Source organism: Lygodium microphyllum, chromosome 4, assembly GCF_053477565.2.
Source record: "Lygodium microphyllum isolate KBCC chromosome 4, Lygodium_microphyllum_v1.1.10, whole genome shotgun sequence".
Lineage (NCBI taxonomy): Eukaryota > Viridiplantae > Streptophyta > Polypodiopsida > Schizaeales > Lygodiaceae > Lygodium > Lygodium microphyllum.
Genome location: NC_141138.1, coordinates 130,596,426 through 130,740,604, shown reverse-complemented (window position 1 = coordinate 130,740,604; position 144,179 = coordinate 130,596,426).

Here is a 144,179-nt window from a genome sequence, read left to right as displayed (position 1 = left end):
TAGGGATTCGTATAGGAATAATTAGTCGATATGAAAAACACCTAAAGTACTAGCCAGAGCTTGGCACGTTAGAAATGCAGCCTAGTATCGTTCTTGGACACCTAGTTGAAACGCTCAAACCCAAAGGTCCTACCCACATTCACAGAATGTTTGGGTCAATTGGATGCCCATGCAAACAACGATCTAGGGTTTCTACCCTAAGGATCGACCGACCTAATGTTAAAACTTGGGTTGAGTTTGGAAGCCCTAGGACCGAATGTTGTTGGCCTAGTACAATTAGGGTTGGGTTGGGTAAGAAGACACCCTAAACCCTACATCTTGTCTAAACGAAATTCCTTGACCAGGAAACGCCATTCTATGGGTGAAATGATCCCATGAGTTAGGTGCGACACTTGTGCAACAAGTTGCAACGTCGCATGGCCTCGTGGTTTAATCACAAGATAGATTTTCCATTCCTTGGAATGAGGTTGGCAGGTTCCTAGCGCAAGTCTAACTTGCAAGAGGATGAGTATAAATCCTGTTGCATCACCTTTCTTGGGCTAATTTGCCAAGTTAATGAAAGTTATGTTTTGCTTAGTAAGCAAAGGATCAATCAAGTTAGAGCGACATGGTTGCCAGGATTCACTGACTTAACTTAAGAAACCTAAGGTAATGGTTAATTTGGGTTGACAGGGTATGACCCTAACCCAAGGACAAAAGGGGTAAACAAACAACCCTTGGGGATATTGCCAAGTTGCAATTGATCCCGGATCGAATGTTGGATGCATTCAGAGAGGAGGATTCACTCCCTAGCAATTGGCCAATTAAACGACCACTGGATTGATTGTGTTTGTAACAGTTTAGGAGCACTGTTTGCATTGTCTGCTCAAGGAACTAAAGATGGAAAGATAACTAATGCTTTAGGTTAAAGGCCTGAAGGGAGAGGTAGTATAAGTTACCCCAGACTGTTTGCCTAACCCTAACCAAGAGGGTTGTTAGCCGCACCGGGAACTTGGGCCGAACCCGCCACAAGAGGTCTCTTCGTTGGGTGCTTCTTGGAGCAGGAGAATGCTTGGGTGCCGGGGGGGCTCTGGCCATAAATCCCTTGCCTTCCAGGCCCTGCACAAGAGGCCGACGTGACTTGGGATTGGATCTTGAGGTCCGCATACTAGTCTACGGGCAGAATCTTGGATTAGTAATCCCTGTGGATTGCTGGATTGCCTTCGGGAAGATTATGGATTGCCTTCGGGCGGATTATGGATTAGCCTACGGGCTTGATTATATGATGTTTTCCAAAGATAAATAGGATCAACTGTTGAAAAGGAACTTGGTTGATACTGTTTTTCTATGTCAGTGCTAAGATTACGTGAAGGAGCCGGTGTCTAATTGGCTAATTAAGGAAGCTGTTTTATGCGTGTCCAAATAAATGTGGTAGGTAATTAGACAACTAAAGCAACCCTGAGGAAAGTGCGGTGGATGTGGCCATGGGTCCGTCCTACGGATGGGTGGTCCCGGTTGGCTGGGAACTTTTCTCAAATGAAATCAACAGCATGGAATTTTTAATGAAGGAAATAAACAATAAGGAAGTTGACCTAGAGTCTAGGATACTAGAACCCCGATTTATGCTGTTTTAGGGGAATGGAATGAGACTATGCCTTATGGGCAGAGAGGTCGAGCTTTGCATTCCCTCTCATTTCCCATTCTCCTTGAACCAAGTGCAGCATGAATCCACTTCGACCTTGACGTTTCTGCGTAAAGTAGTTCGCCTGGGGTTCAACTCTAGCCACTCTCTAGGAATTTGACCACTAGAGGAATCCCTGATTCAGGTCGGTCCTAAGTGGGAACGGCCGGAATACTTCCACTACGTGGTAGACTCGGAGAGACCTAGATCGCAAACCCCGTAACATTCCATGGGAGTGCCAGGCGGATCTTTCTAGACCCTCTTCCCGATGGGCTACTAAGAGGTGTCCTGCAAGCGAACAAGTGGACACATTACATGTACAAGAGATTTGTCTTCTCATAATGGAGAAATAAACCGATAGGCTTCAATTCTGTGAGTATTATTCTATGTCTTCTATTTCTTTCTGTGAGTATTCTTTCACATCTTCTCTTTCTTTCAACCCCTTCTCTTCTGTCTACTCCACTCCTTGAATCTCCCTTTACCCTGCTGTCTCTTATCCCCGTGGTAGACTTTCAACCACAAATGCTCTGACAGTGGTGAACCCGACGTGAAAGTTGACAGTAGAGGTGTGTAAAGATGGGAGATTCTACAACTTCAAGTGGTGGTGATGTTTTACAACAAATGATTGCTTTGTTGCAACAACAATAACATCAGTAGTTGTTGTTACAACAACAGATGCAAACTCAACAGGAAGTAGAAAGAATTGATTCCTTAGCCGTGAATGTATGCAGGCAGTGGGACAAGAATTGAAGTAGTTTAAAGGTCAAAATGTTTCGACCTTCATCCGGCTGTATGAAGAAAAGATGTTGTTTCATGGGGTACTGCAGTATGCATGGATTCGGTATTTCTCCCATTTGGCATGATTTGCATGATCGAATTGATGAGTTACATAGAAGAGATGCTGATTGGGCAGCTTTTAAGAAAGCTTTGAGAGAAGAGTTTTTCTTAGAAGATGTAGGATTGGTAACTAAAAAGACATTTATAGATTGGATTGAAAAGCCCAATAAAGGGTTGGCTTCTATAGCTTTGCTCTGTGAATTTGAAAGTCGGTATGCACAATTGGATGTCGATGAGCAGCAATCATTAGAGAGTCAAAAAATTGATTTGTTTTTGAAGGCTGTAGATCCTATCTTGCAGGAGAAGCTGACTGATTGTTTAGAAGATGCCTCTTCTGAAACAGGGCTAAAATTAGATTGGGCTAATGTAACTGAAGTAGTGCATATGTTGGTAAAGAGAGAGTGGATGAAATTAAGATGGGGTATAGGCACCACAACTGCCAATGCTCAAAAGGGGGCTGAAATTGCAGCCAAGGCGCCTATAGCTATGGTGGAACAACCGGCTATACCTATTGGTCTAGCTCTTAAAGGTGATGCTGTGGATGAATTAATCAAAGGCATGCATGATCCAAGGCTGAATTTGACAAAGATCTATGCAAAGGTTGAAAAGTTGGATGTTAAGGTAGAAGAGAAGGCTCGGACAATAGCCCAAAGACTGTACAAAGAAGGATACAAGAGAAGATGCATTTAGTGTGACAGTTTACAACATGAAAAGTGAGATTGTACAACTTATCGTGAAGCGGAAGCAAAAAGGTTAATCTTTTGGAAAGATGGAAAAATACATGCAACAGAAACTGGTCTTCCAATAGAGCCAAATTTTGAAAATGGTGGCATAAAGAAGAAGTTGGAAGATATGGCTGCAAGGACATCATTTGCTGCCATAGAAGCAGACACATATGGGTTGAGAATTGAAAGGACTGATGAAGCTCATAAAGGAAGCATGGCTGAAGCAAAATCTCGTGTTTGGATGCAAGCATTAGATTGCATGGAAAAGGGCAAAACAACAAAGTTTGAATTGACTGATGCAAGTCAGAGTATACGAGGGAGAACAGGATGGAGTGCACCAGTGGACTCATTTTCAGCCTATGCTTATTTGGTTGAGGCTCATAATCAAGAAGCTCTTGTGGAAGAAAAGAGAAGAAGAGATGAGGACACTGCTGGTCCTTCCTCTCTAGGCCCATCTAAATGCATAACATGAAGTAAAATGGAGCAACAAAAAGAGACAGAGAAAGCCATACCTGAGCATGTTATGGATGATGCATCTCAAGAGCAAAAACAAGAAGGGAAGAAAAAGGGCAAGCAACCCGGCTACAGGTTACAATCAGATCTTGAGACCGCCAAAAATCTTAAAAAAAGTCTTGGAAGATCGCATACTTGGCAATAGAGTGGAACTCACACTTGGCAAAGTTCTTGGAATCGCAAAGCGTGAATTTCATGATGCAATCATTGATATGCTAAAACGAAAAAGACAGTTTGATGGTAAAGTTTTGCAAGCATTGATGCAGGTTGACAAAGACATAGAGAAACATCTTCAGAGGGAATATGATGATGTATGTAATGCTGTTTTGGAACAGGCTGATACTGAAAATGGGTTAGATGGAAGTATAGACAGCAAGCTTGTGGCCAAAACTGGTATTATGGGCAGCACTAAGCATAGAGAAAAGGCTATGTATAATAGGGATGTCCATCAACAAGCAAATGAAAAAGAAGGTGCTCATTTTATTCCAAGCAGTCACTATTCACGAATGCATTAGGCTCGTGCTATAACATCGACAATTGTTAAAGTGGGGAAAAGAGAGACACCTTGCATAGCTCTCTTGGATCATGGTTCTGAAATCAATGTTATGGCACACAGCTTGTATGAGAATGGAGGTTGGTCAATTGATGTAGATCCAGGATGGCGCATGCGGGCGGAAAACAATTCATCAGGGGATCTTTATGCTGCTTGTTTGAATGTACCCATGACTATTGGAGATGTTAGGGATGAATATCATTTTTTAATGCAAAATTCATGTAGTTATCTAGTGATTTTGGGGCAGCTCTATATTTCAGAATCAAGGCTAGAAATAAAAGCCTTGGATGATGGTTCTTCATATGCTCGGGTTCGGAGTAAAGATAATACAAAGGCAGTATAGTTTCTCAATGTTTGAGTGAATCATCCCCGCAATCGGGATAAGCTGTGGGATTATCCCATGCCACCTAATGCAGGAGAGTTTAAGGGTTTTTAGATAGCACTGCTGTAAGGGGAGGCTATGGCAGTGCCTCTAGGAAGATAAGTATGCCTCCAAGAAACAGGGAAAATGTGTCTATGTTTGGATTGCAGGAATGGACAACATGTAGTCTTGGCAGTTTTAAGAATGCTTTAGCCATATGCAGGGCTGAAAAGAAATATGTAGAATGGGCTGAAAAAGAGATGAAGACATAATATGGTTTGATGGCTGCAAATGAAGGCATTTTAGGGCTATTTTCAGGGCTAATTGATGTTGATACAGTGGCTGAAATTTGTGCAGCAATTAATGTTGAAAGCATGGCAAAAAAGAGGTTATTTATGTTGACACTTTAGAAATGTATGAAGTCATTCAAGAGTTTTCTAAGCATGAATGTTATGGGTTGCAAAACAGAGCTGAAGCAAGGGTGGATACAAAGTACAAAACAATTACAAAGAAGATTAAGCCTGTGGCTTTGCCTTTACCACCTGAAAGTGATGGGTTGATTGAAAAAGTGACTCAACAGCCTAGTTTATGGGATCCACATGGAGTGGGACATAAATTTACAACTAAAACTTTGCAAAAGCTGAAAATTGGTGATACAAGCTTTCTTTTATCTGCAGAAAGAGCTTGTTTCTTGCAGATGTTGGCAAGGCATGGGAAAGCCTTTGCATTTCAGCCAAATGAAATTGGATGTGTTGATCCGACCATAGTTGCACCAATAGTGATCTTTATAGTACCTCATGTGCCATGGAATTTAAAGCCTATTCCAGTACCTCGGGCATATTTGCCTAAGTTGTTGAAGCTTTTGAATGAGAATTAGGATGCAGATTTTGGAACCCTCTTTAGCTACATATTCGAATCAGTGGTTTACTGTTCCAAAGAAGAATGGTTCTTTGAGGTTTATACAAGATTTGCAACCAGTTAATAAAGTCACCATAAGAAATGTTGGATCAGACCCGATAGTGGATGAATTTGTAGAAGTATTTGTAGGCAAGGCAATTTACTCTTTGGGAGATTTATATTCAGGATATGATCAGTTCCAGCTTGCATTAGAAAGCCGGGATATCACTACCATGAAGACACCACTTGGATTGGTTAGGATGTGTATGCTTCCACAGGGGGCAACCAATTCAGTGGCACATATGATGAATGCTATGCATAAAGTTTTAAGGGAGTATATTCCTTAGTTGACCTTACCCTTTCTTGATGATGTGCCGATAAAATGGTGCGATATCCATGAGAATAATGAAGAGGTGAATGATCAGGGAGTAGAGGATTTGTGGCAGGATTTTGAGCCGTCTTGAAGAAGTGCATTTGACTCTGTCAGGAGAAAAATCAATTTTTGAAGTAGAGGAAGTATTGGTTGTTGGGCACATGTGTGGACCATATGGAAGAAAGGCCTCACCAGTAAAGATTCATGCCATAAGCAAGATGCGGGAGACATGTTTGAATGTATCCAAGGTAAGAAGATTTTTGGATGCATGTGTCTTTTACTTTATATGGATTCTGCATTTTCTCATGTGGCTGAAAGTCTATATCAGCTCTTGAGAAAATGGCAAAAGTTTTGGTGGGGAAAACATCATACGAAGGCAGTTTAGAAGTTAAAGAGCTTATTGATTTCAGCCCCAACACTAAAGAGAGCAAATGATGAGAATGGGTGGCCTATTATTCTCACTGTGGATACAAGCCCAATTGGCATTGGTTGGACAATGGGTCACGATGATGCTGATGGGAATAGATATTCCATTTGGTTTGTAGCAAAGGTCCTCAATGAATGCCAATGACAGTATTCTCAAGTCAAAAGAGAGATTTGGGGTGTAATGATAGCCCTTAAGTGTGATAGGAAGTATTTTATGGGAGCTCATGTAGTGGTAGAGACTGATTGTCTACCTCTATTGGGCATGATAGCAAATTGCTCAACTCTTGATATTGCCATGTTACGATGGATTGCATATATAAAGTCACTTAACCCTGATTTTTAGCATATTGCAGGTAGAGAAAACCCCATGGCTGACATGCTTTCATGAGCGAGGTTTGAAGATAAAGAGGAGTTGATGGTAGATGAAGAGGATGATGTGATAGGTGCTGAAAATGACTTTATGATAATAGGGAATGAGTATGCAGCTGCTATTACTACAGGTACAACTGTTATAATAAGGATTTTAGCAATAAGAAAAGAGCTTATAGCCATGGAGAAGAAATGGGAAGTAGAGAGAAAGCATCATCAGTGTTATGCTTCAATGAGAACACAATTTTTGGAAGAGTTGTATGAGGATGATTGGCTGAAAATAGGTCAATATCTTAGCCTCATGACAAAGAAGGCTGAATGGTCTGAAGCTGAATTCAAAAGGATTAAAAGAAAAGCTTATGGGTTTTTCTTAAAAGATGGATGTTTATGGAAGCATGCACAGAAAAAGAGAGAAGCTCCAGTACGTGTTTTGGGAGATAGGGCTTCTCAACAGGTGATGTAGGAGTTTCATGAAAGCTTATGGGCTGGACATAGAGGAGTACAGGGTATATTCCTATTGAATTAATGTACGGACAATAGCCAATCATGCCTATTGCAGAGACTATTGCTACTTGGAGTGTTCTACCATGGGAAGAGGGTTTGAATAGAGAAGAGTTGATGGTCCTATGCATTAGACAATTAGAAAGAAGGCCTGAAGACATTGAGACAGCCATGAAAAAGCTGAAGACTGCAAGGATCAAGAACAAGAAGAGGTTTGACAAGCGACATAGACTTCGACCACGAGCTATATAAGAAGGAGACTAGGTGCTAGTTTATGACAGTAGCTTAGAAAATCAGCATAGTGCCAGTCGGAAGATGACAAAGTGGTGGTTTGGTCCATATGTGGTAAGGTTTGTTTTTGACAATGCTACATATGCATTAAATGAGATGGATGGGACAAATCTAAGGATTCCAGTGGCTGGAAAATGTATCAAACTCTTTAAACATAGGGAGTCTTCAGCATATGAGTTGAAGGATCTCGATACTTAGCATGAATATGAGAATATGGAAGAAGAAGAGGTAGAAGATGAAGACATGGCAGAGGATACTTCTTTTGACACTGCGGATCCATAAGACTTTGGCACATGACAGAGGATGTGTAGGTTAGGAGGGGGTGGATGTCGTGCCGCTATGCGCACACCATGTGAAAAACTCTAAAGCGCGGCTTTCTTATTGATCTAGAGAGCCAATGCCATTTTAGACATTAGTGTGTGTCCATGGTTCAAACATATTAGTTTTTTGGACAAGTGTAGCTAATTTATGATATTTTAGATATTATCACTTGTAAAAATACAAAAAAATGTAGAAAACTTCTTAGATTAGGATGACATGCAAAAGAAAGCATGTAGTTTTCAGCCATATGTGAGGATTTTATGTAAAAAGAGAGATGGACGAAATCGCGTGTATCGTGATCACTGTTTTCAGGTAGTGAACAACACTCCGAAGTGGGAGATGAAGGAGTGATTTGGCAGAATTCTGGGTAGGTATGTTGGTATTTTACTCCCCATTCGGAGCCAATGGAAGATTCAGATTGGCAGTCTGAGCATCATAGATGAAGGTATTATTTTGTGTACATTTTTGTGTACAAGAGATTTGTCTTCTCATAATGGAGACATAAACTGACATGCTTCAATTCTATGAGTATTATTCTATGTCATCTATTTCTTTCTGTGAGTATTCTTTCATCTCTTCTCTTTATTTCAACCCCTTCTCTTATGTCTACTCCACTCCTTGAATCTCCCTTTAGCCTGCTGTCTCTTACTCCCCGGTAGACTTTTTACTGCAAACGCTCCGACAACGTAAGTGAAGAAGACAACGATAGAGGAGGAGATCATGACGGCAGAAAGGAGTCAACGTGGCAGGTAGATGAACTACCAAAGATCATGAGGCCGACAAAGATTTTGATGGGGGAGGGGTACACATTTGCCACGTCCAACCCCCACTATCCCTCCAGGAGTCATAGTTTGCATGGTAGGAGGACCAATCTAGCCGCCGAGGTGAAGGCAGAGGGGGGGCCCGTGTCAATACCCCCATAATACCCTCCTTTCCTTCCCTTATAAAATCCCCCCTCCTTAAGAGGGATGATAATTCTTCCCTTCCTTTTCTCCTTAACTATTATCCTTCTTCCTTTGTAAATCTCCCCCTTCCTTACCACCGACATGTTATTCTTCTCCCCCCACCCCTTGTTGCCATCTTGAGAAGAAGAGAAGGAGAGGGAGAGGTAGTAAAGGAGAGTAAGAGAGGGAGAAGAGGTTCAAGAACAAATCCTTTCTTGGGCAAAGGCTCGAGTACCGTCTCTCCCCATCGTGAGTCCTATAACCTCTCCATCGATTGCCTCCAGTTGTTGATAAGGAGATCGCAAAAGACAAGTCAGGGCATAGGGAACCTAGGCACCAAGGAGTCCTCCAAGACGAGGGAAGAACGCATCCCAAGATCCGAAATGGATCCAAAGCATAAACTCTCTCAAGTAGCTGGGAAAGTCGCGACTACAGAAGGTGGATTAGGAAAAGATGCCACCATCAACATGAACGGGTTATCGGGCGTAAACACTAATTCAACACTTCAAAACCAGGTACCGCTATCGTGTCTAGTATGTTGAATTGAACATTTAAGCATGGACGTCATTAGGAGGAAGTCATGCTTCACATCACACATAACTTTAAAGGTAGTTGAAAAGGTTTAAAAACAAGGAATTTCGGTGAACAGATTGATTAGCTATGGGTTGTTGGAGTAATTAAGCCAAGTATTAGGTTCAAACTTTCACAAATGCATCATAGTTTTCTGGTATACATAAATATTCCGTATAGGCCAAGTGCATCTTGTAGATCATTGGAGCAAATTAACTTGCATTTACAATGAACTCATGCACACTCGCACTTAAATACTTAGGTCATACCTTATGAATTGCATAAGTGCACTAGAAGGAATTTTTATGAATAGGGATCCGAATCGTATCATCAACTTAGGAACGACTTGCATGGGATCATGGATAGCCTCAGTTGCACCATATAATGAGAATGCATCTAAAAAGGTAGATTTTAGATGCGCATGTGAAATGTTAGGGTTAATTGCAAGGGCCAAATCGGTAAATGAAATCTTGCATGATAAGTGAAGCCAAGATTTAGTTCGACCCAACTAGGACTTTAGTCACAAATAGGTAGAGTTGTCCGTACGACCATATTTTGACTTAGAGACAATGTGCTCTTTGGTCTCTACCCCAATAGCCAACCATCATGGATCCAAAACACTCTTGGGTATATCATTTTAAAAATATGATGCATTTCAAAACTAACACAAGAAAGCTCAAATGTTGTACCCACAAGAAGAATAACTATTCACCAAGTTACATTCAATGCTCGCAACTATTTCAGAATGATAAATAGGCTTAGTTTACGCTTGACTTGCAAGAGGAGTGAACACAAGTTCCTGCTATCTTGAGGGAAGGAAACTCAAGGGTAAACTTAGAATCTCGATAGATATGGACCTTAAGATAGGAACCAAAGGTTAGCATCTTAGGGAAGCCACCATCCAAAAACTATAAGATAAAAATCCAATAGCAAAATTTCTCGCTCCTACTACATAAGAGTGAGATCAGGAAGAGGGTATTCTCTATCTCTCAAAAGGTAATGGAAAATGACGCAAAGGCAAGAGAGACCCAAGAAGGGCAATGCCAAGCGTTCAAAGACGAGGACTCCACCCAAGAAGGGCAATGCCAAGCGTTCAAAGACAAGGACTCCACCCAAGAAGGGCAACGCCAAGTGTTCAAAGATGAGGACTCCACCTTAGCAAATGTCATGAGTACTCATTTTCATTGTTGTTATGCTTGTAAATCTAGATTGAATGTCTGTGAAAGGAATGCATGACCCAAGCTCACAAAATAAATTTGAATAATGAATCAGTTTGAATTCATGGAGGGTGTGCCAAGCTAACCCTAGCTGGTCGCCAACCCTAGCCAAGTGGGTTCCAAATAACCATGATGGGAACGTGGACCGAACCTGTTGCAAGAGGTCTCTCTGTGGGTTAGTTTGAATGTAGGTGGATGCTTGGATCCCATGGGGGGCTTTGGCAGTAAATTCCCTACCTCTGAGTCCTACTCAAACCATCTATATGACTCGAGATAGAATCTCGAGGCCCTATTAGTAGTACAAGGGCAAAAACTTCGAGGAAATAAGATGCATCCTTGCGGATTGTAGAATTTGTCCTTTTTGGACAAGATTTGTATTTCAGTTAAGATGCTAATATAAAGTTTACTTCCAAGAACTTGTCTGAATTGTTTTTGTGTCAGTGCCATAAGTCACGCGAATGATGTTTTGTAAAAGGATTAATTAAGGAAGCTAATTTTAAATGTCACACATAAATGTGATAGGACCTAATTAGATAACTAAAGAATGCCCATTGAGGGAAGTGGGTGGGCGAAACCCCTGACGGGTCTGTCCTACGGAAGGGTGGTGCTAGAGAGCTGGGAGGCTTCTCACAAGGTTCTATAGTCATACAACCTTTAGGCAATATTAGGCTAGAACCTAATTCATGCCATTTTAGTGGACCGGAATGGGACTATGCCCTATGGGCAGAGATGTTGGGCGGTGCATCCCTCTCATTTCCCATTCTCTTTGAACCAAGTGTAGCATGGGTCTGCCTGAGCTTGGGTATCTCTAAGAAAAGTAGGATATCTAAGATCCGATGCTAGAATATTGCTTGGAGACCTTGGCCACTAGGAACCCTAATTTCATGTTGATCCTAGTGGGTTTGGCCACGAATGTTTTGTTGCGAGACGGAATCGGGAAACCCTAGGCGAGAAACCCCAGAACGTTCCATGGGAGTGCTGGGCAGCGACGCTTAGATTCGTTTCTCAATGGACTGCTAAAAACGTGCCTAAATAGCCGTTAGGGCAGCACGTTACAACACTGGCAAGACTTGACACAAAGAGGCGTATGCTCAGGGAGTGCAAAGCCCAAATCAGCCCAAGTACATCTGTGAGGACCACGGCATATCAACCATGCAACATCCAAGTGACAATCATAGTCTCAAGTATCCGAATGCTCAAGTAGCACAAACTGCCTTTGTCAAGTGTATCAAGATTCTCCCATTGGCACAAAAGCTGTAAATATCCGAATGCTCAAGTAGCTTAAACCACCTTTGTCAAGTGTATCAAGATGCTCCCATTGGCACAAAAGCCATAAATATCAAGCAATGAAGCTCAACAAGGGCATATGATAGCACCAGTGCCCAGAAGATCCAAGATCAAGCATCAATAAGACCTCATAAGCATATAGGCCGTGTAGCATCCGTAGATAGCATCCATAGACATCAAGTACATCCAAACTATAACTCTGGCAAGCCAAAAAATAGCCAAAGTAAGCCTCGAAAAATCAAATGTCAAGCAAAAGAAAGGCTCAATAGCATCCAACTCCAAATAATGTAACGGGCATGTAGTAGTGGCATAGGCTAAGCATGTCAATATTGGTTAGACATAAGAAATTACATGCCATAAGTACATCATAGATGAAGATCCAAATGCTATGCAAAGTGAGCTCAAGCTCAAAGAGAAAATCCAAGCTCTATGTCGATCCCCGAGAGTCACTACATCAATGTATACATCCAAGACATAGCCCAAATCCAATAGGCATATCCAAACATAAGCAAAAGAGCTTCAACCTTGAATATTCCAGCAGCAAATAAATGTCTAAAACTGAGCAAATAGTGGCTCAATCCAAGCTCAAAACCATAGAAAAACCATAGGCATACGTTCCCATATGTATAGGTGCCAACCGGGCATAATCGGTCATCAAATGACTATGTAGCATGAGCATAAAGTGTAATGATAGGGGGTTGCCCTAATTTGGGCTGCCTGTGGACTATGTAACATAGTATGATTGAGCAATCAGCCCCAAAAGCATCTCATCTCATAGGCATACATTCCCCTAGCATTCGGGAGGACCAATCGAGCAACTGATGTCAATGCCGAAGTGGTCCAAACATAAAATGCTAATGTAGCACTACTATGGACTGCTTGTAAACTTTGTATAATAGTCCCAAACCTAAAGTAAATCACATCAATGCTCAATGCCAAGGCTTGGGATCAAATGCCAAGCATAAACCAAATGTATAGTTCCCAAATGAGACTGCCAATGACTGGAATGAGATGGAGGAGATCAAACAACTGATCACGTGCTATAAATGCACCTGGAAAAATGAAAAAAATCTGCCTAGGGTTGCTGCTCACATTTTTGTGTTGGGCAGAGTGGTAGGAAGCTCAAGTGGGTGCCAAAGAAGGCAACAACAAGCCTAAGGTGCCCCAGTAAAGCCTATGTCAAGATATGGAGCACCAGAGCTTCAATGGTGCTGCCCCCTTTCTCTTCTCAGACTTTTAGACCTATAATTAGCATGAAACCCTAAAGAAAATGAATGAATACCTTTGTTGGAATGCTTTGAGAGTGCCCAAAGGGACCGAGAAGGTACTTGGGAAGCTGGGGAGTGACAAGAACTCAAGAGAGTTGGCTATGGCTGCTAGGAAGGAGATCTAATGAGTGAAGGAATTCAATAGGAAGCTAAAGATGCCACGAACCAAGATTGAGTAATCATGAATCCTTGTTCTAATACTAGTTGAAAGGTGAGAAGGATCAAAGCTTGCTTGAAAGAGCTATGGCGAGAGAGCAAGAGCAAGAAAGAGAGAGAGAGAATATGGGAACTCCAACAGTCACAATGTGTGAGAGGGCCTTCCTTTATTCAAACTGTCACTAAAAGAATAATGAATAAAGTGACAGTCATGGGTGCCCACCACTTGTAGTGTGTAGTGGTAGGTACTGTTAGTGTAGTATTACACGGGCAGCTAGGCAGAGGCACCTTTACCCCCAACATTATCCACCTTCTTAATAATCCACAAAAAGTCCTAGACATACTATCCTCAAGCCAATGGTCAAGCTGAGTCCACGAATAAGATCTTGGTGAGTGCTCTAACAAAAGTAGTCTTTGCCTCATGCAGCAATTGGGACAACAAGCTCAGGGTAACTTTATGGGCATATAAAATGACTTACAAAATAGCCATAATACAGAGTCCATTCAGATTGACCTATGGAATTGAAACCATTTTACTAGTGAAATTCTGTGTTCCAAGCTTGAGAATAACAGGCTGAAGAGAGATGGGAGGTTAAGAAGCACGGAAAAATTGGTTAGTAGAGGTGGAACATCTACCTAAGTCTCTCTCATCGCAACTCATGCTCTAATATGCGAAAAAGCACAATGTAAGAATTGGTTTGTCAAACACATCAAACAACTAATCTCAGCTGGCTTAGCTTCATAGGAACTCGCCTTGCTAGGGCTTGGGGAGCCAGAGCAACTTGTGGACGCCTCAACAAGAGCCAATGCAACCGATTCAAGAAGAAGGGCCTGATTTTGAATAAAACCAACAAGAGGAGAGAACAGGTGCTTGAACCAAGCTCCCCTTGATAGCCACAAGTATAGCTAGAAGAGCAAGGGCAGAAATTTGTGCCACCTGAATGGATGGTGGAAATGAGGCACAAATGCAGAGAACAAGTGGAACTTGCCCACAAGAAGCTCCAAGCTAAGACACTGTAAGTTCCATAAGTGGCCATCCCACAAAGCGAGGAGTGTGACCCTACCACCAACTGGGGCCAAGAATTTTAGTGTGGGAGTAATGGGAAAATCATGGCTGCTCCTTCGAATTCTCCTTCACCTTCCCTCGTGCATTGGATAGAGTGATATCTCCTAGGGTGGTGGAGGATGTCATTAAGCTTTCAACAAGGCTAGGAAGGAGATGGCTAGAGGAATGGATGAGACACCCCATGAGGTGGTAGTAGCATAAACCTATAGATTACTAGGAATATAAGGTGGTGGAGGTACCCTAGTAGAGGGTGGACGGATATGAGGCTCAACCTAGGTGGCACAGAAACATCTAAGACTCTAATTTAGAGGCCTGGATGGCTGTCTATAGCACCCTACTATATGAACGGGATGATCCTACCTACATGCTGTACCCAAAAAGGATTGGAGTTGACTTCAATCGGGAGATGCAGGATGATAGATATGACTTCCCTCTAGTCTACAGCGTAAATGCCCTAATCCTTGAAGAAAGTTTGATCTTCACCAAAAGGGACCTTCGTCCATCCATAGCAGGTTTTCTCCAAAGACTTCTCCTCATGGTTTGATCCCGCCTTCATCACCACATGTAACTATCTTTGTCTATTGTGCATATTATTAAAGAAAAAACCTATTGCAGAGAAAGAGTAGTTGTTTCCTCTATTTTTTGTTATCAATGCTAGGAGAAACATATGCAATGGTGCACCTCATGATGAGAGCCATCTCTTACCAGCATTTTTTATGAACCATTTAGAAGACATGAGTGATAGTAGATTCATTGGATGTAATCATTGTTAGAAGGCAGGCATAGGAACCCACTATAAGCAAGGGAGTATGAGGGTAGATGAGTGTGAATAGCCCTAGGGGCAGGGGAAACCCTAACCCTAGCTTGGCAAAGGCTATATAAACAGCCTATGGGTCACTATCATGAGTGGGAGAGTGTACCCAAGTTGTACTCTAAGAAACTTAGTAAGCAAGATTTGTTCTTGTACTTTGAGCTCTCTTTTCCCTCTTGTGCACACATTCCAATGCTGCAACTCTGGTCTTCAACATGGTATCAGAGCCATCTCTGATCTCCTTAGCTTCCCTCAGCCTTAGCTATCACTAAGTGCACATGAGCCTCTACCTCCTACATCTTATCCTTCTTTCCTCCATAGTTGCCTGCAACCTACCTCCATTGGAGGACAAAGGAGGCCATATCAGCCTGTGCTTTCTTCTGAAGATCTCTTTCCCACATCAGGGCGCAGCTCCTCGTCAGGTCTACCCTTGACATTGTCCACGTCAGAGCCCGGCATTGAGTGATTCCCAGAAACAGGCGCAGTTTCTGACAGTGCGAAATTCGTGCTGCTGTACAAGCAGCAGGCGATGCGATCCTAGCAGCTATCTCGGGGCTTTGATAGCCCCCCTAGTGGGCTATCCTGATCTACAAGGGTTCTTGGAAATTCCTCCCACAGAGAGAGATCTCTGCCAAACCCTAACTGTGTATTTTGAGGCAGCCATAGCCAACAAGCTCCAAGCTTGACATTTTGTCATTTTTTCACTCTGAGCTTCATTAATAGTGATTCTAATCACTGAATCAGAGTCTCTGAAGCCTATTCCAGATTCTAAAGCTCTTGGGCATGCTCAATGGGTATCATTAAGCATTGGGAAGCCGACTTCCAACCGGGTTCCATTCAAGCACTTCACTAAGCTTGACAATAGTGTTTCTAAACACTAATCATGGATTATCTAATCATTTGCTTTGCTGGGCATTCACTAAAATCTAGTGAGTTTTTTATTCCTCTTCGTATATTGTTGTAAGGTTATGTGTACAATTAACACATAGACCATCATACACTAGAAGTGTATTGTATACCGTGAGTGACTTTGTTTCAAGTACACTGGTCAATGAAATCAAAAGCATGAGTGTCATTGTACTTTCCTCAGAATCATCAGCAACAAGCATTGAGATCATAGACCAACCTTGTCCAACACAAGCTTCATCCACTAAGCCATACCACAAGGAGGAGCCTGAAGTCCAGTCTAGGTTTACTTCATTAAAACCTAAAAAGACTATTAAACCTCGGAAGAAGTTTGCACATAAGAAAGGATCACCACAGCCATACTTTGAATTATTACATTTATATGATTTTTAGCCTTTCTCTTCATTGCAACTTTGATTTCAAATTATCTGATTTGCTTCCGCATTCAGTGGAAAGTTTGTAAGGGACTAGACACTGCCCTTATCCTAACAAGTGGTAAGTTCTTCCCAATGACCACAACATATGCTGATGTCCGTCCTCAAATTCGAAAGTTTGAAGGCAAAGATTTCCACCCATGGCAGGTACTTATAAAATACAAAATGATGGAGAGAGGGTATTGGCCTCTCATTCAAGGCAGTAGAGCTGTAAACTCTGCAAATCTGGTTGATATAGAGGATGACCATTGTGCTCAAGCAATCATAATGTTACACTTAGATGAATCCCTGATTCATCATGTTGATCAACTAAACACTGCTAAAGAAAAATGGGATGAGCTTGAAAAGCTCTATGGAGCCACTGGCAAAAATACTAAAATCTTCCTTAAAATTGAATTCTTTAGCTTGGAATATCGTTTGAGAGAAGATTTGGGAAAATTCATCTCTCATATGAAGGGACTTATGGCACAGCTTGCCTCTGTACAAGCTCCAATACATGAAGAAGATGCTATTGCTATTCTCCTAAAAGCTCTAAAACAGGTGTTTCCTACTCTTGTAACCACTCTTACCAACATTCTAGATCCTACATTGGCAAGTACCATTCAATCCTATTTGGATGAAGAAAAGAGGAACCACAAAGAAAGCAACAAAAGTCAGGCAACTTCAAATTCCCGTGATCAAGTATTGGTTCATACAGCTCTCACTAGATGTTCTTTCTGTAAGAAAAAAAGGACATCTTGTAAACAACTGCTGGAAGAAGTATCTCGAGAAGATAAAATGTAACAAGTGCAAGAAGACAGGGCATATCACTAGTAAATGCCCCAACACTCCTGATATACCCAAAGAATTGGTGGCCAACTATGCCTCCAATCCATCTGAAGTTCGACTTTTTTGACTTCTTAAATCATCTACCTAAAAAACCTTGTAAGCCTGATTTATAAAGGCATCCCAAGAAGGGGGGGAACCTCTTACATGCTTTGTAATCCAATGCCACCCTGGCATTGAGGGGGGTGTTAGAAGGCCGGCATAGGAACCCACTATAAGCAAGGGAGTATAAGGGCAGATGAGTGTGAATAGCCCTAGGGGCAAGGGAAACCCTAACCCTAGCTTGGCAAAGGCTATATAAACAGCCTATGGGTCACTATCATGAGTGGGAGAGTGTACCCAACTTGTACTTTAAGCAACTTAGTAAGCAAGATTTGTTCTTGTACTTTGAGCTCTCTTCTCCCTCTTGTGCACACATTCCAATGCTGCAACTTTGGTTTTCAACAATCACCCGTTTTTGTCATCTACTCCACTCAATGTAAGAGCTAACTTGAAGGGGTATCTGTAGAGGAGGGCCTTCCTAAGCAAAGCTCTCAAGCTGCCATGTAGCGCCTAGCTCATGAATGGGATACTTCTTAGTGTGCTCCCTTTATAAAATTTCAAAGAAAAAAAATAAAAAAAGGAAAATAACAAGAAGGCAAGAAGTGGAAAGAAAAGAGACACAACAAAGAAATCAGTCCATCTGTACTCTACGAGAGTCACAACAAGCACTACACCTAGGGACCACCCTAGCCCCTTCCTAAGTCATGCATAACATCTCTATTTATATGAATTGAGTCCTCAAGTGTGGGAAAACACCTTAGGTAGTGCACTCTTTTTCTTTTTAGGAACATTGTATGAAGATGCTACAAACCAACACTTAAGGAGACCTATATTGACTAATCATCTATCTTTGCCATTGAAAACCTCCCAAACTCACTTCACAAAGCATGCCCAATTGTGGCCCACCTCCTCAACAACCCATGCACCATTCCTCATCAACCCTCTATAACTTAGCTCGTACCATCAGGTGCCAATATGGGACTAGTATGTAGCTAGGAGGGGGTAATGTTACACCCTCAGAAGTCCAAGATGGAAAAGCTAAAAAATTGAAAATGGAAGACAGTCCCAAGGTGAGAAAAATGAAAGAGAAAGGCACACTCAAAAAAAAATCTGAAGACATGAAGTGAAAATGAAGCACACAATAATAAGTGCGCTATAATATGCTAGTAAGAAAAGCACATGGCACATTGTAATTCATTTTGTAAAAGAGTGCCAGGTTCTCTCTCGTGCAAATTGTAAAGAATGAGAGGTGTAGGTTGAGGTCTGTGCTAATAGAAAAGAGAAGAAAAGAGAGTAGAGGAAGGGACAAAGACTGGCGGACCAAAAAGGGAAAAGACTGTCCAAGGAAGGGATAAGGGCATGTATTCAAGTCAAGAAATGAAGAAAGAAGCTCATTCTTGCGTGTGACCAAACTTGCTCTCTTCTTGCTCCTTGCTCTTACTTCCTTCATGTGCATGGAGAGGGAGAGAGGGACCATGGAGAAGCTCTTCTCCTATTTTCATCATCATCTTCTTCTCTTTTCCCCTTCTTGCGCACATGATGGACCTAAAAACGGGCTGCATGCACTAGCCGGGCCTCGTCACTACGCACAAGACAACCCCTCGGCCTCGCGGCCAGGAGCGTCTATCAAAATCTCTGCCTTCCTAAACATTGCATTTGTAATACGTCGTTTGTAGTCCACTCTTCTCTCACCCACTACTCCTCAGAGGGAGTCCCTTTCACATAGCCAAAAAGGCTCGAATCACATACACATGGGGTTCCTCCTACGGCTGAATGCCGTCAACCCTCTGCGACTCTCCTACACCTTGGGGATTGGCCCCTCGATGCGTCGCTCAACATCTAAACATTTCGCACAAACGTCGCTCAAGGTACCAAATAAGCGTGTCCAGGAATGTACCATTGTCCTTACTTGACCTCCCCTTTAGGACCCGCGTCTACCTACAGCATGGGTACCTCACTGCCTCTCAACGTAGGTCATGTTCTAATAAACCAATTGCAATGCATGTCCAGGAGCTGGTCACTGATACTTTTAAATTCTTTTTCATGCTCCATGCATTTGGTGGGTGCCTAGTGCTCAAGTATTTAGCAAAACAGTATCATGCACAAGTGCGAAAACATTATTTTAATGGTTTCCAACTACCATTCGTGCTTCGTTGCATGGGCTTAGCACCGAGGTAATCCTCGTGCTACTAAGCTCTTAATTTTAATTATCATCCGTCCTAAATGCTATGCATAGAAATCAGCAACTTTTCCATCATTTCACACGGCATTTAGACATATTTCAACTTCTCTACCCTTCCCCGTTTAAGTATTGCATCGTTGTATAGATTTATGGGCATTTTACCATCATTTTATGTGAAAAAAATAGAAAAAGACACACTAGAACAAAAAGGTGGGGTTGAACTGAGGCAAATCCTTATGCTTCAGTCCCCACAAACATTCACAAACATTGTTCTTATTTATCCTTATTTTTCGAAGCCCAAAATGTATTTTTTCCCTATTTTTTTAGGGTTTTTCCACCCTTTTCTTGCCATTTTTCCCATTTTCTCCCATTTTTTAATTACTGAAAATTAAGAACAGATTAGGGGCTGTGGCCCTTAGTTCATTTCAGCAAGAATAGAATTTCAGTAGATGTGGATTAATTTATTTCATCATTTTTAGCCCTAAAAAACCCATTTTTTCTTCATTTTTATGCTTTTTCGTGTTTCGGTTTATTGTTTTCTGCCTTCCGACACATGTTTTTTCTGATTTTCAATGATGAAGGGACAGAAAACAACTCAAACTAGGACGTACTCAAAACTCAATCCATATGAACACATTTTTGTCAACCAAATTTGCATAAAGAGACCATTTCCTTTGAAAAAACGATTATTACCGTGACTTGTGGGTTTTTCCATTTAATTTGGCGCGTCCCACGACTGATTTCCAGCCATGAATTCTGCTTGGAATCAGCAATCTACAATGATTTGGCATTGCCCTTCAATCTCGTCAAGAATCGGCATCCATCTGACCGTCCATTTCCATTCTATCCTTCTACGCACGAACGGGGTTTAAGAGGAGAGAGGAGGAGGAGAGAGAAAGACTGAAAATGGGGCTTCTTGCACAGTCCACCATATCTCGCGCAAAGGGCGGCGATGGAGAGCGAAAACATGCTGTAGATCGGCTGTGCCTTCATCTCCCCTGCTTGTGTGTAGCCACCATCTCTCATTTGGGGGGGGGGCGCGTTTTTTCGGCGGCTGAAAATAGCCGCCGCCCCCCTCCATGACGTTTTTTTTTGAGAGGGGGGGGGGTGCCAAAGGTCACCCCCCTCTCTTCACACCCTTTGAAATTTCCAATTTGGCCCCCTTTTTGGGCACCCCGGCCGGTCTCGGGCCAACTTCCGCATACGAGCTCCGATTGACGTGCTGTAAATTTTTGGGCATCCGCCTCGGCATCCCGGACATGCCTGCAGCTCCCACATCCTGTCCTGACTGACAGAAAAATTACTAAAAATCCGGAGGTGTCACTTGGGCGCCCGTCGACTGCTTATGCTTAAAATCGTCCTAGATCGAGCCGCCGCCTTTGACGGTGAATATTTTTCCCTTGATATTCATAATTTTTAGCTATTTTTAAGCACTTCCCGTCACCTAAATTCCGCTCTCAGCACATAGCTATGGAGGTCGAAGCTCGAAGCTTAGAGATGGATTTTGCTTAAGGTCGCATCTTGAATTGTGGAGCCATCGATGGATTTGTGGGAGAAGGTATTCGATTGGATTCGAAGGTAAGCTCACTACATTGGTTTGTGGAAGAGTGCGCATGGCTATGTGAGAGGTAGCTATAGCTCTTGGCTTGAAACACTTGAAGGAATAAGCAGACTGCGAGTCTTAGCAGTTTATCCGCTAGGGCTCCCTAGCCTCTACCATCTTGTTTTCTTGATAGTCGAGCATACTTGTGAAGCTCAGTTTAAACATGCCGAACCCCCTAGCATTTCTTTTTATCTCCTCGGAGGACTAATTTGTTTCTTTGATGCTGCATCTTCCTCTGTAGATTACTTGAATCCAAGAATCTTTGCTTTCATTCTGATTCGGGAATCTTCTTCATCTTTTTCCTTTTGATCTTTTTTTTTTGGTTATAATCTTTCCATGCAATTAATTGCATGTAGAATGAAGCCTTTCTTGGTTGTTAAACATGATTCTCTACTCCTAACCACCTTTATAAAAAAACGAAAATGTAGTTTCCTCATCTTTGCACAATCATAGCAATCGACTATAGCCATATCTCTTTGTTGGAATTTCCACCTCCTCTAAAATGGCATTTGTGAAGTGACAAACAAACATCTGTCAGGTTTCTCAATGGTAAAAGATGACAAAACCGGTAGCACACATTCTTTCATGGCATCAAAATCTAGGTAAAATTGTAGTAGATCACTATTTCCAAGTGTACTGCATCTTGACCATGTAGTCTTCTCATACACATCACCAAATGAAAAACACTCCTAGACATTGTCTTGCAAAGATGAAGCTTTAACCTCCTTTGTGGAATACCTTGATAGGTTCTTTTTGCACCACATGTAAGTTGCCATGATGGGAAGAGTAGAGGAACCTTTGCCCACTTTAGTGTCAACATGTTCTCTTTTACTATAGTTATGATTTTGGTCAAAGTTGGTCATAGCTTGGGAATCCTTAACCTTCCTAATAGCTTGGGAATCCTTAACCTTCCTTATAGCATTATCATAGGCTATGGCAGTCTCCTCCATCTCATCCAAGAAGCATGCCTAGGATATGTAACCATGAACTCTCTAATCCCCCACAACAGTCACTAGTATAAACCTCTATCCATGTATTGTATGTTTGATCTAGAAATACAACATTCTCAATAAGACCATCCTGATTGGAAAAGAATTGACCGCAAACGAGACCTCAAGTAATAATAAGCTCTTTGATGCTTCTTAAGACGTTCTTATACTTCCAACATTTTCATTGATCTATCCTCTAATTATTGCTCCCTCCATAGCACTTGAAATCACTCTTTTGAGATGATGATCTCCTTTTGTTTTTTGACTTTTAGTTCCATGAAATGTGTCCTATCCAAAATTATGATTGAGAATGTATGTAATTCTCAATCTCTCATGGTTTGAAAAGAAAATGCAAAATTCGGAACCCATGCCATGCAATCCCACAATCAATGCAACATAGATAAAATGAATGCACTAAAAAATAGTGCCTAGTCTAACTGCAAGTGTTCATGCATTATGCAAGATGAAAATACAATTCCTTGATTACTTTAGATCCTTAACTGCAGCTCTCATCTTTTAGTGAAAATAATAATTGTTGCACTCCGCTCTGCCCACCCAAAATATCATAAGTACTTAACAAAAATATGGTCCTCATGATTTTTGACCAAGTGAAACAACCCATCTCACAACTATAGGTGTCCTTCATGACCCTCAAACTCACCCATCCACCTTCCCACTCATCCAACCATTCCTATTTTGGTGATAAATATCCCAATTCTTGTGTGTGCAAAGAAATTTGCATGCTCAATAAAATGTACTCTCTCCACTGCGCATACATCTAGGGTTTACTGCATATAGCTATAGCAAGTATCATGCCATGCTAGTGCTCAATGGTGATGCAATAAGTGCATTAACCCAACCCATGGCATGGAAGCAATTGAAAAAATTAGGAGATCACCCTTGAGTGCAATGTGTCTGACAAGTGCAACATGAAGTACTCGTGAATCCATAATCTCTGTGATGTTCAAAGATATTGGTAAGAAAATATACCTCTTTCAAGATATTCGGTAGCTAGCATCAAAGTCCTGCTCCAATCTATCCAGAAAACACCAATCTTGACCAAGGCTATCAAGTTTTCAAGCTTAAAAACTAAAATGATAAAAATAAATCTTGATCTAGACAAACACAAAAATTCTAGCTACAAAATAACAAAACAAATAGTTACACATACAACTAAACTAAAAAAATCCTACCTATCTAATGTTTCTCTAGGGGTTTTTAGTTTACACAAAAGCACCTGACAATGTTTGGCTTCAAAGAAGATAATGACCTATGTTTCATTGAAGAGGATAGGTACGATAGGTAATCATGCAACACCACATGCACTAGAGCTTTAAAGGATTGCTCCCCAAATTTTCAGACCACGTTTCTCAATCTATGCACCTAGATATAATGGAGTGGAGTAGAGGGTGGAGCAACTTTTTACAACCTTAATCAGTTAACCATTGTCTTCTAGGAGTCTACCTACAAAATCATGCAATAAAAATGTACCTTGGCCTACACCCTTAGCAATGATACAAGGACTAAGTAATGCAATTTAAGCTTACCAAGGTGCTTGCCAAGCTTGGAATCATACATCACCACACAATCACCCTTCTCAAAGATCTTCTTAATACGACAATTCATCTGTTTGGTGCTACAACACTTCAAACATGTAACTAGAAATAATCTAATCTTCATTGAGTTGTAGTAATTGCTCCAATCTTGGTTGAATATATTTATCTAGAGATAATTTAAACTCTATTAAAACACATAGAGATGGCACCACATATTCCAGGGGCACTATAGCTTAAAACTTGTAAACCAATCAAAATGAAGTCATGCCTATAGTGACCTTATATGTTGTGTGAAAAGCCCATAAAGAAGAATCTGGTTATCAGCCTTATTATCTACTACCACCTCTTCCGAATCCACACTGAAGTCTCATTTGAAAATTTTTCTTACTTTTTCGCTTGTGGATGATATGGGGTAGATTTCTTATGTAAAATCATATGCTTACGGGTCAACTCTACAATCACTTTGTTCAAAAAATGTCTACCCTAATCTCCTTACTTTCTAGTTTTTTGGTTCTTCTTTTGTTTGGTCAACCCTGTCTAGCTCATGAGGACAACAATATTCTCTCACAAGACAATGGTTGCAATTGTTGGGGATAAAGGTGCCTATGCCTAGTCACCCATGTATTAGTTACACTGATAGTACCCACATTGTGTAGTAGTTACCCCCATACTTGTATACTATAGGTGGTAGGTGCCTATCTCTCTTACTTTATTATTTATACTTTCAATGATATTTGAATAAAGGGAATACTTATAGGAGACCTTCCGGGGGATACTTTAAGAACTGTCAACAACCTTTCAATCTGAATAGCACCAACATTGTGCTCAACAAAGGTATCAAAAAAAGCATGCAAAAAATTCAACGTGAATTTCTTTGGTCTACTCTTCTCAACTCAGCCCGCATCTCTTGTAGCCTTGAATACTCTTGAGCAATTGGCAAAGGCCTAACATAAGCTCACAACATTTATATTGAGAATATGGCATTGGATTTGAGCTTTCATACTTCAATTCTTGACTATCATACATGACAATTTGGTGCAATAACATCTAGGACAACATACTGTTAGAGTTTGGAGCTCTTGTTTATGTTTATTGATGCTCATATGGTACCTCGATGCTTGAGGGATGTCATGTTGATGTATTGGAATTTCATGGGTATATCTTTATGATAAAATCCTCATCATGACACAATGCCTTTGGCTATTGAAACTAATTCGAACAAAAGAAGGTTTTCTTTCTCCAACATGTACAAAAAATATAGTCCTTAAATGAAATCTTAAGTTTAAATGTGGGTAAGATTTATGATACATATTAAACTATATCCTTATATAATGGAAAATTAGGATATTCTAGCCATAACTAATCCTATCAAACTATAAGAGAAGAAATCTCTTCTCAAGCAAATCAAATCTTCAAAATGTGATGGAAAAGGAAAGGACATGGAAATAGAGGCAAAAGTTTAGACCGAGTCTATGGAATACTATTTTTGATCTATAGGGGCAAGTACTCCTAAGAAAGCCATGTTGGCCAAGCTAAAACTAATAAGGAAAACACATCTTTGGTGGAAACAATGTCTCAAAGACACTAGAGTCTTGGAAGCTATGGCCACATGGGAATTTATAAAAGAACCTATGCATGGGAGGTGTGTTTTGCCTTCCTATCACACCTTCAACATGAATAAATTCTTTGAGCTTTGTCAACTTGGATTGAGCCTAGAAGTATATTACTCTCAATTTCTAACTCTTCAAAAGTGTGCTCCAGCTATGGATATCATTCAACATGTGGCTATGTTTTGGTGAGGGTTAAATCCTCCCTTGGACACTCAATTTGAATCTATGTGACCCAAGAACCTTGAAGATGATCTCCTCAAAGATAAAGCTTTGGCTGGTTCAAATAAAAGCCAACACCTATATGTCAATGTACTCTAAGAAATACTTTGATAAACCAAAGAACCATGGGATGAGTGCCACAAGTGTAGATAGTTAGGACACATCCTAAGAAGATGCCTTACTTATCTATGTTTCCATTGCAATGAGCTAGGGAATATCCAAGCCAATTGTCTTGAACTAGATCAAGAAGATGAGGAACCAATAAAGAGGCGAAGCCATGCAATTTCAACATTTTGTACACTATAAAAATCTAATAATGATGAAGACCTAGAGCCCACTATACCCTTCAAAGGAGAGAAGTGTAGAAATATGCAATAAGCCATATACTTGTAACCTGTGGGTCTTTCTATTTCTAGATTCAACCATCATACATTGCAATAAATCTATCTTTGAATTCATAATATCCCTTTGAAGTTAAGTGCTTGTGTGTTATCAGAGTAAAATAGTGTAGTGAAAGAATGGTAGATCCTAACCCACAAAATGTGTTTTTCTTAACATTAAAACAGTTGCCACATGCAAAAGAAAAAAAATACATGTTGTCTTTATCATCATCACTCATTGATGATGGTGTTTTGCCATTGCCATCTCATGCTCGCCACAGGACCCCCAAAGGAACCAAAAAGCCAACACACTTGATGAGTTTGAGCTACATGTGAGGACAAGCCAAAAAGCCATGATAGAACTCCAAAAATCACAATCTTGCAAAGGAAACAAATCTATGGATGAAGAGCTAGGACAAAAGTGTGAATGCAATCTATAAAGGGTACTGAGTAATTGAGGAGTGAGAGGGGGACTCAAGGCTATAAAAGCCTCAAGCCCTTACACCTTAGGGAGGACTCCTTACTCATAATTCTACTATGCAATTATGTTGTCACAAAGAGAGAGAGAGAGAGAGAGAGAGAGAGAGAGAGAGAGAGAGAGAGAGAGAGAGAGAGAGAGAGAGAGAGAGAGAGAGAGAGAGAGAGAGAGAGAGAGAGAGAGAGAGAGGAGTGCAATCTAGCAGGATAGGAAGGAGAGAGAGAAAGGACATGTAAGCTAGTGAGAGATAACCAAAGAAGGAGATAAAAGAGAGGGAGTTAGAGAGGGATACTATCATATATATATATATATATATATATATATATATATATATATATATATATATAGAGAGAGAGAGAGAGAGAGAGAGAGAGAGAGGAGTGTAATCTAGTGAGATAGGGATAGAGAGATCTCAGAGCCATGAACCCCCATGACTTCATGAAGCCTAAGAAGCCTGGGAGCTCAACATTGGCATTGTGGGAGCTAGAATCTAAAGTTAGGATATGGAATGAAGAGATCTGAATTGGTCTACAGGAGAAAAGAGAGCCGTCTTGAAATGTCCTGCAGCAATGGCAGCCATAACTTTGTTCGTTGGCATGTATCTTGTGCCTAAGGTGCCTACAACTTGTTGAGGCTTTTCAAGAGGACCCTTTACCACTTGAATGAGCTCTATTGCATGAGCATTTAGTTGAAGAACAACAACAAACCCAAAAACCTAGGTAGATCTATGTCTCCTCTAGAATGGGTAAATGGACAACTTGAAGGGTTGATATGACGAAGGTTATGTAGCTCAGTAAATAAGGAGCTAATCAAAGCAAGCATTATTGGGAGAACTAATCATAGTAGACGTAGCCCCCATTTGAATCTGGACACTACTGCAAACATGTTGAAACTATCCTTGTACCTATGTGGAATTGTGGGAAGTATTTAACCATGAAATGCTTGTGTTGGGCACAAACACGTACATTATATGTTTGGCAATGTATATGCCTTGGACTTTGTGCATTTGGCATGATTAAAAGAGGCCAATAATTTAGTTTTGGAATGATTTATTGATCTAAAATTGTAGGTTGAAATCTATCATTGAATGTATGACAGATCATGCTTGACAATTGAAGAGCTATGATGGTTGTTTGGTACCTGCAAAAGCTTGGAACTTTTCCACATGTATTGGGGATGTGATGCAGATATTGTTTGGATGTGGTGGGCTAGAAATAATTTAAATATGGATTGAATTTACTACTAGTTATATAGTGGGTTGACTATTTATAGCTTATAAGAAGCTTGTTTGGCATTGCTATTGGTCATATACACCACTGTTGATGCTTGTATGTACCTCCATTGAACACCCATGGTTATGGTACATGTTATAGATGTTTTGAGGCTGTTTTGAGCTGGAAATACTCGGATTACATAGAGAATTTACTATTGGTTACAACATCAAACTGGCTTAAAAACTATCTATTACAATTATGGAAAACTGAGCAATCATTTATGCCTATGTGATCATGTATTATTCCCTACGAGTGATGACACATGTCTAATGTGATTTGACGATGTTTGTGGCCTGAAATTGCTTTAGTTTTGCATAGAGAATTATTGCTAGAAATTGTAGACTATGATCTATAAATGGTTTTGGGAACATAGTATATGTCCTATATACAATGAATGGTTTTGTTACTAATATTAATGCGGTGAGGATGAGGCATAACCAAGGAGGTAGCCAACAAGTCTGATACTTGGATTGCATATTGAAAATGTCATCTAATGTAGCAGTCAGAAGCATTGATGAGGTTGCATGATACAATGCACCAAGGGAGGTAGCTTTGGAACTGCATCCTGGAAGATCGACTAATGATTTAGCTATCCTGGACTGTGGGGTGTTGCCACCTTTTCTACAGCTAGCTTCCTGTTCAAGGGTAGGTGTGTGCCACCTTTTCTTGGAACGAGGCCTGTTATGATAGGGAATTTTTTCTCCCATAACAATTTTGCTTTTTATTTTTTACTCTTTTTTTTCTTTTTCCCTACTCCCGAGGATATTTCTACCTTTTCTCGAATAATAGGTCCGCATGATAGGGACCAAAGTAAATTTCTTTTATGATCGATATATATTTATGCTTTTGTTCTTTTCAAATAGGAAAATGGCAAGAATACTATGTATCAGAACCATCCTCGCCACCTCTACTAGATCAGGTGGAAAGGGAGTAAAGAAGGGGTGGGAGCTGGCTGCGAGAGGGGATAGAAGAACAAGGCCACCTCCTTAGGATAATCATGAGGGCAATCGAGAGCAATAGACAAAGCCTTACCAATCGATAGCAAGGGATGAAGGGGCTATCGGCGATGATTGTCAAGATCCCTAGGGAGGATAATTCTTCTTTAGGAAATAGCCATTAATCAAAAAGGGATCATTAGAGGCATCAACTGTCTGCACTTGGACAGAGCCATTAGGGTTGATAGAAAGTACCCTATAGGGGCTCATCCAACATTGTTGAAGCTTGCCTGGAAACTCAGAAAAACATTAATTATAAGCTAGGACTAAGTCACCTTTCTTAAACTCCTTCTACTTGAGGAAGCTATCATGATAGGTCTTTTTTCTAGCTTGTGTGGCTTCCATACAATGTAGGGCTATCCTACGATTCTCATTCAGAAATTCCAAGTGTAGGAGATGGTGTTGTAGAGACTCGTCCTCTCCCAAGTGCTATTTGATAGCCACGCACAAAGAGAGCAACTCTAAATCAATGAGGAAAATGAATTACCATACATCAACTAGAAAGGGATCTATCCTGTAGTAGCCTTATAGGAGGTTTTGTATTCCTAGAAGGCCTCTGTAAGTTGATCATCCCAATCATGTAATGTGCAATAATCGTCCTTGTCAGGATTGAGTAGAGGATATGATTGGTAACTTCAACTTGGCCATTGGCTTTGGGGTAGTAGGGGGTGGACTTGCGATGGTGGATCTTGTACAGGTTTGTTAATTCTTCCATAATCTTGTTGAGGAAGTGGGTACCTCTATCACTTACTAGCTCTAGGGGATTGCCAAAGTGGGTGATAATGTTCTCATATAGGAATAGACCCACGCTATTGCCATCATCCCAGTTGAGAGATTTGGTTATATACCACTATGTAACATAGTTCATACAGATCAAAATTTATCTGTTCTATTTTTTTCAGGTTGGCAAATCAATGGGACCCATGAAGTCAATTCCCCACTTCTCAAATGGCTTTAGGGAAAGGATGAGTTGTAGTGGCATAGCACTAGATTTGGTAGGATTTTCCATCAGTTGACAAGCATCACAATGTTTGTAGTAATCATAAGCATCCTTGTGGAGGGTCGGCCCACCAATATCCTGCAAAAAGCAAGGCCTTCCTGGTTGCCGCTTCTCTTGCAAAGTGTCCTCCATAGGGCTTGTTGTGGCATGCTTTTAGAACTATCCCAATCTCATCTCTTGCAATACACATTCTTAGTACTTCATCTTTGCCTCTCTTGTACTACTACATAGAAGGTTACTTAGTAAGGTGTAAGGGGCTGATTCCAATAGAAGCTTCTTCTTCTCATGGCTAGAGATACTAGAAGAGTACTGTTGAGTTGCCAAGAGGTTGGCTATGTCTGCATACCATGGGGTTACAATTTTGACTAGAAAAAGGGAATCATAAGAGAGGTTAGGGTCATCCTTCTCCTCTTTGGCTCTGAGGAATCTGCAATAAATGATCAGCCAAGCCATGAGAGCGACTAGGCTTGGTAACCACTTCAAAGTTAAACTCCTAGAATAGAAGGAAGCATCTCATCATTCTTCCCTTCATCAAGAAGGACACAACCTTATGGCCCACATAGAATTTTAAGTGCGTCGAAAACAGGTAGAGTTGGAACTTCTCCAAAGCGAAAACCATTGCCAAGCACTCAAGCTTTGTCACTATTTCTTTCTCAATTAATTACTTTTTGGCTTGCATAATAGCTAGATTGATCTAACTTCAAGGAGTTTTTTTAGCACAAGACTGCTCCTAGGTCTTTGACTGACGCATCAATGTGCACATGGAATTCCTTCGTCCAATCAGGCTGCATGATGGGTGCTTTAATCAAACACTACTTCAGGTGTTGAATGCTTCATCACAATCAATGGTCTATGTAAAATCTGCATCTTTCCTCAAAAGCTTATGCAGGGGGCTTTCTTTGTTGCAAAGCGTGCTATGAACCTTTTGTAATAGCCCACATGGCCAAGGAATCCCCTTAATTGTTTAAAGTTGGTTGGTGCTGTTAAAGCTACAATCTTCTCGATCTTGGTGAGGTTTGTTGCTATCTCTTGTGTGGAGACAATGTGGCCCAGAAGAACTCCTGAAAGACTCCGAAGACGTATTTGTTGGGGTTGAGAGAGATCTCATACTCTCAACATTTGTCAAAACACTACTCCAGGTGTCCCCAATGCTCACAGGTTAGGCTATAAACATAGAAATCATTTAAGTACACTTCAATGAAATGATGCAGATGGTTTTGGAATGCGGCCATCATCACTTGTTGGAAGGTAGCAAGAGTTAGGTTTGATTTTTGTTAGCTTAGTTGTTTGCGTGATTTTTTGTTTTGCTGTTTCCCTATTGGATTTCTTGTGTTTGTTTAGTTTAGGATTTGTTTCTATCATTTTGTTTGATTTGTTGAGTGTGAAACTTGATAGCCTTGGTTGAGCTTGGTATTTTTTTGGATAGGATGAAGCTTGTGTTTGTCAATAGCTATCGAATATTGAGGAGCTAGGTATGTTTTCTTGTCGAGACTTTTGCACATCACGGGGATAATGGGTTCACGAGCACTTCACGTTGCACTTGTTGATGTAAAAGAGCTCCTAACAAGCATCATAATACAACACAACTGACCTTTTGCAAATTTGTACTTCTTAGCCCGAAGATCATGAAGGGCTTTCATTCTCCTCTTTCCTATTGTTTGATGTAATAAAGCCTGCAAACTGAATCTCATCAAGATGTGCCAGAGAAGTATACCATTCCTGTAACGCTTCTTCCTCTCCCAACGAATGATTAAGGACAAAACGCACAATGGGGAGCTCTATTTCTAATGGCAAAACACACTCCTCCCCATACACTAACTTGAATGGGGTGTGACCATGGCTCTCTTGAATCTCGTGTTGTAAGCCCACACTGCCACATATAATTTCTTATCCCAGTTGCGCTTGCTTTCTGATACTATCTTGGATAAGACTTCCACTAGTTGTTTATTTGTACTCTTGACCTGACCGTTTGCTTGAGGATTATACGGGGTAGTCTTGTTGTGCTTAATCATCAAATCTTCAATCAGGGCCACTATAACCTTGTTCAAGAAGTGTGTCCCTCGATCAGACACAATCTCCTTTGGTGGACCGAAACGGCAAACAATTTACTCCATAATGAAACTGCCCGTCTCCTTAGCATTGTCCTTCACTGTTGCTTGAGCTTTAGACCACTTTGTAAAGTAGTCCGTTGCTACTAGAATATACTGCTTTTGCGTAGTTGATGAAGGGTATATTGGTCCCACAAAATCAATACCCCATTTCTCAAAGGGTAACGTAACCAAAATGGGATTTAGAGGTCGCCTATGATTTTCCCTCACATTGTATCTTTGACACATATCACAGCACTTAACATAAATGAAAGCATCTTGGAAAATCGATGGCCACAAATATCTAGCAAGGAGAGCTTTTTGGGCGGTAAGCCAGCCAGAAAAATGTCCCCCACATATGTTGAATCATGGAACTCCTCAAGAATAAATGGTACCTCATCGGGTACTACACTATGACAATAGATATCATCCACTCCTCTCCGATACAAGACACCCACTATAATTGAAAAGCATAATGCTTGTTACTTAATATTTCTCTTTTCAGACTTCGATAAAGCAACCCCAAATCCTCTTGTAGATAAATAATGCATTATAGCCGCATACTAGGAAAAGGGATGGAAGTTGTATCAATTTTAAATAGACCTTCAATATCACTTCCCTCAACCAGAATTTCCTTTGACTCTCCAAAATCCACAAGACATTCCACGATACCCTGCAGCTTCGGTGGCTTGCTCCTAATCTCATAATCAAACTCCTGCAAAGTGATTAACCACTTTTCTAAATGGTCAGCCGATTGCAACTTGTTCAACAACAATCTGAGTCCTTTCACCTCTTTGTAAAGAATACTACCTTCTCATAGAGAATATAATGCCTAAATTTCAACAACAATCTGAGTCCTTTCACCTCTTCGTAAAGAATACTACCTTCTCATAGAGAATATCATGCCTAAATTTCTTCGTTGCAAAGACCATTCCAAGGCAATTTCTCCATGTATGTATAGTTAACCTCAAATATCCCCAATTTCCTACTAGCAAAGGCAATTGGATGATACCATTTCTCCTCCCAAATTTGAGCTAAACAGCGTATCTTGTATCAAGGTCTGACCCTTGGAGTGCAACGTGCAGGTTTCCTTTTGCGGTGGAACGCATGGAGAATCATGGAGATCTAGCATGCAAAGACGCTCTTCGCAGAAGGCGGGAGCATGTGGCATGCGCCCCTCCACCGGAGCGCTATGTGCCCACCATCAAGAGGTATGCCAAGAAGCGAGGCCCTAAGCAACACTGCCCAGGGCGAAGGCCGAAGAATCCTCGAGTCAGGAAAGTCGAGACTCGAAACGCGCAACATGTGGCAGCACTAGTGGCATGAGCTCCTAGCTCCCACTCAGGCCCTAGATGCTCAAAGGCAGAAAGGGCAGCTCGGGAAAGATAAGAATTTAATGAATTATTTAAAGACATTCTGGAGACGGTATAGCAGGCCGGGATTACACCATTCATGTCCCGGCCGACATGTTCCCTGCTCACCCCCACAGGAGCCCCACACCAGCAGAGCCCCATTCGCCCGGCCACCCAGACTCACCCCGCCTCGCACAAATAGAGTAGCCCCATGTTGTATAAAGAGCTTATCAAATGCTACCGGGCCATGACTTTTTGTCTTTAAATGGTTAAGTGTTGACATGATCCCGAAGTGTATGAACTTTTCATATCTGCGTTTAATATATTTCACGTCTTTAGCAAAAGAAAAAGCTAATCAAGCGCAGGTGATAAATATCTAAGTCAACACCATAAAATTCAGATAAGTGATATCTCCTTGCATTGCACTGGTTTATTATAGTTGCGGCCTATACCATGCATGTACTCTCATGAAGCGGCAAGTTGATGCAGAATGACACAGGTCAATGTCTAAAAGCGTTTCACATCCAAGTCACCACAAGACCACCAACCCTACAAACAACCATTATGGAGGAGGTGACAGGAATACCAAGAAACAAAAGCCATGACGGAAACGCCACTAGAAGAGAACCCAAAGACACCTCTGCAGAAAAGCACATATTGCAACTGAACATGGCCAAGCATAATCATCGATTACCTCCTCCTTCTTGGCCAAACTCTATGTTCGAGCAGGAGCCACGCTCTCAACAAGGGTGAACGTCTCTTCATCATCTAAGATTCAATTTGCAAGATGCTCTGCCCGTGTCCATGCACAGCTCACTCTAAGTGCTACCTCAATTGTTCAATGTCTCACATGTTACAAAGAGGTTTGCAAAATCTCAAGTGTATCTCTTCATCTCAACAACAGTTTCTCTAGCATCAAGGCTGGTGACACAATCATCTTTGTAATATCCATCCTTCATAGCCTTTGGATCCCAACATTTCTCAATCCAAATGAAAGGCTAACAGCCTCAATGTATGGCGTTGATTGTATTCATTTTTCCCACCAAAAAAAAAAGGGAAAAAAAAGAGAGAGAAAAAGAAAGAAAGAAAGAAAGAAAGAAAAAGAAAAAAGAAAAAGAAAAAGAAAAAAAGCACACACAATCACAGCACCGCACCTAGGGGTCCTCAAATTAGATACGTCCAGTGACCTTGGTCGGCTGGCTCCGTCCCTAATCCCCTAGCCCTTTGTACATCCCCCACAATTGTTCAGGGCACATCAAGGGCAGGACATACCTCAGGAGCTCGCCTTGCCTATGGTTAGACTTGTCACCCTGAACCACTTACACAATTCTCTCGCACTCATCTCAATGCCATTACAATCAATAGTGGTAAGCAAGGTATGAAAGACACTGGACAAGTACAACATACTTTTCTACGAGTAGCCACTAGCTACCAAAAGCTAAGACATCAAGGACCTCAATTATGCTACATGGCCTTGACAAGACCATAATGATGTCTCAAGCAATATTCAAGTGTACTTTTCCCATCTTCATCGACAAATTTTTCCATCAACTTAGCCCTTTGCTACACTAACCCATTGCTATACAAGGAACCAGGTCGACAGTCTTCTAACTAAGTATAACCTAAATACTCAGGAGCACTCACATACTAATTGCACCAAGGCATATACACGGTTTGGGTCCTCAAGTGCAAGACAATACTCCAAGATTACTTAGAGTTTGACCTGTCTCCCAAACTAATCAAAATATGTCTTGTACACAATAAGAAGACTAGCACTACCCCTTAGGAAGAGACCAGAGGAGAGGTTTTCAATTGCAGGTGTTGAAGACTCCAACGCAAGTGTCGTTTGCTCTTCATCAACACCCAACTCTGAATGCTTATCCCTTACCATCCGACAAGCCCGCAAAGAATCGTCATGTGCAGAATCCCCAACAAACCAACACTTGTGCTGGCCATCAATGCAATCCCCAACACAGCATAGCCCTACCACCAACTCCAACAACCTTCCACCAGCCACCTTGGCCACCAACAGGCCCCCAGGACCTTCTCCCACACCACCACCAACACTCCTCCACGGACACCACAGGCGTCCTTGTCACCCACGTCTTCGGTGCATGCTACAGCCTGCTACCTACGGCGGTGAGTGCCATGGGACTGGCACTCGTCTAGGAGGGGGGTAATGTTAACCCCAACACGAAGAAAGCAAAAAGAAGTGGAAAAGACGCAGGGCAAAGGCAGAAAAAAGGTAGCCCAACTGAAGAAAGAAAAGGAGAAAAGGCCAAAAGCGCAAGGGCAACCTTAAAAGTCCAAGGCAAAGGCAAAAGGGGAAAGGCGCATTTTAAAATAAAAAGGCGCACCCTAAAATCTTGTAAAAGAGCGCCGGGCTCTCACCCGTGCAGTTTGTAAATGTAGACGGGCGGTGGAAAGGAAGCTAGGAAGATAGAAGGACAATGGGAAAAAGGGCCGAGGCTATGGCCGGCCATGTAGAAAAGGGAAAAGGGGATGACCGCCCAAAAGGGATTTAGGGTTTTGTATATAAAGTTGAAAAGTGAATGAGAAGCTCATTCTTGTGTGTGGCCAAAAGTAGCTCTCCTCTTCTTCTTCTTCTTCTTGTTCTTGCTTGCTTGAGCTTGTGCTTGAGAGAGGGAGTGTGAGAGTGTGAGGGAGTGAGTGTGTGAGGGTGAGGGACCGAGGAGGAGAAGCTCTCCATCGTCTCCTCTCTTCTTCTCTTCTCTTCTCTTCTCTTGTCTTGCTCGTGACAATGGAGCTTGGAGCGTGGAGCTTGAGGATGGAGCTTGCTTGAAGCTTGCACTTGGATCGTGGAGCTACCGGAGTGTGCGGGAGAGGAGGTAACTCGAACGGCATCAAGGTAAGCTCACTACACCCGTAGATATGGATGGCGCATCGGCTATGTGAGAGGTAGCCATTAGTGCTCGGCTTGGAACGCTTGAAACAATAAGCGGTCTGTGGGTCTTGCCGGTTGAGTGAAAGCTCCCACACTAGAGGCTATGCTCTCTCTGAGCTTCGCGAGTTGGTCTCTTCTAGGTTCGCGCTCCTGGAGCTCCGCTCCTTCAGCTGATCATCGACTCTGATGGCTTCCTCAAACACTCTAGCTAGCACGTCCCACTCCAAGCTCCGAATTGCATGCCAAAGCCTTATACAACTCCTCATCTCAAATTCTGCTGATGAATATAGTCGAAACTGCTCTTTCAGTCGATCGCTCGCCCATAAGGATTCTCTTGAAGAGACTCCTCACGTTGGTTACGTAGTCGCAAATGTCCTCTTTCTGCTTGACGTTCATCAAGCGTACTAGCAGATTGTTGGAGTATCCAGGCTCGGCAAATCTCTTAATGAAGAGATCCTTGAGGCCACTGAAGTTGGCTCGTTCTATGGCATCTAGGCTTGTATACCAAGTCCTTCCCTTGTCACCTAAGCAGAGCCCAAATGCTTGAGAGCATTGAGTCAGGTCATTGAGGCCGTTGGCTTCGCAGACTTGTTCAAACTGCTCTACAAAGCTATATGGATAATTGTGGGGTTGCTATTTGTCAAGTTGCTTGGCAACGATAGGGATTTTAGACTAGCTCTTTGAGCCTTGATTCGCTCCTAATCCTGCGAGCAGAGATGTCACTAGTGCCGTAGCACTTTGCTCTGCTGCCGTGTTATCTAACAGCCGCTTCATGAGAAGCTCGCTCAACGTCAAGGCTCCTTCTAGGGCTCTCTCGTGATCTGTTCGATTTCTTCCTGCTAAGTTCAGCATTCGTTGTACCTCATGCAACTTCGTGCTTTGCCTTTGGCTCCTATCCTGCTGGTCCCTATTCTATTCGACTATGCTTCGCAAAGCCTTGCGGGCTAGTTTCCTATCTTCTTCTAGGTCTGCGATGATAGCGTCTGCCATCCTGCCGCGGTGCTTGTACCGGGCGACTGCATCGTAGCCGCTAACCAGCTCTACTGAATAGCCTCCGGGAAGACGTTTAAGTCGAGTTCCTCATTGGACCTATGGTTTGAGCCTTCTTCTGCCATAGTCATGTTGTTGTGCTCCGCCAAGCTGTGTGATCAGGTTGAGTGGATTTGTCAGATCCACGTCGTTGACGCCACCTGCTTGGTCCTACTTCTCGCGTTGATGGTTTGTCTACGTCTTGGGTCCTGTCCTACTGGTGGGTTCCTTGAGTGATTTATCTGAGTGAGTTCCTTTAGTTATTGAATACAATGCTCAATTTATGGTCACTCGGCGTCCGTGTCACTCCTAATACACTTGTGCTTAACTAGGCTTTCAATTTCTTTAAGTGCATTCAAGTGCGAGTGCAGCAAACAACCTCGAAGCGTCTTATGCACTCTCGCTTTGTTTTGGGCCTAATAGGCTTGTTGGTCAATTTTCTAGCCGCCTTCACAGGGTTCATGGTCTTTCTAGTATATTGCCTCATTTGTTCTTGGCCAATCAGGTTTTAACTACTCAGTGCTTTGCGTCTAGGTCTCTGGGTCTCGCTGTTGCCTACTTTCAGCTGCCAAGTGGCTGCTCCCTACGATTCCATCCATTCCAAGTGCCAGAATTGACTTTTGAGCGTCAGGACTTTAGACAGTTTGCGCTACTGAGCTCCAGCCGGGTCAGGTTAAATTTCTAAGAATTGATAAAAATTTCCACTCAGCCCAGCTGGTCCGAATTGTAGGGTCCGAGTGGGTCACTCGGATGGGCTGAGGCGCATGGGCTGAGGGCCGAATTCGGGACTCGGATAGGGTAGACTCGAACAAGCCGAGGCACGGACGAAGTCGCTCGGACAGGTTGGCTCGGAAGGGTTGAGTGGTCAATTCGGACGAGGCCACTCGGATGGGCCGATGCACTTGGGCCGAGGGCCAAGAATGACACGTGGCCGAGGGCCGAATTGGTCGATGGTTTGAATGGTCGACTCAGACGGGCCGAGTAGGTATGGGCTGAGGGCCGATTAGGGTTTTGGGCCAAGTGGACTGAGCGAAAGAGGGCCGAGGGTCAATTCTAGGACTCAGCCAGAAGTGACCATTCGGACGGGCCAAGAACGCGGCGCAATGTCGACAGCGAGAGTTTGATTTCGATCATTTCTTGCGATTTACTCAATCGTATTAAGCACAAACCTCCAGATCCTATCTAGGGGGTAGGGGAAGGGATTCATATACCTGAATAGAGCGGTAGGCTTGCCGATGGTGCGATCGGATTGAATCGGGTGATAGCTCTCTCTCTCACTCACTCACTCTCTCTCTCTCTCTCTCTCATTGAAATGGTCACAAATGAGCTCTACCTTGGCCTCTTGGCTCTTATGCCCCTTCTCAGGTATGGTGTTGATGTTCCCAATCACTCACTTGCCGATCTTAGGCATCAGAAGCGAGCTTTTTGCCAAGTTTTGCACAATTTTTGCCCTGTTTTGCCCTGCTTTGCAACAGTAAACCCTACCCTTCTCCAGTGCGATTTCCTAATCCTAACCTACTCTAAATGCGACAAGAATCGAAAACAAAAAGCTGAAATAATTTCTCCATGTTTCCCAATCATCAAACAAACAAAATGTACCAAAATACTTACTTGTTTTGAAGATCAAAAACACCCAAACTTCCTACCTATCTCAAGCTCCATTTCGGGGATGAATCCCTTACTTCGATGCTCGATATGATGGCATGTATGTTACCTATGTTTGACCAGTCTTGACATGCTTGGCCTATGCCACTACTACATGCTAGTTACATTGTTTGGAGCCAATTGCTACTAGTGCCTTGTCTTGGCTTGCATGTGGCTTCCCGAAACTTATTTGGGATATTTCTTGGCTTGCGAGAGTTGTATTTGGGATACAATTGATGTCTATGGATGCTCTACTTGAAGGCTACATAGCCTATATTCTCATGATGTCTTATTGATGTCTTGTCTTGGATCTTTCATCACTGGTGCTCTCATATGCCTTTCTTGAGCTTCTTGGCTTGATCCATATGGCTTTTGTGCCAATGGGAGCATCGTTGGATATTTGACAGACATTGAGCATGTAGTTTATGCTATTGAGATTTGAGTCTTTTGAGACTGGGATCTTCTTCACTTAGATGTTGCATGGTTGATATGCCGTGGTCCGCATACATGTACTTGGGATGATTTGGGCTTCGCACTCCCTAAGCATACACCTCTTTGTGTCAAGTCTTGCCACCAGTCTTGTGTACACTTTGCCCTATTACATAGCGGGTGTGCCATCTTACTGAGGATTTGTTTGACACGCTTGGGTGTTTGCTCGATGTCTGTATGATTGTCATATGCTGATTTATACTCACTTGATGTTGGTTACGCTTTGACAGTCAATGGTTTACTTGGTGCATTGATTTTTCCTACAGTTTGCTCTCATTGTACCTGGCTGTAATTTATTACAACAAGCAGTTATGTATGGAATGATGTGGAATTTTCATGCTGAATCATCTTGATTTTATGTACTTTTGATAGTACTTGGTGGGCAACATCACTAGCTATCAGTTTGTGGTCATTTTGCCTTGGTTTTGGTGGTATTTTTGGTTGCTTACAGTAGAAAATAGCAAGCAGTTTTGAACTTTCTACACTATGTTGGATTGCATTGTGGGTTCTTCTTCCACTGACAATGCTCTCTTCAACATCAGTAAGTTTGACGGTATGAATTCTTCCTATTGGAAGAGCCAAGTTTAATAGGTATTAGTGCAGAAATCGTAGATAAAGTCACTAAGGATGCATGGCGAGCAGTCTGAAACTATGACTGATGACGAATGGGATGAGCTTGATGAGTTATGCAAGTCCACCCTCATCTTGTCTCTCACTGAACAAGTGCATTAAAATGTGGTTGAGGAAGCACAGAACTCTTGGCAGATTTGGGATAAAATTAAGAACCTCTATGACAAGAAAAGTCCAGCAAGTCAGATGTATTGGCTAAAGCAGCTTATGGACCTGCACATGAAGGAGAACATGACAATGTTTGCTCATTTGAGCTAGTTTCATGATATTCTCAAGAACTTGACTTTGCAGGGTATTACCTTTAATGATGAGGTTACTCCATTGTTTTTTCTTAGGACTCTGAGTGAGTCATGGGATGTATTCCACATTGCCTTATGTGCTCCTGCTACTATTTTGAACTTGCCTGATGTAGAGAGTGCTCTTCTACAGGAAGAGATCAACCGTAAGAACTTGGATGCCTCTCATGTGTCGCATGCTTTGATTGTTAGAGGAAAAGATGGTAATGGCAATAATGACCATGGGAATGGCCGTGGCAAAGACTCGTAGAAGTCTAGGTCTAAGTTGCATGGTAAGTCACACAGCAAGTCTTGTGGGAGAAATGCTAATGTGGCATGTCATCATTGCGGCAAAAAGGGTCATGAGTTGTGCAATGAGAAGCGCAATGAGAAGAGGAAAGACAAAGTATAGGAAAAGTCCTCTAATCGCAACATTATGCCTACGAAATTCAGTGTGAAAATCAAGGAGATAAATGTCATGCAGACTGATGACTCCGATGAGGAGTACATACTTGCAACTAGTTCTTGTGATGCTACGTCATTGATCAATGTTCACTCTATATATGCGCAGTGCTGGATTTTGGATTTTGGTGCTTCATTTCATGTTATACCATGCCGTGAGTGGTTCCACTCCTACCGCACTGTCTTTGGTTCAGTTTGCTTGGGTGATGAGATAGGTCACTTGCTATTGTTGGCATTGGGGATGTACGACTGCAATTCTCTACTATGGCAGTACTTTTCTATTACATGATGTACGTCATGTACCTGCACTTATAAGCAATCTTATGTCTGCAGGGTAGCTTGATGATGTTGGGTTTCATGTTTCATTTGGGGATTCTACCTGGAAGATCACCCGTGGCAGACTTGTGCTTGTTAGAGGTGCCAAAGTTGGAAGCCTCTATCCTCTTGTAGTTGATGGGTCCTCTATTGACCATGTTTTTTCAGTGGGTTCCATCCCACATGTATCTCTTTGGCATGCCCATTTGGGCCATATGTCCTTAAAGGGAATCAAAATGCTTTCTAGTTTGCAGTACTTACTGCCCCTTGACTCGCATGTTTTGATTCGTGTGAGCATTGTCTTTATGGCAGACATACTAGGAATACACATAAGAAGTCTGGTAGGACATGCATGAGTGAGCCCCTAGCATTGGTACATTCGGATATCTGTGGGCCCATGCCCTATCAGTCTAGGGTGGTGCAAAGTATTTTGTGACGTTCATTGACGATTTTTCACTTAAAGTCTAGACTTACCCCATTATGCTTAAGTCTGATGTCTTGGTTATATTTTAGAGATGTCTTGAATTTGTTGAAAACCAAACTGGGCATAGGCTGAAATGCCTTAGGACTGACAATGGGGGAGAATATGTATCACGTGCTTTTGAGCAACTATGTGACAAGAGGGGTATTAAACGTCAATTGACCGCCCCCTATACCCCACCCTAGAATGGTTTGGCTAAGCGAATGAATAGAACCATCTAGGAGCATGTACGCAGTATGCTTAGCCATGCAGGCTTACCACAGAGCTTTTGGGCTGAGGCAGTTAGTACAGCTATGCATGTCATAAATAGATCACATTCTAGTGGTTTGGATTTCCAGGTTGTAGAGGAGGTATGGACTGGGAAAACTCCATCTTATGCTCATCTGCGTGTCTTTGGATGTGATGCATTCTGCCATGTGCCCAAAGACAAGCATACTAAGTTGGATCCTAAGAGTGTCAAATGCATTTTCCTTAGCTATGGGTATGTAGGCAAGATGGATTACCGCCTCTGGGATCCGTAAGCGCGGAAAGTCATCTGCAACCATAATGTAGTCTTCCATGAAGACAAGATGCATAGGCAGCCTGAGAAGATCGTAGAGATACGCAGGGTTATATTCCAGGAGGAGCCACGTGCTCCTACACAGCCAGTTGGACAGCCTGCAATAGCAGTTGGTACACATGGCTAGGGTGTTAGATCGATCACAAAGCCTATCGTGAGACGGTCGACTAGAGATAGACGCCCACCTGATAGATTTGAGCCCTCGATGCATTATGTCTTGGTTGCATATGCAAGAGAGCCTCTCACCTACTATGATGAGGCTATGCGTAGGGGTGACAGTCACTCTTGGGAGAGGACTATGCAGTCTGAGAGATAGTTTCCCTACACAAGAATATGACTTGGGATTTGGTTGCGTTGCCTCAAGACAAGAAGACTTTGCCATACAAATGGGTGTACAAGCTGAAAAGTACCTCTGGAAACCCCAAGCCAGCTTATAAGGCAAGACTTGTCACTAAGGGTTTTAAATAGGAGCATGGAGTTGAATTTGATGAAGTCTTTTCTCCTGTGGTCAAGATGACCACCCTACGCTTGGTTTTGGCCTTAGTCACACAGCTTGACTTGGACTTGTACCATATGGATGTCTTGACTGCATTCTGCATTCTTGCATGGGGATTTGCATGATGAGATACACATGGAGCAACCTAAGGGTTTTGTAGAACCTGGTAGGGAGCTCCTAGTGTGCAAGTTGAAGAAAAGTCTTTATGGCTTGAAGCAGGCGCCTAGAGAGTGGTATCATAAGTTTAATGCCTTTATGTAGTCACAGGGTTACAACAGAAGTGCTATGGATCCGTGTCTTTACAGGAAGAAAACCCGTGATGGCTCATTGCTTATTTTGGTACTTTATGTGGATGATATACTGATAACAGGGAAAGCTCATGATAAGCTAGATGCTCTTAAATCTTAGTTGAAGAAGAGCTTCGAGATGAAGGATTTGGGACAGGCCTCTCACATTCTTGGTATGCGCATTAAGCACGACAGGCATCAAGGACTACTCTACCTCTCACAAAGGGAGTACATTCATAAAGTCCTTGAGTGTTTTTGCATGCAAGACGTAAAGCCTATTGGCTGTCCATTACCTTCTTATGTGAATGTTTCATAGGTTGATTGTCTACAAACGGATGAATAGAGAGTCGAGATGGTCAAGATCCCTTATGCATCAACCATGGGCAGTTTGATGTATACCATGATAGCCACTCGTCCAAATATTGCCTTTGCAGTTGGTGTTGTGGCACGCTATATGGCTACACCTAGCAAAAAGCATTGGGATGCCATAAAGGATACCATCAGATACTTGAAGGGCACAGCAAATATGTGTATTTGCTATGGCAGCCAGGATACAGGAGTTTTCGGCTAAAAAGACTCTGATTATTCAAGACATACAGATAGTAGGAAGTCCACTTCTAGCTATGTCTTTACCTATGCTAGAGGTGTTGTTTCTTGGATGTCCAGGGTTCAAAAATGTACGGCTCTCTCTACCACTGAGGCCGAGTATGTTGCGGCCATTGAGTCTTGCAAGGAGGCCATATGGTTGGGTCATTTGGTTCATGACCTTGGGATTGATACTATACCTACGCTGCATTCGGATTCTATGAGTATTATTCAGCTAACCAAGAATGTAGTCTTCCATGTGAAGATGAAACACATTGAGGTGAGGTATCACTTCATACGTGGGGTCGTGGAGGACAAGTCTATTGACCTTGTCAAGATCTCCATTGACAAAAATCCTGCAGATGTGCTCACAGAAAGCCTCACTACTGAGCGCTTTGCCTTCCTCAAAGGACGTTGGATGAGATGACGTTTTTCATCATCCTGTTATATATGTGTATATTGTATTGTCTTTTCTTTTTCTTTTCACTCCTCACTAGGGTAGATTCACCTTTAAGTGGGAGGTTGTTGGGGGTAAAGGCGCCTCTGGCTAGCTGCCCGTGTATTACTACACTGACAATACCCGCCACTACACACTGCAAGTGGCGGACGCCCATCACCGTAACCTTATTCTTTATTCTTTTAGTGACAATTTGAATAAAGGAAGGCCTGTCACACATTGTGACTGTTGGAGTTCCCATTTGTGTGTCTCTCTCTTCTTGCTCTTGCTCTCTGCCATAGCTCACTTCCAAGCAAGCTTCGATCCTTCTCACCTTTCAATTATGCCTATGAGCAAAGGAATTGATCTCAAATACCCCTCATCTCTCACTTGTTTTGAACAAAGTGTGATGACTAGTCTACTCTTAGTTATGATAGATTACAATGTGATCTTCATGGGTAGGTACTAGAAAGCTAATAGTGACTCTTAGGTCATAAGTCCCTCAGGTTGAACCTAGTGGATCATGGCTCGATGCTTTGCTATACTATAGACTCAAACGCTACATGACCAATAAAGTCTATCAATCCTAAGCTAGCCAACAAAATTTGTCAATCCTAAGGGGTTTGGACAACACTTCGGAGGACAAATGTTTGTGCAGCCACCAAACATTCTCTCCCCTAGATCAACTACATCACATATGGTATTAGAGAAAAAATAAACCATGGATTGTAACTGAACTTGAAAATTTTGTGTTTCAAGATTGGAAATCCTAGTTCACTTGAGATGAGGACATCTCAATTTCTTTAAGGGGAAGAAAATGTAATATATTTGACTCATGTTTTTCTTACCTACTTAGCAAATTGATATACTTTACACACTTTATGAAATTTTGCAACTTTGAAAGTAGATAACCCTATAACTAATCCTTTGGACTCCATTAATTTCAGCCTTTGTACATTTGCATGTCCAATATGTTTTGTGTAGGCCCCCAAACATCTGCATGCACAACATCAAGTATGTTTCTGGTCACATCTCTATCATGTGGAAAAGGTTTTCTTACCTACTTAGCAAATTGATATACCTCACACACTTTATGAAATTTTGCAACTTTGAAAGTAGATAAGCCTATAACTAATCCTTTGGACTCCATTAATTTCAGCCTTTGTACATTTGCATGTCCAATATGTTTATACCATATTTTCCTTTAGCATTCATAGCAACATTCATAGTAGGAATTTGAGCATCTAAAGTGAACATGTGGCCAACTCTACTTTCTTTTTCGACGAACATGCAACCCTTGCTTACCATTTGGCCAATTGACACTTAATACTTTGTGATTGATTGCACATGTAATACTTCTAATAGACTCTTTTTTTAGCTATCATGCAAGGACAAGGGAACCTTTCAATGAATGAAATTAGGTGGCATGAATCATCACACCTTTGCACATAACCTGGATTTTGTAAGTCCTACATCTCTTCAAACCATTTAACATGACTAGTCATATGATTAGATGCACCTGAATCAATATACCATACATCATCATGTATTCTCTTCAAACCATTTAACATGACTAGTCATATGATTAGATGCACCTGAATCAACATACCATACATCATCATGTGTTCTCTTTCTAGTAACATCATTCATTATATGCTATAGAATAAATAGATGCTCATTTTTGTCTTCATTATGTCGTGAAGACGATGCATAGTTTCCTTACTACAATTTACCAATGTATATATCATTCTTCTTAGCATAACAAATGATTGCAATATAACTTGTTTCACCACAATAATGGCAAATAATACTAGAATTATCAGAACCTCTATTCTACCATCCACCTCTTCTTCTAGAGCTCCCTCTCCCTCTAAACATAAAATCTACATTTCACCAAATTACCGATTTAACATGTGCTGGTTATCACTAGCGCATCCCCATCATAACCTCTTGAAGAGGATCTACCGCACACCCTTCTTGAACTTGAGTAAAAACCTTGAACATGTTCACTACTTCTTTTAGATGATTCACCCTACATGCTGATCTCTTTAGTGATCATGAGAGAGAGCCACTCATCAAAATCTAGAAATAGCTTTCGTACAAATACAAAAGTGACAAATGATTTCCAAGCCTTCTCATTATTAAGGCCACCCAAGGTAGATGAAACTAAATCATCATCATCAAGCATTGTGTCAATTGCTTCCAAAGCATTTACAATGCTTCTCACCTTCAAAACATACTCATTGACAATTATTTTTCATTTTTTCAAAGTATTCAACTCTTGATTGAATTGAATCTTGCATGGCTTTATATTTACTAGAAATAAGTTCTCAAAAATTATCCAAGTTTCATGTGAAGTTTTTTCATTTCTAATATGCCCCAACATAGTATTATTAATGACTGTAAATAGCCAATACAGCCTTTAATTCATTTGCAGTCGTAGGATTACTAAGCTCTGGCTCCTTTTCTTCACCTGAAACAAACTCATAAAGGTCTTTTCCAATAAGAAAGTTCATCATACAAAACTTCCATGACCTGTAGTTGTTCTTTCCCAACTTCTCAATGATGGAGTTTCCACTATTTTCTATCATTATCCCAAGGATGATACAAAATAGCAAGCAATTCTTTTACAACCTTTCACAACAAGTACACAATAATACACCAAGTAGCCTTTCTCATCGACTACTCAATAATGCATATAATCTGCAACCTGTTTGCATATAAAACTTGTATTTTCTTCTTGGCAAACACCTCAAAACTTATAGATTTGAGATATGTAACCTATGCATCCACTTTTGATTGATATAGTTGAAATCATAGTATACCTTGAAACTATTATTCGCAACCTTATGGCTCTAAAATGGGGCCTAAAACAGGCTTAGATGGCAAAAAAACAGTAGGAAAACCTCAAAGGGCTAAATTTGCAAAATATACGGTGCTCTACTCACACATCAAATCTCACAGCAATCTGAGATTTTTGCTATGTCATGCTTCTGATACCTCCATAAGCACTATCCAAGAGAAAGAGTGGAAGAATGGGAGAGATTCTTACCTGTTGCTTGCTTATTGTTGATCCTGCTTCTTCTCCTTCACTTTGGTCTTCAAAACTAGCCTCTCTCAGTGGGCACCACTCTAATACTATGTCAAGAATCACATGGTGGGGGGACTTGCTTGAGTTGTTGCACTAATAAACACATACCATACACACAAGAGGAAGCTCAATCAAGAATACAAGAAGAGAGATAAAGGCCAAAAATGTTTTTTTGTTAGTTTTTTCTTCTTCCTCCTCTCACAATACAATGTACACAAAGTATAGATAAGATACAACATAAAGAAAAGTGGCTTACAACTCAAGCAGTGCACAATTGACTATACTAATTTATTGATGCTATAACTATGCTAGCTATATGTAGGTGCAACAAACTAAATATAATAAGTGATAAGTCAATGGCCATGTGAGGATCATAATAACCACCAATGTGCTAAGCGAAGATGTGTAAATCCATCTAACTAAATAGTTCATCATCAATGTCTGCATGTGTTGAGCTTGGCATCTCAACATAACTTTGGTATTTCTCTCATTTAGTTCTTTTTCCTTTATCCCTTTAATGAATAGAGTGGAGACTGCCTTTTGAGTGGTTCATTCTACTATTGGATTTCTTTTGTAGAGATTTTGAATGTGAGTGATGTAATCATTGATTTCCTCTTTGTTCTTTTGACTAACATTCATCTTTTTGACAACTCGATTATCTGCATATCCTAGTTTAGAGAATCTCTCAACAAACAAAGAGGACCTTAAGGGCACCAAAACCATTATGTTTGATGTTATCAAGATTGGTGAAATAGGTACATCCTTTTTCTCCCAGGCATAGCCCAAAGGCTTGTGCACATTGGATAATATCCTATTGGAAGTTTTTGGCCTCATAGACCTACTAGGATTGTTCCATGACATTGTATGGGTCATCCCGTGCCTCATATTTCTCAATTTATTTAGTGACTATTAGGATTTTAGTTTGATTTTTTGTGTTAGGTGCAATTCCTAATCCAGTTAGCAGCTAGTGTGATGCTATTTTGCTTGTTGGTTGAATTGTCAGCTTGGTTAGGAGTTTGTATGGTTAGCTTCAAGTGCTCTTTCTATATTTGTATTAGCTCTAGTCATATGCACTCTATCAAGATGCATTACATTTGATTAAGCTCGGTCTCTTTTCTTTACTTATTGACCCTTTGTACTTGTGTAAATTTGGAAACCTACTATAACAACTCCTTCCCCAATCTTCTTACTCCTCTATTTTGGTTATGATTTCATGTACTGGTCTACATGCATGCGCTATTTGTGTCATATTGCACCAGGTTATTACATTATGGCTAGAAACTCTTAAGGGTCAATCTCTAGGTCATTGGCATTTGATCTTGATACTAACATGGTCACCTTTTGTTCTTGTGCGACTAATGTTTTGATGATGCTAATGAGGTCTGATAGAGTAGCGGATTCCCCTATGAAAGATTCTTAACTTGTGTAATCCACGAGTTTTTTCTGTCACCTCTTCCTGCTTATCTCAATATTGTTGTGGTACAATTTTATGTGGTCTTTTCATTTCATTTTCTTGTTTGGTTTCTTATGATTGTTCGATTTTCTTTAGAATAAGAAGAGCTTCTTCCCATAATCCCTCACACTCTCACTCCCTCCCTTGATCCATCTCCCACTCCCTTCACATAAGATAGTAAGAAGCAAGAAGTTCGCAAAGTTTGCACACACAAGAATGATCTCCTCTATTTAATTTTTAATTATTATACATAGGGTTTTAAATTTTAGGGATCCCTCCAAAATTCGGGCATCATATCACTCTTTTCACCCTTTGATCAATTCTTTTCATTATTTGCATGTTGCTATGATTAACTATGTTGGAGGTCAATGCTCCAGCCCCCCTCACGTAACTACATAAGTAATTGTTGACTCTATCTTTGTGAGCCCCATATATGAGGAGAAGGAATTTATGAGAAGTGTATTTACATGCTAGGTCCTAGTGTCAATATTGATGGTGGTTGAGTGTGAAAAAATATCTAAAAAGAAACAATTGTGAAGGCCTAGCTATATATGTGTGTAGAGTCATTATTATACAAGGTCCTTATTTGGAGGCCTCTAGTGTGGCTTTTCCCCCACTAAGCTTCATAAGAGGAGGTGCAAAGGAGGGTGAAGCCCCTCTGCCAAGATCTAAGGGGTCTCATCCTCCCAATGTGAAGGACAGTTATGCTAAATACCATGTATACTTTATGGACCTACTAAATATACATTCAGCGATCGATTTCAGACACATGCCTTAGTGTGATGCATACCTACCTTCTCCTATTCAAATATACACTTAAAGTCATAAACCATATACTATGGAAATTTAAGATGAATTCCACCTTAACTGCTTAGCTATGAGATATGGTAGAAGGCTAGGATGTGAAGCTCATTCCATATCCAGATCCCAATGATCCATATGTGACAATTTAGCTAAACATGGATGATGTGAGGGCATGGAGTAGAAGGGATGCAGACATCTTGTGCCAAATTATGATCAACATTAAAAAAAATCTTGATGCTATTATAATATCTTGATATTCTAGCAAAAATATAGACAATTCTCAAAACCCAGTATGAAAGAAGAAATGAGACAAGAAAGTAAAACCTTGAAAATCAACTAGCTCTTGAGAAGATGTTTAAGATTGTATCTATTGAAAAGTTAATCATTCAATTCCAATTAAAGAACTTCATGAATAAGTCTTCATATTACCTCCAAAATTTGATAGTTTGGTTACTTCTCTCAATACACATATTAGAGTTCCTCCACTCAACTTTGAGAAATTTTGTTCAATCCTTCAAGAGGAAGCAATACAATAAAAGATGGGATAGCAATTACAGGGAGATGATGTAGTTTTCTATATAAATACAAAGAGAAAGGCAACAGAAAGGACTCTAGTAATCCCTATTCATCTCCTTTAAAATATAAGAAGAAGAAAAAAAAGAAGTGCTTCTATTATAAGAAGATTGTACATATTTAAAGTGAATGTAGAAAGAAAGTTGTAAATGAAAAGAATAGTATAGTCAAATCCATCAAAACCAATTCACTCTTCAAAATATGATGATCAATGGATCATTGATAGTGGTGTAACTTGGCATATGACTAGTCGTATGCTAAGTTATTCCTCACTATGACCAGTGTAGGAGATGGCATCGTGGTTATTGTGGCTAACAATGAAAAATATCTAGCAAAAGGCTCATGTACTATTTTCTCTCTATGAAGTGATGGAATTACTAAAAGTTTTCTACTTTACTATATCAGCCATATATAAAGAAGAGCTTACTTTTTCTTACAGTAATCACTAGTCATGACATGAAGATCCACTTGAATGGTGCAAAGATAACAAACATTGATGGCGTAGTTGTTAGAAGGGTAAATAGAAGTGTAGCAACTTGTCTTAGCTCATAGCTTACATTGCAAAATTTGGGATTAACACAAGAAAGCTTTGGCATGGGAGGTTTGCTTATCTAAGTATTCGTGTTCTAAAAGAAATGTTTGGTATGAGAGGTTTAGTCATCTAAGTCTTCTTGGGATTAACACAAGCAAGATTTGGCACAAGAACTTTGCATATCTAAGTACTTGTCTTCAAAAAAATAATCTACATGTTTGCAAATTTACGCCCAATAATAGATTTTCCTAATGCATGTGATGCTTATGTGATGGGCAAGTGGTACCAACACAACCCTTTCCACAAGAACTAAGCAAAATGCAAGCTCCTTTAGAGCTTATATACATAGGTCTTTGTGAAAAGATGATAACAACTTTGGGTGGTTCCTCTTACTAATCATGTTGATTGATGACTATAGTAGGAGGACATGGATATATTTCTTGAAGACTAAAGATCAAGTCGTTGCAAAATTCAAACAATGGCATGCTTTGGTAGAAAAAGAATCTAACAACAAGCTAAGGAAACCCAAATCAAAATACATGGGTGAGTTCACTTCACTTCAAATGTTAGACATCCAAAAAATACTTATTCGTCAATCACAACTACCAGATGCAAGTCAACTAGCCCCTATGGTGCTTAGGAGGCATGAAGAACTTCAACATGATAAGAAGAATAAGCCTAAGAAGCCCAACACAAGGAAGCCATTGCATAAGTGAGAAGCAAAGAAGGGCTCATGCACATTTGGCCAACTATGCATTGATGGTAGAGTTGGAGAAGGTACAAGAGCTTGGTAGCATGCTATCCAAAGTGGATAAAAACTATGTAGGTGGAATATGATTCCATCATGCATAATCACACTTAGGACCTTGTAGATTGTCCAAATAATCCAAATGTAATTGGCACCAAGTGGGTCTATAAAGCTAAGTCCAAGGTTGATGGATCATTGGGCAAGTATAAGCTATGACTTGTAGTAAAGGGATTTGCACCAATAGAAAGTTTTGACTACAAAGACACTTTTGCTCCTATATCCCAATCGACTACTCCTGGCGAGTCCACCTTATAGAACATGTAAGATACCACGTGAGTTCCAAAGAAAGGATATTATATTTAGTAAACTGTATAGGATTATATTTATAAAAGGGTTTTTTTAATTATAATTTGAAAAAAATCTATAATTTTAGTAAAGTAAAGGGGGTCAATTTAGGGCCTTATAGTATGCAAAGAAAGGGTATTTCTTAATATCCTTTGAATGCTGTCAAAGAGTTTATTGTTCATAATGTAAATCATGGGATTCTTATGAACACAGAAGAACTTCACTAGGATCTATATGAGGAATTTGCATACATAATCCAATCATTGTTATCCAATAACCAATTTAGTTACATAAGTTCTTTTGTATTTAGCATACAATTTTTAGTTGTACCATGTATATTGATTTTTTAAAAAAATAAGTCTATGGAAACCTATAACTTGGTCAGCTCTGGAAGTAATTGACAGTCTGCAAGATAAATCACAATGATTCAAGTGGAAAATATGGTTAGAAATCATGAAAAATGCCAAAAGTCCACTAGGTTCATGGGGGACCTGAAGTAATAAACCAAAGTGACCTGTAAGTGACCTAAGTAGGTCAAAAAGTAGTGTGGTGCTAAGCAGGATGCAGCCCGCATTTTTCGGTGCAAAATGCGGGCCTGCACAACCTGCAGCATCTGGAGAAAACATGGAGCTATGGTGTATGCTTTGGAGCATGCAAACTTAAGATTAACAAGAGCTGAAGATGAAGATACAAACCAGGTGAGAGCTCCACCTACCCGTCCATTTGATCTGACGAAAATGCATGGTATGATAGTCTATAAAAGGGGGAAATCTGAGAGAAAAGTATTTAGCCTGCTCTTATGTACGTCTTCTCTCATTTTATTTACCTTATTCATGGTCCAATGAGACTTGTACCCAAGTACTTGAGTGACTTTGGGGCAAGCAAAGGGGGAGGATTTTGAAGGTGTACGGGCTGTTATGGGTTGAAAAAACCAGTCATAAATAGTGCAGCCCACTGTTCTTGTCCATTTTGATGAGCAAACAAGTGATTCATATGGTTGTAATAGAAGAAAATGACCTCTTAACATCAGGGCTTTACCCATTAATGATTAGAGGAGCTTATTCTTGAGTTTATGTACACTTTTTGAGCTTGATTATGGGTTGGAAATTTTTGTTTTAAAACAGGGCTAAAGTTAAATTTATGCTCCATTAATGTATTTCATGTACTATTGTTCCATGACTTGAATGTACTTGAGTCTGCCATCAAAATACTTGTTTCTTGGAGTTGTAATCCGTCTATATACGTGAGATAAAAGCCATTTGAGCTTGCATTTGGTATATGCGTTTGGATTAAAAATCTGAGAATATCCTTTATGTAATGGCTTATTTTTTCAAATGCATTTGATGTTATCAAGATAGAGACATTCATTCCATTCATGTATGCTAAATACACAGAAAAAGCTTGAAATCTTCTTTCTCATCTAAGTCATTTTTTTAAAACCCGAATCTTGTCAAACTCCATTCTTTTTCCCTTCTCCAAACCTTGAATCCCATACTCTTCTTCTGCTCTAAGCCCCAGTGGTAGACCTTCAACCCTTAACACGATGACAGTGGTGAACCCGACGTGAAGGTCCGCTGCAGAAGAGGAAGTACAATGGGAGAATCATCAAGTTCGGGAGGAGATACCTTGCAACAGTTGGTTCATCTAATGCAAGAAATGCAACAACAACAATTTCAATTTCAGCAGCAGTTGCAATTGCAACAACAACGGAGACAAGAACAAGAGCGAAATGATGCCGCCACCATTAAAGCTTTGGAAGCTGTTGGGCAAGAGCTCAAGCAATTCAATGGGCAAAATGTGTTCTCTTTTATCCGCCTCTATACTCACAAGATGGTCTTCTTCGGAGTTCCTCATCATGCCTGGAGCCGATATTTTTCCCGTTTGGCTGTGCATGGTCTCTAGGACCGAATTCATGGTCTTTTCCAAAAAGACGCGAGATGGTCTGCGTTCAAGAAGGCTCTTTGAGAAGAATTTTTTCTTGAAGATTCTGGCCTTATGACAAAGAAAGTTTTCACTGAATGGGTCGAAAGACCCAATAAGGGTCTAACTGCCACTACTCTTCATCGCGAATTTGAAAGCAAATTTGCTCAACTAGATCCTGATGATCAACAAGGTATGGAAAGCCAGAAGATTGAATTATTTCTAAAGGCTGCAAATCCTTTCCTTCAAGAAAAGCTAACTGATCGACTTGAAGATCCTGACTCTGAGACGGGATTGAAGACTGCTTGGAGTGATGTCACTAAAGCAGTTATTATGATTGCTCGAAGAGAGCGGTTGCACCTAAGATGGGGATCAACCCCTGCACCAACTGAATCCATGAAGGAGCCTATTCATGTTTCTCGACCTCCTGTCTCTATGGCCGAGCAACCAAGAAATTCTGTTGTTCCATCTCCAAAGAAGGATGTCATGGACGAGCCAATTAAAAGCATGTGGGATCTCCATCTTAATCTAATGGAGATTAATTCCAAAGTGGAAAGGATTGACGTAAAAGTGGAAGAAAGGGGACGGTCAACTACCCAAAGACATGTACGAGAAGGCTTCAAAAGACGCTGTATCTAGTGTGATAGCCTACAGCATGATAAGAGGGAGTGCGGTGCATTCTGTGAAGCTGAAGCACAAAAATTAGTCTTTTGGAAGGATGGTAAAATTCATGCACTTGAAACTGGGCTTCCTCTTGAGCCAAATTTTGGCAATGGTGGCATGAAGAAAAGATTGGAGGATTTGGCAACAAGAACAGCCTATGCAGCTGTTGATGCAGCAACCTATGGGCTGCAAATTGAGCCAACTAATGAAATTGTAAAAACATGTAAAACTAATGCAAAATCTAAAGTGTGGATGCAGGCCTTAGATCGCATGGAGCAAGGCAAGGCAACCAAATATGATTTAACTATACTGCCAGTCAATGCATCGGAGGAAGAACCGGATGGTCCGAGCCAGTTGATTCATTTTCAGCTTTTGCTCGGTTAGCTGAAATTAATAATCATGAAGCCATGATAGAAAAAAAGAGAAGAAGAGATGAAGATGTTGCTGGTCCTTCTTCTTCAGGACCAACTAAACGCGTGGCAAGAAGTAGACCAGACCAGCAGAAGACTGCTGAAAATCCACCACTACCAGAGCTTGATATGGGAGATGCCCCTCAAGCAAAGAAGACAGAAGGAAAAAGAAAAAGCAAACCTCCCAGTTATAAGTTGCAGTCTGACATAGAGACCACAACGAATCTTAAGCGGATCCTAGAAGAAAGGATTCTTGGAAGTAGAATTGAATTTACATTAGGTGAAATACTCGAAATTGCAAAACGAGGATTTCATGATGTAATTAAACGAAAAAGACAATATGTTGGTGAAGAAACTGAAGAATCTGTGCATGCTTTTTTGCAAACACTTCATGTGTATTTGAAGGATGAAGAGAAGCTGAAAACTCAAGGGATTCGATTGGAGGCAATCAAAGAATTGATTGCAGCCATAGAAGCCAAAGATGAAGACATCTATGAAGCAGATACTGAAGAAGCTATTATGGTGGGGACTTCTCAATCTAAAGTGCTGCACATGCTTAAGAAAGAAGCTCATCTTCACAACATGCAAGAAGAAAGTGATGCTCACTTTATTCCTAGTAGTCATTACTCCCGTACCCATTGTGGGCAAGGTCGACCATAGAAACCATTGTTAAGATTGGAGAAAAAGAGACTCCATGCATTGCCCTTATAGACCATGGCTCGGAGATTAATGTCATGTCAAGAAGTCTCTATGAGAATGGCGGATGGCCCATTGATGTGGACCCAAGATGGTGCATGAAAGCAACCAATAACTCCTCTGGTGATCTTTATGCAGCATGCCCTTATGTACAAGTTACTATTGGTAATGTAAAAGATGAATTTCATTTCTTTGTTCAAGATTCCTGCAGCTATCCTATCATTCTTGGACAACCTTTTATTTCTGAGTCTCGTTTAGAGACAAAGGCCCTTGATGATGATTCATCATATGCTCGGATAAGAAGTAAGGATAATGACAAAGCTGTCCAATTCTTGACGGTATGTGTAAATCATCACCGAAATAGAGATCGATTGAGAGATCATCATGTTCCTCCTAATGCCTGAGAATTTAAGGGTTTTCAGGTAGCACTGCCATAAGTGGAGGCTATGGCAGTGCATCATGTCATAAAAAATTACCCCCATATATAATGGAGGCAAGGCCAAAAGCTGACTTGCAGGTTTTTACAGCCAATAGTGTGGGCTGTTATAAACAGTTTTCAGCCATGAATAGGGCTGAAAGAAAGCATCTATGTCATGTGGAACAAAAACTAAAGCAAATTGATGTTTTGCCTAAAGATGAAGAAATCTCAGGGCTATTTTATGGGCTGATTTATAATGATACAATGGCTGAAATATATGCAGCCGTTCATGCAGAAAATCAAGCTGAAAATCTGTTCATACAGGTATGCACATTGGATATGTATGACATAATTCAAGAATTTGTAGATCATGAAGCTTTTGGATAGCCAAACAAGGATGAGGTAAGAGTAGAAACAAAGTATAAAAAAGTTGATAAAAAGGTCAAGCCGGTGGCTACTCCTCTACCACCCGAAAGCGAAGGACTGGCAGAAAGGGTATCCAAACAGCCAAGCCTTCGTGATCCCAAAGATATTGGTCACCAATTTAAAGTAGAAAGTTTACAAGAGCTGAAAATTGGTGAAGACTCTTTTCTCTTGCCAGCTGAAAAGCAAATCTTCATGCAGATGTTAAAGAATCATGGCAAAGCTTTTTCATTTCAGCCACATGAAATTGGCTGCGTGGATCCTAGCATTGTGGCACCAATGGTGATTTTTACGGTCCCACACGTTCCTTGGAATCTTAAACCAATTCCGGTACCAAGGGCTCATTTGTCTAAGTTATTGGAGCTTCTAAATGAAAAGATAAAAATGCGAATATTGGAGCCATCTTCAGCTCCATATTCCAACCAATGGTTTACCGTGCCTAAGAAGAATAGATCTTTGCGATTCATTCAAGATTTACAGCCTGTCAATAAAGTCACTATTAGAAATGTTGGTTTGGGGCCAATTGTCGATGAATTTGCTGAAGCTTTTGCAGGTAGAGAAATTTATTCCATGGGAGACTTATATTCAGGCTATGACCAATTTCAGCTTGCTTTGGAAAGCCGAGAAATTACCACAATGAAGACGCCTCTTGGCTTTAGTCCGCATGTGTACTCTACCTCAAGAGGCTAGCATTCAGTAGCTCACATGATGAATGCCATGCATAAAGTGTTGAGAGATTATATTCCTCAATTAACTCTTCCTTTCCTTGATGATGTACCAATCAAAGGATGTGAAGTTCATGAGAAGAATGAAGAACTCAATGAACTTGGATGTCGCAAGCTTGTTTCCGATCATATTAATAATTGTGCTCAAATCTTGTCTAAATTAGAAGAAGTCCATCTTACTACTTCAGGTGCTAAATCTGTTTTTGGAGTCGAAGAAGTTCTTGTAGTAGGGCATATGTGTGGTCCATATGGCCGAAAGCCTTCTCCATCCAAGATTAATGCTATCAGCAAAATGTAGGAAATATACACAAATGTTTCGGAGGTGAGAAGATTTCTTGGTGCATGTGTCTTCTACCTTATTTGGATCCCACATTTTTCTCATGTTGCTGAAAATCTTTATCAACTGCTAAGAAAAGGCCAAAGGTTTATATGGGAAAAAGAACATACTCATGCTATTCAAAAATTGAAGAAGTTGTTGATTTCAGCCCCCACCTTAAAGAGGGCTAATTATTCTAATGGACAGCCTATTATACTCACAGTAGACACAAGTCCTATTGGAATAGGATGGGTAGTCGGTCAAGACGACCTTAAAGGCAACAGATATACAATTCGCTTTGGAGCGAAGGTTCTTAATGAACGACAAAGAAGGTACAACATTAATTATAGCAAATACAACAGGTTCAGCTGCTAAAACAAATTTTACATCAGCAAGGAAGGAAAAAACAGCCAAAGAAGGATAGTGGGCAGCTGATAAACAGCATGCTCAATGTTTTGTTATGGTTTGTTCACACTTTAAAGAAGAATATTATGCAGATGATTGGCTAAAAATTGGCCAATTTTTTAGCACTATGACAAAGAAGGAAGATTGGACTAATGAAGAGTTCAAGAGAATCAAGAGAAAAGCTTATGGCTTTTTTCTTAAAGATGGGTACCTTTGGAGGCATGCGAAAAAGAAAGGAAGGGTGCATGTTCGTGTCTTAGGAGACAAAAAGACTCAAAGACAGGTCATGCAAGAATTTCATGAAAGCCTATTGGCTGGTCATAGAGGCATATGGGACACTTTTGCCAAAATAAAAGAGAAATTTTGGTGGCAAAACATGTATAAAGACATTGAGCATTTTGTTGAATCTTATCATGTTTGTCAAATGTACTCTATGGTTAAGCATAGAGATGGGCTTTAGCCTACCTTTCCTTTATCCATTCACTATAGATGGGTTATTGATTTAGTAACATGCCTACAGGAATTTGGAACATGAGATATCTAGTACTTGCTAGAGAAGATCTCACAAATCATGTGGAAGGAAAAGCCTTGACAATAAAGTCTACTCAAGTTGTTTGTAGATTTTTACTTGAAGAAGTATTTTGCAGGTATGGCTGTGTTGCCAAAGTAACTGCTGATAGAGGAGAATTGGATGTTGATGAGGCTCGCCATTTCTTTGCTCAATTGGGAATCAAGCTATCTCTTACATCAGCCTACAACCTTGAAGGCAATGGTAAGAGTGAAAGAGATCATCAACCAATTCTTAAAGCTTTAGCAAAATCTTGCAAAGGAAAGATGAGGGAATGGCCTAGAATGCTACCATTCGCATTATGGGCTGATAGAACCACCCATAGTGCAGTAACAAGTTATATGCCGGCTGAACTAATATATGGACAGCCACCTATTATGCCTATTGAGGAGTCCATTGTCACATGGAGTATCTTGCCTTGGGATGAAGGCATGAATAGAGAAGAGTTGCTGACTTTGCATATAAGGGAACTTGAAAAAAGGCCAGAAGCATTGAAAGGCTGAAAACAGCAAGATTAAAGGATAAGAAGAGGTTTGACAAGCATCATCGACTCCGTCCAAGAGCTATTCAAGAGAATGATTGGGTACTTGTCTATGATAGTAGCTTGGACAATCAATATAGTGCCCATAGAAAGTTAGCCAAGCGATGGTTTGGACCATATGTAGTAAAAGTAGTACATGATAATGCTACTTACTCTTTGGCTAAAATGGATGGAACTATGGTAAAAGTACCAATAGCCGAGAAACGTATCAAGCTCTTCAAACGAAGAGAATCTTTAACTTATGAACTTGATGACTTGGATATGAGCCATCTACTTGAAGACAAGCAGGAAGAAAAAGACTTAGAGGATGAAGATGAAGATATATCAGAAGAAGACCCTCCTTAAACCTGTAATCTTGTGGAATGGCACATATCGGAGGATGTGCAGGTTAGGAGGGGGTGAATGTCAAAGAGTTTATTGTTCATAATATAAATCATGGGATTCTTATGAACACAGAAGAACTTCACTAGGATCTATATGAGGAATTTGCATACATAATCCAGTCATTGTTATCCAATAACCAACTTAGTTACATAAGTTCTTTTGTATTTAGCATACAATTTTCAGTTGTACCATGTATATTGATTTTTTTTAAAAATAAGTCTATGGGAACCTATAACTTGGTTAGCTCTAGAAGTAATTGACAGTCTGCAAGATAAATCACAGTGATTCAAGTGGAAAATATGGTTAGAAATCATGAAAAATGCCAAAAGTCCACTAGGTTCATGGGGGACCTGAAATAGTTAACCAAAGTGACCTGTAAGTGACCTATGTAGGTCAAAAAGTAGTGTGGAGCTGAGTAGGATGCAGTCCGCATTTTTCGGTGCAAAATGCAGGCTTGCACAACCTGCAGCATCTGGAGAAAAGAGGGAGCTATAGTGCATGCTTTGGAGCATGCAAACTGAAGATTAACAAGAGCTGAAGATGAAGATACAAACAAGGTAAGAGCTCCACCTACCCGTCCATTTGGTATGATGAAAATGCATGGTATGACAGTCTATAAAAGGGGGAAATATCAGAGAAAATTATTTAGCCTGCTCTTATTGTTACCGTGTTTTCGACCGTGTTTCCGCAGCACAAAGGAGCGGAAAATGGAAAAATTCAAATGTTCGGACACGACCCGCAAGAAGTTTTGGTGCCGGGCCAAGGCAACGAAAGAGGAAAAAGACGCACCATTAAAATGCGGAAGCGCCCCCGAATCTGTGTAAAAGAGTGCTAGGCTCGCTCCTATGCAAAGTGTAGGCATTAGTTGGGAATAGGATAAATTAGAATGGTGGGAAATGAGAAAAAGGGCCTAGGCTACGGCTGGCCATGTAAAAGAGGAATGACCGCCCAAAAAGGACTTAGGCCTTTGTATATAAAGTTGAAAAGAGAATGAGAATCTCATTCTTTGGTGTGTGGCAAAAAGAGTCTTCTTCTTCCTCTCTTCTTCCCTCCTTCTTGCTTGTGTGTGCTCTTGAGAGAGGGAGTGTGAGAGTGTGAGGGAGTGAGTGTGTGTGAGAGTGAGGGATCAAGAGGGTGAAGCTCTTCACCATCTCCTCTCCTCTTCTTCTCTTCTCTTCTCTTTTCTTCTCTTGCGCGTGCGGCTATGGAGGATGGAGCTTGGAGATGGAGGAGGCTTGAGGATGCTTGAGCTAGCATCAAGAATCGTGGAGCTACTGGAGTGCAAGAGAGAGGAGGGTACTCGATCGAGCATCAAGGTAAGCTCACTACACTCGTAGGATCGACGGCGCGTCGGCTAGGTGAGAGATAGCCATTAGAGCTCGCTTGGAATGCTTGAACAATAAGCGGTCCGTGGGTCTTGGCGGTTGAGTGAAAGCTCCCGCATTTTGGTTCCATTGCCAGGACCAACGGCTTCCAGCTTGAGCACTTGCGCGCCTCATATCGAGCATCGAAGTAGGGTGTTCATCCCCAAAACGGACTTGAGATAGGTAAGAAGTTGGGTGTTTTCGATCTTCAAAAAGGTAAGTATTTTGGGATATTCTGGTTGTTTGATGATTGGAAAACATGGAGAAATTAGTTCAGTGTTTTGCTTTCGATTTATGTTGTGTTTAGAGTAGGTTAATAGTAGGAAATCACACCCCAGAGGCAGAGGGTTGTTGCTGTAAAACAGGGAGAAAATCGGGGAAAATAGGGGGAAAATGGAGGAGATGCGCATTTCAATGTGTAGGAATCACTAGGAGAGTGATCTGTAGTGTCCAGGGAATGACGAGCAGGGTATAAGTTCTGGAAGGGCAAGGGAATCCTCATTTGCAACCAGCTGAGAGTGAGAGAGAGAGAGAGAGAGAGAGAGAGAGAGAGAGAGAGCTTGGGCGACCGTTCGATCGATCAGGGCACGAAATGACATTGCATTCAGTGATCCCCAGGTACATAGATCTCTCCCTCACCACTCCAACCTCATTACTGGTGAATTTTGTGGTCTATAGTAATAGATATCTGGAGATTTTGGACGAATCCGTGCTCGAAAGTTCGTCGGGCCAGTGGAATCGGACACCCGACTCAGTGTCCGATTCCCTTAATCGTGTTAGAAATGCGGGATCTAGAGCATGACATAACCGGAAGCTATGGAGGATGGAAGGAGAAGTGTAGACTCATGATGGAATGGACACTGTTTGTTACACAAGTGAATTAGGTTCCAAGATTGAGACTTGGACTCATAAACACAATCTTGTGTATGTGGACAATGACATTGACACTTTACTGAAATGAAAAGAGTACTATCATTGCATTAAGAAAGGAAGCAAGTACAATGCTTTATAGGAAAGTAGGAAACTGCAGTAGGCACCATTGTGCATATGGGATAAGTTAGCCTGCATGTCCTTGACCCTGAGACTCCATACAAAGAGGCTGTTTGAGTGTGATTGCTGATTCTCAACACCCCTCCTCAATCACAACTAGGAAAGGCACAAAGTGTGTAGAGGCTGTAATGAGAACCACCTGCAAAGTGTGGACATACCACAGACATGGCAAAACACCAGAGGCTGTCGCAGAAAAAGCTAAGTGTGGGTACCATAAACATGGTGGACATCCAGAGGTTGTAACAGGGGCCTCACAAAGTGTACAGGGACTGTAATGCCAAGTTACATAAGGAGTTTACAAAGCTTATGGCAGGAAGCATTAGGGCAAGGAAAATACAAGGCTATTAAAACAGTCTATCAGAATTATGAGAGTACAAGGACTGATGAGTCTTGTCCTTCCGATCCTGGTGGTCTTCATCTTCTTCTTCCTTTGCTTCATTTTCTTCTTCTTCTTTGACTGCGACTAGATAGGCCTTTTGGGATCTCTTTCTTGCGTGGCAGAACTTCTCGGTGTGTCCGGTCCTTTTGCAGAAGTCACAAAAGAGCTGATCTTTCTTGCCTTTGTACCTGTTGCCAACATATAATGCATGCTCATCTCTAGAGGTAGTTGGTTCTTCTTTAGTTTTTAGCTTCTTTTCTTCTTCTAACAGTGATGCCTGGATATCAACAAGTTCAGGATTTGGCATGTTGATTAAAGTTGTTGATACGTTATTATATTCAGGAGGCAAGCTCTTAAGTAGAACACCGATGCAAACATCTTCATCCATTTTAATGTTTATTCCTGCAAGTTGGGTTAGGAGTCCTTCCATGTAATTAAGATGTGTGGCAAGTGATGTGCTGGACTTCATTTCAAGCCTGAAGAATTCAATTAGGAGACCATACTTTGATGATTTAGATTGTGCACCGAACAGGGTGTCAAGTCTTTTCCATGTATCCTGTGAGGTCTCACAGTTATCCACGTGATGGATATAACTGTCATCTAGCTCCAATTTGATAATGGCCTGGGCTCTGTCATCATTCTTTTGCCAAGTAGTTGCAAGGTCCGCGTCCCGAGGTTTCTTCTCTTTGCCATTTGTGATGGCCCAGAGACCCTTCTTCATCAGGATGAGCTTGATGCGGGTTTGCCAAGTGTGGAATCCGACTCCTTTGAATCGAGCATTTGGAGAGTCTTTGCCCATGTTAGATTTACGGGAACAGTAGCAAATCAACTTCAGACTTTATTAGATTTGAGCAACAGAAGAATTAATTGAGAGACACAAGTGCTAAAAAGCACTAACTGAGTGTCAATGAATACCAAATCTGCAAAAGTCTTTTACTCCAAGTGATCTTCTCCTTCTTGATTTGATGCTGATGCCTTCAGATCTGAGTGACAGTACTTTAACGAACTTCAGAGAGTATTGCTCAGTGATTAAAATCACTGTTGATAACTTCAGTGAGAGAAACAGTGAAAAATGTCAAGATTTTGAAGCTTTTGGCTATGGTGGAATTAGGGTTTCTGAGACAGGGGCCTGGTTTTTTGCTGATTGCAGGAGCTACAGTGCATCATTTTCAAAACTTTTTACATATCTAGGAAGCTTATGTCATGGGCTACCAAAGCCCCATCATGATCATCAACATCGTGGTCAGTATGCAGCGCGCAGGTGCCGCGAACAGAATCGGCACAGATCTGGACAGCGAGGTCGAATTTGAGCAATGCTGGAGCTGTAGATCATCAATGTTGGTGTTTAAAGTGACAGGAAGCTGCGCCCTGAGCCAAGGAACATTTCTCCAGAAGAAATCGTGTTGAAATTCTGCCTGGTTGAAGAGTTATGGAAGCTCCAAGCAAGGTAGGTCCTGTCTGGCTATGGCAGACACAGAACAGAGATTGGAGATTTTCACAATGCTGAGCTCCAGATGGTCCAATGTCCTGGATTGATGTGATACAGGGAAGCTTTATGAGTTGGGGAATACTTTTCCAGAAGGAAGCTCCAAGAGATTTGACCTGTGGAGTGAGATATAAGCAGTTCAATCTGACAGGGTGCTGCTGGCTATGGCTGCCATGGAAGCTTCAGTGAGAGTAGAGTTGAGAAAAGAAGTCATACACTGACACTGAGCTGGATGGAGGTTCAGAAGAGTCAAGAGAGGCTGGAGAAGCAATGCCATGCCCAACTGGGCTCTGATACCATGTTAGAAATGCGGGATCTAGAGCATGACATAACCGGAAGCTATGGAGGATGGAAGGAGAAGTGTAGACTCATGATGGAATGGACACTGTTTGTTACACAAGTGAATTAGGTTCCAAGATTGAGACTTGGACTCATAAACACAATCTTGTGTATGTGGACAATGACATTGACACTTTACTGAAATGAAAAGAGTACTATCATTGCATTAAGAAAGGAAGCAAGTACAATGCTTTATAGGAAAGTAGGAAACTGCAGTAGGCACCATTGTGCATATGGGATAAGTTAGCCTGCATGTCCTTGACCCTGAGACTCCATACAAAGAGGCTGTTTGAGTGTGATTGCTGATTCTCAACAAATCGGATACTTGGACAACCGTCCGATCGGACCACCCCGTCCGATTCGGATGCTCGGATACTCGGACACTCGAAGGCCCCGACTCGGACGCTCCAACCCTGTCCGATCTGACGAATTAGGACACGTTAGCAATCGGACCACCGGTCCGGTCCGAGTCCCAGAATCGGACCCGCCCATAATCAAACCACCAGAATCGGACACTCGGACCAACCCGTCCGATTTTAGAAATCGGACCATCCTGTCTGATCGGACCACTCGGACGAATCAGACCAATCCAGAATCGGACCACCCTTGTCCGATTCATTGGACACTCGCCCGTCCGATTTTGAAAATCGGACTAGTCAACTCTTACCCACCTAGTCTAATTCTTAGAATCGGACCACTGGTAAATCAGATCATTGGTAAATCGAACCACTGATAAATCGGACGTTCGATTCCCAGAGTTGGACAAAAAAAAAGAAGGGGAAAAATATCAAAACTTGACCCCCACGAGCGACTAGAAGCGCAACCCGCTCCAGGACGACATGGCGAACGCCTTGTAGGCAGTTCCCGACATAGGAGTCAAGACCAAGGGACAATATTGGAGCACTCCCCAGCGACTTACCCCCTAGTGAATGGTGAGAAGCAGCGGAGACCCTAGAACCCACTAGAACGGCCAGGACTTGAGTAACAAAGCTGATCAGGCCCGAAACGAGCGAGCATGAGTAAGACGCCAGGAAATTGTTTGCAGCACTCACGTTGAATTTCCGCACTTGAAGTACACTTAGGAAAGCTGAAAGCCTGATTGGGCACAAGTGCACGAGGAACAACACATTCAGCGAGAGTGACCATAAATTAAGAATTGTATTCAATAATCAAAGGAACTCACTCAGATAAATCGCTCAAGGAACCCACTAATAGGAGAGGACCCAAGACATAGACAAACATGCGAAGCGCAGGGTAGAACCAAGCAAGCAGCACCAACGATAAGGATCTGTCACGACTAGTCAACCTGATCGATAGCGCAGCGATGCGCAAGAATTCGACCATGAAGGAAGAAAGCTCAGACCATCAGTCTACCGAGGAGCTCGATGTGAGTGTATTCCCAGACGCTATACAGCAGATGGTGAGCAGTTACGATGCGCAGGCCCGGTACGAGCACCGTGGCAGGACGATAGATGCAATCATTGCAGACCTAGAGGAGGAGAGAAGGCTAGCCCACAAGGCATTGCAAGGCATAGCTGATTATAATAGGGATCAACAGGCTAGGAGCCAAAGGCAAAGCATGGAGCTGCATGAGGTGCAGCGAGTGCTGAACTTGACTGGCCGGAACCGAACAGACCATGAGAGAGCACTAGAGGGAGACCTGACGCTGAGCGAGCTCCTCATGAAACGGCTGCTCGATAACACCGCAGTAGAGCAGAGTGCCACTGCACTAGCGACGTCTCTGCTTGCAGGATTAGGGGCAAGCCAGAGCTCAAAGAGCCAGGCCAAAATACTGATTGTTGCCAAGCAATTCGACAAGTACCAACCGCATGACGATCCGTACAGCTTTGTTGAGCAGGTTGAGCAAGTCTGTGAAGCCAACGGCCTCAATGACCAGACTCAACGTTCGCAAGCATTCGGGCTTTGCTTAGGCGATAAGGGTAGGACGTGGTATACAAGCCTGGATGCCGTGGAATGAGCCAACTTCAATAATCTCAAGGATCTCTTCGTCAAGAGGTTCGTCGAGCCCGGATACTCCGATAACCTGCTAGTACGCTTGATGAATGTCAAGCAGAAAGAGAAGGAGGACATCCGCGACTATGTGACCCATGTGAGAAGCCTCTTTAAGAGAATCCCTCTAGGCAAGCGACCGACTGACAGAGCAGTTTCAACTGTATTCATCAGCGGAATTAGAGATGAAGAATTATATAAGGCATTGGCAGGCAATTCAAGCTTGCAGCGGGACGTGGTGGCTAGAGTTTTTGAGGAAGCCATCAGAGTCGATGACCAGCTGAAAGAGCGAAGCTCTAGGAGCTCGACTCTCGATGAGACTAACCCGCCAAGCTTAGAGAGAACGTCAGCCTCTAGTGAGCGGTCAAACCCATCATCCCAAGATAAGGGGAAGGCCACCGAGACAGACCAAGGCTTGGCTGAGGTCAGGATGGAACTAGCCAAGATACAAGACATGTTGAGATGACCAACGCGCCCGCACATCCAGTGCGTGCACTGTGGCGGAAACCACTTGCCGGCCGAGTGTCAAGACCCTAGGTCAAGACCTTGTGCTAACTGCGGTAGGTTCGGCCACGATGTCGCACATTGCAGACTGCCACGAAGACTTCCATACTCGCAACCCTACGGTCACCCTTATCTAGCTAACAGGCCGCAGCCATTCTTTGGGAGGGGAGCCCCATTGGCTCTACCCGCACCTAACGATATGAAACCAGCTGTCCCTAGAATGGACATAAATCCTACCGGCATTCCTAGACCGCCTGGTCCTTATGTGACCCACCCACCGAGCGACGCTCCAATACACTACGTGGAGGAGCCTAGTGACGAAGAGACCTACATATACCCTTACGTCTCGCATGACGACGAGGGCAACGTAGTCCTCATGGATTATCGACCCGTGCCGGTGATGGCGTTAGGACGAGGACGGGGTAGAGGCCTAGGAGGGCAGCCACAGGATCCGGTCACTTGTTGGACTTGCGGACACCTCGGTCATGTCTTATCACATTGCCCTGAAAGAGAGCAGCAAAACAAGGACAAAGCTGACCAAAGGTGCGCAGAGTGCGGAATCACCCATCTTTTTGTAGACTGCCCAAAGTGGAAGTCGTCCTCTGGCTCAGCTAATTTGTCATCCGTCCCATTGGGGCTGTTTGGTGTTGAAAACCCCGATGGGGAGGCCACACCTATTCCCTTGCGAGTTATGACCCCAGCCCAAACGAAGCACGCCGGCATCTCTCTGCCAGGATCTAGCAATCTTGACGCAACCTCAGTAGGAAAGAAAAGCCATAGGCAGAAAAAGAAGAGATCGGAAGCTAAGGTCACATTAAAGACCGACAGTGTTACGACCTTACCTAATGGGAAGAAAGTCTCAAACGCAGAGGCAGAGACTTCAGCCCCTAAGATAGCCGAAAAGGGAAGCGCTAAGATAGGGGAATACCCGCATCCAAAGCGACAATTAGAGGCCATAGAAAAGGTAAAGAAATGGGTGAGGGAGGCTCAACAGCATCTCAAAGATGTTGAACCCATCATAGAGGACAAGATCAATGATCTCTCCAGCATGAGCACGCCAATGTCACCACCCCAACCTAAGTGGGCCGAAGCCACTACGCCACAAGCAGTGCCGCTGAGACCAAGCCTAGATGCAACAGAGCCGCAGATCAGCCGTGGCCATTAGCCTAGACAGTCTAGGCTAAGAGAAGGACGAGTATCTGATGACCTCTTGACTACGCTAGTGACCACGCTTGTGACACTTAGCCTGGGGGATCTGCTTAAGCAGCACCCTGCCCTATGGCAAGACCTTAAGCAATGGGTCGAGGGATTACAAGAGCAGGCCACGACAGACCCTCAGGACCAGGATGCAGAAACACAATTGCCAAGTCTGACATTGCACTCCATGCCTAAATCCTTGCATGTCAACGCCTTTTGGGAGGGCTCTGAGATGCACGCAGTCCTGCCGGTGACACAACAAGGAAGGGAATTGTGGACACGGGAGCCAGGGTTAGTGTGCTTAGCCAAGCAGTGCTATAGACTTGGGGAAACCCGCCCGTCGAAGCTGTTCGGTTTAATGTCACGCTAGCAAACGGTATGAGAGTGAAGCCATTCGGGGTCTTGAAGAATTGGCCAGTGAAGATCGCAGGTGTCCAGTTCTCTGTCGACTTTATAGTCATGAAGGGAGTGGACTATGATATCCTATTAGGCCGACCCTGGATACGCAACGCTACAGTCATCAAAGATTGGGGTAAGAGCTTGATCTTCCTTGGCAATAGAACTGACGTCGTAAGAATAGAGATGGACACTTGGAAAACCTCACCAGTTGACCTAGACGCCATCTTTGCTATGCTCAAAGGGAACACTCAGGTCAGGGAACCCTATGGGCCCTTGACTAAGTATATCCCATGCCTAGAGGATGAGTGGGATTGGATGCACGTTCTCGCTACAATCGACCTGCCATTCTCAGACCATGAGGCATATGAGCAAGCCATCAAAACAATTGGCAAGACAAACGAAGCACTCTCTACACCAGTCTACATGATGGCAGCAAGCCTCCATGGAAGGCCTAAGCCTGTTACCTTCCAGGTTTCATCCAAAAAAAGGGAACTCCAGGGGGTACTGGAATACCTAGCGAACCAGCTAGCGGGCAACCCGGCTGCCAACTTCAAACCGCTCCAGGATCTCTTAGAGGAACCTAAGTGGCAATGGACCAGGGTGCACGAGCTGAACCTCATGTATAACTTGGCCCTGATTCCAGACCAACGACACGAGGCATACCAAGCTCTAGGAGACGATGGGCAATTGAATGACAAGGATTCCTGTGATGAATACGAAGACTGTCAATCCTTTAGTGATGAGAGCGAGGGTGAAGTGGATACCATAGAGTACGACACTGATGGACGAGAAATTGAGTAGATACGAGCAGACGCCAAGCCACAGAAAAGGCAGGCCCTTAGACTGGAGCAAGGAGTCATGCGCATGAAATGTGATCGTGCGTGGTTGGAATGTATGGGGGCCATAGACCTCGAGCAAGCAGGCGTAGCCCAATTAGGAACGACATCAATACTTAGAACCGAATCGCCATCCGAATTGCGACCACCAGGGGAGACCACCTCTTCTAGCGAAGATGGAGGGTTTGACTCTGAATTGGAAGTTACTTCGGATAGCGACCGAGAGATCCCTAGGCCGCCCATGACTAGATGCACCAAGGGGGACTTACCCGTCCACCTGAGACGCAGACGGTCAAAGCAGGATAGGGCAAAGCACCCCAAAGATACACGATCAGAAGAGCAACGAAAGCCGCAGGACCTCCCTAAACGCTTCACTAAATTCAAAAAAGGGGATAGGGTAGTGGTTCTGCTAGGTGCCAAGCGTCAAGGGTAGACAAGCAAACCAATCGAAGGACCGGCCAAGGTCAAGGAGGTAAACCTAGCCCTGGAAGGGGAGATACCCCGACCAGCATTCATTGCCGATGACTTGACTGGTAAAGAAGAGTTGAGTCTTGTCGCTCTCTTGCGGGAGTACATAGACGTATTTGCCTGGTCCTTAGAAGAGCTACGGGGGGTAGATCCGAGTGTTGTGACTCACAATATACCCATGATGTCAGATGCAACGCCGGTCAAGCAGCGACCGTACCCCATTAATCCAAAACACACTCATGCTGTCAAAGAGGAAATTGACAAGCTAATGAGAGCTGGATTCATTTACGAAATTGAGCACACATACTGGGTATCACCCATAGTCATTGTGATGAAGAAGAACGGAAACATTCGAGTGTGCGTCAATTACAAAAAGGTGAACGCTGCTACAAAGAGAGACAACTATCCCTTGCCGTACACCGAGCACATGCTTGAGAGGGTGGCAGGCAAGGAAGCCTACAGTTTTCTGGATGGCTTCTCTGGGTACAACCAGGTGCAAATGCATCCTGCAGACAGGCACAAGACCGCCTTTGCCACTGAGTGGGGCGTCTTTGCATACAGAGTCATGCCCTTCGGGTTGACCAATGCCCCCGCCACCTTCCAATGCCTCATGTGCACAATCTTCAAAGACATGCTTCACAGGGAGTTAGAGGTCTTTGTCGACGATCTGTGTGTCCATTCGAACACCTAGACAAACTCCGCGCAGTCTTTGAACGGTGCCGCTTATATCGTCTCTCCCTAAACCCCTTGAAATGTCAGTTTTGGGTGAAGCACGGATGCATCATAGGACACATGGTGTCGAAGAACGGCATTGTCACTGACTTCTCGAAGGTCAAGGTTATCGTTGACCTTCCACCCCCAATTAATTACAAGGGAGTTCAATGCTTCTTAGGTCACATAGGATACTATCGGCGGTTTGTACTAAACTATGCACTAATCGCCAGGCCATTGTACAAGCTGCTAATTGTCTTCGAGTGGACCGAGGCATGACAGCGAGCATACGAAGAATTGAAAAAGGCTCTAACAATGGCACAGATTCTACGAGCCCCAGACTAGACCATTACCTTCCACGTACACATCGATACTTCTAAGTTTGCCATGGGGGCAGTGTTGTGCCAACCTGGTGAGCATAACCTAGATTATCCAGTGAGTTTTGCTAGCAGGCAACTCACTGAGACAGAGATGAATTATTCGACAACGGAAAGGGAGGGATTAGCCATGGTGTTCGCCGTGAAGAAGTTCTGGCATTACCTGTTAGCAACCCCTTTCACCTTCTTCGTGGACCATCGAGCCCTGCTCTATTTAGTGAACAAACCTTGTGCTACAGGACGTATAGCTCGATGGCTCCTCCTACTCCTAGAGTTTGATTTCTCTGTGGTGGTACGAAAGGGAAAACAGCATTACATGGCTGATCATATGTCCCGTATATCCATAAGAGAAGCCGCTGGATAGGGCATCATTGACGAGTTACCTGACGCCCACTTATTCCACCTGTCTAGCGAAAGGGACTTATTTAGGGCTGATCTAACACCATACTGGGCAGACGACATAGTCCAAGTGCTCGAGCATGGACTACCGGAGCGACCAATAGAAAAGGCACGGCTTAGGCACTTAATCCTGAAGATCCAGCCCTACCAGCTGATTGCAGGCCAACTCTATAGGCTGGGGCAAGACGGATTGCTGCGTAGGTGCATATGTGAGCATGAGATGCATGATGTGCTCTCAGAGGCGCACAACGGCATTGCAGGAGGACACTTTAGCGGAGACACGACAGCACGGAAGGTGCTGCAGTCCCAGCTATGGTGGCCCACACTTTTCCACGACGCTAAGCAATTCGTCAAGCATTGTGACGAGTGCCAACAGACAAAAATCCCGATTCGTAAGGATCAAATGGAGTTAACCCCTGTTATTGCTCGCCAACCCTTCGAAAAATGGGGAATTGACTTCATAGGACCCATCAGCCCCGCGGCGCAATACTCACAAGCCAAGTACATCGTGGTGGCCACGGATTACCTCGCGAAATGGGCAGAGGCGAGAGCCACACGAAAAAATGATGCTAGGACGACTGCCAAGTTCTTATGGGTGCAAGTGAGCTCGCGGTTCGGTTGCCCCATCGAACTGGTGAGCAACCAAGGCACACACTTCATCAACGAAGTGATAGCACATCTCCTATCCACCTTTCTTATCATCCATCGCAAATCCTCACCATACTACCCTCAGGCTAATGGCCAGGTGGAATCAACTAACAAAATTCTCATCAACGTCCTGACTAAAGTAGTCTCAGCCTCACGAAGCGACTGGGACAACAAGTTGATGGCAGCCTTGTGGGCCTACTGCACAGCTTATAAAATGGCCATCGGTCAAACCCCCTTTAGGCTGACCTATGGGACTGAAGCAATTCTCCCAATAGAATTCTTCGTCCCTAGCCTGAGAATAGCTCTCCAAGAACGATGGGAAGGGAAGGAAGCATGGACGCAACGCTTGGTCGAGCTGGAACGCGTATCAAAAACCCGTCTTCTAGCCACCCACGCACTTATTTGCGAGAAAGCCCGACGCAAGAGCTGGTTTAACAAACATGTCAAGCAACGCGAGTTTGAGCAGGGTGACATAAGCAAAAGATGAAATTCAGAGGTCTTGGACCCTTCAAGGTTCGGGCAATCAGCATAACTGGTAATGTCGAGCTTGAGACACTGGACGGTGAAGGAATAGGCTTCTTCAATGGCAGCCGTGTCAAGAAGTAATACCCTCCCACTCATCCTTTGCACGAGCCACCAATGTTAGAACCGCCTGTCAAAATCCGAGCAGCCACAATTACTGAAGTCTACGAGAATGAGGAGGAAGCTGTACAACCCGCCTACCTCCGTGTCACGGTCACTGCCAAGCAAACGTGCTCCTTCAATGCCTTGATTGATGAGGGAGTAGATTTCAATGTCTTAATGCACAAGCATTGGATCCAACTTGGCAAACCACTACTTCAACCCACAACTGCCAAATTGAGCCCATACGGGGCTCAATCTTATGCACTTCTCGGCAAGTGCAGAGTCGCCATTTCTATCGAGTCTGAAACTGTCCCAATGCTGTTTTACGTATTACCGAGTACCACGGACACAGACATGGAGTCACTGCTTGGGAAAACCTTCAAAAACCAGACTCACTGCAATGTTGATTATGAGTCACAGTGCATCCACCTAGCAATCGGCAATGTGCGCATTGTCACATCTTTCAGCAAGGGCCGCGTAACACCATCACCATCCGCAGGGCCACCGATAGAAACATCCGTAGGCAAGACTAAGGAGGGGGTAATGCGCGTCTGCCGCTCCCAGATTCCCATAAATCGTAGACCGCAGCAACCAAAACAAGGTCCCAATAGCCCCACTTCCAATGGGTGCCTAAACAGCCTCCAGAACCGCCTAGGACTAGACGCGCTTATCTACATAAAACCTACAACTCTAAATCTAGGAAACCAAGACGCAATCACTGGAAGCGCCGCGTGATTAAGCAAATATGGATCCCTAAAACCCTCCTTCATGCGCAAGGCTACTATGAGGGGAATGCCTCGTTGTGGATCCCTAAGGCCCCTACGGCCAAAGGCACTAGTCCTATGCCGACCTCAAGTCTGATCTGCCCATGTCCCTCGACACCTCGAGACCATAGACCGCAGTGCTCTCCAGAGCCCCAGCCATCCGACTCCTCTATGCGTCGGCCCAAGAGAGTCGCACAAACATATCGGCCCAAACAACGGCCACCACCACAGGTGGCATCATCCGACCAAGTCAACCCGACTCTCCGTAGCCTAGCTGACTACAGCAGCCCAGCTGCTGTGACCGAACCTAACCCACCCCTCTTGCCACCAGCTAGGTTGCCGACTCAAAGGGACATCCAGCCGCCGCAAATCTGTACAGTCGGAACCTCTAGTTCTAGCAAACCTCAACCACCCGTCGGCCTTATGCCCTCCTATGAACGGAAGTCATTTCTAACGCTGGGTGGCTGCTGACCTTGCAGAGGACACCGAAGATGATGTGGTGGACTGCATCAAACAGCTCAATGCCACCTTTGTATCGCTGGCCCTCAGCTCTATGACCGCTTGGACTTGGGTCTATTAGCAGAACCCTTTGCAACAGAAGTGCGCAATATGCCTTACTCTTGGGAGACTTTTGAATTCGCCTTTGCGCAGGCTTCTCGCTCTGCCGCGCTGAGTTGCTCGCTATAGCGAGGTCTCCAAAGAGCAAGCCATTAAGCAATGCCTCATCACATCATATGACCCACAGACAACCTCTGCTATCACCGACCAAGAGATCGCAAGGTTATCCCACCTTGCTGATACTGGATCACCCTTCTTACGGCAGTGGTATGCTCTTAGGTTGCAATGGGAGGTTGACGGATGTCGCATAATGACCAACGCCGAACAACGCCGAGCCATCAAAATGGCAGAGTATGATCCCACCTACGTCGCGCCTACCTCGTATAGAGTTTTAACCACTCTTCGGGGTCGAGCACATCACAGGGCATCCCTATCTTGACCGCCTCTTAACAGAGGAAGAGCTCCACATCGCAAGTTGGGTCGACTCCGGTGACTTCCTCATAGATGTCCTCACGTACATCACACATGTAGGGATTCGACCCTTTGATCTGGACCGCGCTGCCCAACTGAAATATAACCCCAACTTCTACGCTTGGCTCCTACATAAATAGAGATGAAAGCCTTGGCCTCGCAACCAATCCAGGGACGGATTCTTCTTTTCCGAAGGGGGAAGGGGTAGTAAGGTGGAATGTAGTGTAAGGTGGAATGTAGTGGAAGGTGGAATGTGGAGGAATGTAAAAAATAAACGAAATAGAATCTAAAAAGTAAACCAAGTGTGAAACGCTTAAATTTGAAATGCAAAGGTAAAAGGTGGTGGTAAAAGTCTGAAAGGCAAAGTTAAGGCTATGTTCAATAAAATCTGCTATGCTTTTATTCTTCCAGCAAATTAGTTGCCAAAAGTACTAAAAATGGAAATGGCTAAACGTGCAGGTAGCGACCATGGCAAGCCAGGACAAAGTGGGCAAGCTTCCCTTCTCGGAGGAGGAACACGGCCTCACGGTGGAAACAAGAGCTTTCAACCAGTTAAAGTTCTGCCACATCTTCAACCTTGAAGACGTAGCCATCGAAGAGCCGGCGGTACGCCAAATCATAGAGCAGTGCCGCCTGCAGAAGTACTTGGATGCAGTGGGCCGGAGGGTAGATTACACCTAGTGTGCTGATTTCTTGCGCACCTTCAATAGGAACAGGGGCACCATCACGGTGCGTGACAATGAAGCTACTAGACAGGTGCAGATCGAGCTGACCCCCGAGTTGGTGGAAAGGGCACTAGGGCTGCCGAATAAGGTGGAAAGGAAGCCGAAAAGAGACATCTACACCATGTTGGGGATGGATAAAGTGAAGGTTCACACCAATGACGGAATTAGCCTGGCGGACATCCCCAACCAAGAAATTCAGCTGCAGGCAAAGATGGTGTATGCCTTGTTCTCAAGCCAGAGGTACAATAGCATAATGACCCGAATCAATGTACCTCTGCTCGATAGCATTGCGGCGCAATTGCTGGATGAGGTGAACCTTAATGGGTTCATGAGAAAGATAATTGAGGCCTCGGCGAAGACCCTGGCAACAGGAGGAAGAGCCGTGGGAGGGGAATCCCCGCCGTCGTCCCGATCGACCCGCAAGGCATCATCCTCCAAGGCCTCCACCATAGGGTTTGGAGATGTCCTTACGGCAATCATCTAAGAAGCGCTAGGGCAGGGACAAACAGGAGAAGACAAAGAGGGAGGCGACGAAGAAAGTGGCGAGTCACCGTCACAGTCCCCGCCTCACATAGAAGAGCAGCAGAAGTCGTTTGATGAAACGGAGACGGACACAGACGAAGCCTTGCCAGGTTGAGTGGTTCGATGCGTGACCTCCCTGACCACAGCTTTGAGAGGTTTCTCCTCAAGCCTAGGTTTTAGGTACTTTGAAAGTGCTGGAGTTGTCGAGGGATTTGGTTGCGACACCTCCTCCACAGGTAAAATACTAAGGACACGTTCCACAAGGGGCATTGTCACAGCCAAGGGCTGTGACTGCTGTGATCCCTGGTTAGAAGTAGTGGCAGCTAGTTTAGTGGGCTGGCCACCCTTGGTGGATTGCGGTGTCAGGTCCTTAGGACGATCGAAAGTGGTCGCATCCTCTGTTGCCCTTTGAGCGTTTGTCAGTGTAGATCGGGCATGAGTTGATCTGGTCACATTGGGTTGCACAGGCATATCCTTGGGCCGAGAGCTACAGATGGTGTTATGTCCCACCTCTTGGACATTTGGAAGCTTAGATGGAGATGGAGATTGGGATTGAGCAGCCACCCTTGACGACTGTTGTTGTGCTTCCTGTGTCCGTTTGGCAGAAGAGGATGTAGGAGATCTAGGACTCTTAGGTGGGCTTGGCACTGGCTGAATGATTTGCTCGAGGCTATTAGACGATTGTGCCATTTGCTTTGTTGAGAGATCAGCCTTGCCTTGAGCAATGTTGTGCCTATGATGCTTGTTCTCCCCTTGGGAAATCAAAGGCTCCTTGGGCACTAACAATTTTTGTGCCTACTCAATGGCTACATCTGATGTCCGCTTGTCAAGCACACTAGGCTGAGGATCTACTTTTTGATAGGCCATGTTTGGTTTCTTGATTTCAGTAGTGAGGCGCTCGATCACTCCAATATTTTTGGTTCGAAACTTGGCCTTTCGTTTAGTTTTCCTCCTACGCCTCTTTGCTTTGGACATAATTTGGGCTTCTGATAGAGGTGGCTTAGCAGGGAGTTTGGGTACCCAAATCCAATGATTGCCTGCATAATACCCTTGAGCACGAAGCAACGCCTTGGATATCCATCGCGGCGTTGTGCTGACCCTCCATCGATGCCTGCGTCTATAAGGCTTGGACTTCTTTCGTGGTCTTCTACAATATCTGTAAGTCCAAAGCCCATCCTTGGCATTGTCTCTTGACCTTTTTGTTTCAAGCATGGCCTCACTCACTGGTTCTGGCTATTCGACCTGTGCTTGTATCAACTCTTTCAACAAGTCCTTGCCCTCGTTTGTAGGCTTGACTGTTATGTCATCACCTTCCTTGCCTTTCCCTTGAGGTTCGATGAGGTCACCCTTGCTAAAGGTGGTGACTATCCTCACACCCGGTAGTGTCAGGTGTATCCTTTGTGCTACATAGTCAGCCTCACATTTGGTCGCCCTTTTGAAGGGTCTTCCTAGGAGGGTTTCTTTCCTGCAGCAGCTAGCACTTTTTGGAGGAACATGAAATAGGATAGGCAAGCTTTCCGTTTCAATTGTCGCAAGGATTTTGCACTTCCCTATGAGTGCTTGTGGGTGTCCCCCATAAGGGCTAAGAGTTGCACTAGTCAGTGTGAGCTCTGGTTGGCCTAGTATGGTCCACGATTCATAGGTCAAAATGTTAAAATCTGCTCCTTCATCAATCAGAGCAATGATAGTATGCTCTCTTTTCGCGGTGAGTTTGACCCTAAGATAAGCAGGTGGTACTATGTCTTCATCTTCCGGGTCTTGGCTTGTAAATTTAAGCCTTCTGATAGATGCCCTTGAGTTTTCGACTGCACGATCAGATGTGGATTCTCCACTGCTGTCTTGGATCGTCAGTGCAGTGCTATTCAAGGTACATCTCTCGTCAAGAGTGTCATGTCTAGTCATCTTGGCATTTATAGCTTGCTGATGTTGCATTTCGCTCTGACTAGACATGGTATGAACACAATGTCTTTGTGTTCTAGTGATGTGGCCTTTTTGCCCTTGATGGCTAGATTGGCCCGTTGAGGTTCTAGGGTCTCTGTTTGTCTCTGTTCGGGTATGGGCTTTTGGCTGCTCTTTTGCACGTGAGAATCCATGCTCGTGTAGAGCCATTACTTCACTAGGGTCCAATTTGGGAGGCCTATCACGGCGCGCGTTTTCTCTCCAACCTACTTGGGGGAGGTTACGGTAGACGCCATATGCAATTAGGAGGACCGTTTATAGCCAAATTTTGAACTACGTGCTCTAAATTCTAGCCTGGTGAGGATCTGTGATGTGCCTTTAGCTCTACTAGCCTTTGGGGTCAATCTCGGGGTTTAGATGTATCAGAATTTATGTTCTAGATACCTGTCCGATTTTGACAGTTGTCTGTCCGATTCTCAGATGTCTGATTTTCAGGAGTCCGATTATCAGAATCAGACGTCCGATCTTGGGTGGGTCCGATCGGACCAGTGGTCCGATTTTTGGTCGTGTCTGATTCTAGGAGTTGGATCAAAAGGTCGTCCGATTTTCAAGTGGTCCAATTCTGGGAATCGGATCGGACAGGGTGGTCGGTCCGATTCTGGCTGTGGGACTCGGACGGCTTGGTCCGATTGTGAGTGGTCCGATTATGGACCCGTCCAAGTGTCCGAGTCGGACGGATTGGTCCGAGCGTCCGATTCTCAAAATCGGACGGGTTGGTCCGAGTGCCACGTGGCACGTCCGATCGGGCTGGTCCAATTCTGGGAATCGGATGGTCCGACTCCCGAACTCGGGTGGTCCGATTCTGGGAATCGGGCCACAGCGAGTTGGTCCGTGTGCGTCGGCCGGCGAACGCGATTCCCACGCGTTTGTCCCCTCCTCACTGCCTGGTGCACAAAATCACCACAGACTTTCTAGATCTGATCAGGGCACTTGTTGGAAAACACCAGACTCACCTGGAGCAGCATGAATCACCGGCGCCTAGAAATCGGGGCAGCGCTTCCTCGCCCTGTGAACCAGAAGTTCTCTCTCTCTCTCTCTCTCTCACGAGGCAAACCAAGGAACTGAGGTCTGTCCTGGCCTCCCAGGCCTCTTAAGGTCCTTTCCCAGCACTGCAGAACCTCACAGCTAGTTCCATGTCCCTGCCTCACCCAGAACTTGAATATGGTCCCCTGTTTCCCTGTTTTAGCCTGTTATACAGCAACAGAAAACCCTGCTGTTTGCCTGTTTTTTTCTTCTTTTTCTTTGTTTTTTCCTACCCTAAATGCATCCAAATCACAAAATAAATACCTATGCTACTCCATTGCACAACATAAATCTCAGAAAGCAACAAACCTACTTGCCAAGGGGATCGAATACCATCTTCAACCCCCTCGCTTCCTACCTATCTACCTCAAGCAGCGGTTCCGGGGAAACCCCTTACTTTGATGCTCGATTCGAAGCGCGCAAGCGCTCAAGGCTTGAATCCGTTGGTCCCAGCAACGGAACCAAAATGTGGGAGCTTTCACTCAACTGCCAAGACCCACGGACCGCTTATTGTTTCAAGCGTTCCAAGCCGAGCACTAATGGCTACCTCTCACATAGCCGACGCGCCATCCATATCTACGGGTGTAGTGAGGTTACCTTGATGCCGTACGAGTTACCTCCTCTCCCGCACACTCCGGTAGCTCCAAGATCCAAGTGCAAGCTTCAAGCAAGCTCCATCCTCAAGCTCCACGCTCCAAGCTCCATTGCCGCGAGCAAGACAAGAGAAGAGAAGAGAAGAGAAGAAGAGAGGAGATGATGGAGAGCTTCTCCTCCTCGGTCCCTCACCCTCACACACTCATTCCCTCACACTCTCACACTCCCTCTCTCAAGCACAAGCTCAAGCAAGCAAGAAGAAGAAGAAGAAGAAGAAGAGGAGAGCTACTTTTGGCCACACACAAGAATGAGCTTCTCATTCACTTTTCAACTTTATATACAAAACCCTAAATCCCTTTTGGACGGTCATCCCCTTTTCCCTTTTCTACATGGCCGGCCATAGCCTCGGCCTTTTTCCCATTGTCCTTCTATCTTCCTAGCTTCCTTTCCACCGCCCGTCTACATTTATAAATTGCACGGGTGAGACCCCGACGCTCTTTTACAAGATTTCAGGGTGCGCCTTTTTATTTTAAAATGCGCCTTTCCCCTTTTGCCTTTGCCTTGGACTTTTAAGGTTGCCCTTGCGCTTTTGGCCTTTTCTCCTTTTCTTTCTTCAGTCGGGCTACCTTTTTTCCGCCTTTGCCCTGCGTCTTTTCCACTTCTTTTTGCTTTCTTCATGTTGGGGTTAATATCTAGTGAGTGATCGGTCCCATCATCCCAAGATAAGGGGAAGGCTACCGAGACGAACCAAGACTTGGCTGATATAAATATGGAGTTAGCTAGATTGCAAGACATGTTGAGACGACCAACGCGCCCACACGTCCAATGCATGTACTATGGTGGAAACCACTTACCAGCTGAGTGTCAGGACCTTAGGTCAAGGCCTTGTGCTAACTGCGGTAGGTTCGGTCATGACGTCGTGCATTGTAGATTACCAAGAAGACTTCCATATTCGCAACCCTACGGCCAGCCTTACCTAGCGAATAGGCTGCATCCATTCTTCGGAAGGGGAGCCCCATTAGCCTTTCCTGCGCCTAACGACATTAAGCCAATTGTTCCTAGGATGGACATAAACCCTACTGGCATACCCAGACCACCCGGTCCTTACGTGACCCATCCACCAAGTGATGCTCCAGTCCACTACGTGGAAGAACCAAATGAGACAGAAACTTACTTATGCCCTTACATCTCGCATGACGATGAGGGCAATGCTGTCCTCATGGATTATCGCCCCGTGCCGGTGATGGCATTAGGAAGAGGACGAGGTAGAGGCCTAGAAAGGCAGACGCAAGATCCAATCACCTGTTGGACTTGTGGTCACCCAGGTCATGTCTCATCACGCTGCCCTGAAAGGGAGCAGTAAAACAGAGACAAGGCTGACCAAAGGTGTGCTGAGTGCGGAATCACTCATCTCTTCGTCGATTGCCCAAAGCGAAAGCCATCTTCTGGCTCAGCCAACATACCATCTGTCCCATTGGGGTTGTTTGGAGTCGAGAACCTCGATGGCGAGGCGACACCTATTCTGTTACGGGTCATGACACGTGCCCAGACAAAGTAGGCCGGCATGTCACTGCCAGGACCTAGCAACATTGATGTAGCTTCAATAGGGAAGAAAAGTCGCAGGCGGAAGAAGAAGAGGCCAGAAGCTAAAATCGCACTAAAAACAGAGAGTGCTACAACTCTGCCTGTTGGAAAGAAGGTCTCTGACGCAAAGACAGAGACTTCATCCCCTAAGATGATCGAAAAGGGAAGCACTAAGGTAGGGGAATACCCGCATCCGAAGCGACAGTTAGAGGCCATAGAAAAAGTGCTCGCCTAGTCCTTAGAAGAGCTTAAGAGGGTAGATCTAAGTGTCGTGACCCACAACATACCCATGACGCCAGACGCAATGCCGGTCAAGCAGCAACCGTACCCTATGAATCCAAAACACGCTCATGCTGTCAAAGAGGAGATTGATAAGCTGATGAGAGCAGGATTCATTTACGAAATTGAACACACAAACTGGGTATCACACAGTCATTGTGATGAAGAAGAATGGAAAAATCCGAGTGTGCGTCAATTACAAGAAGGTGAACGCTACTACTAAGAGGGACAAGGAAGCCTACAGTTTTCTAGACGGCTTCTCAGGGTACAACCAGGTGCAAGTGTATCCTGCGGACAGGCACAAGTCTGCCTTTGCCACTAAGTGGGGCGTCTTTGCTTACATAGTCATGCCCTTTGGGTTGACGAATGCCCCTGCCACCTTCCAACGCCTCATGTGCACCATCTTTAAAGACATGCTTCGCAAGGAGTTGGAAGTCTTTGTCGACGACCTCTGTGTTCATTCGACCTGGATCGAACACTTAGACAAACTCCGCACAGTCTTTGAGCGGTGTCGCTTATATCGTCTCTCCTTGAACCCCTTAAAGTGCCAGTTTTGGGTAAAGCATGGATGCATCTTAGGGCACGTGGTGTCGAAGAACGGCATTGCCACTGACTTTTCAAAAGTCAAGGTTATTGTCGACCTTCCACCCCCAATCAACTACAAGGGAGTTCAATGCTTCCTAGGCCATACGGGGTACTATCGGCGGTTTGTATTGAACTATGCATTGATCGCGAGAGCCTTATACAAGCTACTGATCGTCTTCAAATGGACCAAGGCATGCCAATGAGAATATGAAGAGTTGAAAAAGGCTCTAACCACAACACCAATTCTACGAGCCCCAGATTGGACCATTACTTTCCACATGCATATCGATGCTTCTAAGTTTGCCGTGGGGGCAGTGTTGTGCCAACCTGGCGAACACAACTTAGACTACCTAGTGAGCTTTGCTAGCAGACAGCTCACTGAGACGGAAATGAACTACTCGAGGAAAGAAAGAGAAGGGTTAGCCATGGTGTTTGCTGTGAAGAAATTCTGGCACTATCTATTGGCCACACCTTTAACCTTTTTTGTGGACCATCAAGCCTTGCTCTATCTAGTAAACAAACCTTGCCCTACAAAACGCATAGTTCAGTGGCTCCTTCTGCTCTTGGAATTCGACTTCTCTGTGATTGTACGAAAAGGAAAATAGCACTACATGGCTGACCATATGTCGCGCATTCCCACAGGAGAGGCCGCTGGACAAGGCATTGTTGACGAATTACTCGACACCCATCTCTTTAACTTGTCCAGTGAGAGAGATTTATTCAAGGCTGATCTAACGCCATATTGGGCAAATGATATAGTCCAATTGCTTGAACACGGACTACCTGATCGATCGATAGAAAAAGCCCCGACTTAGGTGATTAATCCTTAAGATCTAGCCCTATCAGTTGATCGCAGGCCAACTCTACAGGTTGGGGCAAGACGGATTGCTGCGCAGATGCGTATGCAAACATGAGATGCACGACATGCTCTCAGAAGCGCACAGAGGCATTGCTGGAGGGCATTTTAGCGGAGACACGACAACACGAAAAGTGTTGCAATCTCAACTATGGTGGCTCACGCTTTTCCACGACGCAGCCCGATTCGTCAAGCATTGTGACGAGTGCCAACAGACAAAAGTCCTGATTCACAAGGATCAGATGGAATTGACCTCTGTTATCGCACGACAATCCTTCGAAAAATGGGAAATTGACTTCATAGGACCCATCAGTCCTGCTGCCTAGTATTCACAGGCCAAGTACATCATTGTGGCCGCGGACTACCTCACGAAATGGGCAGAGGCAAGAGCGACACAAAAAAACGACGCTAGGATGACTGTCAAGTTCTTATGGGAGCAGGTGATCTCGCGATTCGGCTACCCCATCGAACTGGTCAGTGATCAAGGTGCGCACTTCATCAACGAAGTGATAGCGCATCTCCTGTTCACCTTTCTCATTATCCATCACAAATCCTCGCCATACTACCCTCAGGCAAACGGTCAGGTAGAATCCACGAATAAGATTCTTATCAATGTCCTGACCAAGGTGGTCTCAGCCTCACGCAGCGACTGGGACAACAAGCTGATGGTAGCTCTGTGGGCTTACCGCACAGCTTATAAAACGGATGTCGGTCAAATCCCCTTCAGGCTGACCTATGGAACTGAAGCGGTTCTACCATTATAATTCTTCATTCCTAGCATGAGAATAGCACTTCAAGAACGATGGGAAGGGAAGGAGACATAGACGCAACGCCTGGTCGAACTCGAGTGCCTCTCAGAGACTCGCCTTCTAGCCACCCATGCGCTTATATGTGAGAAGGCTCGACGCAAGACTTGGTTTGACAAGCATGTCAAGCAGCATGAATTTGAACAGGGCGACTTAGTGCTCCTCTACTCAGTTAAGGGGCATAAGCAGGAAATGAAATTTAGAGGTCTTGGACTTTTCAAGGTTCATGCGATCAGCCGCACAGGCAATGTCGAGCTCGAGATCTTAGATGGTGAGGGCATAGGCTTCTTCAATGGTAGTCGTGTCAAGAAGTACTACCCTCCCACCCATCCTTTGCACGAGCCCCCGATGTTAGAACCGCCTGTCAAGATACAAGTGACCACAATCACCGAGGTTGATGATGAGGATGAGGAAGCCACTGGACCGTGATGCTCACTTAGAGTATAACCCCCAGTTCTATGATTGGCTCCTTCACAAGTAACTCCTACGCCACCATGCCAAACGCCCTTGCCCTTCTGAACCTAAATCCTAGGAAGGATTCTTCTCAAGTTGGAAGGGGAGGGAATGAGTGAGGCGAATCAAATCAGGCCAACCAAATCAAAATTAGTGAAACACATAAACATATATTATGAAAAACGGGCAGAAAGTCAAAGGCTGAAAAGGAAAATCTACAATGATTCTTAATGAATTCATTCAAAAAGCATAGAGTTTCTCTTTTTCAGCAATCAGCAAATTACTATGTGGAAAGCACTAATGAAAATTTTGGTTTATGACAGGAATGAAAAATGTCGCAACAAGACCGTGCCCACCGGCTTCCATTCACGGAAGAGGAGAGAGCACAATACAACATCACCCTGGAGAGCCGTGCCTACAGCCAATTAAAATTCCGAACTATTCATAATATACAAGGATTAGTGGCCAAGGAAGAGGCGGCTAGGAGAGTTGTTGAAAGTTGCAACTTCAACAAGTATCTGAAAAGATTCGCACAAGAATCCGACCACACAAGCTGTGTGGATTTTCTCATGTCTTATGATCCCGACAACGAATGTGGCACCATCACAATAGGAAGGGGACAAAATGCCAAGCAAGTATTGGCTCGCTTAACCCCGGCCTTGGTGGAAAAGGCACTGGGATTAGAACCAAAAATGGAAAAGAAGTAGAAGAGAGACGTGTACGCCATGCTGGGGATGAGGAAGGAGGACGTGCTAACGAAAGATGGCATCAGCATCCAAGATATCCTCGATGCAGAAACCAGGTTGCAAGCAAAACTGATACATGCCCTCTTTTCCAGCCAGCGCTACAACGTGTTGATGCATTGAATTAGTGTGTTGGTACTAGAGAATGTGGCAGCTCATACCCTGCATGAAATCGATTAGAACGGCTGCGTGCGCAAAACCATCGACCAGGCAGCTAGAGCGCTAGCCTTAGGAAGCATGCCCACAGGAGGAGAATCCCCAACGTCTAAGGCCGCAGAAAGAAAGAAGGCCTTCTCCAAAGCCTCGTTCATTGCCTATGGGAGCATCTTAACAGCGCTCATCCAGGAGGCCGTGAAAGAGATGCAGGATGCAGAAGAAGGGGAAGGGAAAATGCCTGACAGGTCACCCCCTCATCAACACCAGGAGAGGTCCAGTGAACAGGACTGAGACCGAGGAAGAAGGGGAAGAACAGAAAAGCAAAAAGTAGGTCAAGAAACCAAGAGGAATACAACGCAGAAGAAAAAGAAACAAGATGAAGGCCGCAGGAAGGAGAAGGAAGACTTGGAAAAAGCAAAGAAACAATCCCTCAGGGAGGCCGAGGAGAGAGAAAGGAAGAGGAAGCAGGAAGAAGAAGAAACAACAGAGCAAGTCAAGCGGGCTAAAAAGGCATCAAAGCAAGAGGCTAAAAGGAGAAGAAGAGAAGAGCAGGAAGAAAAAGAGAAACTAGAGGAAGAATACAAAAAGGCCGAAAAGGAAAGAAAAAGAAGAGTTGCGGAGGAGGAAGAGGAATTAAGAAGAAAGGAAGAGGAGGACTTGGCTGAGGCTACACGCTAGTCCATTGAGCAGCAATGTAGAGCGGATGATCCAGAAGCTTGGAACCAGCCGAGGAAAGAAGGGCCTACCTCTAGCACGCAAGCACCAGAAGCCGCGCCGCCTGCAGTCCTGGAAGGAAAAGGCAAAGCACCCCTCCATCCTATCCCCACCCTCATGGCACCCTCCACTGAACCCACTATGCTCACCCCCAGCATCCCCACCAGCTTGGAAGTTTCCAACCTGGTGGCCTGGATGCAATACTTCATTAGTAAATAAATGGCCCAAGGGAAGAGCACGGAAACCATGACCACGGGACCAAAAAGGCCAGCCCACACATGTAGAATCGAGGCAGGACCAAAAGCGTCTGCGTGTGGAGGCCTCAACCAACCCCACCCATGCAACAATGATGCCACTGGCCAATTACAATGAATACGTTGCTGAGCTGCTCTCCCAACTAGAGAGGGCAAAGGAGGAAAAAAGAATGGCGGTGGCTAAGTTGGTGGCAGAGAAAGAGTTAGTGGCGGCCTTCCAACTAGAGAAAATCCGCATCATAGCCATGCAACAACGTCAAATATTTGAACTCAAGCAAGAATTCAAAGCAAAAGAGGACATGAAAGAAAGCTACAAACAACGGCTTGAGGACGAGAATCAAGAACTTGTGCAAATGCAGCGGGAATACAAGCTCCTCCTGATGCAACATAAGGAACTGGAGGCAAAAACCGCCACCATTGAGTAGATGATGGAGGAACTAAATGCCAAAGAAGAGGAGAGAAGACAAGAGAGGGAGCAACAACGAAAAGAGATCGAGTCCATGACCGATCAACTACACCTCAGAAGGAAAGAGCAAGAGAACATGAGCAAAGAACTCAGAGCCCAGGAGAGCAGAAGCTCGTAACCCTAGCACAAAAGCAGGGGGAAAGCATGGAAGGAATGAGCAAAAGGGCCGAGGAATGGGCCACGCAGAACGAGAAACGGGTGAAGGCACTGGCGCGACGCCTCGTCTTGGTGGAGAAAGAAAAAATATTGGCAGAAAGAAAAGCGGATGCTGCCCAGATAGCCTTCACTGCCCAGCAAAACAGGCCTTCCTCAACACACTACTAGACACAACCCGGTCGGAGGGAAAGGAGTCATTGGAGGTGGTGCAGAAGAAACTGAGAATCGCATGCAGAGCCCTGCATGCGGGGCTACAGATCCCACCCCAACCTGCGGAGGTTAGGCTGGGCTTAGAAGAACAACGAAAGTACTTGCTATTGGTAGGCCAACCCCCCCAGGAGGCGGATGCACTCGGCTTTGAGGAAGGGGCACAGCTAGATGACCGACAGGGGGAGGACACTGACATTGAATTCATCATAAGAAGAATCAGCAAAGAAATAATCCCACAACCCCCCTCGCCGCACGATCAGGAACAACAACAACTTGACCCGCCCCCGGACAGACAAACCATGCTCAAGGAGCGACGAAGAAAATTAGTGAAAGAAGCCAGAAGGCAGTTGTAAGCCAAACCAGTCATACGGCCATCCGCATTGATGGGACCTGAAATGGGTTGGCACTGGCTATAGCACTAGCCAAACCTCATGCTCATACCAGACAAACACACCCTCACGGCCTCGCAGACCAGGAGCGTCTATCTGCTGCTAAAGGACAAACTGCCCTAAAGCCTAATCTATGCGTTTATAGTTTTATAGTTTTGTAGTCCAATGTTTCCCTTTCTATAAACTCCTCAAAGGGAGAACCCATACACTTTGGCAATAAATACCACGATAATCACATACATGGGAGGCAACCTCTCGGTAGAAACACCGCAGCCCCACTGTAGCTCTCCTTCATCGCAGGGATTAGCCCCTTGATGCGCTGCTCAACATATAAAACAAACGAACAAACTCCACTCTTCCATTTCGCAAGTAATTCAGGAGATACCATGTTTCCTCTCCAAATAATCCCCCAAGAAACAAATGTCTATCCTACGGCTTAGGATGCCTTTCCACACTCAACGTGGGTCATTGTCATTGAAAACAGGTGCTATGCATCCAGGGTTTTTATTCCAATACCATGGTTTCATGCACATGTAAAGTGAATGATCCTAAAGTGCTCAAACATCATTTTAAAATCAGAAACCGTGCTGTGCACAACCAGGCTTTCAATTCTCATTCCCTAACGCGTTGCAGCGATGAAAGGATAGCATTGAGATAACACTTGTGCTAATATCCTCTTAATTAAAATAACACGGACTCTATGACATGATATGCATTAGAAAATCAGCAACAATCAGCACGCAAATCACACCATTCAAACATCCCAACCCCTACGTTTAGGTATTGCTTTCGTTGCATAGGTGTAGAGGTTCATTTTGTCATATTTTGATATTTAAAAAGCAATAAATCACAAAATTTGACAAATAGATAGGGCAAACTAAGGCTAAACCTCATGCTTTACCACTACCATACATCTACAAACAATTCATATATTTTTCCTTATTTTTCCAAGGCGTATTTCTATTTTTTCCCTTATTTTTCTCATTTTCTTGATTTATTTGGCAATAAAATATGTTATTTTCTGGTTTTTCTTATTCCAATCACTTTAGCGTACTAACACTCAATTTATCTTCCGTATTCCCCCCATGGGAACACCTTTTGCCCACCCGAAACGGAAAAACTACCATTTTGCCACAAAAAACCCGCATTTCGGGTTTACGGGAATTAAACGAAGCATGTAAATCATTGCAAAACCAAAATTTTCTAATGAACAACAATTACTCATAATGCAAACAGCACTCAAATAAATTTTCATCCAATAAGAACATAATTATCATCATAAATATAAAAAATCCTTCATTTTCTTCATAAAAATGGTCATACCGTGTTTTTACATAACCCGAGACGCCTTGAATGCCTGCATAACCAACAGGCGGAGCCTCCATTGCTCTCAATCCGATGCTGCACTTCAATCTTCAGCATCTTCATCAATCTCCATCACCATTTCCTTCATTCTCCTTCCCGGATTCTTCATTCAAGATGCCACACATGAACAGCCCATAGAGAAGAGAGAGAGGGAGGAGAGAGAAAGACTAGAATTTGTTCTCTTCATTCACACAACCATTCCTTGCGTGAAGGGCAGCGATAAGATCAGCCAAGAGGGAAAAGATGAGCCCCATTGTCGATTAGATGGGTTGCTTTCAGCCTGCATATTGATGTCCATGAAGGGGAGCGCAATTTTCGGCGCCTACAGACGTCGCCATGCTCACGTTCTCTCTCTCCACGATTTGCTCATAAAATTTTGGGGGGGTTAAAATTCCAAAGGGCACCCCCCCTTTGGTCCAAGTTGTGGCCACCCTTTCAAATCTTGCCCATCTTCTGGCCTCTTCCTCGTCCGGACTCCAATTCGAGCTCAGAAAAATCCTGTGCGTCTGGCTTGACATCCCGCACTGACTGGCAGCTCCTGACATCCCGCATGGCAATTGGAAAAATTATCTAAAATCTACAAGTGTCGCTCGGGCGCCTTTTAAAATCCGTCTTTCACTTGGTGCTTAAAATCGTCCTAGTTGCAACCACTGCCTTCGATGTTAAATATTACCACGGGATAGGGCGACTTAGCTCGTCGAACCCCACAATAGATCTGCACAAAATAACCAAAGGAAGCATCAAGCTGATACAAAATAGATACATACTAAAACACAGCACAATGCTCACCCTACCCCCTGACAAAACCAAGGCATGAAACCCACAAGGATTAGGCCGAGCATAATCTGATAGAAGGTCCGAAGCTAGTCACTAACTGACTGCTTCAACACGGCCAAACTAAAAAGAACTATCAAAGAGATTGCCCTAAGTGGTGGTCTGAACTACCTACCTAACTAAGGACAACACAACCAGGAGCTCCTACTAGGCGAGGACTCCTATAGCCTGATCAAGAAGTATTTCCTTTTAGCACATTTCTTTTTTTAGGTTTTTATTCCCCCATACTCGGGCATGTAAAAAGGAGGGAGCTGAGCGTAGTGACCCAAGGAGAACAGGGCATCGGCCTTAGGTCCTGTCTCGGTACCCAAGAACCTACCAAGCCCTTGCAAGGCGACACTTAATCCTTTTCTGACGCTCACTTTTATTTTCGCTCCAACCTTCCTTACTTTCTTCTTTTCCAGCAAGATGCCACCCCTAGGAAGACAAGGCATCGGCCCGGGTCTGACTCGTCCCCAAGAACCTACCAGGCCTTTGCTAGGCGATCAACAACTGCTTCTAAAATTTCATTTCTTTTCTTTTCTATTTTTATAGGGGTTAGAATCCCTTTTTACACACCTTTGTATATATTTATTGTCTTTAAGATCTTCAGGGTTTTTTCCTCTCAATCATCATTATTTTTCTTCTGGTAGGCTTCTCTAACTGCCTCACAACTAACAAGAACTCCTAGAATGGCTGCCCAGCAGGCTAGCAGAACAGGGTCACTAGAACGGCCTTCTGAAACAGGTCTTTCAATACTTGGCAATGTCTTTACAGGAGGCAATGACTGCTCAAACCTCCCTCAGACATACCTAACCTAAACCTGGGACTTCATGCCTTGGACGCCGGTCCCCAGCAAGAAAAGAATATCCCCTACAAGCATACAGAGAGATATAGCATAAAAACACAGTACTCGAAAAGGAGAGATATCACCTGGATAGGGCCATGAGAAGCTCCCACGCGACATAGGCTCCTTCCAAGCTCTTCTTTAAACTTGTCTAGCACAAAACTAAAACAAAAAACCATTAACCGCACCTGTACTAAACAGACAACTGGCCCTCTTGGCCTAATGAAATAAAACACTAAAACCTCGCAAAACTGGCCCTCTTGGCCTAACGAAATAAAATAGAATAGCACCTACACATCCCTCCCCGAAATAGTACAGATATACAATAATATGCTCCTTTCCAAGGAGGAAAAATAGGGCTCCCAGCCCTAAGCTAAATGCATAAGGTTACTCATTGCATCACCCATATCAACCATCGCCTGCCATATAATGCATGCTCTGATAACATTCCCCACAAGCGACCGGGTCCTGTCTCATTGTTAATAACAATATCCAAACTGGGATCACAGTTGAAAAAAAGGTCTTCTTCATAGGAAAGATTTGCCAGTGAATCCGCAAACTGATTCCAATAACGTGGAATCAACTGAAAAGACACCTTCTCAAACTCCTCAAGTAGGGTCATCGTAGTTTGATGATACATACAAAGGATGGGATTATGCACCGTGTATGTCCCATCTAGCTGATTCAAGATCAACTGGGAATCCCCTTTTACTAACAACCGCTGAATACCACCTTGTTTGGCAATATGCAGTCCCATAATCAAGGCTTTATACTCTGCCATATTGTTAGTGAATCCTACCCCGATATAAGCAACTAACTTCATCATAACTCTACGTCAGGGATCTCGGATTACTACTCTAACACTCCCTTTTTTATTAGGGCCCCTGGACGCTCCGTCAAAATATAATGTGTACATCCATAATGGGTTTACACAGCTTGCCATCACGAACTCCTCTATTCGTAATTATGATAGTCAAAATTTAGCATGTTTAGAGGATGAACTGATGGCTCCAATTCACCTTCTTCATTGAACTCAACAAGGATACTTGTCAACATTCATAAGCAGTGATGGGGCAGAAGACTTTGATCTCCCACACAAAGGTTCTGTCTTCTTGCTCAATCACTTTGTATCCTTTGCTCCACCAAATAAGTTTCCCCTGACGGTATCTCTGCTCCAGATATGGGTGCTCCAAATAAGGAATTAACCGCCCCATCAACCAGCTTTAAGCTCTTTTGCAGGTCTCAAATCAGCCCCAGCATGGACCTGCAATGCATTTTTTTAATGTGTTAGCATACTTAGAAATAATAAGGTTTAATCTTATTAAGATTAACCTTATTTTTAAATTCCACTCCCAGTACTTATTTTTTAAGATCTATTTTTTCCTATCCTAACAATCTTGTAGGGGCCATCCCACCTAGGTTCCAGTTTCCCTGGAAACAGCTCCCTACGCGCATCATAATATAGAACTAATTTTCCTTTTTTAAAGGTATACTTCTTTGCTTTAAGGTCGTGCAACTGCTTCATCCGACGTTTAGCTACCTCCTGGTGTAATAAGCTCTGCAACTTCAGCTCATCCAGGTGGGCTATGATCGTGAACCGTTCAAAGAGTGAATCCTCCTCTCCCAAAGAGTGGTTAATTGCAAACCGTATGGTTGGCAACTTGATTTCAAGGGGTAACACATACTCTTCCCCATAAACTAATTTAAATGGAGTATGGCCGATAGCTCGCTTAAAGGTTGTATTGTATGCCCATACTGCCACATACAACTTCCTGTCCCAGTCTCGTTTCTTCTCCGAGACTATTTTAGACAAGATACCCACAAGCTGCTTATTAGTACTTTCGACTTGTCCATTTGCTTGCGGATTATAGGGGGTCATTTTATTGTTCTTGATTTGCCAAGCTTCAGTCAAGCTTTTGATCACTTTATTCAAAAAATGGGTTCCACGGTCCGACATTAGTTCCTTCGGTGGACCAAAACGGCAGATAATCTGCTCCAAAAGAAAACTGGTAGTCTCTTTTGCATTGTCCTGCCTCGTCGCCTGCGCTTCTGACCATTTTGTAAAATAATCAGTTGCTACTATAATGTACCTCTTCTGAGTAGTAGACGATGGGGTGATAGGACCCACGAAGTCAATGCCCCACTTCTCAAATGGAAGGATAGCCATGATAGGCGTAAGTGGGCATTTCCTATTCTCTTTGTTGTCATGTCTTTGACAGGTATCACATCTCTTAACGTACTCAAAAGAATATTGGAAGATGGACGGCCACCAATATCCAGCTCTTAAAGCTTTCTGTGTCGTCAACCGTCCCGCAAAGTGTCCTCCACATGCTTCCAGGATGAAAGAAACCTTGTCAGGCATCACACATCAGTGATAGATATCATCAACACCCTACCGATATAGTGTTCCTGCGATCAAGAAAATCTTCAAAGCCTGTTGTCTGATTTTCCTCTTTTCAGATTTTGATAAACTAGCTCTAGTCTCTCCCGTTGATAGATAATGCGTGATAGCGGCATACCAAGGTGGGATAGAAGCTATATCAATTTTAAACATTTCTTCAATATCACTTCCTTCAACCAAAGTCTCTTTCGGCTCCCCAAAATCCACAAGGCATTCCACAATACCCTACAACCTCGGTGGCTTACTCTTAATCTCATAATCAAACTCCTGCAAAGTGATTAACCACTTTGCCAAACGATCAAGCGGCTATAGCTTGTTCATAAGCAATCTAATCCCTTCTGCCTTCGTATAGAAAACTACCTTCTCATAGAGGATGTAGTGCCTGAATTTTTTAGTCGCAAAGACCATCGCAAGGCACAACTTCTCCATGTAGGTGTAGTTAATTTCTGATATGCCCAATTTCCGACTAGCAAAAGCTATCGGATGATACCACTTTTCCTCCCAGATTTGGGCTAAACAACATCTGATACTATGCATGGTGGCTGCTAAAAATATGTAAAATACCTCACCCCTTTTAGGTGCTTTTAAAACTGGTGCTTTTACTAGCTCCTGTTTCACATCCTCAAAAGCTACCTTACAAGGGTCACTCCATACAAATAGACAGCTAAAGGATAACAAGTTCGTTAATGGCAACGTCCTTTTTGCCAAGGCATTTATAAACCTCCGATAGTACCCTATCGATGACAGAAAGCTATGAACCTCTTTCGGAGTGCATGGGACTCATAGCGATTATAACCTTGATCTTTTCAGGGTCAGTTGAGATCCCAAGTGAACTGACCACATGGCCTAGCAATAGCCCATAAGGCACTCCAAAGACACACTTCCATGGGTTAAGAGTGATACAAAATTGTCTGCAGCGCTCAAAGCACTTTCTTAAAATAATCAACATCCTTTCCCTTACAGTGGCTGCCCCCAGGTCATCGATGAATACTTTCAACTCATCTGGGGAGATGTCACCAAAGGTCTTGTCTGTTGTTCGTTGCCATGATCCAGGCGCATTGCACAAACCAAAGGCCATCACATGGTACGCAAAAGTACCAAAGACAGTAATAAAAGTTATTTTCAACTTGTCCTCTTCTGCAATTGCCATCTGGTTATAACGCGCAAAGCAATCCATAAACGAATATATTTCCCTACCTGCTAATTGATCCAAAATCTGGTCAATAAATGGCAACGGGTAGTAATCCTTAACCGTCTTCTTATTCAGCTCTCTAAAATCTACACATAGTCGGATTTGGTTATTTTTCTTCTTCCTGATAACAACTGGTGAACACCATTCTATGTGCTGTACAGGGAAGATTAAACCAGCTTTCCGTAACTTTTGTAACTCCTCAAACAGCTCGTCCCTCAATTCAAAAGGCATACACCTTACTTTCTGACGCACAGGACGACTTCCTTCTTTTACAGGAATAGTATGAACAGCCAGGCTGGGAGGAATGCCTCTCAGCTCATCATAACTCCAAGAAAAGATATCACGAAACTCTTGAATCAAGGACACATAGTCCTCCCTTTTTGCTGAACTGAGCATGGAACCTAATTTAATTGGCCGCGAATCATTCGGCGTGCCAAGGTCCAACTCAATCACATCCACGTCTCTTATCCTATCTTGCGGCTCTATTGGCTCATTTAGAGTTATTTGATAAATATCCTCTATAATGGACCCCTCTCTAGATTCATCACTAGATGATGTCTCACTACCAGATGGATCATTTGTTGTCTCTAATTTAGTAGAGGATAAAGGAGCTCTCTCAATCTGAGGAGACTCAGGGTAAGCATCGACTATTACTCGATTAGCACCTCTACGTAGAACCACTTGACCGGTAGGTATATCGACTTGATAGTCTGTTCGTAAGATCCAAGGCCTACCTAGCAAGACTCGATAGCTAGGACGTCCTGCAAATCTTATCACCCTAAAGTCCAAGAAGCATTCTACACTTGCAACTGTAACATGGACTTTAGTAACGCAACCTTTTGGTTGCCTTAGGCTATCATCAACCATTCTAAGAAGGGTGGAGCTATCTTTTTGAACGCCTAGACCCAATCTCTCCATCAACTCTGAACTCATGATATTGACGAAGGACCCAGTGTCTACAATAGCATGCTCTACTAATATTCCATCCACGTATGCTAGAACCCTAGGGCAATTCTTTTCAGCATGATCAAACCAATCTTCCCTTGCTGGTGCTATGCCCAAAGGTTCTACAATATACCCAATATGCAAGATCTTCTTGAATTCCTTGCGTACTCCTGGAGATAATTTAATCAACTGTGAGAGGTCTACATCTAGTTTGACTTTACAAAGAGAACTTGCTAAATCAAAATCATGATAAGTAGCCAAAGCTCTCTTTTCTCGCCAAACCATTCTTTCTTTTGGTCTTGGGACTAGCTTTGGTGCTTCTTTTTTAGCTCTTGCCTTCTTTCTTGGCACTTCCTCATCCTTCTTAGGATCGATTTTTTTGTCAACAGGCCTTAGAGGTCCACCTTCCACGCCAAGATTCAGGACTTGCATCCCCTTATCCCCTTGCTTAGGGTTTCCCTCAACCGGTTTTGCATTATCTTTGTCAACCTCTTTAGCCTTTTGGCCTCTTGTCACGGCTCTTAGGTTAGAGGTTTCAGCACCATTGATGCGTACAGCCTCAATAAGACTGACTCCATTGCCTTGTGGCAACTCCTCTATAGTGGTCTTTCCCCTTTGCAATATTTGTCTTGGTCCATCATTTTGTTGGAGGTTACTACCTTGCGCTCTATGATTAACTGGACCTGGCTGTTTACTCCCTTGTTGGAGGGAACTAATCTTACTCCAACAGGTAGCGGCTAAATGGTCCGACTTCCCACAAATATCACATTTAACATTTGGACAATTTCTAGGGAAATGTTGTTCGCCACACCACTTACAGCTGAACCTTGAGGGGCCACCCTCTTCAGGGCGTCTACTCCCTATCAGATTCTACTGCTTCTTCAGGAAATTGACGTCAACAGCTATTTGTCGATATTGTTCAGAAATCATGTCAGTGTAGTGCTTCATCATATCCTTAACTTCGCCAAGGACATTAGATGGACTCAACTCATAGCCTTGATCGTCTATCCGTCGTTCCATTGGCCTAACAATTTGATTGGGCATTGGTTGTGGACTCATACGAACAACATTAGGGTTCAAAACTTGGCCTCCAACGTTTGGTGGAGCCAATGACTAACCATAGGCATAGTCACACTAGGAGGAGTTGGCAGCAAAGGTACATTTTGAACCATGCTTCCTCTCCCATTAGGGTTATTCATAAGCATCCCTTGACTTCCATTTATCAATGGTAAATTGCCTCCAGGTACTAAACCCGCATTAAGATTTATTCGAGAGGAGTAGACCATTTGTAATCGTGACTCTACTCCTTCTGCCCGTGTGATGGTGGTGTCTATATCAGCCAAAGCCACACTGCTCAATTGTACCTGAATATTGAAATCCAATCCATGCAAAAAGTATTGCAATTGGGCAGCCGGCGGAATAGGAATGTAAGTTTGTAACTTACGAAACACTTCCTTAAGCTTCTTGGCATAGGCTTTCACATTCTCATGGGGGTCTTGGCGTGTTACATTCAAAACACGCAACCAGTATTAGCCACCTCTTTCAGGGGCATATTCTCCTCGGAAAGCTGCATAAAATTGGTCGATTGTAGTGATGGTTCCAGTCTCTATGCTATGATACCATACTACAGTCCTTCCTTTTAATGTCATGTTAAAGAACATCATAAGATGTCCCTCATCTTGGATGCGGTAATTAAACATTAATCTTTGGAATTCACAAATGTGAAACTCCGCATCTTCTTCAGCTAACCCATTAAAAATGGGCAAAGGCACTCCTAAAGTTGGTAAATCTGGTGTCCCTACAGGAATTGCAATGGGTTGTGCCATGACGACAATCGGATTGACAATAGGAGTTTGAACCGATGGGATCACACCCCCACTTGAACTGGGTTGACTTGATGGAAGAGAGGAAGAACTTGCGCTTCCCTCTACACCTAAAGGACTATGTGCAGGAGTTGGGTTACTAAGACCACTGCCTGTTATGCATATCAGGCTACTCCTTTGAGGAGAATAGCAACTTACAATCTCCAACTGCCGTCTAGCCCTCTCAGCACGTTCTACTTTTTGTATTTCGGCTTGATGGTCCTTGTCAGAGCACATAAACCAACTTTTTGGTCCCTAAAAACCCTAGATTTGAGAACCACCACTTGTTGGCAGCTCCCGGTAGACACACCACTAATGGGACTTGAAATGGGCCAGCATTGGCTATAGCACTAGCTGGACCTCATGCTCATAACAAATAAACACACCCTCACGGCCTCGTGGACCAGGAGCGTCTATCTGCTGCTAAAGGACAAACTTCCCTAGAGCCTAATCTATGCGTTTATAGTTTTATAGTTTTGTAGTCCAACGTTTCCCTTTCTGTAAACTCCTCAGAGGGAGAACCCATACACTTTGGTAATAAATACCACGATAATCACATACATGGGAGGCAACCTCTCGGTAGAAACACCGCGGCCCCACTGCAGCTCTCCTACATCGTAGGGATTAGCCCCTTGATGCGCTACTCAACATATAAAAAAAATGAAAAAACTCCACTCTTCCATTTCGCAAGTAATTCAGGAGATACCATGTTTCCTCTCCAAATAATCCCCCAAGAAACAAATGTCTATCCTACGGCTTAGGATGCATTTCCACACTCAACGTGGGTCATTGTCATTGAAAACAGGTGCTATGCATCCAGGGTTTTTATTCCGATACCATGGTTTCATGCACATGTAAAGTGAATGATCCTAAAGTGCTCAAACATCATTTTCAAAATCAAAAACCGTACTGTGCACAACCAGGCTTTTAATTCTCATTCCCTAACGCATTGCAGCGATGAAAGGATAGCACCGAGATAATACTCGTGCTACTATCCTCTCAATTAAAATAAATCTATGCCACGATATGCATTAGAAAATCAGTGATAATCAGCACACAAATCACACCATTCAAACATCCCAACCCCCTACGTTTAGGTATTGCTTTCGTTGCATAGGTGTAGAGGTTCATTTTGTCATATTTTGATGTTTAAAAAGCAATAAATCACAAACTTTGACAAAGAGATAAGGCAAACTGAGGCTAAACCTCATCTTTACCACTACCACACATCCACAAACAATTCTTATATTTTTTCTTATTTTTCCAAGACGTATTTCTATTTTTTCCCTTATTTTCCCCATGTTCTTGATTTATTTGGTAATAAAATATGTTATTTTCTGGTTTTTCTTATTCCAATCACTTCAGCATACTAACATTCAATTTATCTTCCATATTCCCCCCATGGGAACACTTTTTGCCCACCCGAAACGGAAAAACTACCATTTTGCCACTAAAAAACCGTATTTCGGGTTTACTGGAATTAAACGAAGCATGTAAATCATTGCAAAACCAAAATTTTCTAATGAACAGCAATTAGTCATAATGCAAACAGCACTCAAACAAATTTTCATCCAATAAGAACATAATTATCATCATAAACTATCAAAAATCCTTCATTTTCTTTATAAAAATGGTCATACCGTGTTTTTACGTAACCCGAGACGCCTTGAATGCATGCATAACCAGCAGATGGACCTCCATTTCTCTCAATCCAATGCTACACTTCAATCTTCAGCATCTCCATCAATCTCCATCACCATTTCCTTCATTCTCCTTCTCGGATTCTTCATTCAAGATGCCACACATGAACAGCCCATAGAGAAGAGAGAGAGGGAGGAGAGAGAAAGACTAGAATTTGTTATCTTCATTCACACAGCCATTCCTCGTGCGAAGGGCAGCGATAAGATCAGCCAAGAGGGAGAAGATGAGCCCCATTGTCAGTTAGATGGGTTGCTTTCAGCCTGCATATTGATGTCCATGAAGGGGAGCACAATTTTCGGCGCCTACAGACGTCGCCATGCTCACATTCTCTCTCTCCACGATTTGCTCATAAAATTTTGGGGGGGTTAAAATTCCAAAGGGCACCCCCCCTTTGGTCTAAGTTGTGGCCACCCTTTCAAATCTTGACCATCTTGTGGCCTCTTCCTCGTCCGGACTCCAATTCAAGCTCTGAAAAATCGTGCACGTCTGGCTTGACATCCCGCACTGACTGGCAACTCTTGACATCCCGCACGGCAGTCAGAAAAATTATCAAAAATCCACAAGTGTTGCTCAAGTGCCTTTTAAAAGTCGTCTTTCACTTGGTGCTTAAAATCGTCCTAGCTACAACCGCTGCCTTCGATGTTAAATATTTTTCCCCTAAATTCTGGATTTTTTGGAAAATTTTAGGCACATCCCGGGCTCAAAACTCCGCTCTCACACATCCCTTCCACCATGCCCCGATGACCTCCCAACGCAATTCCACGCGGAGATGGTAATTTGGGAACAATAGGAAATCGAGAAGGACCCTTTTACTTTCAGTTTCCTCATGCCTAATAGCCTGAGAAGGGTCCTGCTGATTAAAGTAATGGAGAAGGTGATCGCGGCTGCTGGCAGTTGATTGGGCCAAAAATGGCTGGAAGACAGGGCAAAGACCCCCACTCTGTGGGGCACGGAGGAAGCAGAGTTTTGGCAAGACAAAGTGTTCGAGGTGCCACACACTGTAAGGGGTTACAACTGCCAACCTCTCTGGAGAAGGCGAATATGCGATATTAACATGCTCGCCTAGATGGCATTTTGCAACACCCTACACTATGAGAGGAACAACCCCACTTTCATGGCGTATCTTGGTAGGGTAGGCGTGGATTTTGTTGCCACCCTCCATGGGCGGCATGACTTCCCCATCATCTACAACTCCAATGACACCTCCTTTGAGAATGCCCTCCTTTTTTATTTAGAAAGCCTAAGTGACCTCATGAAGCGCTTTCTCACAGACTTCTCCTCCTGTCTAGATCCTGCCTTTATAACTACATGTAATTACCTTAGGCTTCTTAAGCTATTACTCAAGTAAGATCCGACTCCGCAAGAGAATGGCTTGTCCCCCCTCTTTTTTGATCCCAATGCTATTGATAGCTGCGCTATGGCACGCTTAATGATGAGAGCTAGCCTACTCCCCTCCTTTTGCCTAGCTCTTCTAGAGGACATGAGTGACAGCCAATTTACTAAGTGTAATCACCCCTTCCTCTCCACCACCTCTCTCCACGTCCGCATGAACCTGAAAGGGTACATGCAAAGCCACCAATTTTTGCGCAAATCCATCCGCCCTCCTTCCCCCCTCATTCAGATGAAGAGGATTAGGCCTGGCTATCATTCATTCCACTACTGTAATCAAAATAAATAAATAAATAAAGCGGAGAAAACAACAGCAATAAAAACACTGACTGGACAACATCACCCACTTGCAGAAGCACTTACCACCACATAAAGCACGATCATTGCACCTAGGGATTCTTAAGTTAGGCATGTCCGGTAGCTTCGGTCGGCCGGCTCCACTCCCAATCCCCTAGCCCTTTTTCTCCCCCACTTCACGCTTAGGGCACATTAAGGGAAGGACATATCTAGGGAGGTAACACTCGCCTATGGTTAGACTTGTCACCCTAAGCCACTTGCACCGCACCCCCCTTGGCACAAATGGGGTCCTCAAGTGTGGGACATCACTCGGGCTCGCCTGCGGTTAGACCCACCTCCCCATTCCACTAGCATAAGCACAATGCACTAACACAATGAGGTGAGCACTCCCCTTAGGAATAGCGCCGCACCTTCCCCTTCCAAATATCAGAGAGCAACAAACCACCGACTTCGGAGGCCCCGTCAACCATGCAATACCCGTTTGGCTCCTCCGACAAAAATTTCACAGCTCCTACAAGCACCTAAGTCTCCAAGTGGCCCTCACCATTGCACCACTTGGCCAATTTCCTACCAACCTACAACAACACAGAAGTGCCATGGGATTGGCACCCGTCTAGGAGGGGGGTAATGTTAACCCCAAGTCGAGATGGCCCCAAGTCGAAATAGCAAAAAAGGGAAGGAAAAAGCAAAAAAAAATATGGAAAAAGAGCAAAGACACGTAGGTGACCTCCAAAACTAAGCCAGGGCAAAAAACGCAATTTTAAATGAAGGGCGCCTCAAAAAACTCAAAAAACTCTTGTAAAAGAGCGCCAGGCTCCCTCCTGTGCCAATTGTAAAATACTAGACGGGTGTAGGCTAGAGGCATAAGGCTAGAAGAGGGAAATGAAAAAAAAAAGACCTTGCCACAAGGTCCGGTCATGTAAAAAAGGGATGGGTGCCCATGGGATTTTAGGGTTTGTATATATAAATTTTAAAAAGTGAATGAAAGCTCATTCTTTGGTGTGTGGCAACAAGAGTCTTCTTCTTCTTCTCTTCTCCTCATCTTCTTGTTTGTGTGTGCTCTTGAGAGAGTGTGTGTGAGTGTGAGGGAGTGAGTGTGTGAGAGTGAGGGATCAAGAGGGTGAAGCTCTTCACCATCTCCTCTTCTCTTCTTCTCTTTTCTTGCGTGCGCGGCTATGGAGGATGGAGCTTGGAGATGGAGGAGGCTTGAGGATGCTTGAGCTCGCATCTAGGATCGTGGAGCTACCGGGGTGTGTGAGAGAGGAGGCAACTCGTATCGGCATCAAGGTAAGCTCACTATACTCATAGGATCGATGGCGCATTGGCTAGGTGAGAGATAGCCATTAGAGCTCGCTTGAAACTCTTGAAGCAATAAACGGTCCATGGATCTTGGCAGTTGAGCGAAAGCTCCCACACAAGGAAGAGTAATATAGGAAATTTTGTTAATGCTTGGGTATATTACACTCCACATCCAAATCTTGTAGCCCTAATCCAAATTTGGGACATCTTGCCACTTGGACCCAAGGACTCCTCTTGCCACACAAAAGGCACTCACAACAATGGTTACTAAGATAAACCCATTTACTAATTGTATCTTCTTGATTCTTGGGTGAAATACTTGAGACTTCTTTAAACTAACAAGAGTGAGAGCAACTATAGAAGGGTCAATGTCAAAAAACTCAAATCTTAGGACATGTTCTTCCTATGTAAGCTACCACAAGCCCTGTATGGTCTTGCACCACTTTCCATGACCTAGATGGTCATGACCCTTTCTTGGTAAGAATGATCTCTTCTATCACCAAGTCCAAAGGTATTGTTGATTGATGTGACACATGCACACAGGAGGAAAAAAAAACATGCAAACCAAGGGAGACTCCAAGAAGAGACAAACTAAAGGGAAAGCAGAATAGGAAAGAGCTGATACACAAGTATTGTAACTTAGAGGACCTTAGAGGATCTAGGTTAGACCAATCAACCACAAGATTTAACTATTGATACACTAATGTAAAGATAATGTAAGAGAGAAGAAAAAGAAACCACCAAACACATAGATTGCACAACAATGTTGAAACAACATCATCAAATCTAAACAACATACAAAAGATAATGAAGAGTTTATCGTGTCTACTATTTAGCCTATGAGGGCAACCAAGGCAACCTTTCACTAACACCTAGAGTGCTAAGAAACCATACTATCCCATCCACACTATCACTGTGATTGCATTCATCTGGACAATATACAGAAGATAAATCCTAATGAGATTGTTTGAGAAGAAGATGTGGTGGGATATTGGCCTCCCAATCTCACTCCTTTTGAACTTCTTCTCAAACAACTATTAAACATGAGTATAGTATTTAAAAAACAAGTAATGTTGCCTTAGTCAACTCAATCATGACTAGATTGGGAGTAACGCCCAACTCAATGAGTGTGTCAAAGATATCAATCATCATAAAGCAAGTCAATAAATATAGGGCAAGTGATGTGTAATGTGCCTATCTAAATGAACATTGATAGCACATGTTTTAGTAGTCCATTAAGAAGTCATCAAGATTACTACTACCTAAAACTCATTAGAATAATTAGACATTTTTAACCTTGAAGTACTTGAGTCTACCTCAGAGGGGAACCTCTATCTCAATCCCACAAGGATTGACCTTAAAATGGGGGCCTAATTTAAATGTTATAGTCTCCTATCATCCATCTAACATCAGTCTCTGAGGTGACTACATTGCTATTATCTCTTAAGCTAAAGAGAACAATTGCTACACTTGGTTCAAAGAGAGTGAAAAATGAGGGGAGTGATGCACGTCAACCCCTTTACCCATAGAGTAAAATCTCAACTCTGGCCCCATAAAACATCATTAGTCAGGTTGTGATGACAACAGCTAGGATATTTCCAACTAGGAAACTGTCTCTTTTCCAAGCAACAAGCATATCTTAAAACATTTCATCAAAACTAACATATTTGTTTTGAGTATCCCACAAGAGAAGATGAAATCCATATATCACATATATAAAGTGATACATGAGTCTCACTAGTGTTTAGGATGTGATGCTTCTAAAATCATCTTCATACTTTTCAAAGATTATAAGTCCTTCTCTAAATAATACAAAGTTTTAGCATGGAACATGCATGAGCAATGCATGTATCTTTACTCCTAGTAGTAACATCCTTTCAGGGATAATCATGATTAATTCCTAATGGACAATACATTTCTATATTCTAAGGACATTGTAAGTTGTAATTCCCTCCTAAATGCATAATAGTGTAAGGATATTCAAGGATCTTAACTACATAGATAGAAATTCCTCTTTACCTTTTATTGTTGCAAGTAGTAATAATAGCCAACTAGATGTAAACTAATCGATCATTTTACTTAATTCAAGTTTCCTTTAAATCTATATAAAGGTACCTAGTGTGGATGGTACTTCATTCACATGTGTAACCTCTTGTCTTGTTCTAACTCTCTATCATTTTGGGGCCATCATACACATTAGATTGCTACTTTTTTGCCCATCTAAGGCCATTTTGGACCTCATTTAGACCTACAAGGTTGTGGATAGTAGTTTCAAGGTATACTTTCGAGGTATATTGTGAGTTCGGTTGTGTCAATTAAAAGTGGGTGTATAGGTTAGAGATTTTGAATCTATAAGTTTTGAGGTGTTTACCTAGAAGCAAACACAAGTTTTATATGCTAACTAGTTGCATATTACATGTACTATTGAGCAATCAATAAAAAAGGTTTCTTGGTGTGTTATTGTATACTTGTTGTAAAAGGTTGTAAAAGACTTGCTTAATATTTAGTATTAATTTTGTGAAAATGGAAAAGAACAATGGAAATCCCGTGATTAAGAAGCTAGACAAGAATAATTACTCATCATGGAAGTTTCATGTGACAAACTTTCTTATTGGAAAAGGTCTATATGAGTTTATTTTATGTGAAGAAAACGAGCCAGAGTTAAGTAATATTGTGCTTGTAAAGAATTAAAGGCATGGAAACAATGGAATGCAAAATACAAAAAGGTAATATATTGGCTATTTATAGTCATTTTGATAACACTATATTGGGGTATATCAGAAATACAAAAACTCCACATGTATCTTGGACAATCTTTGAGATTATGTTTTGAGTAAACACAAAGGCACCAAGACTTTAATACCTTCTAGAAAGGAAAGATATCTATAAATGATTATGTTTTGAAGGTGAGAAGCATTGCAATTGCCTTAACAACTATTGATGCAATGCCTGACAATGATGATTTGATTTCATCTACCTTAGATGGCCTTAATAATAAGAAGGCTTGGAAATCATTTGTCACTTCCGTGTATATACGAAAGTTGTTTCTAGTCTTTTATGAGTTAATATTTCTCATGATCACTAAAGAGATCAACATGCATGGTGAATCATCTAAAAGAGGTGGTGAATAGTCCAAATATTTTACTCAATTTTAGGAAGAGGATGTGGTTGATCCTCTTCAAGAGGCCATGGTATGGGACATATTGGTGATAGACAATAAAATAGATTAAATCAGCAATTCGATGAAATGCAAATCTCAAGAGGCTATGAAAACTTTAGAGGCAGAGAGAGCTCTAGAGAAAGAGGTGGATGGTAACTAAGGTTCTAGAAATTTAGCTATTGTTTGTCATTATTGTGGAAAAACATGTTATATTGCAACCTAGTGTTATGCTAAGAAGGATAATATTCGTAGTGGTAAATTGCAATAAGGAAACTATGCATCGTCTTCACGATAGAATGAAGACCAAAATGAGCATCTGTTTGTTATGTAGCATATGATGAATGTTATTACAAAAAAGGGGACACATGATAATGCATGGTATGTTGATTCAGATGCATCTAATCATATGACTAGCCTTGGTGAATGGTTTGGAGAGATACATGATTTACAAAATCTAGGTTATGTGCAAATGGGTGATGATTCATGCCATCCAATTTTACACATTGGAAAAGTTTACTTGGCCTTGCATGATGGTCAAGGATGAGGAGTCTATCAGATTGTATCACATATGCTATCCATCACAAAGAATTTAGTATATGTTGGAGAGCAAGGGTTGCAAGTTTGATTCAATACAAAGATTATTTTGTAGAAGACTTTAATGATAAGTGTAGATTGGTCAAAAAAGGAAGTAGAGTTGTTTGCATGTTTACTTTAGATACTAGAATTCTTGCTATGAATGATGTTGTGCATACTAATAAAGGCAAGGAGTAGTTGTAAATATTAAAATATGACACAAACATATTGGACATGTAAATGTGCAAATGTTAAAATTAATGCAATCTCTAAAAGGTTGGTTATAGAGTTGCAGAATTTCATAATGTGTGAAGCATGTCAGTTTGGTAAGTAGACAAGATAATCTTTTTCACATGATAGAGATGTGAACAGGAATATACTTGATATTGTGCATACAGATGTTTGGGAGGCTATACAAAAAATATCTATTAGTGAACATGATAGAGATGTGAACAAGAATATACTTGATATTGTGCATACAGATGTTTGGGAGCCTATACAAAAAATATCTCTTAGTGGCAATAGATACTTTGTTATGTTTATTGATGATTGTTCAAGAAAGCTGTGGATGTTTTCATGAAGGAAAATAATCATGTGTTTGAGCATTTCAAAACTTTCAAGGCTACTATTGAAACAGAAACAGGCTTAAAAGTTAAGTGCTTAAAGTCAAATGGAGGAGAGTACCTCTCTAATGAGTTCAGTGACTTCTTGAGGTCTCATGGAATAAAGTGATAGTTTACTTGTAAGCATATCCCACAACAAAATGGGTTGCAAAAAGAAAAAATAGAAATATTGTAGAAGTTGCATATGCATTGATGGCTAAAAAGAATTTGCCAAAACATTCTTAGCCTGAAGATGTTCATACTCATAACTCCCACAACTATAGTTCATGGGATGAAAGAAGCCTGATGTGTCACACTTAAAAGTGTTTGATTGTATTGCATATGTTCATGTGCCAGATGAGCTACAAAAGAAGCTTGATCCAAAGGCTAAAAAATGTATCTTAATTGGATACTCTTTAGAGCAGAAAAGGTATCACTACTATAACCCTATCATAGGTGAGTTTAGAGTAAGCAAGGATGTTATTTTTTATGAGATTAGTAGTTGGTATACATCTACTGGTGATGCATTGGATGATGATGATGATGATGATGATGATGATGTGCAAAAGGAAAAGCAAGAATCATATAGCGTAGTGATACATTTGCTAGTCATTTAGGATTTGATGGAGATTCCAGTGGTTCAAAGAGTTTGGATGATGAAGTTAGTATTCTTTCAATTAGGACACCAAGTGTACATAGAGCACATGGTAATGTAAAGGCTCCACTAAGTGATCCAGTGGTACATAGGTCTAGCCAGGCAAAATACCCTATTAAAAGATTTGGTTTCGAAGGTTATGCAACTCACCATTATGGTTTGAGTCCACTTGTTTTAAGGATGTTATTGGTCATGCTCATTGGGATACAACAATGGATAAGAAGATGGCTACATTAGAAACAAGTAAGACTTGGGATCTAGTAGTATCATTTCCTAAGAGGGTAAGAAACCTATTGGTTGAAAGTGAGTCTAAAAAATTAATCACAATGTAGATGGTTCTATTAGTAGGTATAAGACTAGGCTAGTTGTAAAAGGCTATGCTCAAACATATGGCATAGATTATGAAGAGACATTCAGTCCAATTGCTAGAATGGCAACTATTAGATATATGGTTGCTTTGGCAATAGCCAATGGTTAGATTTTGCAACAAATAGATGTGAATAATGACTTCTTGCATGGTGGATTACAAGAAGAGGTATATATGGAGTAGGTAGCATGTTATGAGGATTTAGAGCATGCCACATATGCATGCAAGTTAAAGAAGGCACTCTATGGACTGAAGTACCTAGAGTGTGATCTAACAAAATTAGAGAATATCTTACCAAAATTGGCTTTTATGTTTCTGATGTTGATTACTCACTTTATGTGAGAAAGGAAGATGCAGGTTTGGTCATCATAGTCATCTATGTGGATGACTTGATTATTACAAGTGACAGTGATAATGGGATTGCTAAAGTCAATGACCTTTTAAAGAAGAAGTTTGAGATGAAGGATTTGGGTGGGCTAAGGTATTTTCTTGGTATTGAGGTGATCAGATGTGATAATGGCATATGGCTATCCCAAAGGTAATATGGCCTGAATATGTTGTCCAAGTATGATATGACAACATGTAAGCCTCTTTCAATGCCATTGGAGTAATGTGAAGTTGAGTGTTGATGTTGGGGATGAGATAGAAGACCCTACTATGTTCAAGAGGATAGCAGGAATTTTGATTTACATTACTATCACAAGACTAGACTTAAGCTATGATGTTAGCCTTGTCAATCAATTTATGCAGATGCTTAGAAAGCCTCATTTGGATGCAGTTGGGACACATATTGAGATATATAAAGTCCACTTTACATTATGGACTTTTAAAAAAAAGGAAGATAAGAATATACAAGTATTTGTATATAAAAATGCAGATTGGATTGGTAGCATATCTGATAGGAGATCTATTAGTAGATTCATGGTTTCCCTTAGTAGTGTAATAGTTACTAGAGCAGCAAAAAGTAATCTACATTTGCTTTATTGAGTAGAGAGGTTGAGCACAGAGTTAGAGATAGATTTAGAGGTGTACTTTTTGAGATTTTGATAATTTTAAATAAATTTGCAAGGCATTTGTGGATGAAAATGATGATTTTTGGCTCCAAAGTAATTCATGGTGCAAAGCAATCAAGGCATAAAGGGCAAAGCATTTTGAAGTTTGAGACATAGTGAAGCACCAAGTTGAGTCTACAATTAATGCAAAAGCATCTAGCCATAACTTGGACATTAATTCCACATGCTTGGGGTGGAATTTAAGGTCGTGAGACCTTAATTTATGTGGAAATGTGGAATGGGCAGCAAAGGAGGCTAAAAAAGGCTCAAAAACCATGTGGACATGCCCAATTTGAAAGGGCATTTATAGTAGGCCTCAAAGGGGTACTTTTTCTTAACATGTCTAGTCATTTGGAAGAGATGAATAATGGGAAAATGTGGGCAAAAAACAAAAAACGCCATTATGTTGGCCATTTGATAATTGCTACACGCAAGATCCTCATCATTTCTCGCTTATGATGGGATGAAATGAAGCCCCCTCACCCTTCTCTACGTGATGTTGTAAATTTCGTGGCTTGACATGAAGAATAAAGAATACTTCCTTTTTAGTATTTCTCTCTCCTCTCTCAAAACAATCTTTTTCTCTCCTTTCTTTCCTCTTGCATAATGGCTATTCTTATGAGAGAAGGACGATGGGCGAAAGAGAGGGAGAGGTGAGAGTTTTATGAAAGGTACAGTTCGTGTCACGTTTCTTGAGCATTGTGCAGTGCTATCAAGTATGTTAGCAGCTATCTCAAGCATTAGCGGCCTTTTGGAATCCACACGGCTACCTCATTCGTATCACAACATGTAAGTGATTTTCGATTAGTTCGTTACTTTTTATAGTAAATAGAATTGGATTGAAAAACTATTTTAGAGAGTGAAAAATAGATATGAATACTTAATTTTAAGCACTTTACATTTTTTGTTTGCTATCTTTTAAAATTTCTATTAGCTAAATAGATAAAAATAAAAAATAAAAAATAAAGAAAAATACCAATAAATAGTAGAATACTAAGAATAAATCTAAATGATGGGACCTGAAATGGGCCGGCACTGGCTATGGCACTTTTATGTACTGAAACGAGGAGAGACACCGAGCCTTACGCTCATGCTACATTTTCCTTTATTTTAAAACAATGTCCTATAGGCATGATGCAACACATAAAACATATTTTAATTCATATTTTGATGCTCAACCTCCCCTCTCACCCTAGCATTTAATGTTTTGCATTCGTTGATAGGTGAAAGAGTCATTTTATGTGTATTTATTTATAAATAACGGCATAAACACGCACGAAAACATAGAAACGAGGGTAAACTAAGGCCAACCTCGTGCTCTACCTTCATTATACGCTGCACAAACACACATGTAATTTTTTGGAATTTTCATTTTACCGTTTTCTAATTTTCTCCCATTTAAAACTCATTTTTTACCATTTTTTGGTATTTTTCCTCTATTTTCTTCAATAAAAAATGACTAGAAATCAAGATTGATTGTGGGCTGTGGCCCTTAGGTTCCTTGACAGCAAAATTTCAGGTTTTATTGATGTTATGTCTCATATTTCCCATTTATTTTGCAAAAATCCAATTTTTACCTCTTAAGCGCGTGTTTTACGGGTTTTATACCATTAATTTCATCCATATCACTTATGATTTTCTGATTTTCAGAGCATAAACTGATCAAAATCATAGCAAACAACATCATAATACATATTTAGCCCATGGGAACAATGTTTCATCAATCAAATAGCATAAAAACTCATTTTTTCTTCATAAAAATTGAATTACCGCTTAGGCTTCATGCCTCGGGATCTCGGTTTTGGTGCCGGACTGTAGGTCAGCCCACATTCAATGTCCAACATCTTCACAATCAGCAATCTTCATGTCTACATCGATCCGGAAGCAATCCGGTCTCATCCGGACAAGCTTTCCTTCACCATTCTTCATTTTCCTCTTACACACAAGAACAACCCCTTAAGGGAGAGAGAGGGAGGAGAGAGAAAGACTAAAATCAGAATTCTCCATTCAAGCCACCATTGGATGAGCGAAGGACGGTGATATGCTCGGCCCATAGGGGGGAATCAAGGCCCAAGATCTGTTCCATGGGTTGTATGCAACGCCCCAATCATGAGAGAGAGGAGAGAGGGCGCAAAATTCGGCGTGATGTTGGCGCCTCCATCTCCTCCTTCTTCATCTTCTCTCTCCACGTTTTTTCAGGGGGCGGCGTCCAAACTCAAAAGGCATGCCCAATTTTGGCCTCCCAAGTGTCCACCTTTTCATATCTTGACCATTTTGTGGCCATTTCCTCGGTCCTGGCTCCAATTCGAGTGCTGTAAATTTTTGCGCATCTGGCTTGACATCCCGCATTGGTTGGCAACTCCTGACAACCCACACAGCAATCTGAAAATTTATCAAAAATCCACAAGTGTCGCTCGGGCGCCTTTTAAAAGTCGTATTTCACTTGGTGCTTAAAATCGTCCTAGCTGGAGCTGCTGCCTTCCATGTTAAACATTTTTCCCCTAAATTCCAGATTTTTTGACAAAATTTAGGCACATCCCGGGCTCAAAACTCCGCTCTCATTGGCGACCACGGGATAGGGCGACTCAGCCCGTCGAATCCCACAACAAATCTGCACAAAACAACCAAAGGAAGCATCAAGCTGATACAAAATAGATACACACTTAAACACAGCACAATGCTCACCTACCCCTTGACAAAACCAAGGCATGACATCCACAAGGAGTAGGCCTAGCATAATCTGATAGAAGGTCCGAAGCTAGTCACTAACTGATTGCTCCAACACGGCCAAACTAAAAAGAACTATCAAAGAGGTTGCCCTAAGTGGTGGTCTGAACTACCTACCTAACTAAGGACAACACCTCCAGGAGCTCCTATTAGGCGAGGACTCCTATAGCCTGATCAGGAAGTATTTTCTTTTAGCACATGTCTTCTTTTAGGTTCTTTATTTTTCCATACTCGGGCATGTAAAAAGGAGGGAGCTGAGCGTAGTGACCCAAGGAGAACAGGGCATCGGCCTCAGGTCCTGTCTCGGTATCCAAGAACCTACCAAGCCCTCGCAAGGCGAGACTTAATCCTTTTCTAACGCTCACTTTTATTTTCGCTCCAACCTTCCTTACTTTCTTCTTTTCCAGTGAGACGCCACCCCTAGGAAGACAAGGCATCGGCCCCGAGTTTGACTCGTCCCCAAGAACCTACCAGGCCTTCGCAAGGCGATGATCAACTGCTTAAACATTTTTCTTTTTGTTCTTTTCTAGTTCTATAGGGGGTTAGAACCCCTTTTTACACACCTTTGTATATATTTATTTTCTTTAAGATATTCAGGGTTTCTTTTCGTCTCTATCATCATCATTTTTCCCTTTTGGGAGGCTTCTCTAAGTGTCTCACAACTAACAAGAACTCCTAGAACGGCTGCCTAACAGGCTAGCAGAACAGGGTCACCATGACTACCTTCTAAAATAGGCCTTTCAATATCAGACAATGTCTTTACAGGAGGCAACGACCACTCAGACCTCCCTCAGACATACTGAACCTAAACCCTGGGACTTCATGCCTTGGACGCCGGTCCCCAACAAGAAAAGAAAATCTCCTACAAGCACATAGACACATATAGCAGAAAAACACGGTACTCAAAAAGGAGAGATATCACCTGGATAGGGCCACGAGAAGCTTCCGCGCAATAAAGGCTCCTTCCCAGCTCTTCTTTGACCCTGTCTAGCACAGAACTAAAACAAGAAACCATTAACCGCACTTGTACTAAATAGAACACTGGCCCTCTTGGCCTAATGAAATAAAGCATTTAAAACCTCACAAAACTGGCCCTCTTGGCCTAACGAAATCTGGACATAATATCCAAAATAGCTAGCCTTCCTAGCTTAAAACTAGATAGGTCATTTTAGTCCACATAATACTGATGTCCTTGGCATATACATCACACCCTATCAGACTACCCAAGGTGCCAAGGATAGCATATCATAGGTCGACTAACCCCATGCTACTCATGCAAGTTAGCTAAAAGCTTGATCTTGTCTTTTTTTATCTTAGGTTTTTTTTTGTAGAGCTACAAGGTCAAGCCTTTCCACAAATAACTCATCAATAAGGCCGATCCCTTCTTGGGCACTATGAGCTGAATGAATGGCCTCAGTGGGCTCGCATGTCCCACATTTATTGTCATCCGAATAAATTGGTCGTTCAAGCAGCTGAGTGGCTCCTTTGGGAGAAAGAATCATAGCTTTGTACTTATTCGAACCTCCCCTATTTGGGTTTTCACATAAATCAGTGTTGCGACCCAAACTAGGTAGAGCTTCAAGCCTAGACACATCACATGGGTGTATCCCAAGGCAATGTATATTGTCAGATGTATATCCAGTCTTATCCTCTTGGAGGTTCGACAAAATATATCCGGATGGGATCCTTGGCCTTGCATCCGACACTCCTGCCACACTTTTGGAGATTTTGGGTCTCCAAACCCATCCCACATTTCCCTTAATATTCTTGCATTCCCTCAATTTGCTGCACTGGTCTAACGAACTCAATGCAAACTTATCCCTATGGCCAAATGGCCTCACATCCTTATGAACTTTGTGAAGCACAGGTGGACTTTTAGCATTTTTCATTCTCTTTACAAAAGATGCCTTTACTTGTTTACGTCCATACTACAAATTTTTTCCCATAAGAACCATGCTTTCGCTGAAGGGAACAACATCCACCCGGAAGCATGATTCCAACACCAAAGGTCTCTCAAGAGCCTTAATAGCAACAAAATTAGAACCACACATAGAATGCTTATCAACACTCATAGGCCCATTGGTTCTATCCATGTTGCCATCACAACTACCTCTCGTGGAAGTGTTGCAAGCCCTAATGGGACTTACATGGCTTGGCACATGTTCACTGAGAGGCATGTCATTACTACTCATAGGATGGCCATTTTCTGCTTTGAGATTTTGGCCACCAAGGTTCCCCTCATAGGCTGTCTTGGTATCAACAAGTGAGCTGTCTTCTTGCAGAAATGATTGGAAGCTAGGATGCACTTGTACTAAGCGGGAAAAACTCCAAAAGTTTTCCCAATATCTCTGAATATGACCCTTATAATCAATGGCATGCATTTTTGCTTCCTTTAATGACTTAGGATTCCGCAGTCCCACTTGGATTTGCATATTAGTCTCTAGGCCATTTAGAAAGAGCTCACATAGCACATCATCCAGTAGTGCACTAGCTCTTCTTGGCCAAAGCTTAAAAGTACTATCAAAGGCTCTAGCATACTCTTTAACAGAAAGATAAGACTCCTGTCTAAACTGCATAAGCCGCCCTAAGACCTGAATCATAGGGAGCTTCTTTTCATACTCATCTAGAAATCTATCACAAGACTCCTCAAATGATTTGATCGACCCTCTTGGGAGGCTCCAGTACCATTTCCTTGCCTCTCCCTTTAGGTTACTTGGGAATACAACATCCGATGTATATTGTCAAACCCACTTGCAGTGCAAGTTAGGTCATATTCTCTTAAATGAATCATCGGATCCTCATTTGGCAACCCATAAAACACTGGGAGATCCCTATAAAGAGGAGGACATTTAGTCCTCCCTTTTGGGATCAATACCGGGTCATTAAAATTTTCATATTCATCATGATCTGGGTCCATCCTCTTAGGATCTTTAACCTCTTCCATCCCCACCCTTTTCGGTGTAGGGAGGTTATTACCCTCATTCACATCCCTTTCTGCCAACTCACTAAGTGGTCTAGGGAGACCTATAAATTTCAACATGTCCTTTTGATCCCCTCTTAGAGGATCTTCCATACCTTTCGCTTTAAAAGGAAAGTCCATAATGGGTTTATATAAGAGCTTTTGGTCCTTATCTAAAGCAGATCTATCATTACCACTTCTTAAAACTTGGGAACCGTGCCTTTTAAGCAACGGTTTTCCCTTGACAGCGAGGGCTTCTAACATCCTTATGATGCCTACTATGTCGTCATGGTGGCCCATTACACTGGATGTTTCAACCACAAGCATATTCCATCGTATATCAGCACTTTCCCATGGCATCATGGTTGTAGCATGATAACTTGTTGATGCCATAACTACCCTAGTTTCCAACATGCTTGTTTCATGCCCTCTAGGTTGATGGATGGTTAAACATGATTTCTCTTGGGTAGAGACCACACCAAGGCGAACCTCGGCCCTTGCCATCGTATTAGAGGATGGGGTAACCACTAATGGGCTACTCTTTTCATCACATAAATTATTTTCTGCAAAGGACTCATGCTCTACATAACTAACTAAGTCCATTAGTAAGTTTTGTATGGGGAAAGCCAAGTTTTTCCATCCTTGAACAAACCCCATTTTATGGATAATTTAGGGTCCCTTGAAACCCTAGATTCGAAAACCGCCACTTATAGACAGCTCCCGACAGATGCACCACTGATGGGACCTGAAATGGGTCGGCACTGGCTATGGCACTAGCCGGGACCTCATGCTCATGACACACAAACACCCTCACGGCCTCGCGGACCAGGAGCGTCTATCTACTACTAAAGGACTAACTGCCCTAAAGCTTAATTTATGCATTTATAGTTTATAGTCCAACGTTTTTCTTAAACTCCTCAAAGGGAGAACCCATACACATTGGCAATGCCATGATCACACACATATGGAGGCAACCTCTCAGTAGAAACACCGCGGCCCCACTGCAGCTCTCCTACATCGCAGGGATTAGCCCCTTGATGCGCTGCTCAACATACAACACAAACGAACACAAACTCCTCTCTTTTGTATTTCTCGTATTTCCAAGAGACATACCATGTGTCCTTACTTAGTAGTCCCTTAGGAAATCGGCCCTCTATCCTACGACAAGGGATAACCTCACACTCTCAATCATGGGTCAAAGTCCTAAGAAAACAATTGCTATGCAGTCCAGGAGATTTTCCTTTGATACCATGAACCATGCGTGGTGCATAATGTGAATGGTTTAGTGCACAAACCGAAGAAAATCAGCATTGTGTATCGTGCGAACCAATCTTTTCATGATTTCCATACTAGCGTTTATGCACTGAAACGAGGAGAGACACCGAGCCTTACGCTCATGCTACCTTTCCCTTTATTTTAAAACAATGTCCTATAGGCATGATGCAACACATAAAACAGATTTTAATTCATATTTTGACGCTCAACCTCTCCTCTCACCCTACTGTTTAATTTTTTGCATTCGTTGATAGGTGAAAGAGTCATTTTATGTGTATTTCTTTATAAAGAACGGCATAAACACGCACGAAAACATAGAAACGAGGGTAAACCGAGGCCAACCTCGTGCTCTACCTTCATTATATGCTGCACAAACACACTTGTAATTTTTTGGAATTTTTCTTTTACGGTTTCCTAATTTTCTCCCATTTAAAACTCATTTTTCACCATTTTTGGTATTTTTCATCTATTTTCTTCAATAAAAAATGACTAGAAATCAAGATTGATTGTGGGCTGTGGCCCTTAGGTTCCTTGATAGCAAAATTTCAAGTTTTATTGATGTTATGTCTCATATTTCCCATTTATTTTGCAAAAATTCCATTTTTACCCCTTAAACGCGTATTTTACGGGTTTTATACCATTAATTTCATCCATATCACTTATGATTTTCTGATTTTCTGAGCATAAACTGATCAAAATCATAGCAAACAACGTCATAACACATATTCAGCCCATGGGAACAATGTTTCATCAATCAAATAGCATAAAAACTCATTTTTTCTTCATAAAAATTGAATTACCGCTTAGGCTTCATGCCTCGGGATCTCGGTTTTGGTGCGGGACTGCGAATTAGCCCACATTCAATGTCCAACATCTTCACAATCAGCAATCTTCATGTCTACATCGATCCGGAGGCAATCCGGTCTCATCCGGACAAGCTTTCCTTCACCATTCTTCATTTTCCTCTTACACACAAGAACAGCCCCTTAAGGGAGAGAGAGGGAGGAGAGAGAAAGACTAAAATCAGAATTCTCCATTCAGGCCACCATTGGATGAGCGAAGGACGGCGATATGCTCGGCCCACAGGGGGGAATCAAGGCCCAAGATCTGTTCCATGGGTTGTATGCAACCCCCCAATCATGAGAGAGAGGAGAGAGGGCGCAAAATTCGGCGTGATGTTGGCGCCTCCATCTCCTCCTTCTTCATCTTCTCTCTCCACGTTTTTTCATCTTGTACGCTTAAAATTTTGAGGAGGGGGTGGGGGGGGGGGGGGGGGGGGGGGTGGGGGGTTCCAAACTCAAAAGGCATGCCTAATTTTGGCCTCCTAAGTGTCCACCTTTTCATATCTTGACCATTTCGTGGCCATTTCCCCGTCCTGGCTCCGATTCGAGTGCTATAAATTTCTACGCATCCGGCTTGACATCCCGCATTGATTGGAAACTCCTGACAACTCGTACGGTATTCTGAAAAATTATCAAAAATCCACAAGTGTCGCTCAGGCACCTTTTAAAAGTCGTATTTCACTTGGTGCTTAAAATCGTCCTAGCTGGAGCCGCCGCCTTCCATGTTAAATATTTTTTCTCTAAATTCCAAATTTTTTGGCAAAATTTAGGCACATCCCGGGCTCAAAACTCCGCTCTCACTAAAAATTTATAAAATATAATTATAATTTATATATAAATTTAAAAATAGTAAAAATAAATATTTTAATATCTAAATAAAATGTTTTAGTAACATGGGAGTGGTCCCAATGTCATTCACAGTGTGCTAAAGGAATCCATGTGCAAAAAATCAAAGAATAATTGCTAAAAAGAATGATTTTTTGCTTTACTTCATGAGTGGGATAGTCGTATGTTATTTATGTTTCTAAAGATGGCATGAGTCAAGAGGACTCAATACCTTTGGAGTGTGTTTAACAACACCACAACAAGTGGAAAATTCATGGAAAGATATAAAGGAATGATTGCTATGCATTCACACTTTGGTTGTCTCATTAAACATATTTATTCACATTCATTCACATTTTGCATACAAGCATAACCTTGCATATATTGTTGCATTGCAAGTGTATCCTACTGAGTGTGCAAGTCACATCCAAGCCATTGAGATACGTGGGTCATAAGGGATATTATTGAGTAAAGAGTAGAGTATGTTTCATTGTTCTTTATGTATTAAGGTAGTGCATCCTAGGGCCAATCCTTGGGTTATAGGAGAGCTATAGGGGCAACAACAATCCCCTTGGAGGGGGGACGGGAGGTGTCCTTTGTGCGTGTGTATCAAGGTGAAGTAGTCACCTCTGTGTGGGAGACTCCCTCTACTTGGAGTTGACATGGGCAATACGTTGGACTATAGTTTGAAACATATGTCTGCAAATGCATTCGTTAGATAAATTATCTTGTAGCATCTAGTCGCTCCTAGCTACTACGAGGCCATGGAGGTTATTTGGAGAGTGTAGGAGCCCAATAGCTAGAGCCTTAGAGCCAGTGTCAGGCCCCCTTTTTATCCCAACTGAGAGGTGTTGCTATGGTAGCATGTGAGGCTATATGGCTGCAAAAGTTATTGGGTGATTTGGATATGGAGGAAGAGGTCTAGTTAACAAAACACATTGAGGTGCACTACCACTTTGTGAGAGAGAAGGTGCTTACACGAGAGATTGACTTGTGATACATGTCAACATGCAAGATCAGATAGCTGACATTTTCACAAAAGTATTGGGTGCAAAGAAGCTTCAGAAATTTTGAATCTTACTTGGAGTTATAAAGACACAGTTGAGCTTCAGGAGGAGTGTTGTAAGAAGTTGGGAATAACAAATTAGTGTAATAACATTGATATTATGCCATGTCACACTGACATTCGTATAAAAGGAGAGGAGATGTAAATTTTCACATCTTTTTGACACAATAATACAATTACAGACTTTCTCTCCCTTCTTGCTCACAGCTTCGATGGCTTCCCCTTCTTTCCTATCTTTCTCTCTCTAAATCTAGTCTTTCTCTCTCCTCGTCACTCTTCTTCTCTCTCTTCTTGCAGTCTTTCTCTCTCTTTTGCAATCTTCTCTCTCCTCTTTCTCTCTCCCTAGTTCTCTCTCTGACAAGTGGTATCAGAACTTGAGTCTTTGATCCATTCTTTTCTTACATTTTCAGTTCCATTTTCCTATTTCAAAATCAATTTCAGAAAAAAATGGTACAAGACAGTGACTAGTGGAGTGCTGCAGATCATCTACAGTTAGTAAGAGACTACATCTGGAGATATCTAAGGTCAGATATGGCAGATAATGGCTTAAATGGCAGGACATCATCAAACTTCATGCAAAAATGGAGGTAACTAGGGTAAAGGATGGTTAACCGGGCTTAGTTAGAGGCTAAACTACAGTTACTTTTCAAAAGAGAGCTTCTCTTCTCTCTCTTTCAAGCTTTTGGCTGAAGCTTCCATGGTGGCTGTCAAGAAATTCCTAAACACCTCTCTCTGCTGAACATTTCTCACTGTCAAAGCATGGGGCAAAGGTTCTTTGTTTCATAAGCTTCAGCAGGAGTACCATAGTTGATGCATGCTGCAGATTACCAGCCAGACAACAGCCCAAAATTTGCGCCGAAATTTGCGTTGAGTTTCCTGCTCTTTCTCCCTGCTCAGTCTGCTCCAAACCTTCAGCTCATTGATCAAAGACTTTGAAGGCTTCATCAGACATTTGTTTACAATCATCTTCATCCACAGAGGAACTCTGATCAGTCATTTCTTGCTCAAAACCCTAATACACAGTAGGGCAGCCATAGCCACAGACCTGGAAGCTCAAATTTCTCTAAATTTTGGACATCTCCGACCTTCAAGGCTTCTCTAAAGCTAAGTACAAGCCGGATAGACTTCAAGATTGAAGATATTGAAGAGATTTCAGCCCGTGCATGACATTGGAGCTCAAATGGAAGGATTATTTTGGGGCTTTTCATCAAGGGGCTTGAATCTTTGATGTTTAAGTGTTCAAGCAAGGTTGGAGCATTGATTCTTCAAGGATTTCATCATATTGGAGCTTGTATGGGCTGATTCTATGGAGATTTCAAGCTTTATTACGGATTTATGATGGATTATGAGGAACTTTTGCATCAATGGGATTGAAGCTGACATTCATCATACTCTTCAAGCTTAATGGAGGTATTCTCTTTTACGAATCTCTGAAATCTCTCAATAATCCAATTGCTAATGGCTTTTTCACTTATTGATGGAAGATTATTGATCAATTAATTCACTGGATTGATCAATAAATCAGAGATTAGTGTTAATTCTCATTGATTCCGGCCTATTCCATTGAATTTCATTTTGATTCAATCATTACTTCATCATAGGTATCATTTGATCAGCTTGATGCATAACCTTGATTTGTTTTGTTGAATTTCTTTTACCCAAGTTGAAATATTGTAAAAGGGTGAGTACTAGCAATCAGTGAGTCACTGAATTGCATTGGTAAGACCCTTCTCCTATCCCAAATTTTCAAAATCTCATTCAATTGCATCTCATGAAAGGCTGAATGAATATTTCAGAAATGCATATCATGCTGATTGATTAGAACACTAGCCTCTACCATGTTGATATTCCCACCGAGGAAAAAGGTGGATGCCAGGGGAGATAGTGGGACAAAAGAGAGGTGACCCTCCCTCACTATCGAAGATCCCGAAGGGGTGCAACCAACCGACCCGAGGGGAACTTTGCCCATCTCCCGATGATTCAGAGCCCTGTAGGGAGCCTGTCATGCCATTTAATCCCTCACACAGGTACAGTGAGTGGAGAATTGAATATTGAAGACTTTCCAAGGGCTCAGGTACCTACAGGATCAAAACAGGATAAAACAGGGAATTTACAGGACACTTACAGGGTACTTACAGGTAGTTATAGGCATACCCTTCATTACTGAAGCAGAAGTGCAGGTACTACAGGGTACCCACAGGTCCTATATACCCTTTTGCAGGGTTTGATAGCCATTTGGGGTTACTATCTTGCACTACAGGGTCAAAACAGGGCACTTACAGGTCTAGACAGGGTGCAGGACTAGACAGTTCAGACTCTAAAATCCAGCTACAGAATTTTCTGTCCTAAACGTGTTATAGCGTGCTATAGCTCATCTCAAAGAGGGCATTCTTAGCTTCGATTTTCACTAAAAAGTTCTAAAATTGGATCTCCCTAGCAAAAGTTATAGCCATTTTTCTGACAGGGGGTACTGCAGGATTGCACTAATATGGCAGGACATAAAGGCAAAAATAAGGTCCAGGAAGATTATACTCAGCAAATCAGGGATTCCATGATGGATAGTACACTTAAAGAGAGCCCTGAAGAGCTTCAACAACAAGAAGAAGTCAGTATACTCAATAATACTTTGTGTGCCCACCATGAACAAAGACATAGGGAACGACATGAGGCCATCTTGTCAAGAATGGAGCAGATGGTTCTATCTACTGATTAAACCAAGGCTTCTATTGATAAGTTGGTGGAATCCAATGAACAACTTATGGCACAAATTTCTAAATTCATGCAGTTGCGAATGGCATCAAAAGAAGCTAATGAAAAGGCTTGTTCAAACAGTGGCCCTTCAGCCCCACTTCAGCCATCTAACCAAAATGGTCATGGAAATGGGATTATTGGAAGAAAATGCATTCCAAATAGTCAGTATGAAGTAGGAGAGGCTTCACAGAGGCATGATGACTATTTGGGTAGTTTGAATGGGGCCAATACTCAAGATTTTGGCCTGCATACTCAAAATTCTAGGGGTGCTCTACCAACAGGAAGATTACATAATAATTCTCAGCCACCTGTTGGAAGATTTTCGTCTCAATTTGGAGGCTCCGTACTTGATAATCCTGATCAGCCAATTTTGGGACATCAACCCTTTCATAAAAGAGAGTTTAAGGACAAAATTGTTTTAGCCAAATTTAATGGTCAGTCATCTTCACCATCTGATTTAGAGGAATGGACCTCTAAGATGGAGTCCTACTTTAATATATACCCTAAAACCGATGACATAAAGATTCACTTTGCTTCCTTGCATCTGGAGGGATTTGCCCATACTTGGTGGAGGTATAACAAGAAAGAAAATATACTTGTAGAGAATTGGGAAGCTTTCAAGGCACTTATGGCTGAAGTCTTTGTTTCGTCTCTTGAGAAAGAGAAGTTAGCACGGAGATTGTATGGTTTGGAACGAAGGGGCCTAAGTGTAAGAGAGTATACAAACCAATTCCTCAACCTGACCATGTATGTGGAAAGCATCAGTGGAGGCTAAGCTTCACAAGTTTATGTATGGTTTGGAGCCATCTTTATCAACTGATGTTATGGCACAAAATCCTACTTCACTTTTTAAGGCTATTGAGCTTGCGGAGTGCTATGGAAGAAACTATAGAAAAGAATCTTCATTTTAGCCTGGTTTTGGACACCAAGGACTGTTTTAAAGCAGGGACAAGTTGGTAACACTTATGGCAGTAATCATGTGCCCAATGGGAGCTCACGAGTACCAACTTATCCTCCATTCAATGCTTCTAGGCCTCAAAGTAATTTCAGGATAGCAAATAGTCCAAGAGTTGATTTCAAATAGGGGGACAGCAAGCCTAAGTCCATCTCAGCTAATACAAATCCTAAATCTATTCCCATGGATCTTTACAAAGAAAGGAAGGACAAAGGCTTATGTTTCAAGTGCGAGGAAAAGTATACACCTGATCATGCTTCAAAGTGTGTATACAAGAATGCCAAACCTAAGCTTCAGAGTATGTTGGTTTTTGAGGATTTTGAAGATGACATAGATGAAGCTAATGTAGTGGCATTTAATGCTGAAAATGAAGATCTTAAGGAGAAAGTTGGACAGGAGTATTTTTATGATCCAGTCAACTCTTTTCCTTTTGATCCAAGTGGAAGTGTTCCGTTTGACCCTGGTGGATCTTGTGATGAGTCGCTTGCTGCCACTAATTGTTCTATCTCTATGGATGCTTGGACGAGATCTAAGAGCCCTAATACACTTCGTATGAAGGGAAGCATTTGTGGAAAGCCAGTGTTCATTCTGATAGACAGTGGCAGTACTCATAGTTTTGTGAATAAGTCCATCATGGACAAGCTAAATTGTGTTCCCACAGACTTACAGCAGCTCATTAGAGTTCAAGTGGCTAATGGTGAAGAGGAAATCAGCACACAGATTTTCCCACAGGTTTCTTTACAGTTGGCTGAAAATTTTGAAGCCAAGGTAAACCTTATCAATCTGGAAATGGGGCCTATAGATATTGTACTCAGTTGTGATTGGTTGATGACATTAGGCAGGATCACTATGGATTTCTCACACTTATATATGGAGTTTATCTCCAATGGATAGCTTATCCATTTACAGGGGATTCCTAGTAGATCAGATTTTCAGCTTATCACCATCCAACAACTCAAAAGAGAGTACAAGAAGCACTCACAAATATTTGTTTTGCATTTGAATAAAGAAACACAGGATCAGCCCAATAATTCAGCAAACCATCCAGCCTTGACAGCTCTTCTTGAGGAGTATAGAGATTTGTTTGAAGTACCTACTTCATTGCCTCCTAAGAGAGCAGTGGACCACCCCATTGATTTGGAGCCCAACTCAAAGACAATCAATAAGCCACCTTACAGATTATCAAAGTGTGAACGAGAGGAAGTAGCCAAGCAAATCAAAGAACTTCTTGAAATGGGATTCATTGAACCAAGTTCTTCACCTTATGCATCTCCAGTCCTGTTAGTCAAAAAGAAAGATGGATCTTTTAGAATGTGCATTGACTACACGGATCTCAATAAGATAACAGTGAAGAACAAGTATCCTATACCCAGGATTGATGATTTGCTTGATGAGCTTAAGGGGGCTCGATTCTTTACGAAGATTGATTTGAGATCAGGGTATCATCAGATTCGCATGCGAGAGGGTGATGAAGTCAAGACTCCTTTCAGGACTGATCGTGGGCTCTATCATTTCTTGGTGATGCCATTTGGGCTTACAAACGCTCCAACTACCTTTCAAAGCCTGATGAATAAGATCTTGCAACCTTTCCTCTTTCAGTTTGTCTTGGTGTTCTTTGATGACATCTTGATCTATAGCAAGACTTTACAGGATCACTTGGCACATATGAGGAAGGTTTTTGATGTATTGAGACATCATAGGCTTTTTGCTAAGGAGAAGAAGTGCTCTTTCATGCAGACTGAAGTGGAATACTTGGGACATATTGTCAGTGAAAAAGGAATACATGCTGATCCCAAGAAGGTGCAATGCATAAGAGATTGGCCAATGCCTACTACTACTACCTGTCTTAGAGGATTCCTTGGTTTATCTTCATTCTACCACCGATTTATTAAGCATTATGCGGCAATTGCAGCTCCTTTGACTGATAGGTTGAAGAAGGAGGCTTTCTTTTGGGATGCTCTTGCAGATAGCAGCTTCAACCAGTTAAAGGAACTCCTTATCTCTGCTCCTATCTTAGTATGCCCGGATTTCTCCAAAGAGTTTACTATACAGTGTGATGCTAGTGGCCGTGGCATTGGGGCTATTTTGCTTCAAGAGCATGGAGTAATTGCATTTGAGAGCCGTAAGCTTACAGATAAGGAAATGGCCATGAATGTTTATGACCAGGAGATGTTGGCTATCTTGCATGCAATCAAGAAGTGGCACCATTACTTATATGGTAGCCGATTCAGAGTACATAGTGATCACAAGGTACTCAAGTATTTCCTTACTCAGTCAAATCTCACTCCAAAGCAATGTCGTTGGGTAGCTACATTACAGAATTATGATTTTGACATCACTCATACAAGGGGCAAAGATAACATAGTGGCTGATTCTCTTTCTCGTATGTGGGCCTGCAAAGTTTCAGCTATGATAGAATTACATAATGATTGGATTGAAGAACTACAAGAGGCCTATCTTTTAGATGAGGAATTCAGCCAAATCTTTTAGAAATTACAACAAGGTCTTATGGAAGAAAACTCGCATTACCAGCTTAAAAATGGTCTTATTTGGTAGAAAGGCAAGATTGTTATTCCCTCTACTTCTTCTTTTAAGCGGAAAATTATGGAGGAGTTACATTCTTCGCCTCTAGCTAAACACTTAGGAGTTTTCAAGACCTATGACAGGATCAGTAAAAGCTTTTATTGGAAAGGACCGTGGAAAGATGTCAAGGACTTTGTTATGAAGTGTATACCTTGTCAGCAAAATAAGGACAACACCCATAAGCCAGGAGGTTTGTTACAGCCATTGCCTATTCCTACGGGTAAATGGACTCATATTACTATGGATTTCATTACTGGCTTACCTACTACCAAGAAGGGATGGAATAGTGTTTATGTGGTGGTAGACAGACTCACCAAGGCAGCTCATTTTATTCCAACCAAGATTCAGTTTACTGCTTCTCAAGTGGCCAACCAGTTTATGGAGCATATTTTTAGACTGCATGGATTACCGCAGGTGATTGTCCATGATAGAGACTCAAAATTTAACTTTTGGCAGGCGGTATTTACATCTATGGGCACTAAATTGGCCCCATCTATGGCTTATCATCCTCAAACTGATGGACAGACAGAGAGAGTTAATAAATGGTTGGAGATTTATCTTCGCCAATGATGTCCAAACTTCATGGGATTCTTGGTTACACTTGGCTGAGTTTGCTTATAACAATTCCACTCATGCGAGCATAGGAGTTTCACCCTTTGAGGCTTGTATGGTTACAAGGTGCCCTTATCCATAGTCATTTTTAATGAAAAGATCAATCCTCATGGGAAGGAGGAGTTGGAAAGAATGCAGACCCTTCTTCAGCAATGCAAGGTGAATCTAAGGAAGGCTCAAGATCAAATGAAGATGTATCCTGATGAGAAGAGGAGGCCTTTAGAGTTCCAAGAAGGAGAGCTGGTTTTGTTGAAGGTGCCCAAATCCAAGTACTCTACATTAAAAGATGGATCTAGTAATAAGCTTGCCCACAGGTTTTATGGCCCTTACCGGATCCTCAAACGAATTGGAGATTTGGCATATAAACTAGAGCTTCCCTCTTCTACAAAGATTCATAACGTCTTCCATGTTAGTCAGCTCAAGCCCTATTATGGTGATCCAATGGATATAGTTGATGAGCTGGCACCCATTGATGAAGATGGTCTTATTCAGTACATCCCAGAGGCTGTTATAGGTCAGCGTGAAAAGAAGCTTCGATCACGTTCTATTGTGGAATATTTGATCAAGTGGAGAGGTTTACCACCTGAAGAGGCTTCTTGGAGACCTGATTCTATATTGGATGAGTATCCATACTTGAGGGAGACATTGGTGGCTGAAGCCTATTGCTTATGGAGCTAGTAATGATGCAAATTGGTTTCAGGACAGCACGCTGTTTTAGAACAGTTTTTATCGTGCCTAATTTTCAGAGTTAAGTTATCCATATGGGCTTAAAGTACTCTTCAAGAGCTTCGTTTTGATATATGGTACATCCCATTTGGACATTCCTATCAAAAGTTATGGCAGATTTGGTCCAGGGACTGTTTACTCAGCAAGCTGTCTACTTTGTTCTGGGATTATTTGTTGAAGTCTTTATGGCTCCATTTACTTCTGAAGTATTCCAAATCATGTATATAGCTGGGCTTACTTCTGTTCTTCAATTTTAGCTCATGTAGTGATCATACTTCATTCAATTTCCATTTGTAAAGCTGTAAAAACAGAGTAGTACTCTGTTCTATCCATCTTTTTCTAGACGTTATCAGGTTTTTTTTTAGGACAAAATTTTTTGGGAAGGGATGGATTGTAAGAAGTTGGGAATAACAAATTAGTGTAATAACATTGATATTATGCCATGTCACACTGACATTGATATAAAAGGAGAGGAGATGTAATTTTTCACATCTTTTTGACACAATAATATAATTACAGACTTTCTCTCCCTTCTTGCTCACAGCTTCTATGGCTTCCCCTTCTTTCCTGTCTTTCTCTCTCTAAATCTAGTCTTTCTCTCTCCTCTTCACTCTTCTTCTCTCTCTTCCTGCAGTCTTTCTCTCTCTTCTGCAATCTTCTCTCTCCCTAGTTCTCTCTCTAACAAGTGTTGAGATGGCAAGCTCAACACTTCTGGACATTGATGATGGATTGCTTGGTTAGATGGGTTTGCATATCTATACTTAGAACATTGATCATGATTATAATCCTCACATGACCAACTGACTTATCACTTATTATATTTGGTTTTGTTGCATCAATAGCTGGCATGATTATAGTGCCAGTCAATCCCGGGGGGTCCACTCAGGTTTACCGTATGATACCACGTGAGTGTAAGGGAGGGGGCTTATTTAAGGGAAGGAAGGTATGTTTGATAAGGTAAGGTCCCATAAATAAGGGGTAAAAATGGGGTATTTTCATATATTTCTTGCACGCATGTGACATCTCCTTACTACTACTAGTGAATCCCCTATGCAGTCAATTAGTATAGTCAATTGTGCATTGTTTGACTTAGTAGACCACTTTCCTTTATGTTGTATCTTATTTATACTTTGTGTCCATTATATTGTGTGTGAAAAAAAAAAAAACTAGCAAGGAGACATTTTGGCCTCCATTTCTCAGACAATCCTATTTCCATGAAGCAAGAAGTGCCATTAATGTATTTAGCCAAACCCGATTACACCTCTAGTGAGGGTGCAAAACCTTACTAAATGAATTACTCAATGTGTAAAACGATGAAAAGTAAACTAATGAGAAAGGTATCTAAACCAAAAATAATCTAAAAGAAGTGGATTCCAAAGACCGAATGCAAAAGAAGCGAGACTACCCCTCTTGCAAAGAAAGCAATGGGTTCTACTTCTCCCACAAGTCAAGAACAAGATGCCTAAGTTACAGGAGGAGAATTAGCACCAAGAAACAATGGGTTCCCAAAGCCTTATTGCATGCTCAAGGTTACTACATAAGGAATAGGTGGATCTAGCTACTAAAGTTTCAAGGAAAATCTATTTCTTTTTAAGCTACATTGACATCCTCAGCCCCCCATAGCTAACTTGACAAGCTAGTAAATCTCAGACTAAAAAATCAGAACCTTATACAAAAAAAGCAACTAAACATACGATTATCTACAAAAAGAAAGAGCATCCTATAGCAACAAAGTTGGCATAGCTCACTATTTACTTATATTCAAAACAAAACTAGGTACTCCCACCATAATTAATGGAAAGAACAATGAATTCAAAACCTCAATAATTCTTGCCATTAATTATGGTCCAATCAAGTCACTTGAATATGATCCAACCTATGTCGCTCCCACCCCTTTTCGAATGCTTGCATTAACCCGTAAAATAGACTATTAGAGGATCACATAATACTATACCCTTATTTGGATAGAATATTAAGTGAGGAAGAATTATATGTAGCCAATAGGATAAGTTTAGGTGATTTCGTAGAGGATGTTGTGACTTGTGTTCTACATCACCCACATTGGCATAAAACCATATGACATGGATCATTATGCATCACTTAAATGCATTCCACACTTATTCAATTGGTTGTTGCATGAATAGTCAATTATAAATAGATAATTCCAAATTCTCTGTATATATAAATAAAAATTCATTTCATGCATTGTTATGCAAATATAACCCAAAAATCAGCACCACAAAAGGTTTTCCTATTCACAACGAATAGTCACTCCTACAGTGGAGGGGGGAAAAGAAAAAAATATAAAATGTAATTGAAAAAGATAAAATGTAATAAATGAGAAAGAAATTCAGCAATAAAAGATAAAATGTAATTATGAAAGTCAGCAATTAGCACACTAAATGAGAAAAGAAATTAAACATATACTAGGCTGTATAGGGGCATTGACACTTTAAATAATATGGTCTAGAAAATCAAATGAATTTTTAAGCTTTCCAAATTTGGGATCTCTCATCATGACTTCTTGTGTGCATGCAATATAAAGAAATGGCAAGACCTAGCAACAACAAGGTCATGCAACAAAGACTTAGTAAATCCTAGCTTCCCTTCGGAGGAGTAAGCAAGGTGTAGTCTCAATATAGAAATTTGAAAGCACCATAACCTACATTATCAGAAAATCCAAAACTTCAACAAGGTTGCAAGTGAGGAACCAAAGGTAAAAGATCTAGTGGAATAGTGTGCCTTACAGAAGCATGCAAAAATATTTGAAGGGAGAGTGGATCACTCCGAGTGCACCAAGTTCCTAACAAGCTATGACCACATAGAGCAAATGAGAAAAGTACTTTTGGAAGATGAAAGAAGGGTTACACCAATAATTATAAGAACAAATGTGGTGCAAAGAGTACTGGACTTACCCAAAACATAAGAGAAGGAAACCTAACATAAGGTGGATGTCTTCACCAAGCTGTGGGCCTATCAAAACAAGAAGTGAGAAAAAATGATGGGGTAAATATTAAACTCATTCTTGAACCCACTCTAAAAATGCAAGCAACAAGAGAAACAAAGATCGCTACATGTAGATGAGAGGATAGAAGAAGCAACTCTAAACCAAGACCAAATGAAATAGGAAATAGTTGCTAGCAATAAAGAATAATGAGTTGCAATTAACCAAGAAAGAACAAAAAAATATTGGATACACTAATCAAGTGCTAGATAGAGGCTTAGAAGAGACAAAGAGTGAAAATAGACAAGAGTGGAGAGAGGTGAAGCACCCAAGAACACACACACAAAAACAATGTTGATTTGAGAACACAAAGAGATAGGGATGAAATCTTCTTCTTCTTCCACACAAAAGAACTAAGTTTACAACATGATAAAAGACTAATATGAAAGAACCACAATATATGTACATGGAATCGCTAAGTGTGAACCCACTAGGAAAGAAAAGGCTCGGGTAAGTTACTCATAAATATATGTGTGCATCACGTGGGTTCAAAATAAGGTATTTTTTAAATACTATTTTTATACCTTTTTTTACATACAAAAGGGTGTAATATAAAGGGGTTGTTTATTGATTGAATAGAAAAGGGTTATATTTTATTCAAGAAAAATTCACATATAAGGATATTTATAAATAGGCCTTGAACGCATGTGATGTAGAGGATATATATATAGTAATTTCCCCGAGAGAAAAAGTGGCACAATAAATGTGCCATAGCCAAGGACGGTGTTCAGCTATAAAATCAATGGCACATCCTCATGTCAATCACCTAACATGCCAATGAATAATATCATATCACATCACCAAGGCACGTAGTGGATGCCAGCTCATGTAGAGCTCAACATCTCAGTACTCCCCCTCTAGCACAGCATGAGCTCGTGAACTCCAAGCATAGTCCTAAAGTGTTGAAGCTTCTTAGCTCCCAAGGCCTAGGTGAAATATTAGCAACTTGATCCCCTATGTTGACATAAACCAAGTCAATATCACCTACTAGAATGCGCTCTAGAATGAAATGGTAATGGACCTCTATGTGTTTAGCTTGTATATGATACACTAGATTTCTAGCCAATTGAATGCCATCGCTAAGGTTATCATAGTAGATAATAACCTTCTTATCCATCTATATTCCCAAATCACCAAAAGTATCTTGCATGACCAAGCTATCTCACATGCTATAATTATAGGACCTCTATACTCACCTCCATACTAGACAAGGAAACTATTGGTTGTTTCTTACTACTCCAAGTAATAGTAGCACTCCCAAAGAAAAACATAAGACCACTAGTAGATCTCCTGTCTGACATATTACTAGCCCAATTTGTATTTGTGTAACCATCCAAATCCATTGGTACACCTACACCATAGAATAAGACATAGTCCAATGTGGACTTGACATAGTGTAATGTGCACCACACTACATCAAAATTTAGCTTCTGTGGAGGCTACATAGACTAACTTTCCAAACCAATTATCTAGTTTAGGTCTGACCTAGTGATTGTTATCAAATAGATAAGGCTACCCACAATTCTTTGATACATAGTGACATCCTCAAGAAAGTCAACCTCATGTGCATTAAGTTTAGTATTAATATCCAAAGGTTTAGAAATAGGCTTGCAATCAGCTATACCATACTTTAGCATATCCACCAACCCCAAGGAGTCCACCTTATAGAACATGTAAGATACCATGTGAGTTCAAAAGAAAGGGTATATTTATTATGTTGACTTACAGTTTTCTAAAAATTGAAGGGATTTATAAATGTGCTTAATGTAAATTCACATTATGGGCGTTTTTATTTGAAAATTCTCAAAGGCACAATGGGGGGGAATTTGGAGGGGGGGATGTGCCTAAGATGTGTCTATTTGAGAGCCCCACATAAAAGTCATGTCTCCTTTACCACCACTTTCTCTCTTGGTATACAAAATGTTGGTTTATTTTCAAATCACTAGCCTGTTTGCTTGGGATCTCCCTACTTCATAAGGAGTCTATGCCTCTTTCAACATCCATTGTTAGTTATTAGTTTGTACTTTTCTCATTCAAACCAAAAGCATATGGTCTATAAGAAAAAAACTAATACTTTCTCTTTGTAAAATCCTCAATGGCAACCCTCAAATAGCATTTTACCTTCCCTCCACAAAAAGACAAAAGAAAAAGCTATGCCTACAAAATTGTACCATATAGTTTTGTTGAAATAGACCTTACTTTTACCAATGGGTGGGTGCTTTCTCTTCTAATCACTTTATCATCCTCTACATGCTAAGACCACTTGCTTCAACCTATGAGGATACACCCTCCTCCATGATCTCTACAAGGATCAAATTGAAGATTGAGACCCAATATCCTCCTCATAGCTAGACTTGGGAGGGCTACAATTTCATCTCAAGTCGCCCCTCAAGTCTTTGAGTCCTTACTTTATCTTTTGATCTTATGCAGATGTGGAATATCAAAAGTATGCTTGAGAAATGAACTTCATGCTCAACCATAATTTTTAGAAGAATACAATATTTGAAAAGAAAAGCATTCATCAGACACTCTTATGTTAGGCCACCAAATATGGATGCAATGAAAAAATTTAGCTAGCTTGGTCATGCGTGTCATGAATGGTACACAAGACATAGGGTTCATTGTTTGAATTTTATTTTAAAGCACTCCTCTCACCCCTAATGAAAAAATAGAATAATCTTCACTCTATCATGTGTTTCGAACTCTTTGAATGAATTATATTAAAAGCCCACTTTAATTTTGTGGAGATTAATTGTTTTGCGAATGGAAGAGAGGGAGAGTGTGTACGTGTGCAATTTTGTGAAAATGTGTTATTTCGTGAAAGTAGAGAGAGAGAGAGAGAGAGAGAGAGAGAGAGAGAGAGAGAGAGAGAGAGAGAGAGAGAGAGAGAGAGAGAGAGAGTGTGTGTGTGTGTGTGTGTGTGTGTGTGTGTGTGTGTGTGTGTGTGTGTGTGTGTGTGTGTGTGTGTGTGTGTGTGTGTGTGTGTGTGTGTGTGTGTGTGTGTGTGTGTGTGTGTGTGTGTGTGTGTGTGTGTGTGTGTGTGTGTGTGTGTGTGAATATATGGCGAGCATGGCATAGAGAGAGGGTCAACACAATCCTAGTAGGTCTACCTTCCCTCAAGCTAGCGTAGCAGAAAGGATCTGAGGTATCATCATCATCATCATCCATTAGATCATCATTCATGCTAGCAACATTTCTTCAAGTCTAAGTAGAGAATTGTTCTTGCAATCCATAGCTCCCCTTTGCATTCAATCAAATCTTAGGAAGGCAAAGGGGGAGTCATTATGGATGCAATACTTCAAAAATCCTCGTAGTTGTGGGAATCGAGGCAATTGCAACATCAAGATAGTTTGCCCCAATATATCTAATTGCAACATATTCAACCTTTGCATCTAATAATGACGTATTCAATCTCTACAAAACGCATACAATAAACCTCAAAGCTAGGCTACAACAAAGATCCCAGTCCTTTCATGCTACATCTCAATATTGATTTACATTTATCATTTCTTGGACAGCAAAGGTAGGTGCAATTGGTTTTAGTAGAGCGTGAGTTGAGGTTATGTGTGAGAGGTAGTCACAAATGTATGTGGTTTGAAGCTCTTAAAGGAATAACAGTTAAGTCCATGCATGCAGCACAACTGCACTCTCCTAGAATGTGACATGTTGGAGTACTAATAGATTGTTGCATCTTATACATTCTTATTGGGAGAAAGGGAAAGTTGGGATGCACTTTGTAGGCAACATGGTTTATTGATGTATTGCATGCAATCCATCAATCGCTCTTGCAATGCTTTGCATGGCATAGTTGCCATAGAGATTCATCATGGAGGGTAGCAAGATCAAATCGAGCATATGTAAGTCAATGGGCTGGTGACTAGCCCTTCATATCAAGGTGAGGACTATCCTAGCTATCATGGATTTTGACCACTGTCCAATCGATGTAGTCTTCAAAATCACCTCCATTTCAACTCAAGGTATCCTTCCTAAAGAAACATAAATTCATTGAGTAAACCAAACAAGCTTTGGCTTAGGTTGGTTGAAAGCAAGTTGAACCCGCTCTTAGATTAGAAGGCTACATGTTTTTATTAGATTGTACTTTCAAAGGAAGATGGCAGAGATCAAATTGCATTTAAAAGAAAACATATGGTTGGTGTTTCTAGATGTAAAGAGTTTATTTTGTATGATATTGCTCTTAATCATAAAGCTGCTATTCTCATGCGGCTCCTAGTAGAACATATTGAATATTTTCTTATAGCTCAAGAGATGAAGAAGATTGAAGGCTTGAAAATCCAATTAAAGGGAAGATGGTTGATAGAGGGAGATACCCCCATCCCTCTCTTTTTTTCAATGCTCTTAAGATCAAGTATAGAAAAGAGATGACAATCATGATGGAAGAGGAGAATGGATGCTCTCATTTTGATGGCCTCCACATGTTTTGTAGGCCTCTGCTGATGGTCTCCACAACTTGCTTAATCATAAGGGAAAGCTAGTTGTTAAGATAAAGAAGAGGGTGGATTTTGAGAGGAATGACAAAGCAATCATCTTGAAGTCAAAATACAACTAAAAGAAATTATACCCACAAACCTATTAAAGAAGAAAACGTGGGCTCTTAGACGTCTAGCAAGATACCCTCTACTAAACTGAATGTGTTCATCTGGAAGATATTGGCTAGAAAGCTACTGATGAAAGATGCACTTTTCGATTTTAGAAAGTTTCAATATTATGCCTTGTTTGTTTATGGGAGACATAAAAATATCCTACACTTGTTTTGGCAATGCCCAATGGCAAAGACATTGTAGACTAAACCAAAAAATTGAGTCTCCCAAAGCGGGTCTTAATGCTTCTACTAGCATGTGTCTATCACGTCTTCAAGGACAAAGGTGCCTCTCGGATGGCAAAACCCTCAAGCTTTGGAACATTGTAAGAGCTGTGATTTTGAAGCACACATGGTTTCGTAGAAACATGATTCCTATGTAGAAAGCTAGAGCCCCATACGTGCAACTTTTGTTTAGATCATGTGTATTTCAAAACCTTATCCCTATTGAAAACCTTAGGTAGTGCCCCACACCCCGCCCCCCCAACTACTACAGTGAAATGCATGCCAAGATAGTAATGCAAATGGATAAGATTTGTAACATCAAATGAATGTTGTGATTTGACCTTCAAGGCCACAATACACATCTCATGGAGCCCAATCAATAGCATATTGTCCATCTAAATAATGAGAATCAACAGAATATTTGCATTTATGTGGACAAAGAGCACGCTCTTAGTGTGAGTGACTAAAATCAAGAGCAATCAAATGAGTGTGCATCTTGCCATAGGTGCTTGTTTCAAACCATACAAGACCTTATATAAACAACACCTTGCTCCTAGTATTTGAGATATCATTCAAGCTACTCTCCAAGAGCTGCCTCTTTGGTCTGACGAAAATGCATGCTGAAACAGTCTATAAAAGAGGAAAATCTGAGAGAAGAGTATTCAGCCTGCTCTTATGCACGACTTCTCTCATTTTGTTTACCTTATTCTTGGTCCAATGAAGCCTGACTTGTACCCAAGTACTTGAGTGACTTTGGGGCAAGCAAAGGGTGAGGATATTGAAAACTTATGGGCTGTTATGGGCTGAAAAAACCAGTCATAAACTGGTGGGCAGCCCACTGTTATGGTCCATTTTTATGAGCAAAAATGGGATTTTTATGGTTGTAATGGAAGGAAATGACCTCTTTTCTTCAGGACATTGTTCATGAATGATTAGAAGTGCTTCTTCTTGAGTTTATGCACTCATTTTGAACTTGATTATGGGCTGGAATTTTCTGTTTTAAAACAGGGTTGAAGCTAAAATTATACATTTTCAATTCATTTCATGTATCTTTGGCCCAAATCTTAGATGCATTTGAATATATCAACAATATACTTGAACCAAAGGGTTGAAATCCATCTATGTACTTGAGATAAATGCCATTAGAGCTTACATTTGACATTCATAAATGAATTGAAAATCTGAAAATATCCTTTATGATATAATGTATGTATCCAGAGGCATTTGATGTAATCAAGATAGACTTATTCCTTCTGTTCATGTATGCTAAGTACATAGTGAAAAGGCTTGAACTCTTCTTCCGTACCTAAATCATTTCTTAATCCCGGATCTTATTAAAACCCAAACCATTTTCCCTTTCTGAATCTTGAATCTTAAACTCTTCTTCTACACTAAAAGCCCCGGTGGTAGACCTTCAACTCTTAACGCGATGACAGTGGTGAACCCGACGTGAAGGTCCGCTGCAGAAGAAGAAGTCCAATGGGAGAATCATCAAGTTTGGGAGGAGATGCTTTGCAACAGTTGGTTCGTCTAATGCAAGAGAGCCAACAACAACAGTTGCAATTTCAGCAGCAGTTGCAAGTGCAACAACAACGGAGACAAGAAGAAGAGCGGATTGATGCTGCTGCCATTAAGGCCTTAGAAGCAGTTGGGCATGAGCTCAAGCAATTTAATGGGAAAAATGTGTCCTCTTTTATCCGCCTCTACACTGACAAGATGGTCTTCTTTGGAGTTTCTCAACATGCCTGGACCGTTACTTTGCTCGCCTGGCTGTGCATGATCTCCAGGACCGAATTCATGGTCTTTTCCAAAAAGATGCTGGATGGACTATGTTCAAGAAAGCTCTTCGAGAAGAATTTTTCCTTGAAGATTCTAGCCTTATGACAAAGAAAGTCTTCACCGAATGGGTCGAAAGGCCCAATAAGGGTCTAACCGCTACTGCTCTTCATCGAGAATTTGAAAGCAAATTCGCCCAACTAGATCCTGATGACCAACAAGGTATGGAAAGTCAAAAGATTGAATTATTTTTAAAGGCTGCACATTCTTCTCTTCAGGAAAAATTGACTGACCGACTTGAAGACCCTGACTTTGGAGTGATGTCACTGAAGCAGTTAATATGATTGCTCGAAGAGAGCGATTACGCCTAAGATGGGGATCAACCCCTGCAACAACTGAATCTATGAAGGAGCATGTTCCAGTTTCTCGACCTCCTGTCTCAATGGCTGAGCAATCAAGAAATTCTGATGTTCCTTCTCCAAAGAAGGATGTCATGGACGAGCTAATTAAAAGCATGGGGGATCTCCATCTTAATTTAACAGAAATTAATTCTAAAGTAGAAAGGCTTGATGTAAAAGTAGAATAAAGGGGTCGGTCAACTGCCCAAAGGCCTGCACGAGAAGGCTTCAAAAGACGCTGCATTTGGTGTGATAGCCTTCAGCATGACAAGAGGGAGTGCGGTGCATTCCGTGAAGCTGAAGCACAAAAATTAGTCTTTTGGAAGGATGGTAAAATTCATGCAACTGAAACCGGGCTTCCTCTTGAGCCAAACTTCGGCAACGGTGGCATGAAGAAAAGATTGGAGGATTTGGCAACAAGAACGGCCTATGCAGCTGTTGATGCTGCAACTTATGGGTTGCAAATTGAGCCAACTAATGAAATTGTTAAAGCGTGTAAAACTAATGCAAAATCTAAAGTGTGGACGCAGGCCTTGGAACGCATGGAGCAAGGCAAGGCAACTAAGGATGATTTAACCACTGCCAGTCAATGTATTCGAGGGAGAACCGGATGGTCCGAGCCTGTGGATTCATTTTTAGCCTTTGCTCGGTTAGCTGAAATTAATAATCAAGAAGCCATGATAGAAGAAAAGAGAAAAAGAGAAGAAGATATTTTCGGTCCTCCTTCTTCAAGACTGACTAAACGCATAACAAGAAGTAAACCAGACCTACAGAAGGCTGCTGAAAATCCCCCGCCACCAGAATTTGACATGGGAGATGCCCCTCAAGCAAAGAAGACAGAAGGAAAAATAAAAAGCAAACATCCCAGTTACAAGTTGCAGTCTGACATAGAGACCGCAACGGATCTTAAACGGATCCTAGAAGAAAGGATTCTTGGAAGTAGAATTGAATTTACATTAGGTGAAATTCTCGGTATTGCAAAACGAGGATTTCATGATGTAATAATTGATGTAATTAAACGAAAAAGACAATATGTTGGTGAAGAAACTGAAGAATCTGTACATGCTTTTTTGCAAGTACTTCATGTGTATTTGCAGGATGAAGAGAAGCTGAAAACTCAAGGGATTCGATTGGAGGCAATCAAAGAATTCATTGCAGCCATTGAAGCCAAAGATGAAGACATTTATGAAGCAGAAGCTGAAGAAGCCATAATGGTGGGAACTTCTCAATCTAAAGTGCAGCCCATGCATAAGAAAGAGACTCTTCTTCACAACATGCAAGAAGAAAGTGAAACTCACTTTATTCCTAGTAGTCACTATTCCCGTACCCATTGGGCAAGGGCGACTACTGAAAATGTTGTTAAAATCGGTGAAAAAGAGACCATGCATTGCCCTTATAGACCATGGTTCGGAAATTAATGTTATGTCAAGAAGTCTCTATGAGAATGGTGGATGGCCCATTGATGTGGACCCAGGATGGTGCATGAAGGCAGCCAATAACTCTTCTAGCGATCTTTATGCAGCATATCCTTATGTACAAGTTACTATTGGTAATGTAAAAGATGAATTTCATTTCTTTGTTCAAGATTCCTGCAGTTATCCTATCATTCTTGGACAACCATTTATTTCCGAGTCTCGTTTAGAGACAAAGGCTCTTGATGATGGTTCATCATATGCTCGGATAAGAAGCAAGGATAATGATAAAGCTGTTCAATTCCTAACTGTCTGTGTTAATCACCATCGGAATAGGGATCGATTGAGAGATCATCCTGTTCCTCCTAATGCCCGAGAATTTAAGGGTTTTCGAGTAGCGCTGCTATAAGTGGAGGCTATGGCAGTGCATCATGTCACAAAAAATTGCCTCTGCATATGAAGGAGGCAAGGCCAAAAGCTGATCTGCAGGTTTTTTCAGCCAATGGATTGGGCTATTATAAACAGTTTTCAGCCATAAACAGGGCTGAAAGAAAGTATTTAAGTCATATGGAGCAAGAGCTGAAGCAAATTGATGTTTTACCTAAAAATGAAGAAATTTCAGGACTATTTTATGGGCTGAATTATAATGATACAGTGGCTAAAATTTATACAGCCGTTCATACAGAAAATCAAGCTGAAAATCAGTCCATACAAGTATGTACATTGGATATGTATGACATAATTCAAGAATTTGCAGATTATGAAGCTTTTAGACAGCCAAACAAGGATGAGGCAAGAGTAGAAACAAAATATAAAACAGTTGATAAGAAGGTCAAGCCGGTAGCTACTCCTCTACCTCCTGAAAGCGAAGGACTGGCAGAAAGGGTATCCAAACAACCAAGCCTTCGTGATCCGAAAGATATTGGTCACCAATTTACAGCAGAAAGTCTACAAAAGCTGAAAATTGGTGAAGACTCTTTTCTCTTGCCGGCTGAAAAGAAAATCTTCATGCAGATGTTAAAGACCCATGGTAAGGCCTTTTTATTTCAGCCACATGAAATTGGCTGTGTGGATCCAAGCATTGTGGCACCAATGGTAATTTTTACGGTCCCACATGTTCCTTGGAATCTTAAACCAATTCCGGTTCCAAGGTCTCATTTGCCTAAGTTATTGGAACTCTTAAATGAAAAGATAAAAATGCGAATATTGGAGCCATCCTCAGCTCCATATTCCAACCGATGGTTTACTGTATCTAAGAAGAATGGATCTTTACGATTCATTCAATATTTACAACCCGTCAATAAAGTCACTATTAGAAATGTTGGATCAGGACCAATTGTGGATGAGTTTGCTAAAGCTTTTGCAGGAAGGGCAATCTATTCCATGGGAGACTTATATTCAGGCTACGACCAATTTCAGCTTGCTTTGGAAAGCCGTGACATTACCACAATGAAGACGCCTCTTGGCCTAGTTCGCATGTGTACTCTACCTCAAGGGGCTACGAATTCAGTAGCTCACATGATGAATGCTATGCATAAAGTATTGAGGGATTATATTCCTCAATTGACTCTTCCTTTTCTTGATGATGTTCCAATCAAAGGATGTGAAGTTCATGAGAAAAATGAAAAACTCAATGAACTTGGATGTCGAAAGTTTGTCTCTGATCATATTAATGATTGTGCTCAAATCTTGTCTAAATTAGAAGAAGTCCATCTTACTCTTTCAGGAGCTAAATCTGTTTTTGGAGTCAAAGAAGTCCTTGTGGTCGGACATATGTGTGGACCATATGGCCGAAAGCCTTCTCCATCCAAAATAGATGCTATCGACAAAATGCAAGAAGAATGTACAAATGTTTCAAAGGTGAGAAGATTTCTTGGTGCATGTGTCTTCTACCTTATTTGGATTCCACATTTTGCCCATGTTGCTGAAAGTCTTTATCAGCTTCTAAGAAAGGGCCAAAGGTTTCTATGGACAAAAGAACACACTCAGGCTATTCGAAAACTCAAGAAAATGCTGATTTCAGCCCCCACTTTAAAGAAGGCTAACTACTCTAATGGTCAGCCCATTATACTCACAGTGGACACAAGTCCTATCGGAATAGGATGGGCAGTTGGTCAAGACGACCTTGAAGGCAACAGATATGTAATCCACTTTGGAGCGAAGGTTCTTAATGAACGACAAAGAAGGTATGCTCAAATTAAAAGAGAGCTTTGGGGAGTAGTAACTGCATTAAAATGTGACAGGGAATACTTCATGGGCGCACATGTTATAGTTGAGACAGATTGCCTTCCACTCTTGGGCATGATCGCCAACTGTTCCACTCTTGACATAGCCATGCTAAGATGGATAGCCTATATTAAATCCTTAAATCCTGATTTGAAACATATTGCAGGTAGAGATAATCCAGTTGCTGACATGCTTTCACGTGACAGATATATGGATGAAGAAGAAATGATGGATAAAGAAGAATCAGAGTTTATAAATGATGTTGTTAATGCAGGTACAACAAAAATTACAGCAAGAACAATAGGTTCAGCTGTTAAAACAACTTTTACATCAGCAAGGAAGGATGAATCAACCAAAGAAGGACAATGGACAGCTAGTAAACAGTATTTCCATGTTTTGTTATGGTTTGTTCACACTTCAAAGAAGAATATTATGCAGATGATTGGCTAAAAATTGGCCAATTCTTGAGCACTATGACAAAGAAGGAAGATTGGACTAATGAAGAGTTCAAGAGAATTAAGAGAAAAGCTTATGGTTTTTTTCTTAAAGATGGTTACATTTGGAGGCATGCGAAAAAGAAAGAAAGGGCGCCTGTTCGTGTCTTAGGAGATAAAAAGACACAAAGACAGGTTATGCAAGAATTCCATGAAAGCTTATTGGCTGGTCATAAAGGCATATGGGAAACTTTTGCCAAAATAAAAGAGAAATTTTGGTGGCAAAACATGTATAAAGACATTGAGCATTTTGTTGATTCTTGTCATGTTTGTCAAATGTATTCTATGGTAAAGCATAGAGATGGGCTTCAGCCTACCTATCCTTTATCCATTCACTATATATGGGTTATTGATTTAGTAACCATGCCTACAGGAATTTGGAACATGAGATATCTAGTACTTGCTAGAGAAGATCTCACAAATCAAGTGGAAGGAAAGGCCTTGACAACAAAGTCTACTCATGTTGTTTGTAGATTTCTACTTGAAGAAGTATTTTGCAGGTATGGATGTGTTGCTAAAGTAACTGCTGATAGAGGGGAATTGGATGCCGATGAGGCTCGCCATTTCTTTGCTCAATTGGGAATTAAGCTATCTCTTACTTCAGCCTACAATCCAGAAGGCAATGGTAAGAGTGAAAGAGGCCATCAACCAATTCTTAAAGCTTTAGCAAAATCATGCAAAGGGAAGTTGAGGGAATGGCCTAAAATGCTACCATTCGCATTATGGGCTGATAGAACTACCCATAGTGCAGTGACAGGATATATGCCAGCTGAACTTATGTATGGACAGCCACCCATTATGCCTATTGAGGAATCCATTGTCACATGGAGTATCTTGCCTTGGGATGAAGGCATGAATAGAGAAGAATTGCTGTCTTTATGCATAAGGCAACTTGAAAGAAGGCCAGAAGATGTCAAAATAGCCATTGAAAGGCTAAAAACAGCAAGACTAAAGAATAAGAAGAGGTTTGACAAGCATCATCGACTCTGTCCAAGAGCTATTCAAGAGAATGATTGGGTTCTTGTCTATGATAGCAGCTTGGACAATCAATATAGTGCTCATAGGAAGTTAGCCAAGCGATGGTTTGGACCATATGTTGTAAAAGTAGTACATAATAATACTACTTACTCTTTGGCTGAAATGGATGGGACCATAATAAAGATTCCAATAGCTGGGAAACGAATCAAACTCTTCAAACGAAGAGAATCTTCAACTTATGAACTTGATGACTTAGAAATAAGCCCTCTACTTGAAGACATGCAGGAAGAAAAAGACTTAGAGAATGATGATGATGAAGAAGACTCTCCTTGACCTGTAATCTTATGAAATGGCACATGCCGGAGTATGTGCAGGTTAGGAGGGGGTGAATGTCAAAGAGTTTACTGTTCATAATATAAATCATGGGATTCTTATGAACACAGAAGAGCTTCACTAGAAGTTATATGAGAAATTTGCATACAAAATTCAGACATTGTTATCCAATAACCACCTTAGTTATACAAGTTCTTTTGTATTTAGCATATAATTTTCAGTTATACCATGTATACTTATGAAAAATAAGTCTATGGGAACCTACAACTTGGTCTTCTAGAAGAAATTGACAATCTGCAGGATAATTCACATTAATGCAGGTACAAAAATATGGTCAGAACCTAAGAAAGATACCAAAAACTGCTAAAAGTCCACTAGGTCCACATGGGACCTGGAGTAACAGACTTAAGTGACCAGCAAGTGACCTAAGCTGGTCAAAAAGTGACCAGGGACTGAGCAGGGAGCAGCCCACGTTTTTCAGCGCAAAATGTGAGCTGCACTGTCTAAGGCAAACTGGAGAGAGCTGGAGCTATGGTGCATGAAATGGAGCATGCAAACTGAAGATCAACAGGCCCAACTACTGAAGATGTAAATATGGTGAGAGCTCCACTTCTTTGCCTCTTTGGTCTGACGAAAATGCATGCTGAAACAGTCTATAAAAGAGGGAAATCTGAGAGAAGAGTATTCAGCCTGCTCTTATGCACGACTTCTCTCATTTTGTTTACCTTATTCTTGGTCCAATGAAGCCCGACTTGTACCCAAGTACTTGAGTGACTTTGGGGCAAGCAAAGGGTGAGGATATTGAAGACTTATGGACTATTATGGGCTGAAAAAACCAATCATAAACAGAGCAGCCCACTATTATGGTCCATTTTTATGAGCAAAAATGGGATTTTTATGATTGTAATGGAAGGAAATGACCTCTTTTCTTCAGGACATTGTTCATGAATGATTAGAAGTGCTTCTTCTTGAGTTTATGCACTCATTTTGAACTTGATTATGGGCTGGAATTTTCTATTTTAAAACAGGACTGAAGCTAAAATTATACATTTTCAATTCATTTCATGTATCTTTGGCCCAAATCTTGGATGCATTTGAATCTATCAACAATATACTTGAACCAAAGGGTTGAAATCCATCTATGTACTTGAGATAAATGCCATTAGAGCTTGCATTTGACATTCATAAATGAATTGAAAATCTGAAAATATCCTTTATGATATAATGTATGTATCCAGAGGCATTTGATGTAATCAAGATAGACTTATTCCTTCTGTTCATGTATGCTAAGTACATAGTGAAAAGGCTTGAACTCTTCTTCCGTACCTAAATCATTTCTTAATCCCGGATCTTATTAAAACCCAAACCATTTTCCCTTTCTGAATCTTGAATCCTAAACTCTTCTTCTGCGCTAAAAGCCCCGGTGGTAGACCTTCAACTCTTAACGCGACGACAGCGTTAGCAACGACAAATAGCGACGATACCCAAAGAAAAAAATACGGGTCGAAACCCGAGCGTGTCATTTTTCGCACATTCATGAAAGAGAGAGCGAGAGGGAGAGAAAGAGAGAAAGAAGGCTTCTCACCGCCATTGCCGCCACCGCTGACGTTTGCGAAGAAGAGGAGGAGGTGTACGGAGGGCAAAGAGGAGCCGTTGTCGCAAAGAGAAGCCGCCAAACCCTTCTTCGAGTCTTTATAGTGAGTGCATTGTCCATTCTTTCTTTGCTTTTGTGTTTTCTCTCTCTCTTTTACTTGTTTTTTGTATGATTCGTGTGTATTGAGAGAGGGAGAGGAAATGAGAGAGAAAGAGAGGGAGAGGGAGAGGGAGGGAGAGAAAATTAGAGAGGGAGAGGGAGAGGGGGAGGGAGAGGGAGAGGGAGAGGGAGTTTTCTCTCTCTCTCTCTTTTACTTGTTTTTGGTATAATCCGTGTGTATTGAGAGAGGGAGAGGAAATTAGAGAAAAAGAGAGGGAGAGGGAGAGGGAGAGGGAGAGGGAGAGGGAGGGAGAGGAAATGAGGTATATTTCCTGTGTATTGAGAGAGGGATAGGAAATGAGAGAGAAAGAGAGGGAGAAGGAGAGGGAGGGATAGGAAATGAGAGAGGGAGAGGAAGGGGGAGAGAGAGAGAGAGAGGGAGAGGGAGAGGGAGAGGGAGAGGGAGAGGGAGAGGGAGAGGGAGAGAAAATGAGAGACGGAGAGGGAGTTTTCTCTCTCTTTTACTTGTTTTTGGTATAATTCGTGTGTATTGAGAGAGGGAGAGGAAATGAGAGAGAAAGAGAGGGAGAGGGAGAGGGAGGGAGAGGAAATGGGAAAGGGAGGAAATGGGAAAGGAAGAGGGAGGGAGAGGGAGAGGGAGAGGGAGAGGGAGAGGGAGAGGGGAAAGAGAGGGGGAGGGAGAGGAAATGAGAGAGGGAGAGGGAGGGAGAGAGAAAGAGAGGGAGAGGGTGAGGGTGAGGAAGGGAGAAGAAATGAGAGAGGGAGAGGAAGAGAGCAAAAGGAAATGAGAGAGGGAGAGGAGAGAGGAAAAAAATGAGAGAATGAGATACGAGAGAAAAAGAGAGAAAAGATGTTAAACATAATAGGGAAAGAGAGAAAGAGAGGGTGAGGGTGAGGATGAGGGAGGGAGAGGAAATGAGAGAGGGAGAGGAAGAGAGAAAAGGAAATAAGAGAGGGAGAGGAGAGAGAAAAAGAGAGAAAAAACATTAAACATCATAGGGGAAGAGAGAAAGAGAGGGTGAGGGTGAGGAAGGGAGAAGAAATCAGAGAGGGAGAGGAAGAGAGCAAAAGGAAATGAGAGAGGGAGAGGAGAGAGAAAAAAATGAGAGAAGAAGAGGAGAGAGAAAAAGAGAAAAAAGATGTTAAATATAATAGGGAAAGAGAGAAAAGGAGGGAGAGGGTGAGGCTGAGGGAGGGAGAGGAAATAAGAGAGGGAAAGGAAGAGAGAAAAAGAAATGAGAGAGGGAGAGGAGAGAGAAAAATAGAGAAAAATCATTAAACCTAATAGGGAAATAGAGAAAGAGAGGGTGAGGGTGAGGGTGAGGGAGGGAGAGGAAATGAGAGAGGGAGAGAAAGAGAGAGAAGGAAATAAGACCTTACAATAAGCTCATCCTAGGCTCATAGGGGTTACGCCGATCCTTAACAAACCTAAGGGATATATGGCTAGAGAACCCTAGCACACTTGCGCCTCCTAGCATAATGTCCTTCCTACAAAGAGACCTGTCATACATTGGGCTTGTCTTAGCCTCCACCATGCTCAAACTATCCCCTTGGTGAAGGGATCTAGCCACTAACCTTGGGGGAGTTCTAGTGTGTAACCAAATATCCACCTATGAGGGCACAAGAACTTTTGTAGAAGTATACAATGAAGGCAATCAGCCTATCAGTTAGAAAAACATTCATTTTTCATAACGTAAATCCAAAAATAACTTTGGATATTCCATAAAAATCAATCTCTTCTTAAAAAGACAAATACAAAAAACTAAAACAGCATCATTCATATGCTTCGCAAAAGAAGATGCGATCCATAATAACTTACCCTTGTTATATTAAGTAGAATAATAACTAGTATATCATTGTACTTTATTTATCTTACATTATTTAAAGTTACTAGTCATGGTAGTACATTAGGTGATGAGTAGCCTAGGTAGTAAGGTTCTTTTCTACATAACTTCTAGATTGTCCCTTATGTTCATCACCACAAGATCTCTTAGGAAACTCATCTTCAACTATCAATTTTAATTTAAAAATATAATATAGTATCACTTGCAAGGAAGGATACTCTTTTATCATTAATCCTCTTTCATCCTTAGAATAGTCTTAGGAACAAATTTCTGCTCTAACAAGCATATATTTGAGCATAATAACTATTTTAAGGTTTCTTCCATGAGTAGTAGTAGTATATATACAACCATCAAGCTAGAGATCATGCTTTGGTATCTGTGGAGATCCCAATCTCATGCACTCATAGAGATTGTAGTGTGCAATAGTGTGGAGAGAAAGTGGGTGAGTTGTAAATGGTAAAGGGGAATTCTATTGATGATGGAGAGAAGATGAGGTAGAAAAGACAATTCTATTCTTAGTGAGTGCAACCTACCCATAGTAAGACTTTGAAATCCTACCTCGAGTATTATAACTATTGTTTTGTGGTGGATTTTCTTGCCATAAGTCAATGTCAATTTGTGCTTGTGTTCTCCACTGTGTGTTGGCTATGGGTGACAAATGCTCTAGTCGAATCTCTCTCTCTTTCTCCTCTCTCTTCTCTCAACCCTTCTCTCTCCCTCAATCTTCCCTCTTTCTCTCTTCCTATACTCTCCCTAAATCCTTCTCTCTCCCCTATCTCTTTTCTCTCTCTATCTCTCTTTCTATTTCTAGCTCTCTCACTTCTCTCCTCTTCTTCTCTAACTTTACTCTCTCCCTAACTCTTGTCTCTCTCTTCCTCTCTATATAAGTAGTCGTAGTCGTGGTCATGGTTGTGGTCATGGTCATGGTCGTGGTCGTAGTCGTAGTCGTAGTCTGGTCGTAGTTGTGGTGATCATGGTCGTGGTCATGGTCGTGGTCGTGGTCATCGTAGTCATGGTCGTGGTCATCATGGTCGTGGTCATGGTCGTGGTCGTGGTCGTAGTCGTAGTCGTAGTCATGGTCATGGTCTTCATCGTAGTCGTAGCCGTGATCATTAAAGAAAATGAGAGAGGGAGAGGAAGAGAAAAAAGAAGAAGGAACGAGAGAGAGGGAATAAACATACAGCATAATAAAGAAAGAGAAAAAGAGAGAGAGATGGAAGGAGAGGAGATAATGAATGGATAAAAAACAAAGAGAGAGTGGTGGCGAGGTCCGGTGCAACACCACGAGACGGGAAACACTCCGACATATATATGTTAATCTATTGTTTGTCATAACGTAGACAAAATGGAAAATGATGAAGGTCTTATTGTTCAAGATCACAAGGCGTATCTTAATCAGCGTGTCCTATGTCCTTACTCTCAATGCAAGCTGGCAATTAGTACGAAAACGTCGATTGTCTATAGAACACATACGACGCTTCGGCGAGTTTCAATCTGAGATCATTGATCAGGCGATTGTGGATTTTCAACAAACGGTAAGAAAAGTTAATATCAATCATGCATTGTACTCGCAAGCTAATTGAATACCATATA